The sequence below is a fragment of the Carassius gibelio genome, chromosome B9, assembly GCF_023724105.1.
Source record: "Carassius gibelio isolate Cgi1373 ecotype wild population from Czech Republic chromosome B9, carGib1.2-hapl.c, whole genome shotgun sequence".
Classification (NCBI taxonomy): domain Eukaryota; kingdom Metazoa; phylum Chordata; class Actinopteri; order Cypriniformes; family Cyprinidae; genus Carassius; species Carassius gibelio.
In genome coordinates this window covers 3688406-3832584 of record NC_068404.1, presented here as the reverse complement: position 1 = coordinate 3832584, position 144179 = coordinate 3688406, and the positions used below count along the sequence as shown (strand labels likewise).

Here is a 144179-nt window from a genome sequence, read left to right as displayed (position 1 = left end):
CTGTGTGCTGTATGCTCTGTTCATTTGCCAGTCTATAAGACTAACTCAGACACAGCACAAGTTCCCCTGAAGGGGACTTTTAGTTACATTACAATGCAACATATGATTTATAAAGTATAATACACACACACACACACAAACACACGTCCTGAAGCACTGTGAAAATAGCATGTGTGATCTCCTCAGGAGATCTAGGTGTGGTATGGGATTCGACAACAATGCATTGACGTCTGTCCCCTGCTTGTATCGATTCAATTCAACCAGGGTGCAGACATCCTGTTGAGGCAGGAACCAAATCCCAGGGAAAGGAGGATCCACAACCTCCAGATTTGGAGGGTGTGTTTAGCCAAGCTCAGGTGGACTTGTTTGCATTTCAACAGACCTCACATTGTCCACTTTGGTTCTCCCCTCGCGTATCCGGAGCTCCCACCCCGCCCCCTTTTTGGAGATCTCCCAGCTGCAGTTATACCCTTCTGCCTTTTTGGGGGAAGTTGTGGCATAATGGTTAGATAGTTTGACTAACCCTAAGGTTGTGGGTTCAAGTCTCGGGCTGGCAATAACATGACTGAGGTGCCCTTGAGCAAGGCACCGAACACCCAACTGCTCCCCGGGCGCCACAGCATAAATGGCTGCCCACTGCTCCGGGTGTGTGTGTGTTCACTGCTGTGTGTGTGTGTTTTGGTTGGTTAAAATCAGAGCAAGAATTCTGAGAACGGGTTACAATACTTGGCCGTATGTCATGTCACTTTCACTTTTTAACTTTTTTTAGATCTTTAGACAAGGAAACGCTTAATTTAATGTGTCCAGTTAGAGCACTGGATGCTTTTGTCCACAGAGCTGCCCTGTGAAGGAAATAAGACATTCTATTCATTTGATTTGATCTAATTAAGAAAGGCTTTTCCAGCAACCAAGCAAACATTAAGCAGGTGGATTGATTTTATCTCCCTTGCTTATGAGTTCTTTGACCTCTTTTCAACTTTGGGGATCAGGGTTTACTCAACTAGGAGTATGGCAAAGTTCCTAAGAATCTTATACGTTGTACTTCTGAAGACGCCACAAAAACACTAATACATTTATAATAGGAAGAGACAGCAGCAGCCCTACACTCCTCTTATGATCAGCGGGACCCCTGTGGAGAGGGTGAACAGCTTCAAGTACCTTGGTGTAAACATTTCAGAGGACCTGACTTGGACTACTCACATTCAAACACAGGTTAATAAAGCCAGGCAAAGACTGTACCATCTGCGACAGCTGAGGAAATTCAGGGTCTCACCAGCAATCCTGAAAACTTTCTATTCCATAGAAAGTGTATTGATTGAAAGTGCATCTCAGTGTGGTATGGGAACAGCTCCAGTCAAGACTGCAAAGCCCTGCAGAGAGTTGTGCGCTTAGCTGAGCGCATTTCAGGGTCTGCTCTCCCCTCTCTGCAGGACATCTACCTCAGACGCTGCAGAAGTAGAGCTGCTAAAATCATCAAAGACTCCACCCACCCCAGTAACCATATTTTCACTTTGCTGCCATCTGGTAAGCGCTACCGTAGCCTGATGGCAAAAACCGAGAGACTCAGGAGGAGTTTCTTCCCCCAGGCCATCAGGCTCCTAAACTCTAAACCAGCTTCTTAACATCCTCATGCCTCCACTTAATGTTCACTTATCATTTTCACTTTATTCACTACCTCACATAGACACACTGACAGTGTCACCATGTTTGCACATTTGCTTCTTGTACATTCCTGTGTATCTTAATATTTAAGACTACCGAGAAATGCATATATGCACATTGTACATCCCTGTACATCTTAATATTTAAGACAGTTTACAGTTTACATTCATGCACATTATTTTGCGTTCCATATTTAATTATACAATATCTTTTTATATTTTATTCTTATATTTTATTGTTTACTTTTATGTCATTCTTACATAGCTATATTTATGTATATTTTCATCTGTGTTGTTTTCTTTGATAATTGCACTGTCCATGGAGCGGACCTGACTCACATTTCACTGCTGGTTATATATGCTATATAGAATTTTGTATGTGACAAATAAAAAATCTTGAATCCTGAATCTACCCAAATCCATTAATGAAATTGAACTGCTGGTTTTGTCTGGCCAGATGAGAACTGGCCCCACGTAAGCCTAGTTTCTCCCAAGGTTTTTTCTCCATTCTGTCACCGATGGAGTTTTGGTTCCTTGCTGCTGTCACCACTGGCTTGATTAGTTGGGGACAGTTTTCTCGTTGACTTGATTGCACAAATACTGTTTAAAATGAACTGAGCTGGATGTTGAATTGAATTCAATGATGAACTGCCTTTAACTGAAACATTTGTGTTTACTATTGTCATTTTCATTATTGACACACTATTTTCCTAATTAATGCTGAACAGTTGCTTTGACACAATCTGTATTGTTAAAAGCACTATATAAATAAAGGTTATTGATGGTTTCATACCTAGTTCTTCACCTTAATTCTTAATTCTTTTACAGTTAATGTGTCTTTTCCTCTCTACCATTTTTTTTTTCTTTTTTTCTGACCTTGTTGAAACGGTAAGCATTTCACTGTCCTATGGTCATTCCTTAACTTGGCAAATTCTAGGAATGCATTAGTATTGCATCCTTCTCATGGGCATTTAATAATTTTTGGCTTTCAGTCTTAGCTAAATCTTTTTTTTTTTTTTTTTTTTTTTTGCTATATTCTAAATGCAAAATTAACAGTAGTTATTTAAGGAACATTCCACCTTTGTTGAAAATAGGCAAATTTTCCCAACTCCCCTAGAGTTAAACAGTTAACATTTAGCTTAGCTTAGCATAGATCATATAATCTGATTAGATTGTTAGCATCTTGTTAAAAAATGACCAAAGAGTTTCTATATTTTTTCCTATTTAAAACTTGACTCTTCTGTGGTTAGATGGTGTACTAAGACCGACGCAAAATTAAAAGTTGCAATTTTCTAGGCTGATATGGCTAGGAACTATACTCTAATTTCAGCGTAATAATCAGGGAACTTCGCTGCTGTACCATGGGTGTAGGGATTATTTTCAGGTGCTGCTTAATATCATTGCGCCTGCTGCCCCAATGGAAAAATAAAAAATATTATAAATAAATAAAAGTTGCCTAACCTACGTAAAAATAAAAGTAGCAGTTATAGTAACACAGCCAATAATGTCAAACATTAGCTATAGGTTTTATGCAATCAAAACTACAACGCTGTTTCTATGGAAACCCAATCTTCCCATGTGCACATGCACAGCTCTTGCATCCGAAGCTGTTCTCTCGTATGCATATGTTGATGTCATTAATAAACAAAAGACAATTTAACTGAAATCAGCAGCACAGCAGTCTAAGGGTTATAACACAATCAGTCACCACTATTTACCCAAGTCATGAAGAGTGTTGGTTGTAAAAACATAAGCATTCTGTTTCCCAGCCAATATCATCCCATAAAACATGTGTGTGATTGTGTTCAGCTGGATGTAGGGCTGCATTGAAGTGGTGTAGAGTATATTGAGGAAACTCCTCTGTGCATCAAGCATACAGAAGTATAATTTAATTAACAACACTGACAGCTCTGTAGATGACAGCAGAAAGAAAAGCAATCAAGTCATCTAAAGCCCTGTGCCTTGAATTCTTCTCTGACCATTCAAATATGCTCAACATTAATTTCCTTTCTAAACCACCGTAGTGTTAATCTCAATAAACAACACAACGTGTGTTTCCATTTAACCCCTTTATGTGCAAACATTGCCGACGGCCCCAGTTTATTATTGTTTCACTTTCACAGCACGTTAAACATCACTCTCTTACTTCATCTGGACAAACAACATCGATTGAAAGTTTAAAGACTCCAGCTTCGATATTTGACCCATATTTTGATAAAACATTGTTGCAGTGACAGTTATTTAGTGATTTATGTCAGGAGTGCAAAATAATAAATCCGTATTATGCCACATTTTGAATAGAAATTCACCACTTATTCATATTCAGTCACAGCGGTTTATTTGTGTTCACATAGACTCACTGAACAGCATCAATAAGGATTTATAGACAAAAGATGCATATCTGTGGAGATATATCGGTATATTTAATGATGTTTACTTCATATTTCTTAAGACAGAATCATTTCATATTGTGAAAAATAAAAATTGCGGATTGAAAAAAAGCCTAATTAAAACGCATCGATTTACTCCCATATATCGAAAAAAAAAAAAAAAGGTACGCTCGCAAGAGGTGGCAATTTGAAAAACTAATATTTAGCAAAACTTCAATAGATTTTTTTTTTTTTTTTTCTCGCCTTTACAGGTCACATGACATGTAAAAAGTCATATTATCATTCTTCAAAATGATCATTCTTCCGTTGCATAGTGCCAATTCATGAATTAATCATCTAGTGTGCGATTAAAAGGATAAAAATCAGTTGAATTGTCTTCATGTCTGTAGTCTCCCATGGTTTTAAAGTTATTTAAGGTTTGAAAATTGTCTAGTGTGCAGCCAGCTTAAACAAATAATTTGAACAGTAAAATCAATCAGCAGATGACATGATATAATTAATAAACAATGGAACTTTCTCATCAGAGTTACCGACAAATTCAAACTGACAGATATGAAGTCAAAAATAAGATAATGACAGACAGCACCTGGAGGCGTGCTGTCACTGAATTCACGAGAACACACAAACGCTCTTGCTACACTCTGTTGCTGCCCTGGAAAAAAACAAACTGCATCCACTGCTCATGTAACGCTGGGTTCTTTGGAAAGCTGAACATGGTAAACTTTCCCTCACATCCAAAAACACACTTATTTGGAGACATTCTAAAACAATTCCTATGCAGCTCTGCCTATAATTTCCCGATGAAGCGCATTGACTACGTCATTAGATCCACGATCGGAAAAAACAGCCGATACTTGTACCAACCCGGAAGTAAGATTTTCAGCACATCATTTTTTTTTCAACTTTGGCTATGTTTAGGATGATAATTCATCTCTTTAACACTGTGAACAACTCTGAATACACACAACACCATTTTAGCCTCCTTTTAAAGTTTTGTGGAGTTTTTTTTGTGTATTTTTTTTTTTTTTGTCTCTTTCTTTTTGAGAAGAAAGCCATAAACTTCATGTATACAGAATCAATAAAGCAGGAATAACCAAGGACGGAGAACTTACATTAGGACTATTGACGACTCAGGCTGATTCTTCTCTCTGCACTTGATTTATCCTTCCACTAAAACTATTTGATTGTGAGTAACGTCTTGGTTACGTATGTAACCCTCGTTCCCTGAAGGAGGGAATGGAGACGTTACGAATGGGATCTCGCCCGAGAGCCCAATCACCTTCGAGTGGTACAAAACGAACCAATGGTACACAAAGTACCTTGGTCTGCAGAATTAGCATCACGAGCTCCGCCCGGCAGAGCGGGTATATAAGGAGCAACGCGAGCAACTCGCATTAAAGTCATATGCTAGCAGGCTGCCTGCCCGTGGGAGGACTTACAGAAAGCAGGTATATACCAAGGTGGTTATACATAAGAACTCTGATGTACCCAGCCCACAGGGTTGACACATGGAGGCACCTAGTCCCACACATGGCTGACCAAGGGGCATGTACGCAAGTGTTGGACATCAACAGTGCTGGAGGAACCCATGGTTCTGACTGAGGAACTCATCTGAGGGGAATAGCGCATGCATCCAGTCCACGGAGTGGAATGGCGCAGCAAGTGGATTTACACCGAGCAGGTCGAGTAAAGGGGCGAGTACCCGGGAGGACACGGGCTCTCCACGGAGATTATAAAATCTCGCGAATGTGTTAGGTGTCGCCCAGCCCGCCGCTCTACAGATGTCTGCTGGCGAGGCGCCATGCGCCAGCGCCCAGGAGGAAGCTACGCTCCTAGTTGAGTGAGCTCTCACCCCTAGGGGGCATGGCAGGTCTCGAGCCTGATAAGCCAGGACAATAGCATCCACTATCCAGTGGGATAACCTCTGCTTGGAGACAGCTTTTCCCTTCTGCTGGCCTCCGTAACAGACAAAGAGCTGGTCTGAGGTCCTAAGGCACCAAGTTCTGTCCACGTAGGTGCGGAGCACACGTACTGGACAGAGCAGCGCCAGGGCTGGGTCTGCCTCCTCCAGGGGTAGCGCTTGCAAGTTCACCACCTGATCCCTAAAAGGAGTGGTGGGAACTTTGGGCACGTACACAGACCGGGGTCTCAAGATAACGTGAGAGTTAGCTGGCCCGAATTCCAGGCACGCTTCGTCAACTGAAAATGCCTGCAGGTCCCCGACCCTCTTCACCAAAGCCAAAGCCGTCAGGAGCGCAGTTTTCAAAGATAAAAACTTTAGCTCTACTGAGAGCAAGGGTTCGAAGGGAGCTCTCTGCAGTGCCGATAGAACCACTGCGAGGTCCCAAGAGGGGACCTGCTGAGGGCGAGGCAGATTGAGCCTCCTTGCTCCTCTCAGGAACCTGATGATCAGATTGTGCCTCCCAAGAGACTTACCTTCAACAGGGTCATGGTGAGCCGAAGTGGCAGCCACATAGAACTTTAGGGTGGAAAGAGACAGCCTTCGTTCCAACCCCTTCTGAAGAAAGGAAAGCACTGACCCAATCGGGCATTTCTAGGGGTCCTCACGCCGTGAAGAACACCAAGTGATGAAGAGGTTCCACTTCAAAGCATAGGCATGTCTGGTGGACATGGCTCTAGCTGAAGTAATGGTAGCTACCACCTGTGGTGGCAAGGTACCTAAACCTTCCGTGACCCGTCCAGAACCCACACATGTAGGTTCCACAGATCGGGACGTGGGTGCCAGAGGGTGCCCCGTCTCTGAGAAAGAAGGTCCATCCTCAGAGGAATTGGCCAGGGAGGAGCTGTCGCGAGGAGTACAAGTTCGGGGAACCAGGTCCGGCCGGGCCAAAAAGGCGCAACCATGAGGACCTGCTCCTCGTCCTCCCTGGGAGACTGCTGCCGTGAGAGTTCGTCGGCTGCACGATTGAGCCTGCCTGGAATGTGAATGGCACGAAGCGACCTCAGATGCTTGTGAGTCCACAGGAGGAGATGGCGAGCGAGTTGCGACATGCGGCGGGAGCGTAGACCACCCTGACGGTTGATGTACGCTATGGTCACAGTGTTGTCCGTACGGACCAGAACGTGCTAGTCCTTCAACAGGGCCCTGAAGCGGTGCAGAGCAAGACGTACTGCTAGCAACTCGAGGCAATTGACATGCCACTGAAGTCGGGGTCCTGTCCAGGAGCCTGACGCATCATGCCCATTGCACATGGCACCCCAGCCCATGGCAGAGGTGTCTGTTGATACAATAACATGCCTGGACACCGGTTCTAGGGGCACGCCGGCCCATAGAAATGAGGGGTCCAACCACGGGGTGAAGTATCGGCGGCAGGCCGGAGTGATGGTCACTCGGAGCGTGCCCTGTTGCCATGCCCTTCTCGGGACTCGTTCGTGAAGCCAGTGCTGAAGCGGTCTCATATGGAGTAGCCCGAGCGGTATGACTGCCGCCGCGGACGCCATTTGCCCCAGGAGCCTCTGAAACAGTTTCAATGGAACCGCTCTCTTGCCCTCGAACTGTCTCATTCGACTTGAATGCATTCGAAAATGCGCTTGGGCGTTAGCATCTTGAACGGGAGTCTGTACAGAGCTCAGATTGGCCGTAACCCACCTGTCTTCTTGGGTACTATGAAGTAAGGGCTGTAAAAGCCGGACTTCATTTCGGCTGGAGGGACCGGCTCTATCGCACCCTTTGCCAGCAGGGTCACGACCTCCGCGCGCATGACAAGGGGCATCTTTGCCCACCATCGTCGCGTGGACACCCCGAAACCTGGGGGGACGCCGGGCGAACTGAATCGCGTAGCCAAGCCTGAGCATCCGGATGAGCCAGTAGGAAGGCCTGGGGAGCTCTAGCCAGGCTCCCAGGAACCGAACCAGCGGGGTCAAGGGGACTACAGGCGTACCCACAGTGGGGCAGCGTGGTGGAGCAGACGGCATGAGAGGCATATCGTCCCTTAGCGGGGGCGGAGTGCGGGCACTCGTCTGACTCCAAGTGGCAAAGAGGGCATGAGAAGGCGAAGCGTTCTTGAGCCGTCTTTGCATGGAAACTGGCAAGGGGAGAGGGGAACGAGAGCGGCGAGGAAGCACGTCGCCAGCTGTCGTTCGTGGCCTCTTGGGACCCGTAGGTAGAGCAAACAGCTCTTTTAGTGAAGGTTTGGGTACCACCGGCCGCGGGGCCAGTGGCGGAACAAAAAGAAAACGGGCCGGGGGAAGGAGTGGTCCTGCTACCATCTCCTGATGAGCTGACGTCTGCAACTCCGGGTTGCCCGTCTCAGGAACGCTGCTTGTGGAGGAGGCCGCAGGGGGACGCCCTCGGCGACGAGCAGGCTGAGGTTGCGCTGGCGGCAGGGTGGAAGCAGCAGTGGGCCGCCGGGGCAAGATGTGTCTGATGGCCTCAGACTGCTTCTGGGCGGCAGAGAACTGCTGGGCAAAGCTCTCTACCGCGTCGCCGAAGAGGCCATCCTGGGAGACCGGGGAGTTGAGGAGCTGAGCCCGATCAGACTCCCTCATGTCTGCCAGGTTCAGCCATAGGTGGCGCTCCTGGATCACCAAAGTGGACATCACCTGACCCAAGGAGCAGTGCGCGCCTCCTGCAAAACCCCTGGGTCAGCACCGCCCTTGTGCAGCTGCTGGAGCAGCTTGGCCTGATAGACCTGAAGTGAGGCCATGGCATGCAGGGCAGAAGCGGCCTGGCCTGCAGCTCTGTAAGCCTTGGCCACAAGCGTGGATGAGAACTTACAGGCCTTGGAGGGCAGCTTGGGACCACCACGCCAAGCGGAGGAGCTCTGTGGACACAGTTGCATCGCAACAGAACGCTCCACCGGGGGAATCCCAGCATACCCCTTGGCCACCCCGCCATTGAGGGCAGTGAAGGCGGAGGAAGAACCAGAATGGTTTCGGGCAGTTAAAGGTGCCTTCCATGAATGAGTTACTTCCTGGTGCACTACCAGGAAGAAAGGAACCAGAGGGGGAATGCACGGCCGTCAGCTCGGGATCGGACTCGGACAACGCTGGCACTCCCGAGGGAGGCAACGCAGCCGAACCCTCATCTCCCGAGGACTCAAGCCCGCCTTGTGATGCGGCGATCGACATACGGTCCTCTTCGCGAGCCCCGAATGAGATGTCAGGGAGCCTGAGAGAGTCCAACAAACTCATCCGCGAACTCGACTGGCTGCGGCGTATGTGAGGGGGGTGTGGCCCGAGGAGGTTCGCTCGTCGGGCAAGCGATCATGACCGTCACGAGCAGCGATATATCGACCACACCCAGAAACACACAGGCGAAATGACCTCTTTAAAAAGACGCAAATCGGCCCGTATCTCTTTTGTGAGAGAAATTGTCTCTTTTAGAGGTGTTGAAGCACTCAGGGGAACGCGGGAGCTGTCGCAGGAAACCCAGACGAACCGCTGAATTGCACCATCACACCAACACCAGCTCTTGCTTGTAAACACTCCGGTGATTGCAGAAAGCGATGTGCTCGGCTCCGAAGCGAAAGCTTGAATGCGAGTTGCTCGCGTTGCTCCTTATATACCAGCTCTGGGGGGCGGAGCTCGCAATGCAAATTCCACAGACCAAGGTACTTTGTGTACCATTGGCTCGTTTTGTACCACTCGAAGGTGATTGGGCTCTCGGGCCAGATCCCATTCGTAACGTCGAATGTGACCGACTGAGAGGGAACACATATATGGCTTAACCATCAATAATATATGCATTTTACTCAAGCCAAAATGTAAAAGCTCCCAGGGTGAAAACTGTGAAAATATTAGATGAAGATGAATGGATGAATGGTATTTACATTTTCAGTGTTTCCACACTCTGTTCCATTTCACTGTAGCACATGCACACACGAGGTCACGAGCTCAGGGTTGCCAAGTCTGTGGGTTTACCAGGATTTCCTTGGGTTGTTTTTAGTCTGTGGGTAAAAGCGCATCTCACCCTCAACCTGCTGCAATGCTATTTTGACAGAGGAGGACTCCCGCCAAATGGAAAAACATCGGGGAAAAAAATGCATGAATGGGCTGATTTTGAATTGATATTGGGCTGGTTATGTTTCACAAACCTGGCAACGATGCAAGAGCCTGTCCTCAGTCCCAGACGTTTCAAGAGAAGTGTTGTAAATAAGACAAAAAGCAAATTAATTTACAGAATACCACACCAAAAGAATAATGCTACACAATAATGCTGTTTCAATTTCAGTACATTTCATTACACTTTCTTTCATGATTTATATTTATTTAGGCACTTTGGCCACTTTAAAGAAAGTGGCGTCATAAAATGTTAGAAAAGATTGCACTTTATTTGTTTGTTTGCATATGTGTATGTGTATTTAAAGTAAATAAAGCCATACATTTGTGTTTTCTTCTAATCAAATAAAAAAAAATATTTAATTGTCATCTTTAGAATGGTAAATCTTTCACTATTTTTCTGGTCAGACACAAGCTATTTAATGGGCATCTCTTAAACATCATTCTGTGACCATGCAGATGTCCCTGTCCCTGGAGTTGGTTGGCAGTGAAACTGACCAATTGTCCAGAGTTACTATAGTGTTCATGGTGATATAAGTTGTAGCCTCCTTCAGAAATTCTGGACACTGATGTGGAAGTGGCTTATCACTTACAGACACAGCTATTTCAGACACAGCTATTTCAGCGAGTCCCTGGTCAAAGTACAGTAAAAACAAGTTTCCTCATCCATGATGCAGACGTTTATATAATATACTTAGAAAGAGCTTATTTTAGTTTCTAGACCAAGCGAGAAAAAAGCTTAAAATTAAAAAAATATATATATATATTTAAGTTTCCATTTAATTATTTATCTATGTATGTATGTATTTTTATTTTATTTTATTTGTTATTATTATTTTATTTTTTAAACATTAGGCAAAGCTGCTGTGAACTGTGGAAATACATGACTGTGTCTGCATACTTCCAAAAAATGTACATAATACACACATTCACTGCAGTTTCCAGTTGAAATGGACACTAGAGACAGTAAAACAATAAAAACTTTTTCATATAAATTACAGAAGCAGATCAGTAAAGACTTTTTGCAGTTTATTGCACAATATTGCCCTTTTACAACAGATGTGTAATAGATTTTCTGTTGTAGTAAACATGCTCAGTATTGCACTTGGCACAATTTTATTATTATTATTTTTTTTTTTTTTTACATCAAAAAGTCACTAGACGTTTCATTTTCTTGATTTAAACTTTGCAATATAATTTTGCAAAAATGCACCCGCATGCATGGAGCAGCGTATTTCAGGTTTTTCAGAAATGCAGCAGGAGTTATATATTTTAAAAGAGCTTTGGTTGACTTCAGTTCAGTTTTTTTTAGGGTTACAGAATACGTTTGATAATTTTCCCCATAAATTCACTTACATTAGTAATATAATATAAAAATGTATGCTCATGTACATGTACATTACAGACAGACAAACTAAATATTCTAACTCTCCAAATATTGCATGTTATCTTGTGCAATTTGTTTCTATGGCAGCAACAGTGATGGATGCCACAGTGAAAGTTTTCATAGCAAGAGGTTCTCCTCACTCCTGTGTTAAGACCACAGTTCTGTCTCCAGGCTATAAAACCTCATTCTCATACAGCCAGAAGAGCAAGAGGACCCTCCAGAATCTCCCAGCATGCTCTGTAGGAGAATAAATCTAAAAAAAATGAGAAGGAAAATTGCATGGGATGATGGGGTAAAATGAAAGGAAAGAGAGAGAATGATAGAGCAAAAGGATGACAGTGGAGCAATAAAGTAATAAATATTCAACAAGGACGAGGCTCAGTGGAATTCATTATTAAACACACACAAATGTACTGCATATACCTTCATTAATTCCTGAATGTCAATTACATATGTGATTGAAATTCAGTTTAAGTCCGTTTTATTGGTATAATAACTAAACAATATCACAGGAGACATAAATTATTTTGTTCTGGATGATTACTTTTTGAAAAATCACAATCATGCTACTAATCTAAAGACTAAGCTTTGTTTAGTTTTGCTCTATTAACAAAACAATTAAGGTAGAACCAAAGCAGGATGTGTCAAAGCAGCAAACAGTTTTCTTTTTGAATGTCTCAGTGAGTGAATCATTCAATGATAATAGTACACAAAGGCAACAGTTTGAAATAGATCTACATATTAAATACACAAACACTAGGGGTGAGACAATATATCAATATGGGGAAATATCGTTGTCCTTCTTCATGCGATACAAAAATCGATATACAGTGCCAAATATTGATATTTGAATTATTATAATAAGGAGCTCTATATAGATTTCCCTGCTGCTCCAAGTGTGTGTGTGTGTGTGTGTGTGTGTGTGTGTGTGTGTGTATATATATATATATATATATATATATATATATATATATATATATATATACAGGCACATCTCAATAAGTTGGAATGTCGTGGAAATGTTCATTTATTTCAGTAATTCAACTAATTCAAAGTGTGAAAATCATGTATTAAATAAATTCAGTCCACACAGATTAAGTAGTTTAAATCTTTGGTTATTTTAATTGTGTTGATTTTGGCTCACGTTTAACAAAAACCCACCAATTCACTATACAAACTATACAAACAATATTTTGTATCCCCAACCCAACCCAAGTTTGCATTGTTACACTTACTATTTTTATTTTTATCCTCGTGGGGACTGCAGGCTAGTGTCAAAATGTCAAAGAATTTCAGGTTTTACTATCCTTGTACACTGTAGCATAAACAAATACACAAACACACACACAAAAACTAGGACAACAAGAGATGTTTGTTTGTTGTTGTTATTCTTCTTGTGATTTTAGTTTTGACATATGGTCTGGGTTGTGTGTTTAACATGATCTTTGTATTTTTTTATATTTTTTATTTTTATTATTATTTTTTTTTCCTATGGGCCATGCCCTAAACTGTCTCATATATATGTATCAATGAATTGTTCCAGCAATGTTATATTACCGGATAACATATTAGTTTTGCATATGACATTTGGACTATTTTGACTTTTTAAAGTCTAATCCATTCTAACATTAATTAAATCAACTCCCATTCTACATTTCCTTCTCATTTTTTAGACCGTTTCACTCTGAAATGCAACAAACTACTGAAGTAAAACTGGTTGTGGACAGCAGTTTACAGTGCTTTCAACAATGTATGCTCTGTAGGTTAATCTGCTATGATGAATCTAGATTTGTCTTCATGTAATCTACTGTGCTGCTCTCAAGAGATGACCAAAATGTGATTCTGCCTAATGTGTCTCATCAAAAACTTCATTTGGCAATATACAGACCCATATGGTACTTCAGAAGGGCAGGATGTCTTCCATGACACCATCGTGATACAAATTCACTCCCATGTTCTGTTTAGCACAGCAGGACATAAACTACATAAACTAACACTGCAATTACTGCCAATAAGTTTAAGGAATTATTTGTGAAAATTACTAACATTTGAAAGGAACATCTTGTTACTACCCCAAACAGCCTATTGATTCTTGCACCTTCTAACCCAACTCAAACCCTTTTTTTTCTTTTATTGGAGTGGTTTTCCATTTAAGTAAAGCTGAAGAAGAGAGAAGACAGTTGTATGTGAGGTGTTACTGGATAGGTAGAGAAAGACACAGAATAAATGAGGTTGTAGATCAAGCGAGGTCAGAGAAAAGGAGTGAAAAGAGCATTCCTTTTCTCTTTTCCTTTGACAAAGGCTTTTCCAGTGCTCTGACAGGCATAGCATAACAATGAAACAGAAATAGCAACTGTCTTTCCCAAAGGATCACCTCACAAGGAGCCACTCCAACCAACAAAATGTTCATGAGCCCATGTGTTTATCTGCAATGGATTAAAGTGCTCCTTAAAGGCGTTCAAACACAATCATTCAACAGTACTGAAGACCCAAACACAAAAGCTACAGTTCTGCTTTAACCAGGGGACAATACAGACATGTATGTGATAGCCATTAAGCAATGCTTGACCCAGAATACCACAAACATTGATATCAATTTGTTATAAGCCTGATTATTGACTTTTATATCTGACACAGATGGGTCAGAGATTATTTTCAGAGACCATGAAAACATCACGGCATATGTGTAATCATTATTACAAATCCAAGTTATTAGGTGAGAAACCCAAAAGCAGGACAATGTCTGGCAAATGTTAAAGTGTGTAAATGTATATATACATTATACACTGGTTGTGTCTACAAACCTAGTGAGTTAAGTATTACAATTGGGCAAATATCTACCTTTCTTTTTTTTTATGCACCTGTGACATATTACGTTACTTCTTACATATTTCAAGACACTTTTAAAATGAAATATCCAGTGAGTGGCTCTAAAAACACTTTCAGTTTTATCTGAAATGAATGAACATGAATCTGCGGATATTTTATTATCTTTGTTGTCATATGTAGACAAATCAGAAAATAAAAAATCATGTCACAAAGCTAATGATTAAAAAAAAATAATAATAATAATAATAATATATATATATATATATATATATATATATATATATATATATATATATATATATATATATATATATATATATATATATATATATATATATATATATTCTTTTTTTTTTTATATTGTTTCTATAAGACTTTATAATGGGACTCATACATGAATGCTCTGCATTGCTAATGCAATACCAGGTGAGCAAACTAAGCATGTTTACTGTATTGCTGTATTGGTTTAGAATTCAAGGGATACATTCATCCATCCATTTTCCAAACCAGCTTTCTAATGTAGTTCCAACTATCAGAACATGTATTTATGTATTGCAATTTATGTATTGCAGTTATTTATGACTGTTTTACATCGCTGTGAAGGAATTCAGAATGGCTTCAGTTCAGCAACATCTGTCAAGCATGAACTGTGCATTTCAAGTCCTGCAACAGCATTTCAGTAGGATTTTAAGTCCAGATTTTAATTAGGACAGATGTGCTAAAGAATTAAAATGCTGAGCAGAATTTGTAGTTCCTGGAGTGAAGGCTTCTAAGATCTGTTGCAAAGTGTGATCATTATTGTAATTTTTTTGCCTGATATAGATCATAAAAGGCTGTTGCTTTTTGACGGATTACTCAGACGTGTTCAGTGCAGGTGGGCTAATCGTAACATTTATGACTTTAAAACCCCATGAGCCTGTCCCTGAACTCTGTACAGAACAAATCATTTATACAACAGAACAACATCAGCTGCACTGCTGAGCCAATTATTTCTCTTTCTCTCCTTCTGTGTATGACAGCTCCTTGGAAGATATTTTTCCTCACCAAACAGGGTTCACATGGGGTCATGCGCCACTCCACACCCTCAAATAATTTATCACCATTCAGCCTAGCCATGGCAAATCCCTAAATACACAATTACCAAGCCCCTTTTACCTGAGAAATGACACACACAAACACACAATACAACACAAAATACTGCTCTGCTCAGTTGTCTCCAATGATCTGTGAAAGTAACAAGTAGCACATCAGTCAAATGTACCAAATGAAACAATTTCAATTAAAAGCCTTTAAAAGATCTCGTTAATATTGGTTTCTAAACTTAAATCGATTGATGAAATTGGTTTCCTTAAATGAAACGAGTTATCCTTATTGGGTTTAACAATGTATGCACTCAAGTGCCACTAGCTCATCTCTGCATATCCATAATTCAGGAAATGGTTTTGCTAGCTTGATGTGGTATATTCTGCCCATTGGTTTCATCATTTATGAAACTCCTTATCACTGGTTGCAGAACAGCTGAACAAAGCTCAAAGCTTACAGTCTGTATTTATGAACAGTCTGTATTTATAAAGTTTTTTATAATCAGTCTGATCTTAGAGCAGGGCTAAATTTACACTCTGTATTTAGTAGGATTTTTATTATTCTTTGTGAGGGGATTTTGCTGCAGGCTGCATCCTTCCAGAAAAGGATCAATATCCTTCACAGAGAAAATAAGCAGGAAATCCTTCTCATGAAATGATAATGTGAATAGGGAGACAAAATGCTGGGATATGTTTAATGGAAAATACAGACAAACAGCATTGATGAAAACACATTCAAGCATGATTGTGAAGGGTAAATTTTTTCATTCCAAGAAAAGAAACACTTGGATAATGAACCCATCGCAGCACCAATGAGCTGAAGAACATCTGAATCTTTTTGACCGTATTAATAACTTTCTCACCAGATTACTGTTGTTCTTAATTATCTCCACACAAAGGTCAGTGTGCTCAAAACAATTAACACAGCCTGTTACAGCTGAACTGACCCTTAAAGGGATAGTTCACCCAAAAAATAAATTTTGATGATTATACCCCCAGGGAATCCAAGATGTAGGTGACTTTTTTTTTTTACTTCAGTACAACACAAATTATGATGTTTAGCTTCAATCGTTGCAGTCTCTCAGTCGAATTGTAATAGAAATCTATGAGAGTAAAAAAAACAAAAAAGTTGTGATTGTGAAAAGATACAAAACGATTGGTCTGTGCAAGAAATGGAACAGTATATATATATATATATATATATATATATATATATATATATATATATATATATATATATATATATATATATATATATATATATTATTATTATTATTATTATTATTTTTTTTTTTTTTTTTAACCTGATTCACCCAATGTCCACACTGTTAGAACTCTTCTGAATGCGTGTTCACAGCAGCAAGCGTGTGAGGCTTATTCTTCTTCTTCTGCTTTATGGCAGATAGCAGACTTGGATTTGTCTGTGCATGTTTTGTTTTTTTAACTCTCATAGATTCTGTTACCATTTGCCATGCATTATACAGCCAAGAGACTGCAACAACTGGAGCTACAAATCATAATTTGTGTTCTACTGAAGAAACACCTATATCTTCAATGACCTGGGGGTAAGCAGATAAACATTTACTTTTCATTTTTTAGGTGAACTATCCCTTTAATTTAGTAAAACATTAATTCAGAAAAAGTTATGTATTATTTATAGCTACCACATATATAATGAATGAATGAATGAATTTTTTTTTTTTTTTTTTTTTTTTAATCTCTGGGACCAAAGTCACTTGTAATAAAAACTGTTCAAACAGTGAGTCTATGTAGTTGGCAGTATTTTAGCAGTATTTAGGATGAAATTTGCATCATGTACTGTTTACAGTTTTTTTCAGTCGCTAACAAGCATTTGTCCAAGCAGTTGTCACATTTTCAAAACTCTAAACACAATTAGCACAGCATCGGTCTATTGTGGCCATACCATTCACACATTTCATGTCGTTTTCACACAATATGGGGTCATTAAATACATTTCCACAATGCTTACATTTTCTGAACAGACAAGCTATACCTCCCAACAAAATTATGGATCGTTTTTGTAGTATTTACAAATGTTAACACACAACATCCCACAATAGCAAAAACAATGTTCCAAACCTTAGAGACAGTATAAAAACCTCTGCTTCTGCAATGATATGAGTTCAAAAACAATATATCTTAGCTGATTTATGTTGTGTAAATTGGGCCAACCACAACTGATTCCTATCTGGCTTAGACTCAATGGCAGGGGTTATTTTTTTCTATTACATTGACACTTATACAATAAAAGGAGGACTTTGAAGAGTGATGTTTTTGGAAACAGAAAAAGACAAACACTGTAATGTATGGACAAGGAAGAGTAAGAGCGAGGGGCCCAGGGAGAAGAGCAGGCCCAGTGAGAGGAGCAGGAGCAGTGAGAGATGCAGTGAGAGGAGCAGGAGCAGTGAGAGGATCAGGAGCAGTGAGAGGAGCAGTGAGAGGAGCAGGAGCAGTGAGAGGTGCAGGAGCAGTGAGAGAAGCAGGAGCAGTGAGAGATGCAGGAGCAGTGAGAGAAGCAGGAGCAGTGAGAGATGCAGGAGCAGTGAGAGGAGCAGGAGCAGTGAGAGAAGCAGGAGCAGTGAGAGAAGCAGGAGCAGTGAGAGGTGCAGGAGCAGTGAGAGGTGCAGGAGCAGTGAGAGAAGCAGGAGCAGTGAGAGGTGCAGGAGCAGTGAGAGGAGCAGGAGCAGTGAGAGGTGCAGGAGCAGTGAGAGGTGCAGGAGCAGTGAGAGGTGCAGGAGCAGTGAGAGAAGCAGGAGCAGTGAGAGATGCAGGAGCAGTGAGAGGAGCAGTGAGAGGAGCAGGAGCAGTGAGAGGTGCAGGAGCAGTGAGAGGAGCAGGAGCAGTGAGAGAAGCAGGAGCAGTGAGAGATGCAGGAGCAGTGAGAGGAGCAGGAGCAGTGAGAGGTGCAGGAGCAGTGAGAGGTGCAGGAGCAGTGAGAGAAGCAGGAGCAGTGAGAGATGCAGGAGCAGTGAGAGGAGCAGTGAGAGGAGCAGGAGCAGTGAGAGGTGCAGGAGCAGTGAGAGGAGCAGGAGCAGTGAGAGAAGCAGGAGCAGTGAGAGATGCAGGAGCAGTGAGAGGAGCAGGAGCAGTGAGAGGAGCAGGAGCAGTGAGAGGTGCAGGAGCAGTGAGAGGTGCAGGAGCAGTGAGAGAAGCAGGAGCAGTGAGAGGTGCAGGAGCAGTGAGTGGAGCAGTGAGAGGAGCAGTGAGAGATTGTTTTTATTTTACCCCCCCCCCCCCCCTCCTTTTTTATCTGGGCTTTTTGCTGTTGTTGTTTTTTTGTTCAGAATGCTCTTATGTGTTTCATGGATATTTTGTTCACTGTAAGCAATACTGTCAAACCTTTTCTGTTCTATCATACCGTGTTTCTACTGTACCTCCTGCAGTAAACAGTAAAGGAAAAAAATAGCTTTTTACTGGAATGCTTTTGAATGTGAACATTACTGTACATTTGGACATGCAGTTCCTAACCAAGAAATTTAGTGTAAAACAGTGAATTGCATGTTTTGCATGCAAATACCTGTAAAACTGAGACTGAAAAGTCTATGCAGTTTTTGTAATGTCAACAATAGCCAGTATTTTGAAACCTGGTGTACTTTGATTGACTGCATGTAACTTGTGAGGTGAGAACAAGTGTTATTCTTTGACAGAATAATTTAATTTTGAGTCAGATTTCCAGTGTTTTGTTAAAGTTGGTGTGTGCAGAGAAAGATGTGTTCCATTTTGAAATGAAGATTTAGTATATATTTAACAAAATGTGTTTTTGAGAAGAAAATTATCCATTTGGCCAATTGTGTTTTGTAGGTGTTAGTCTGTGTTAAGAGTTTAGAAAAAGTATCTGAAGTATGGTTAAGCGCTTGTTAGCGATTGAAAAAAACTGTAATTTAATCAGTTAAATGAGATACCACATTAAGCACATTTCTAGGCTACCTATAAACATCAACAAAATAAGGTTCCCTTTCAACTGCATCGTCTAGAGGTTGCTATGGGGAATCCCTCATTGTGACCTGTGTCTGAAGCATAAATTAAAAAAAACACCAACAACATATTGACCGACGACAGCCCATGACATCCCTACCGGTGCGAGTATAGTATAAAAAGGCAGAGAACACGTTATGCTCTTTTTTGTCTTCATTGACTGTTTTGTTTGAAGCATACAGTGTTTAGGAGTGTATGTTTCTTACCAGAGGTAGCTTGTGTGTTTCTTACCAGGCACAGCTTGCGTGTTGTGTGTGTGTGTGTAGTGAAGAACAAGCCTGTTCAGCTCTCCAAGGAGTTGGATGTGCTCTGCTGAACTCATTGTGATGCATTCGCGGGACTACTGAGGAGGATGTGAGTATTTTACCATTTACCTGAGTTTGTAGACCGCGTTTGTATGAGCATTTTTGCCTCACGTGGGAGCTGAATGCATGCTGCGCATTGCGTCTCGGTAAGAAGATGGAAATTATCCTCAGGAAATTTCTCTCTTTCAATAATTTACTTTTGTTTATATAGGAAATGTATGGTGTGGGTCTGTCAGCAGTTTTTTGACAGATGGTTTATATCATGTCCTTCTCAGATAACCTCATTATGCTGCACCATGGCTTGAATAAATGTAAAATAAAAAAATAAAATCCATTCTCATCCCGCATCCACAGATTCCAGCATACTGTAGTTATGCCAACATTGAGGGGATGTGTAAGAATGGTTATGAGAAGATGCCACTTGTTAAAGAGAAGCTGCCCTGCTATCTATGGGGGAGGCATCTTTTCCTAAGATGTAAGCCTTTTAGGATACATCTCACCTTTCAAACTTATTGATACCTCTCTCGAGATGGTGGTTGAGATACTCAGGGATGCGAAGGCATGCTCAGTGGCCTACAAATTCTTAGTTCCACGAAGGTCCAGGTCTGAGCCCGTATTAACCCAGGGGTCCTGGCCCATCTCAGTCTAAGGATCAGAAATGGGCACAGAAGGCTAGTGTTATGGCTCGCACCCCTCCCAAAGAAGGGAAAGGACCTCTACTGCCCTGAAAGACAGTGGAGACCAGGACAACTGTAAAGACCTTGTCTCAGAGGACCACCAGGACAAGCCCACAGGTAACAGATGATTCTTCTGCACAATCTGACTTTGCTGCAGCCTGGAATTAAACTACTGGTTTCGTCTGGTCAGAGGAGAACTGGCCCCCCAACTGAGCCTGGTTTCTCCCAAGGTTATTTTCTCCATTCTGTCACCGATGGAGCTTCGGTTCCTTGCTGCTGTCGCCTCTGGCTTGCTTAGTTGGGGTCACTTCATCTACAGCGATATCGTTGACTTGATTGCAAATAAATGCACAGACACTATTTAACTGAACATGACATCACTGAATTCAACGATGAACTGCCTTTAACTATCATTTTGCATTATTGACACACTGTTTTCCTAATTAATGTTGTTCAGTTGCTTTGACGCAATGTATTTTGTTTAAAGCTCTATATAAATAAAGGTGACTTGACTTGACTTCCCCGCCTGCGGGTAGGGGTAGGAGGAATTGCGGGTCAAAGGGAGGTAGGGAAGATAAGAGATGTGATTCAGACTAGGCGTTCACGCTTTTGACTGGATTAGAGTAATACTTGAGTATCTACTCATTTCCTTCATGGGTTTGATATCTGCCTTATCTTCCCCTTCATAATACCCCTGTAGCCACCATCTCTCCACCTGACTGAGGTAAGGTGCTGTTGACTTCCTGCATTAGTTTCCTATACTGGACTTATGATGTTTGGTTGGCTCCATGGCTTCATAGTAACCACCTTACTGGTGGTATGGACTGGAGGCTTCTTTGGGTCACCTCTTGAGCGGGGCTACAGCGAGGGAAGCATGGTGGGTGAATATGATCCACTCTCTATATATACTGTACTTTCTGAAATCAACATGGTGGTAAGTGTGCACATTGAACCCTTTGTGCACTTTCAGAAATCCACATAAGTTAAAAAGTGTGCACGCTGAGCACTTTGCACACTTTCTTAAATCCACATAATTGGTTAGTGTGCACGCACTTTCTGAAATCCTGTACGGCAAGGGTTACGCCTATTAGCTTTGTTCCCTTTTTTGAGTTGGTTAGACCCTGTTACATTGGGCTCGGAGTTCTGTTTTTCCAGAGCACCTGGAACCAGTAGCATCAGGTGAACTAGGTCCCTCCTCCACCTCTCTGATGTGCTGAGTTTTTGGCTAGCTTGCAGTACGCTTATCCTTTTAATTCTAACGACCATCGTTGAGAGTTGGGTTTATGCTCCCTTAGATAGGTAACCAACTGCTAGCCGTTCCAGCATTGGAACATGCTGTTGGTTGTGCCCTCTGTCTCGTTGAGAACTGGGTGTGCTGCTGCCTCAGATAAGTAAATTACTGCTAGCTGTTCCATCATTGAAACATAGCATAGGTCGAGCTCCCCTCTCATTTGAGAGCTGGGTGTTTGTCCCTCCCCTCAGCTAGATATTTACTGCTAGCCACTCCAGCATTATACAAAGATCAAGTTGTTGACTCTTAAACATATTGGTTTTGGGATATGTACCATTCCATCTATGAGCTGTCGAGTACCACGAGAGCCCCTTAGACTTGTATCCTAATGTCCATGTTAGTCAAGTCAAGTCTGTATACAGATAACACTAACAGTAGAGCATAAAAATCTAGATAAAATATAAAATATAAAATACAACTATGCACTAAGGGCATGTAAAAAAGACATACAATAAAATAAAAATAAAGTTAAATAAGGCAGCACAAGGCACATGGCAGATAGAGTGCAAACCAGTAAAGTGAACAAACAGATTAAACAGATAAAAAATATTTTTAGTGCAAAAAAGCTAATTCAGTCTGATTAAAGTTACAAAGGACTCAAGAACAGTTATTTATTTAAACTGACTGATGAGGTGGTAGAATGATGTCAGTTCCATGCTGAATGAGGTAGTGAGCAGACCAATGATGCACAAAGTGACTGGTGCACACCAAAGTATGTTAGTGGTAGGGGGTGGAAGGACCTGGGGATGTAGGATCTAGTGGTGGGGGGGGGGGGGGGGTTCTGTGGTGCCTGGTGCAGAAGAGGGAAGTGGAGACGGGTTCCATAAATGTCCTGGAGGGAGGAGAGAGAGACACCAATGATCTTCTCAGCTGCTTTCACTATGCGTTGCAGGGTCTTCCAGCAGGACGTGTTGCAGGCGCCATACCACACAGTGATGCAGCTAGTCAGGATGCTCTCGATGGTGTCTCTGGAAAAGGTGCACATGATGGGGGGCAGGGCCCTGGATCTTCTCAGTTTGTGGAGGAAATCACTGTCGTGATTTCTTGGCCAGTGCTGCGGTGTTGTCAGTAAAGGAGATGTCCTCTGTGATGTGCACACCCAGGAACTTGGTGCTGTTCACTCTCTCCACAGACTAACCGTTGATGGTCAGAGGAGCATGTTGAGTGTGCATTCTCCTGAAGTCAACAACAATCTCCTTTGTTTTCTCCACACTCAGAAAGAGATTGTTGTCACTGCACCACCTGGCCATGCGGCTCACCTCTCTCCTGTAGATTGTCTCTTCTTTGTTGATAATGAGACCCACCACAGTCATGTCATCTGCAAACTTAATAAAGTGGTTACAGTTGTGTGACGGTGTGCAGTCGTGGGTCAGCAGAGTGAAGAGCAGGGGGCTCAGCACACATCTTTGGGGGGCCCCAGTGTTCAGTGTGATGTTGCTGGATGTGTTGCTGCCGACCCATGCTACCCGAGGACTTCCAGTCAGAAAGTCCAACAGCCAGTTGCACAGCGAACTGTTGATACCCAGCTGGACTAGCTTTGCATGCATTGATCCTGCTGAAGGATCTTCTCACACTGTCTGGGGTCAGCGTCATCGCCTCGTCACCGGGAGGAGGTGGAGTTTTCTGTGCAGTGGTGCTGTTTTGTTTCTCCAAGCGAGGAAAGAAGGTGCTTAGCTCGTTCAGCAGAGAGATCACAGGTCCGTGGTGGGGGCTTGTAGTGGTCTGTATGTCCTGCCACAGGCTCAGAGTGTCTCTGTTGTCACTGAATTGATGGGCTATCCTCCTGGAGTACTGTCTCTTAGCCTCTCTGATGCCATGGGACAGGTTGGCCCTGGCTGTTTTCAGGCCCAGCTCATCTCCAGCTTTGAAGGCAGCGTTCCGCATCTTCAGGAGTCTGTTAGCCTCCCCTGTTATCCATGGCTTCTGGTTGTCCCGGACAGTGGTGGTTTGTGTGACTGTTACATCATCAATACACTTGTTGATGTAGGCAGTGACAATCACTGAATACACTTGAAGGTCTGTGGTGTTATTGTATGTGGCAGCCTGCTTAAACATATTCCAGTCAGTTTTGGCAAAGCAATCCAGAAGAGACTCTGATGACCCTTCCAGCCACACTTGAATCTGTTTTTGAACAGGTTTGGTAAATTTAATGAGCAGTCTGTATGCATGCATTAACATTGCATGACAGTGATGTGGTCTGAGGCTCCGAGGTGGGGCAGTTAAGCCCAGTTCATCTTGGGTGCAACTCCAGCTATGTGTCCTCAGGATACCTGTTTAAACAGGGTTTTGCTACTAGGGATCTGTTCATTCAGTAAACTAATGCGAGAGAAAGCCCCTGTGTGACAGGCCAAGACTTAGTATGATGCTAGGTATTTGGTCATATCCCTTTAAAGGAATCTATTCTTGATTCCAAGCCTTGAGCTCTACCCCGGGCCCAGGAGTCTGGCACTAACAGGTAAGTTGGGGTATGTAGGATAATGTCACAGACAGTTGTCTAACGTCCCAGGGGCAACTCCCATGGAAATGCTAAAGTTGGTACTTAGTGTTCGCCATGGCCTGCACTCCTCTCAGCATGGTGGTTTGCGTATACCGTTCCCCATAGCAACCCCATAGAGGATGCAGTTCGAAGTTCCCTTGAAAGGGAACGTCTGTATGCTTCAGACACTGGACACAACAAGGCATTCTCATAGCGACCCCTAGAGGACACAATGTCTCATTCCATACTCAGGGAAACATGGTTACATGGTTACAGACGTTTTTACAACATGATATGTAGTTCTTCACAGAAGTTATGATTAACCTGAACTTGTGATTTCAGCAAATCCTTTTTTATGAATGATTCAGTGAACAGACTGTGGGTTGTCTGTGACATGCAAACTGAGGATGTGACTATTAAAACAATATTATCCTGCAAATGAAGGATGATATGTGTGTTCCTCTGTAAAGTTTCAAATACTAATACATGGCTGAGAATGTAGAATTTACATAGGCATGTGCAGAAAAACAAAGTTAGGAAAAAAAATACACACACAAACACACATACACACATAAGTCCAAGGTAGTTCACATGGATTTTGGGTTGCAAATTCAGATTCAGTAATAAACACTTATATTTTAAACATTCAAACCTTTTAGTGCACATCTGTGAATTGTTTTAAGAGTGAAACATATTATTTTGTACTTGTGTATTGCTTTTATGTAAAGCCAAGGCAGTACATAATATTGCTCTCTGCACTTTAACCATACATATTTACCTTTTTGAACTATGATTTTCTCTATTTTGATGGATGGATTGATTGATTGATTGATTTATATATTTGTTTATTTGCACCCTCAGATTCAAGATTTTCAAATAGTATCTCGGGGAAATATTATCCTATCCTAACAAACCATACATCAATGGAAACCATTATAAATATTGAGGTAAATAGAAAGGAGAATAATATCGTCAAGTTTAACAAACCCTGTACTGTTCCTGCACCTTTATTTCCTTAAAGGGGGGGTGAAATGCTATTTCATGCATACTGAGTTTTTTACACTGTTAAAGAGTTGGATTCCCATGCTAAACATGGACAAAGTTTCAAAAATTAAGTTGTACGTTTGAAGGAGTATTTCTGTTCCAAAAATACTCCTTCCGGTTTGTCACAAGTTTCGGAAAGTTTTTTTTTCGAGTATGGCTCTGTGTGACGTTAGATGGAGCGGAATTTCCTTATATGGGTGCTAAGGGCGCGTCTGCCGGAAGAGCGCACGCTCCCGTATAGCAGAGCAGAGATAGGCTGTGCACAGACATTCACTCATCACAGCGAGAGCGTCGCGAAATGTCACAAAAGGAGTGTGTTTTTGGTTGCCAGGGCAAGACAACCCTGCACAGATTACCAAAAGAGAAACAGCATTAAGAGACCAGTGGATGGAGTTTATTTTTACAGAGCATCAACGGAGTTGTGCAAGTGTTTGTGTTTGTTCCCCTGCATTTCGAAGATGCTTGTTTTACAAACAAGGCCCAGGTTGACGCTGGATTTGCACATCGTTTATTTCTTAAGGATAATGCAATCCCAACGAAAAAGGGTCACGATCGTGTGTTAGAACCGCAGGCGGTGAGTAAAACTGCTTCAAATATCTCTGTGTTATTAACTTAGCTATCGGCGCGCAAGCACATCAAGTAAACAACATGCGATGTTGTCATCAAACTGCAGGAGTAAAACTGCTTCAAATATCTCTGTGTTGTTTACTTAGCTATCAGTGTGTAAGCACATCAAGTAAACAACATGCGATGTTGTTATCAAACTGCACTTTCCACATGTACAGCTTAAAAAAAAAAAAAAAAAGACGACAAAGTGGAACTTAGTCATTTTCCAAAACCGCTAAGCAAATATATACAGTTTCAGTACATACCACATAGAGAAGCCTTTGCTGATGCTGCTCTTGTTAAATTTCAGCCTCTGGATCTGTGTCACAGCTTCCAGACGCGCTCAACACAAAATCCTACTGGCGTTCGTGATTCTTTAGCTCCGCCCACACGTCACGCCTCTAGGCGCTCGTGTTTTTCCGGGAAAAATCGGTACAGACTATCTTTCTCTTATGAATATAATAAAACTAAAGACTTTTTGGAGTTATGAAGGATGCAGTACTACTCTATAGGTACTCAAGATTAACAGGATATTGAGTGAAAACGAGCATTTCACCCCCCCCCCCCCCCCCCTTTAATGAGAATATGTTTTTAACAAAGTTCCTGATCATGTCATCCATGTCAACATTTGGATTTCACATTTGGACTAAAGTTGTTGTTGAATGATTTAAAAAAAAAGTGACAAATCTTGACTAACTTTATGTGGACCCCAGGGATAAAAATAAAATGATGAAAAACATCAAATAGGTCTTTAAACTAAGCCATAACACATTAGAATTGAGACTTGAGATTATGTACAACTGCAGGCAGCTCAGCTTCAAACATGACAGTTAACGAAAGGTGTTCTTTTAAACTCCCCGAACTTTACATAGTTTATCCTAAATAAAAATGCTTGATTTCACTGGAAAATCTTTAGTATAGACTACATCAGTAACACACTTCAAGGTCTAGAATGATTTTTCATGAAATTTAAACTAGTTTGTGTAGTTTTATTTTAAAGCTTTAGGCTGCTGGAGAGATTCACTGACAAAATTTCTCAGATCACCATGACGGGCACAAAAATCTACCTCTAACGTTTTTGCTGTTGTGTCAGAACTATTCGGGAATATTTGCCGAGTGAACTGGCAGCCCTCTTCTTGAAAACAAAAAAAAAACAAAACAAAACAAAAAAAGCTCTGTAAGTGTTAAAAGGCGTGAGGTTTGATGTTTATGAATATTCCCTCATTTATTTCACATACACACTCTCCCCAATCCTAATAGTGGCTGTCTGAAATATGTTTCAACATTTAATTCTAATGCCTTAAGGGCAGGTATTGGCTTTACCAATGTATATTTGTGTTATAGATTAATATCTTTCAATATTTTGAGATACACAAACTGTATACTGTGCACTGAAATTAAGTCAACATTTTATTGCACAAATTTACTAACTCAAAATATGTAAATGATTACATTTTGGAAATTACACAATGAAGAACTAACACATCACAACACATATTTGTCAGTTTTTAAATAATGTACTTATTTTTAGGTTGAAATTTTACTCTGTTCAGACCATAGAAACATCCAATATTAAATGATAATATGAAACTTTCAGTAGTTCCTTTTTTTGGTCTATTTAACAGGAACCCAGTGTCAAGGCACACTTTTGCACTCTCTGTCTCTTTTTGTGCTCTGTCTAATGCATGTCCTCTCCCTCTGTTAGCTCTGTCTGAGGAAAAAATGCTTTGCACACACTTTTCAGGGCTTCATAATAATCATACGTTCAAAGGAAACACAAAGGTGGGGGGGATTCAGAGTAGGTTGCCATAGAAACAGTGTTACAGCCACCAGAAAACTGGAGAGTCTTGGGATTCTTTACTTTCACTGTTCATCAGTTATTAACATTGTATTGTGCTCATGACACATAAGTTTCCAGCAGAAATGCTGGAAAAAAGTGATGGACTTCAGTGACTTCTTATTTCAAAGCAGGTTGAACAATATTTACAAGTCCAGACCAATTCCTCTTGGTCCTTGGTCCTCTTCGTTACTACTTTCACTATATGTTTTTTTCCCCCCTTTTTTACTATATTGATCAGTGTGTACTGTATTTGTGTGTACTATTACCAAGTCTTGCCTGTCACAAAAGAGGGGCTCTTGCGCCACTCTGATGGAATGGCCCGGGAGCAGAGCAATTGTAGGACGGAACGTACAGATGAAGCCTCGGCCATGCCTGTACCATGGCGTCCAGCCCAAATGGATCTGGATGATTCAGAGGAAGCCAGAGGGGATAGTGCGATGCTCTCTCGAGCCGCAAAACTGATCCACCCAGGTCTGGCCAACCTCTCGAACTCTGCTTCAACGCCTTGGTGTGAAGGCGCCATTCCCCGAGCCTCAGCCCCTGCCTCAGCAGGATGTCTGCTCTCACAGTGTGTCTCAAAACAGTATGTAGTACTGGAGCGCTCTGATGAAAAAAACGAGAATTCAGTCTCCCATGAGAGGAGGACTCCGAGCTCCGAGCGAGCCTTATAGGCGACCCTTTTAGAAAAGGGGAGCACTGCTAAACTACCGCAAGAATTGCCCACATAGCCCCCCATGTTGAGGGGGCTTGAAGTGTATACCAAATACACACTGGTTGAATGAAGCCCAAGGAACCCCGGGGCTAATCATCTTTCTTCCCTCCCGATGTCTGCCAGGTTCACCCACAGATGTCTCTCCTTTACCACTATGGCCACCATAGACCTGCCCATGGCGGAGTCTTCGTCCTCTTATAGACGAAGAAGATGGGTGACGGGTCCTACAGGCGCGTATTTATAATTGTGCTGGTAGTGACGTTAGAGGCTGTCACTGGCCAACACGTTGGCGTTTTTCTAAGTATGCTTCAGACACGGGTCACGACGAGGTGTTCCCCATAGTGTCCCCTCAGAGGACGTAGTTCGACGTTCCCTTGACAGGGAACCTCATAGTGCTAGCCAACCATAGTGATTTTCCACCTCCAAACATCGAACAAGACTATTTTATGCTTGATCATATTCTAAAATGAAACTTATCCATAATAAATAGATTATGATTATAAAAAAGAGTATTTAAAAAGAGTGTTAAAAAGAGTGGTAACACTTTAGAATAGGGAACACGACTTTTCCCTCAATAAATTCCTAATTTTCTGCTTACTAATAGTTAGAAAGGTAGTTGTTAAGTGTTAGGTATCGGGTAAGATTAGGGATGTTGAATAAAGTCATGTAGATTAAGGCATTAATGTGTGCTTAATTACTACTAATAAATTGCTATTCTAGTAAGTTGCATGCTAATAAGCAAAGAGACTCTAATACAAAGTGTTACCAGTGTAATGTAATGTAAAGTGTAATGATTTTTAAAATGTTGCTTTTTATTCTAAGGGATATAAACTGACAGCATACTGGTTTTACCAACCTCCCAAAACAGCATGTTTACAATTTCACTTCATTGCTAATCAATATTACACAATCAATTATGTGCACTCCAAGGCCAGTGAGATACCCCATGACTTCTGTTCTAGTAAGTCGCCTTAACAGGCTGTGTGTGTTAGTCTTTCTAAATGAATAAATAGGTCTATGTCCCTTTTCCCAGCACCAGTCCTTAAATTAGTAATTCACCCAAAAATGAAAACTTGCTGAAAATGTACTCACCCTCAGTCCATTGTAGCATCTGGATCAGGACACACAATTTATTTTATTATGTTTTTTATTTATTTATTATTATTATTTAACAAATACAAAAACACCCCACAAACAACAAGCCAACTATGAGGGACTATGAACCCTTCCCCCAAAATGCGGCTAACACCTCAAGAAGGCAGAGCAGGCCTCTGGTTACATGGCAACCAGTGCTGATAACACTGGTTTTATTGCCCAGAGTAATGCGGGCAGAGCAACTCTCAATTAATTTACCAATAGGAAAGACACACAATGTCATATAAATTGACTCTCATTCCTAGACAAATCTGTCTTTGACCTATCTATCAGATACACTCAGTTCACTGTGATTATTATTACTGTTCTTGTATATTGTCTTTTGCAGTGGTGGGAGGTAACAAATTACAACTACTCATATCACTGTAATTAAGTAGTTTATTCGGGTACTTGTACCTTTTTTTGTATATTTTTAAAGCTGTACTTTTACTTGTACTTAAGTACAAATTAAGAAAAATATTCTACTTCGTTACTTTTAAATCATAGTTCATTACTGAGTATGCCCACAATTTGAATTGATATTCAAACCTCAGTAGACAATAAAAATATCAGATCGTAAAGGGACCAATAAAAGCACTCTTCGATCGGGCCGTCGCAGGACGGGAGGCGGCCAGGAGGCTGGCGGAGTTTGCCAGCACGAGAGCTCCGTCTCTGACTATTCTATCGAGTTCCGGACCCTGGCGGTGGAGTGTCATTGGAACGAGGAGGCGCAGTGGGACATGTTCCTGCATGGGCTGGCTGACCGCGTCCAGCAGGAGATCTATGCCCTGGATCTCCCCACGTCCCTCAACGGACTCATCGAGGTGGCCTTGCGGGTCGACGCACGTCTGACACGGATGGAGAGGAGGAACTTACCTAGCACCACATCCAGGGTACCGGCAGACGTGCGATTCAGCGGCGAGGACGCGGCCAGCCCCTCCTACGATCACGAGCCCATGCAGGTAGGGCGAGCTAGGCTTTCCCAGGAGGAGAAGGAGAGGCGGAGGTGGTCAGCACAGACCCACCACTGTCAAGCACTTCTAGACTCAGGGGCAGAGGGTAATTTTATGGACAGAACGTTGGCACACAAGCTCCACATTCCCCTCAGACCCCTTCCGCACCACATCACGGTTCACGCCCTCATTGGACATCAACTCCCTACCATCTCATACATCACTGAAGACATCACACTCATCACATCTGGCAATCACTCTGAGACTATTTCCTTTCACATCCTTGACTCTCCCCTGGCACCCATTGTCCTCGGACACCCTTGGCTCCTCCTCCATAACCCCAAAATAGACTGGTCCTCTAATTCCATTCTCTCCTGGTGTAAAAAGTGTCATGAGTCTTGTTTAGTGTCTGCCTGTCCGTCTGTGTCTGTGTTACAGGAGGAGGTAGTGGATTTGTCTGACGTGCCCGCAGAGTACCTCCGTCTGAAGGAAGTGTTCAGTAAGTCTAGTGCTGCTTCTCTTCCTCCGCTTCGTCCCTATGACTGTGCAACAGATTTATTGTCAGGTAAGTCTCCGCCTAAAGGCAAACTTTATTCACTTTCTGTTCTGGAGAGGTAGGCTATGGAGAAATATATTTCTGATTCTCTAGCTTCTAAGTTCATCCACCCTTCCTCATCTCTTGCGGGGGCGGGGTTCTTTTTTGTGGGAAAGAAGGACGGATCACTGCGACCTTGTATTGATTACCGGGGACTGAACAACATCACGGTAAAGAATACTTATCCTTTGCCGTTGATGTCTTCGGACAAGACTGTGTACAGGTGGTCAGACACAGCTGAGGCTGTGTTTGCCAAACTGAAGAGCCGTTTCATTTCAGCCCCTATTCTGATTACCCCTGACCCTACACGTCAGTTCGTGGTGGAGGTCGATGAGTCAGAGGTGGGGCTAGGAGCGGTGTTATAACAACATTCTCCCTTAGATTACAAGGTCCATCCTTGTGCGTATTTTTCATATCGTTTATCTCCTGCAGAACGAAATTACGATATTGGTAACCGAGAATTGTTGGCAGTTAAGATGGCATTAGAGGAATGGCGACACTGGTTAGAAGGATCGGGGGTTCCTTTTATAGTATGGACTGACCACAAGAATTTAGAGTACATTAGCACCGCCAAAAGGTTGAACTCCAGGCATGCTCGATGGGCACTTTTTTTGGACGTTTTGACTTTACTATTTCGTACCGCCCGGGTTCCAAAAATATCAAGCCCGATTCATTGTCACATATTTTTGACCATTCTGAACGCCCGTCCACTGCCGAGTGTATTTTTCCTGAGACATTAGTGGTCCCACATCGCACTAGATTTTATTACCGCCTTCCCGCCCTCCCAGGGCAACACGGTTGTTTTAACTGTGGTGGACCGGTTCTCGAAGGCAGCCCACTTTATTCCCTTGCCCAAATTACCCTAAGCCAAGGAGACAGCGTTGACCGTCGCAAACCACGTCTTTCGTTTACATGGCCTCCCGATTGACGTGGTTTCCGACAGGGGACCCCAATTTGTGTCAAAATTTTGGCGAGAATTCTGTAAACTACTGGGAGCGACTGTAAGTCAGTCCTCAGGGTTTCACCCCCAGAGCAATGGTCAAACCGAGAGAGCCAACCAAGATTTGGAAAGGGTGTTGCGATGTTTGGTCTCCAAGAATCCTTCCTCCTGGAGCCAACAATTGTCTATGGTGGAATACGCCCACAATACCTTACTAGTATCAGCAACGGGCCTATCTCCTTTTGAGTGTACTGTAGGTTACAAACCACCTTTTTTTCCCAGTATGGAATCCGAAGTTGCGGTCCCCTCCGTTCACGCCTTCGTCCAGAGGTGTCACCGCACTTGGACCAGAGCCCGCGAGATTCTACTACAAGTGGGGGCGCGCACCAAGGCAAAAGCTGATCACCACCGGTCTAGGCCTCCCGTATACGTCATGGGTCAAAAAGTGTGGCTTTCTACCAAGAATATTCCTCTCCGTTCCGTATCTACTAAATTGGCTCCCAAATTTATTGGCCCGTTTACTGTCACCAAGATCATTAGTCCGGTGGCAGTCCACCTTAAACTCCCTCCTACGTACAGGAGAATTAATCTCGCCTTTCACATATCCAAAATCAAGCCCGTAATTCATTCTCCCATTAATCCGCCTAGCCCGGTTCCTCCCCTGCCGCAACTCGTAGATGAGGAGACCACCTATTTGGTCAATCGCATTGACTCTAGAAGGAGGGGACGCGGATTTCAGTACTTGGTGGACTGGGAGGGTTACGGTCTGGAGGAGAGAAGTTGGGTACCTGCTAGGGACATTCTGGATCACTCCCTTATCAATGATTACAATCGACAGGTAAGAGTGTTCTAAGGAGGAGGGGTACTGTTGCGGTTCATGCACCGTCTCCAGCTGTATTCATGTTACGATTCAGCGTGAAGCCAACTGACTCACAGCATGTCTGAACCGTAGGGATTATTTTGGTGATTGATTCTGATTCTGTACTAGTAATGTTATGAGCGCGGGTATTTCGAGGGCTTGGATGAAGGGCAATCTGGCGAAACGTAAGTTAATTTAATAACAAATACATCGCAATGTATTATGTTTAGTAAGTGGATCATGGTTTCAGCGCTGATGACACCTAATTTATTTACTTTATATCTTCAAAACTTAAATCCTCATATGCACATTATTGCTTTTACTGTATTTAGGTGTTGTTGCAAAACTCAAATGTAAACTTTTCATGATTATGAGATTTTAACTGACTAAAGTTATGATTACTGACTTTATATATTTGAATGTTTGATAGACGTGACGCCATTACGTCATCGACAATGACGTCATTGCGTCGAGCGTGAAAGAACCGATGAACCGGTTTTTTCAACCGGTTTATTGAATCGAACCGTACGAAAGAACCGGTTCGCGGAAAAGAATCGAACTTCCCATCACTATAGTGTAATGCATTACTAATTAATTTTCAGTAATATTTTACTCGGTACATTTTCAGCAAAGCTTGCGTTACCAAAAAAAAAAAACCTTTGCGAGACTGCGAGATTTCATTAATCTCCCCCTTGTTGGTGTTACTTTGTTATTGCGTGACATAGTCCAGTGAAGGCGGGTTTAACAGGAGTGGCGCGAGGCATGATTTCTGCCCCTGCCGTGCTCACGAGTCACGCTTGCCAGTGGAAAAGCGGCTAATGAAGATGGCAGAAGACGACTGTACATTCACGAGGTGGTAAGCAGTAAGGCTATGTTTAGCCTATATGTTCAGTTCTGTGGACTAAAATGACTGAGGCTAAGGGGTTGGTCCCCCAATTGCACTTTATACTTGAGAAAGTACAGCCTAAGCTATGTTCATCGTGCACTTTGTGCATGACACTTTTGTGTTGTGAACCTCTTGAATTCAAAGAGAATAAAGTAAAACAAATCTATTCATGGATATTGCCAGATAATAATTTTACCTCTACCATACTTTTAACAGACTTTAATCATTTGTGATTTTTGTCTGTCATCCTTTCTTGTCTTGAGCCTTCACTTTGCCAATTGTATGCTATATTGTTAGTAGCCTGGATAGCCCACAGTCATTATGGAACATCAAATTGCCTTCTACTGGATGTAAAATGCTCTGTATTACATTTTGTCATTAAAGTATTTTAAGTTCTACCTTGTAGTTATTTTCGTGAAAGTAACTAAAAAGTAATACAGGAGTAATGTAATGTATTACAATTCTGAGACAGTAATATTGTAAGGTAAAGTATTACATTTAAGTAACAGTAACAAGTAATTTATAATGTATAACAGTTTGGAAGTAACTTGCACAACACTGTTAATAACTCACCCTCATGTTGTTCCCAAACCCGTAAGACCTCCATTTATCTTTGGAACTGTCCATGTCCAGAAAGGTAAGAAAAATTTCATCAAAGTAGTCCATGTGACATCAGAGGGTCAGTTAGAATTTTTTGAAGTATCGAAAATATATTTTGGTCCAAAAATAGCAAACACTACGACTTTATTCAGCATTGTCTTCTCTTCCGTGTCTGTTGTGAGAGAGTTCAAAACAAAGCAGTTTGTGATATCCGGTTCGCGAACAAATTATTAGATGTAACCGGATCTTTTTGAAAAAGTTCACCCAATCGAACTGAATCGGTTCGCATCTCCTATATGCATTAATCCACAAATGACTTAAGCTGTTAACTTATCTAATGTGGCTGACACTCCCTCTGAGTTCAAACAAACCAATATCCCGGAGTAATTCATGTACTCAAACTGTACACTGACTGAACTGCTGTGAAGAGAGAACTGAAGATGAACACAGAGCCGAGCCAGATAACGAACAATAGACTCACTCGTTCACGAGGCAAGAATCGTTTCAGCCCTAGACTAAAATATCTTAAACTGTGTTTCAAAGATAAACTGAGGTCTTACAGGTTTGGAACAACATGAAGGTAAGTTATTAATGACATAACTTTGCTATTTGGGTGAACTATCCCTTTAATATATCAGATGCTTTTACAGGATAAAGAAATTACAGTAAGAGGAGACTGACTGTGATCAAAGTGTACGCGACTTGTGTTCCTGCAGAACTTGACTGTAGTCTTAATTATCTTTATTATTTTAATTTTTAATCTAGTGATTTAAACTATATTGGCTACAGTGATTAACAATTTTTTTAAAACAAATTTATGTAAGGGTTTTAACCGATTTTGTAAGTTTTGTGCCTCTGATGCTTTTAATTAACAGTAGTGGTAATTACCAAAATAATTTATTTTGCTTTCCGTATTGGTAAGTCCTCCAATATGCGTAAGCTCTTTAGTTACAGTTTCAGGCTATTTTTAATGCTATAATATAATTAGTGCTGTTATCTATTAAATAAAAGCAGAAAAAAATAAATTAGTCAAGTGCTTTATGTTTTTTTTTTTTTTTTTTATCAGATACCCAATTAGTCAAAAAGTACATAAACAATGCCAGCAATCATGTAAGCAGTTATCAAGGGCAAAGGAGGACATTTTTGTTATTATGTGAATAAATATTATTTAGTTTTTTCAGTTTGTTTTGCCCAATAAATGGCAATAACATTTTTAGAATTTTTTTGACATATTCCTAAAATATATTTTCTTGGCACACTTTGGGCCCCTTAGTACCAATTTAGCATTGTTCAAACACCACAGTCTACCTGAGTACTATTGCTGACCATGCCCATCCCTTTATGACTACAGTGTACCTATCTTCTGATGGCTACTTCCAGCTAGGGGTGGGTGATATGGAAAAAATATCATATCACTGATTTATTTTTTTATTTTTTTATCACGATTCACAGCATTACAGCCAAACTAATTACCCTATTATAAAGACAAGGTCTTTCAAGGTTAAAAAAGGCATATATTTAGGCCAAAGAGAGTGAAGATATAAATATTTGTTCTTATTTTTTAATAACATTTACATTTATGCATTTAGCAGACACTTTTAGCCAAAGCAACTAACAGTGCATTCAGTCTATATATATATATATATATATATATATATATATATATATATATATATATATATATATATATATATATATATATATATATATATATATATATTCTTTTTTGTTACCAGTATATCAAAGATAAAAGAATGACAAAGATACACATTACAACTGCACATAATTTACAGATAAAGGGTATATACAGAACTTCTTAAGTTGAATTTAATACCTTTTACTACATTTTTTAATACCTTCAATATAAATATATATATATATATATATATATATATATATATATATATATATATATATATATATATATATATATATTATTATTATTATTATTATTATTATTATTATTATTAAATACATGTATCTTTCTAAATGGAATACAAATTTTTATGTTTATGTTATTTTAATAACATAACAACCCACATAGTTAAGAATAGAAATAAAGACAGAAGAGGAAGGAGACATCTTCTTCATAGATCATTAGACAGTAAGTCTGATGTGTGAGCAATCTAAAAAAGAGGTGGCTGTAAAGTAAGCAAAGGTGTTATTCAAATAAATTAAGCTGATACATTTAAGTAGAGGGATTAATCAAGATGTCACAATGGGCAGAAAACACGGCTTTGTCGGGCTTATTGCTTTATTAGACAACCTTAGCCTATAATTATAGCATCATTAACCTAAAGTAAAACATGAGCCAATAATTGGGCTACTTAGGACAGTTATAGATACTTCAGGACTGTTTTGTCAAAGTTATATCATTGGTTCTCCAGCTGTGGCTCACTATTGGTGGTACTCAGTGTACGATTAAACAATACAATTATTTAAACAAAATCCCTACAATTTATGTTTGGCTTTATCAGAGCCATGCTAAACCTTCAGATTAAGCATTACAGTATGTCTATAACACTATGCCCATCACAAGCCATGTCAATGTCAGTCACAATGGTGGTACTTGGAAAGCCTAATATTTTCTGAGGGGGTACTCTGTGAAAAGTTTAAGAACCACTGACCTAGAAATTTAGTCAATTTGAGAGGTGGAGCAGGACCCCATGGCCTGCCTGCTTGTCTAGACTGGAGCTATTAATCCTGAATTTGCCATCACATTAAAAATAACTTTCAAATTTGATAATACTTAAAGCATTGAAGTGCTGGGAAAAGTTGTGTAAACATTAGATCATTTCTGCCACAAGTTGTCCCTGTCTGCGCAGCCCGAACTAGTAGCACAGATTTGTTCCACTTTTCGGTTTGTTTATCCAATGTAGCTCTTGTTAATCGATCCTGATGAGAATGCAAGGCCTTTCTTTGAATGGATGCGCATTGCGATGACATCGAGAGCTGCTTCTAAACCCAAATTCTAAGCCCAAATTCATTTTCAGAAATTTGCGATCTTTTGCGAAAATTGGTCAGAAAACTTGCATTTCCCTATGTTTTAATTATTGAATGGAAACGAGCTCGCATACATGTTTGGCAGCAAGCCAGTGGGGTACTCATTTTGTTTTCAGCGCGCTAACAAACACCTCACATGATATCACTCAGGTTCTACTCGCAACATATAAATAAATCCACGCAAATTTTAGAAGAAAGGCCTGCACTTAACACAAATTGAAACTGTATCTATAAAAAAGTAGGCTCGAAAATGTAATACCTCGTCAGATGATGTTTATTACTTTTTAATACTTTTTAATGGATTTAATCTTGGCTAATTTCATTTGCTACCTTTTACTACCTTTTACAACCCTGCAGACACCCTGTGATAAAACAAACAGCTTTATCTTCATGTACAATATGTGTATTTAGCAGGGAGCATTCAAGAATTTGAATGAACAAATATAAAAATAACTATATAAACTGATTCCTAAAGCAACTGTTTTACCATATTTTCCTGACTATAAGTCACACTTGTTTTCATAGATTGGCTGGTCCTGCGACTTATAGTCAGGTGCGACTTGTGTATCAAAATTAATTTGACATGAACCGAGAGAAATGAACCAAGAGAAATGAACTGAGAAAACATTAACGTCTACAGGTGCGAGAGAGCGCTCTATGCTGCTCAGTGTGGGCTACAGGAGCACTGAGCAGCATAGAGCGCCCTCTTGCGCCTGCAGACGTTAATGTTTTCTCTTGGTTCTTGGTTCTAAATAAATGCAACTTATAGTTCAGTGCGACTTACATATGTTTTTTCCACATCATGACGTATTTTTGGACTGATGCGACTTATACTTAGGTGCGATTTATAGTCCGAAAAATATGGTGAATACGGTATTTCCTCAGTCAAAAGCAGTGAGTGATTTTTTTCTCTTTGTGTTTTGCTGTTTTATTAACGTGAAAGGAATAGTTCACCCAAAAAAAAAATAAATAAAAAAAAAACGGTCAGCTGTCTGTCAATTCTGTCATGGTGTTTTATTTTTATAAAACCATACATAATTTTACTCACTTAAAAGTAGTTTTAAACCTGAATTAGTTTCTTTCTTCTTCTGAACATAAATGCTGTTTTGAGGAACATGGAAAACCAAACAGTTGCTGGTCCTCAGTGACTTCCATATCTTCGTTTGTGTTCAGCACAAGAAAGAAATTAAAACAGGTTTGGAACAACATGACAGTGAGTAAACAATGACAGAAATGAAATTTCAGGGTGATCTATCCCTGAAATGATAGTAGAATGCATATTTATTAGGCCTACTGTCCCTTTAAGACCTACACGCATCTAATATATAGGCATGTATTTGTTTTTTTCTCAACTGTTTACTTTCATTTTAGACATAACCAACTGAGTTTATATGTAAACCTTGTTTGTTTTGAAAGTATTAGTACAAAATCAAAAGACCTGGTACTTCGGTACCAATCGGTACAAAAAAAAAAAAAATGGGAATGTCACGGTACCGGACGGAATCTCAAAATCCAATCATAAAAATTTAACTTACATATTAATATGGACAGTCACGGAATTTTTAAAGTTAGCATACATCAATCAAATCAAATCTCCATATGGACCAGAATCTGTAAATGTTAATCCTCAAAGGTTGGTTGAAATATGAATCCATGTTCTGGGCATCTCTGTGTGAATGAATGAATGGCAGAGATGTGCGGGTTTGTTTACTACATAGACTGAAGCGCGTGACACTTGCAGTAATTTCAGCATCTGCCGTCTCAATGAGGACATAAATACATAAACAACACCACAACTGTTCTGAGTCACTTCACAAGCATTTTACCGTTTCATTTGAGTAAAACCAGTGTCAATTTAAAGGTATTCATGGCAACCCGTCAAAATAAGTAAATTTTTACATAAAGACATTGTGCTAGAAATATTACTATTATTTAGTATAATGTATGTGATACTGCTACTACTGTTGAAAAAGTTAATACAACTTTTTTTTTTTTTTTTTTTTTTTTTTTTTTTTAAGAAATAAATCACACAATATTTCTTCCATGTTTTAATTTTAATAGCAAATCCCCTTTATTTACCAAATAATTAAATGTGTTTAAATTTAATTAATTAAAAGACAAATTCAATTTGGGTGAAACTTGTTTACAGCTTTTCATAATTATATTACTATTATAATTATATTACTTGTAGAAACTTTAAACACAATTGTAAATAAGTATAAAGAATGGCATTGGTTTTACTTTTAGTGATAAAACATTATTTATTTATTTTATTTTTTTATTAGCATATTTTTGTTTTGCTTTGGTACTGAAATTGGTACCAAGAACACTGGATTTTCAATGGTATCAGTACCGAACACTGACTTTTTGTTACCATGACAACACTAGCACAAAATATATCTCAATAATCAGGCTCTGTTTGATAGGCTTTAGCGCACACTCAGAAACAGCACAGATCAGACCAGTGTGTGAATGAAACATATAAAAGCACATGCAAATAATGAGAGAGTAACTCTACCGCTGAGTTAACTGCAGTCGAATTCATGTGGCGTTGTACAGTATATGATGGAGGCGCCAGAATTGCAGCTGATAGAATGTGCGTTGTAGCACGATACTACGATATTTCTTCAAAAGCATATCGTGGAGACATTTTTATCGTCCATGATAAAAAATTGTCATATCGCACACCCCTATTTCCAGCAGGATACTGTACCATGTCACAAAGCTCAAATCATCTCAGACTGGTTACTTGGACATGACAATGAGTTCACTTTACTCAGATGGCCCCCACAGTCACCAGATCTCAATCCAAACAGAGCAGATTTGGGATGTGGTGGAACGGGAGATTCACATCATGGATGTGTAGCTGACAAATCTGCAGCAACTGCATGACGCTATCATTACAATATGGACCAAAATCTCGGAGGAATGTTTCCAGCACCTTTTTGAATCTATGTAACAAAAAATTAAGGCAGTTCTGAAGGCAAAAGGAGGTCCAACCTGGTACTTGCGAGGTTTACCTAATACAGTGGCCAGTGAGTGTATGTTTGTTTGTTTAGATTAGTTACGTGTGTTAGCGTTTAATTAATAAAACTTTTGTGCACAAATTACATGAGTTTCTGCTTGTGAACAATGTCCTTTTATGATTCAGATCCAGCTACATACTCTAATGCATTAATACTTTAAGAAAAATATTTTATCTGCGGCCACAAAAATATCCTTTCTAAGAGTTGAACTTAACATTGAATGTTTGCTGGACGAACAGATTAGTTGATGTAATCTAATTCTGCTACAGCTACGTCTCGCAGCTGATTTAAATAATTAATTAATTATAATTCATTGTAATTGTTTATATTTCCCTTTCGAGCTAATTTGCTACACCATCCAAGATGTAGATGAGTTTGTCTCTTCATCAGAACAGATTTTGAGAAATGTAGTACTTGCTCAACAATGAATCCTTTGGTTGCCATCAGAATGAAAGTCCAAACAGCTGATAAAATGTAGCATATTGGCTGTTTATTATTATTTATAAAGCACATAGTAATGCCTTGTTCTGCATGACGATATATAATATCCCTTAATCCTACCCATATTCTACCTAAACTGATAACTACATGACTAACTATGATTTGCTCAATGAGCAAACTAGGACTTGATTGAGGTAAAGTCATAGTTAATAGTGAGTTAAACTGTCTCTTCTGGCCAAAATATCAGTCCTTAATTCAGAATAATGTTTTTGCACTGCTTGTAAACAGTGCTTGGTCTTGCATATTTCTCTCCTGATGACTTTTCAGTTAAATTTGAAGTTAAAAAGATTTTAATTATTTTTAAGTATTTATTACAAACAGACAGCTTTCCACTTCACAAGATGGTAACTGTACTGGAGTGGTGTGGATGACCTCTGGATTAAAGATTTATTTTATTTTATTATTATAATTATTATTTTTTTTTTTTATCATCAGCTATCCACTGCATAAGATCCATTGATGAGCAAGTGATGCAATGCTAAATTTCTCCAAATCAGTTTTGATGAAGAAACTAACTCATCTACATCATAATACGTGTGCTTAATTAGTACAAATAAATGGTTAATATTCTAGTAATGTGCATTACTAGAATACTACATAAGTTTTACCAATACTTTGAACTGGAATCCAGTTTTAAGACAATGCATGATTGAAAATAGCAGACAGAATGACTTACCAGTCGTTTCAACAATCCCCTCCAAAATCACGACTATTTCGAACTGTTCCGTCTGCATGGATCGCTGTGAGAGCTCATAGAAGGGGCTCTTGGTGTCGATCACATGACAGATTGTGAGTGGTGACACGAGAAAGAGTTGATCCGCACCGGTGCTAAAACCCACATCCAGCTCCAGCTGATCCAGGGGGAGGAACTCACCCTCGGGCGTCTGTCGGGACTGCAGGAGCGAAAAGAGGGGAGATGGGGCGTAAAAATTGCTTTAGACATTGTACAGTGAATTGAGCTGTGAGGATAGACAGTCAGGCATCAAAGGACAGACAGGTATGAGATCAAATTAAAGCTCAAAGTATACAATAAAGAAATCAATGCTATTTTTATACCGATCACAAGTTACCAAGACACTATGCAGCAAGAATCTTGGCAGCATTTCTGGCCAGCATACTAAAATATAGGCCTACAATGAAACATGGCAGCCATAGGGATTGTGAACCTATTTTCAACAGTCTCTTATGCTGTGCTAATTGACATCTATAACATTTAAGTGAAATAAGGTTTATTTCTCGCTCTCATTTATTTGAACTATTTTTAACTAAAAAAAGAGAATGTCATGATTCACAACCAAGCACAGGCTGAGTCTGTTAATGAACATCAGAGGGCAGGGTAACACTTTACATCACCCATGTTACACGTATTTCATGTAAATATAGGACCTGCTACAACAGCAATAATGTTAATAAAGTTAACCAGCTGTAGAAAGCAATGGTAGGTATATATGTTTTGAAATATATACTCCACCCCGCAACCCCCCCCCAAAAAAAAAACAAAAACAAATGTTTTTTTATTTTTTAATATATCATCATTTACTCACACTTATGTTGCTCCAAACGTGTATAATGTTTTTCCCTTTATGGAACATAATAAAATAGATTTTCAAGAATTTTACTAACTAATCAAACAGTTTTGGTTCCTATTGACATTCATAGTATAGACAAGAAAATAAAATGAAAGACAATGGATACCAAAAATGTTCTTCAAAATATTGTTTGTAGAAGAGAGTCACACAAGTTGCAAGTTGCAGGACCTAAAATAAGCTGAATAATGACACAATTGTCTTTTTTAGTTGCTTTACAGCTGAACTCTATTCAGTTTAGAATTAGCTTTACAACATTACTACTGTTATGTATTATAAGGTGCTAAATAAATAAATTGGCATGACAGGTTTTGAACATCAAGAGGGTGATATTTTTTATTTTATTTTTTTTGGGTGGACTATCCCTTTAATAATTATTCAACAAAGCTAATGTAAGTAAGTATTGAAAACACAAGATTTGTTATATTATCCACACATAACTTGTTATATTAGCACACATATGTTATATTAGCACACATAAACCAAACCACCATCCTAACCATACAGTAAGTACATTTGGTTAATTGATATTACTCATGTATAAATGTATAATTAGACAGTAACAAGGACACTTGAAACATGTAATGTAACCCATAAACTCTATAAGTGGACAAAAGGCACAACCTCACCTTGAGTAATTTACACCGGATCTGTGCTGAAACCATGTGGCTGTTGCGTAGATTTCCCACCCTGAACATCAGCGTGAGTTTGCCGTCACGCATGGAAATGGCAGCATTTTCACTAAACATCAGAGTCTCTGCCCTCTTCTTGGGTTGAGACATCTTAATAAACATACAGCCTATTAAAAAGGCATCCACTATGGAGCCCAAGATGGACTGAAACAGGAAGAGAATGATTCCTTCTGGACATTTATCAGTGATGTATCTATGGCCATATCCTATAGTGGCCTCTGTCTCAATGAAGAAAAGGAAAGCAGAGGGAAAGTTATAGACGTTGGCCACGCATGGTGTGTACTTCTCATCATGAGTTCGGTACAGGTCTCCTCTGATGTATGCGATGACCCACCACATCGAAGCCATGAATAACCAGGCTACTGTGTATGTGAGGATGAAGATGAAGAGGTTCCATCGCCATTTGAGGTCTACTAAAGTTGTGAATAAGTCTGAGAGATATCTGCTGGTCTCCCCACCCAGGTTTCCATGCTGGACGTTGCATCGTCCGTTCTTGTCGACAAATCGCTGTCGTTTCCTCCTCTTGTCTTTCTGGTGGCTGGAAGATGTGGTGGTCACTACCTGATAGTCGCTTCCAAATTTCTTATGAAGAGCAGACATTTTATCCTGCAGAGACAGGAGTAAAGCTAACTTGACTTTCTGATATTTTAGCAGTGTATTTGACAAGTCATGACCTTTTCACGAAGTAAAAACAAAAGCAAAAACAGACCAAAGCTGGTTGTCACATGAGGTTGTCACATAGGCTTTATCTCAGTAACTACTGCAGCATTATTTTTTAGTATCATTTCAGTACATTTCATCAACATTTCACTGCACTGTACATTTTAACTCAAAGGCGGATATGTCAGTTTTCACGTTTTATAGAAATATTATTTTGTTTAATAATTAGAAATTTGCCTAAACAGTAGCTTTTTAGGTTTCACTTAATTTTAAGATTTTGCTGATATACTAAAAAGCAGTGCATAATATCACCTTACAAACTGTACTTACTATAGGTTTAGGGTCAGGTATGAGGTTAGTTGATTTAATTATGCATAATTTACAGCTGTTAATTTAGTTATTACATGCAATAAGACACTGTAAAATAAAGTGTTACAGTTTTCCATTTTTGTTTCATCTTTGGCTGTTTTATTAATTGCATTTGCTCCATAATTACTTCATCGTTTACATTTTGCTGTTAACATCTTTCAGTTTTTGTGGAAGATAGCTTTTGTACTTAAGACAGAAAAAATAAAAGAGTTAATGGACAACAGCTGTAAAATATACTGTATCATGGCCAGTAATGGTGAAATGGCTTTTTTGGGGGTTAAACTTTATTTTAAGATGCCCTGGTTAATTATACATTTATTAATTAACTACATTTACTTACTATATGGTTAGGGTTACTTGCAAGTAGGCTAATTATGCATATATATATATATTTTTTTTTTTCTTTTCTTTTTGTATATTAATAGTAACGGTAGTAAGGTAGTTGTTATTATGGGTAGGATCAGGCATGCAGAATAGTTAATAATACAATATGTTAATATTAATATGTAATAAACAATATATTGATAATAGGCATGCTATAAGCAAGTGAGAATTGGCCCCTAAAGTGTTATATAGTGTCAACATATATTGACTTTCAAAACTCAACATACAGGACCCTGAGAAATAGTCAGCACAAATTATGAGGATGGCCCCGGTCTAATTAAAATATGAAGAATAAGAAGAGAAGACACTAATCTTACCGATTTTCACCGTACAGGGATTTTTCCTTTCTTCTCATTACCTGCGTAGCATTTCAGACCGAGGTGAAGTTTAAAGAGAAACGGTCGTTTATTTATTTTCTGAAACGGGGTAAAGATGCATGTTTGCTCGTTGGGTCTGAAAGCAGAGATGCAGGGAACTCTCCACAGGCGCTGTCCATCAGCTTTGTCTTCACTCATCTGTTCATTTGAGTTTCACAACCCGCAGCTCAAAGTTGTGGATGATTTCCGTCAGTCTCTCTCATCACAGATGAAGAGTCCAAACAAAGATGAACCAATTCTTCCGTCCAGCGAGTTGCGCAACAACTGATGATGGGTACAAAATCTAGATGTTTTCTCAACACCTGGAAGGGTTTTCTCCACCTCTGTCTGCTCAGTATCAGAACATATACAACTTAACTAGATTCGGTTGCTGGGAGCCTGTCTGTTAAAGCCAAGATGATGGTTATCATTTCATTCGGACGCGCCTCACACAGCCAGATTTACAGTAGGTTTCCTTCCCAAACCCAAGCTCACTCGTTCCAGCGTTATCGTTTCAAGAGAATAAGACAACAATGGCCAAACGGTCGCAGGGACGGCCAGGTCGTGTCCTTCAGACCCCCAGAGTGAGTGTGCGAGTGTGTCTCTTGGTTTCCCTGAGCGTTTCTCTCGCCGCGTCTGAAGCTCCTCGATTGCAGGACAGTGGCGGCTCCAGACAATTTTGATTGGGGGGGCAATGGGGGGTCCTGGTCTTTTCAAGGGGGGTCTCATGAAAACCAACAAAAAATACAGTGGACATGGCTAATAACTGCATATTACTGCTACTAAACAACAAAAACACCTTTGCAATGTAAACAAATGACAGGCTACATTTGTTATTCATATCCTGCACACTGCACTTTCATGTCAGGTATATTATGCATTTTTATTGACATTGATATTTTTACATTTATTTCCAGATAGATATTATTGAGTTTACAGGCTAAAGTGGTCTTGCTGTTGTAAACACTGTTGCTATTGTAGAAAAAATATTTGCATCACATTTAAAATATAATTATATTTTAATTCATTTCTGAATTGTTTTTATTTCTATAATGATAATTCAGAGAATGAGAAAATCTGAATAAGCCTTACCAGTGTTGTGATAATTATTTTTACGTGTTAAAAATAAATAAGTACTGTAATATAATAAAAGTTTATTCAAATAACATAAAAAAGACCAGACCCCTCGATGCCTGTGAAACTGTTCTCCCTCAAACAGCACGCTAGTGTTACTTCTACACTACAGGCTACACACAGCAATATAAACAACGTATCTGCATGTTCTCACATCACATCGTTCTTGTAAAATAATAATAAGTAAATAAACATCAAAATCACTTCGCTGAGAATGAAACACCACTTACCAGCTGTCACGATGTTGAAAATATCCTCTAGCAATTAAAAAATGCGCGTGCAGCGTGAGGAATCTTCCCGGTTGGATGAGGTCGTAGTCAGGTGAACTGTCATCATGCTGGTCATTTTATTTACGGCTAAATTATTATTAATAAATTGTACTAATATTATGATTGGGCGTGGGCAGGCATTCACAAATGTTTATGTTATTACAAAAAAAAATTGAAATTTTGCTTTGACAAAAGGGCACTTAAGGGGCAAAGGAGCAGGTGCTCAAGTGAACCGGTTCTTTCGGACAATTCGATCAAATAAACCAGTTGAAAAAAAAATGGTTCACCGGTTCTTTTGCGCTCGATGTAATGCCGTCATTGGCGATGATTGCCCTTCATTCAAGCCTTTGGTTTACCCGCGCTTATAACATTAGCACAGAATCAGTTCAGAATCAACCACCAAAAGAATCAGTTCGGTTCAGATGCGCTCTGTGTCAGTCTGCTTCGCGCTGAATCACGCATGCGCAGTTATCATCAGCTCATCGGTTCTCGAATCGGACGCGTCTGACAGAAACGGTTCTCGTTTCAGTGTATGAATAAATATCGAAATAATTATTTATTATTGTTCTGCGTAGTTTGAAGAGAAACATTTTTGGATCTTTATCCCGAATATATATATTTTTTTAATCAGGAAGAGGCTGGGGGGGTCAAATGGGGGGTCAAGGCATTTTTTGGCAGGGTCTTGAGACCCCCCAAGACCCCCCCTGGCGCCGCCGGTGTTGCAGGATACTGAGGTGTGCATCATTCAGCAGGGGAGGGCGGAACTTTACAATCACAATTCACGTTTATTGGCTAAGGAAGTTACACTTACAATGATTTTTACTTCACAGTTATTCATGATATTGTTATTCGTGATGTTGCAAGCAATGTACATATACATTAGTACAGTATGCATGCATGGAAAATACAATGCAATACACAAAACTGCATACAAAACAATAGGCTACAATCTACATATGGAATGCATAGCGTTGTATAATGCAATAAACAATAATTACCAACTTAGAGTCAACATGAATTCAAAATAGACCCTTTTGTAATGCATGTTACTGATCTTTGTGTGTAATTCATCTGTGCATGTTATAGGTTCTAGATTTTTGCATGAGGATCAATTTTAAGTCAGATGCCGATTTATATCATTAAGTCTCATATTCATTTTTGTTCATCTTTATTGATGTAAAATAAGTTGTGAATGCTGTTTTGTGTAGCAATGGGTTATTCAGTGAGTAAATGAAATAGCCTAGAACACAGCAGATGCAGTTTCAATGGTACAGTATTAATGAACACCAAACTCACATACACATGCATCGACTATTTCAAATGCAACTGAACATCTGGGAGTTCAATTGCATCCCCCCTCTTTGCACACAGCACAGCAAATTATGGTTTCTGAATACACAACAAAGCAAACACAGTAATGCTTGAAACCTTTGAGTCGAACAGAAAAGGCATGGTTTGGCATGTCGACAAATTGCTATAATATGTATTTTGTCAAGATCAAACACCTTGTTGTACGTGTGTATCTATTTATAGCGTGTAGGGATGTCAAATGTAATTTACCCATCAAAAGAGAAGGATGACCAGCCACCTGCCTGGCATATCGCTGTAGTCTACCTGCCTAATTTGATTTGTGTTGACAGTCTGATTTACTGAGGCCTTGGGAGGATGTAGATGCACATTCAAAATTCTCAACACTTTCTCCAAACAGAAAAGCATTTTAGATCGTACCTAAGTGAGACAGTCAGCCAAAGTAATGTATTCTAGAAGGGAGTCATTTGCTAGTATGTCTTGTTAAGTCGTAAATGATATTGTACATACATCATCTTGATTTATCAAGGCAGTAACAGCATATTTACACTGTTTTTCTGTTGAGCATGTGTGTGTGTGTGTGTGTGTGTGTGTGTGTGTGTCTACGTGTGTATATGCTTTGGGTCAAAAAAAAAAATGAGCAGCTCCTCCCATCAGTCAAGGATAAATAGATTATTGATCTGTGCTTGTTAAAGCAAGACACTTTCCTTTAAAACCACTGAAACTGACTCAGAGATTTAAAGAAGCTACTTTCAGCAGTAATAACAATAAATAATTATGAGTCCTGTGTATGTAAAAGATCTCACAAAGATAAAGACTGATTTCTCTCTCCCTCTCTGTCTCTTTTTAGATTCAGAAAAATATGTTTTATTGACATGTCAGATATTCAGCCACAGGGAAAATGTAACATTAATAAATGTCAAACGCCAAATTACTCAAATGCAAGTTTTCCTCAGAAATGTTTCAAACTATTAAGCATTAAACTATTAAAACAGAGCAGTATGCCCCTTGGCACAACCTGACCTGCACTTCTTCTTACCCTTTTTTTTTTTTTTTTTTTTTTTTTTTCACCTTACCCTTTTGTATTTTTTTTTTTTCATTATCTCTCCCTGCCATTTATTTTTGTGTGTTGTGGCTCAATCTGGTGACAAACTTTCCAAACTGCTGTGACAAAGCTGAATAATTTGCCAACCTTAGAAACAATTTATGGTTCCATCAGTATATAAATATTTTACTTGAATTATTAAACATGATTTTATGAGTGTGCATGTATTTCCAGTTGAAACATTTGACAACAAAATGTTTTTGGTTAAAATTAGATATTTGAGAGCTAATGAACAGTTTGCTGTTAAACTGTTTTATTATAATTCCAGTTATTTTTCTTTTTCCAAATCACAATAATAGATCATATTTATAGCACTGTAGTAAAATCATCTTGCTGAAATATCAGTTTTTAAATCAATTTGTTTATTGTCACTTGACATATCACGCTTTGCCCAGGGTGTTTCTGAATAGACATTTTCCCAGCCAATTTAGCACATTTTCTCAGTCTGCCTTGAACAGATCAATATCATATCAGTACAGAAGACTCCTTCATAATTCTGCATACTTTTCTAATTGAAATATACTGGTGTCTGCAATAAAAAATAAATAAATAAATAAATTTAAAAAAAGTAAAACATTTTTGAATGTTTGAATGTTGATAAAAATGTACATATAGTTTGTCACAAGAACTGTCCACATGCACTATTAACATTTACACAAACTGTCGCACTATTTAATGGGATAATTTCCAGGAATATTTTGATTTCAGTTAAATACAGATATATCCAATTAGTATCCAGATTCTCCTGGCCTTTTCCTTTCCTTCAGAGATAATGAACTTTCCCGTGGCCAGTCTTAAATATGGTGAGTTGTCAGATAAGAAGAGCAGCAGCTCCGGCTTACGGAAGCGTCAGTGGTTATTAATGAGTTCCGGGTGAGAGCGGGTCAGTGTAACGACTGCTTAATGAGCACAAGAGGTTCTGTTTGTCTTCAGTTTCTGCTAATGGTAGACTCTAAACAAAAGAAATTCACAACAGTGCTGGAGCATTTTTAGATCAGAGCCAAGTCTGACGCCAGCGAGGTATTTATGAGCCCCAGAGACGAAATTTTAGACTTTTGTGAAAATGTATAGAAAAAAAAAAAAAACAGCAGAGAGACAAGATCATTGTAGCTAAAATTCTGTGAACAAACTTGTTCCAAACCCTTGTGCACCATGCAAATGTACATAATTTTGAGACTTTATTCTCAACAGATGCACAGGCTGTTTTGAAATGTAGTATGAAGTAGCATTATTCTGTATCAATATTGAAAATGTCCTTAAGATCTCATTAAAGATAATGTTTTAAATAAAGCAACATGCTAACATTAGACTCAAAGTAATCTACGTGAACATGCATAAAATGGACGCATTTGACTATTGTTTCAGAGTTTAATGCCATTAACTGCTCAACTAAAAAAAAAAAACAAAAAAAAAAACATACACTAACAGTTTAGAATAGGGAATACATATTCACAATTAACTATGACTTTTCCCTCAAACTACTAATGTGATGCTTATTAATTAGTACGGTAGTTGTTACTTTTAGAAATGGGATCTATAATATTGTCAGAATAAGGCATTCATATGTGTTTTATATATACTAGTAAAGGGCCAATATGCTGGTAATGTGCATGCTAATAAGCAACTAATGTAGCAAGAGTAGGTCCTTAAAATAAACTGTTAACAGACATTCTGGTCCATTCTATTGTGTGTTTCTGAACAACAGAAACGATGTTCCTCCTTAGAAAGTTAGTTTAAGGTGATTGTTAATATATTATAAAGGCAAATAAAAGATAAATGTAGTAATATGCCTTTATTAACATTATTTCAGTTAAGGGGTTGTTGCCATATTGTTGCCACAAATTGTATCACTTTACTTCAGGGACCAATTTGCACTGACTAGTTGCTTAGAATGGCTATTATTAGCATATTAGCTATTTATTAGTACTTACAAAGCACATAATCTGTATTCTACATCCGTAACCCTACCCAGTACCTAAATTTACCAGCTACCTCACTAACTATTAATAAGCAGCAAATTTGGAGTTTATTGAGGCAAAAGTCCTGGTTAATAGTCATTTAACATTGAGAATTGGACCTTAAAATAAAGCTTGACACCACAAATTTAATAGATTTAAGGTAGAAGACAAGCAGCATGAAAAGAATGACAAGAATCTCAGGTTTCTAGTTACTTTGTGGCAATAGGTCAAACACACACACACACACACATTCCATCAAAGTAAAACAAACACAACACATTTCCTGGCAAGACTTCCCATATCACCTTGACCTTTGTAATGCTCAAAAACAAATGTAATTTAACCACTGTTATCTCTGAGCTTCACTCTTAAGTGGTGCATAAGGACAGTCTAAACTGATGCAGTCCCCTCTGAGCTCGGCAGCATATGGCGAGGAGCATCTTGCTATTTATGGCCAGCCTCCTGCAAGAGCTGTGAAAGAGGATTCTTCGGGCACAGCTCCAGCAGAACAATTATTTTAAGTGTGCATATTATCTCCCACCAGCGAGGTGCAATTAATGCATTTTAAACTTTCGCTGTTAACACAGCAGCCAAAAAATCTTCCAGTGATGAGGCAGTGTGGTGGGTGAAGAAGGATTTTGTGGTACAGACAAGCTTTGTAAATGATTACATATTTGATTCTGTCAGAAACATGTTATGAACTATTTGCCAGACAAGAAAAGAACATAAAATGAGACAGATTGATTTCGCAGAAAAATTAAACAGAACTAGAACTAGATTTTAATGGTGCTTGTGCATCACAATACTTTTCTGATTGGTGGTCAGGGTGTTGCTATGTAGCTTCTAAAGTGTTCTTAGAATGTGGTCACATTTTTTTTTTCAATATAAAAACAGGTCCAGTGTCTATTGTAGATAGTGTAGTGATGTATGAAGCATTGCATGCACAAGTCACTTTCCAAGCAGCTTTATGTTGATCAGTGTGGTGAATATTAGCATGATAAACTTGAACATAAGCTATATCTGTGTGTCAAACCTTTCCATCCTAACATGAAACTCCCAATTGCACGGATCCCTACTGGGTTGACTGGATTTCTCCTGCAAAATGTTGTGACCACACTTTTACTGGTTGGAGGCCACCTCAAGTCTATAGTATAGTCTAGTTTATAGATATGCTTGGATTATTTGCATATTCATGGAAATGTTTCACCCATTGCATCATCCACCAGGAAAAGAAACTAAACACTCTGCTTGTCAAGCCGCATGATTTGAGGGATCATTTATGTCCGTAGCAAACACCACTAATTAGGTCTTCGTCACTCTGGGGCAGAACTGGCTACCCCAATTCTATTTATTTCTGACTTTGATTTGCCGCCCCATTTCTATCTATTTCCAATCACTGACAAATCCCATGAGAGCAATGACCCTTTATACCTCCTCTCCAAAACTGATAATCTGCTCTCCAGAGGCCAGTGAAAGAGATTTGTGTAACCCATTTCATAAAAATAGTCGGGTTAAGGCCTGGTGGGGGATCTTGGATTTATCTTATTAATATAATCAGCAAGGAAAGGGGACACAAAATGCAGCACTTCCATGCAGGGTCACTCAGCCAATCATTCCAGACAATCATCCTCTCGTTTCCCACCATGTGCCTTAATCACTCTCATCAGAGTTATTGCATGAGGTTGTTTGCCTCCATTGTGAGCTCAGAAAACGTCTATTAGAGTCTTCCCTAGTGCCTCTCAGAGACTGGTTGGGGTAGTGTGGGAGTAGTTATTTCACATATATTGGAATCTGTTGTTGTGAGAGGAAATGCCATAGAAAACCCATTTACAAACCTCTTCGAACCGTTATTGGCTGTTTTGCTGACCCTGTTTCGTGAAACCGAGTAAACAGACGGTTTTCTGAGACAAGTAAAAGACACTGCATCTGTGGCAAATTATTGTGGGTATAAAACTTTCGCATGTCACAGAGTTCAGTCATGGATTTGTGTGAACAAAGCATGCCTTTTGTGTATGTCTGAGCACATGCACTTTGATCGGTGAGGAATAGATGCAAGTACATTGTTTACATGCCTGTTTTTTTGTTTTTGTTTTTTTGTGATTAAAACTAGCATACACCACATATTTTAATACGATTATGGTTACTACGAGTTTGATGAAATTATAGCTGCTAAATATGTAAAAGTTTAATTGCAGTTTTGCCTAAATCACATTATGATGGTGCATATAAACATAGTCATTGCAATGGAACCTAACAGCATCAATCAGATGAATGCTTCAGAATCTCACTGGAAGTAGTAAGTCTTCCAGGTTCTTTTCATCTACAATATACAGTTGTAGAATAGTATGCAATTTTGGATGCAGTACAAAATTCAGTAGAAAGGTAACATGCCTTATTTTTCTGTTTGCACATTGCACAGCATTCACTGTAGTGCCCAGGGTGCCCGAAATTGTGCTCACTATCATTTATTCCAAAAATGTGAGAGGTTATTTTAAATATGTATGATTAGCACCATCTGGCACACTTTACTTGGACTGTAAAGCATCATCCTAAATGTTTAGATTTTATCCTCATATATAAACATTTTTGCCACTGTTAAGATTAACTTACATTAAGTCTGGCTCCATTCTGGTTTGACAATTTTCTCAAATCCAGTATGAAAATACACAGCTATGAAAACAGTGCATGAGGAAATGGCTCAGCAGTCTTAATGAGATTCTTAGTGGGCTACTTTTGGAGAAGCAGCCTCACAGTGGTCCATATCCAGAGCAGTGGGCAGTTTGTTTATCACAGTGCCCAAAGAACCACAGATGTTCGGTCTTTTCAGTTGACTGTGAACTGATATACTCTGTGAAACAATATTATATCCATTAAGAGCTCACATAAATGCTAGTTTTTTGCTACACTGAGGATATAGAGAATGTGTCCAGCTATAACCCTTCACTGTCGCTCAGAATCTGCCTTTCCCATGAGACTCGTGCTTGTAACACCCACTAATTAAAACGCTTTTGTTCTCTGGAGAAACAGAACCACAAGACCCCACCCCCAAATAAGAGCAGCAACATTTCTGAGATCAGCAGAAGAGAGAGAAAGATAGAGAGAGAGATGAGACAAGATGAGACACTGACCTGCCTTGGCTTCTTTTACACTTTGACAATCATCTCACATTCATGAAATCACATTACCTAAGGTAGACACAAACACACACACACATATACAAATCACGGAATGTTCAGATGCTGTATTTTTAATAATTTTCCCCTCTGCCTTTCACTGTCTTTCTCTCTGGAGAAATAATCTATAGCAGTTATTTTGCAGTGTTATTTAAAGAAATACAAAACAAGTCTAAACATGGAGCAGAGGGTCTTATTTACAGCCTGATTTAGAGAGGAGGTTCAACCCAGTCTCATCAATCTGTGTATAAATAATTCGAGTTTACACTTTCCAATTCCACGTAATGCATATGCCAAAGTCCAATTTTGTGTGAATATGAGATGCCAAGCCTTCCCATTAACTTTGGTGGAGAGTGTCACGGTAGGAAATCCAGTGTTTCCTCCGTGTCATGTTTTGTTATTGTTTTTGTACTTACGTTGTCTCCATGTGCTCGTTTAGTTGATTGTTATCACCTGGGTGTTGATTGTCTCGCTCCAGCTGATCGTCATCATACCTCTGCTACTTATACTCACCTCGCTCTCTCTCTGTTGTCAGATCCTCTCTTATGTCTCCATGCACTAGCTGGATTACCGTCCTCCGTGTTTGTGTGCTGGTTTGGATTCGTGTTGTCGTCCGCGTGTCAGTGTTCCGGTCTGTTCCTGGTTCCAACCATTGACCACCTTCACCTGCACCGCTGACTTCACCATCCCGCTCTTCTCACGCCACCGTAGACCTTCCTTGCCATTGCCAACACTCTGGACACTCTTTATCAATAAACAACATCTGATTGCCTGCAATTGCTTCCTCCTCTTTTATCTGTCGTAACAGTAGGATCTGACCATCATGGAAGCAGCAGGCGATCGCTCCCCATCTCATCTCGAAGAATTTCTGCAACGAGCTGTGGGTCGTATGGATCGCCAAGACAAGGCGATAGATGAGATGGGTCGAGCCTTCCAAGCAATGGTGACGAAGGTGTCCGAGCTCGTTCTCCAGACGCAACAACAACAACAATCGTCACCCGCTGCGCCTCCCACGCCACCCACACCGCCGATCGTCTCCGGGGGGATTTCCCAGCCCGAACCACGCCTCCCCATCCCGGAGAAATATGCGGGTGAGCCAGAGTTCTGTCGATCATTTCTGTCTCATTGTTCTCTGCACTTCGCCCTGCAGCCCCGCACGTTCTACACCGAGGAAATGAAGGTGGCATTCGTCTTATCTCTACTTACGGGAAGGGCTGCCCTCTGGGGGACGGCGGTGTGGGAGAACCAAGACAGCTGCTGTGCCTCGTTCCACGCACTTTCGGAAGAGATGAGACGGGTCTTCGACCGCTCCGCCGCCGGGAGGGAAGCGGCTTGGCTTCTCACGGACCTACGTCAGGGGGAAAGGTCCGTTTCCGATTATTCGATTGAGTTCCGCACCCTGGCGGCGGAGTGTAAGTGGAACGAGGAGGCGCAGTGGGATCACTTCCTGCATGGGTTGGCTGACCGCATCCAACAGGAGATCCGCGCCGTCGAGCTCCCCACTTCTCTCAACAGTCTGATTGACCTAACCATCAGAGTGGAGAATCGACTCGATCAAGCCACCAGACGGAGGGGGAGAGCAGTTCTCGCGAACAGACCGGAGGCTCAGTATCAGCGCTCAGATGTTGCGGTCAGCCCACCGGGAGATCTTGAACCCATGCAGGTGGGGCGAGCTCGGCTCTCCCGGGAGGAGAGGATCAGGCGGAGATCCCTGGGACTATGTTTATACTGCGGCAGTCAAGAACATCACATCCAGCGTTGTCCGGTAAAAGACCAAGCCCGATAGTAAGACGGAGGCTACTATCGGGTGGGATCTCTGCCAGAAAGACCTCATCTACATCGACACTCCTTCCGGTGAGTCTACGGTGGTCCACCCACGCACTCGAGCATCACGCCTTGTTGGATTCTGGGGCAGAGGGTAATTTCATGGACTTCCAGTTCGCTAGTAAGCTTAACATTCCTCTCACCTCCCTCAAACACCCCATTGCACCCTTTGCTCTCAATGGACACAGACTACCAGTCATCACTCAGACCACCTTACCTGTTTCCCTCACCACATCTGGCAATCATACTGAGGAGATATCATTTTACATTACGGACTCACCTCAATCCCCCATCGTTCTCGGTCACACCTGGCTTCAGAAACACAACCCCAGCATCAATTGGCGCCTTGGATCTGTGGTTAGCTGGAGCGAGGAATGTCATTTGTCTTGTCTTTTGTCTGCTGGTGTTAATGTTTCTGAGTCTGTGTTTCAGGGGGAAGCAGTGGATTTGGCTAGCGTGCCCGCGGAGTACCACGACCTGAAGGAGGTGTTCAGTAAGTCTCGTGCTGATTCTCTTCCTCCTCATCGTCCCTATGACTGTGCGATAGAGTTATTGCCAGGTACTTCTCCGCCTAAGGGCAAGTTATATTCTTTGTCTGTTCCAGAGACGGCGGCCATGGAGAAATATATATCCAGTTCTCTAGCAACGGGGTTTATCCGCCCTTCCTCTTCTCCAGCGGGGGCGGGGTGCTTTTTTGTGGGAAAGAAGGACGGATCCTTGCGACCTTGCATTGACTACCGAGGGCTGAACAACATAACGGTAAAGAATACCTATCCTTTGCCGCTTATGTCTTCAGCTTTTGAGAGGTTGCAGGGAGCGTCCGTTTTCACTAAATTGGACTTACGTAATGCTTATCATTTGGTCCGCATCAGGGAGGGGGATGAGTGGAAGACTGCCTTTAACACCCCTAGAGGCCATTTTGAGTACTGCGTTATGCCGTTCGGGCTAACCAACTCGCCGGCAGTCTTTCAAGCACTCGTTAATGACGTGTTGCGAGACATGGTCGATCTGTTCATATATGTTTACCTGGATGACATATTGATTTTTTCTTCGTCTCTCCAGGAACACGTGCAACACGTACGACGAGTGCTTCTGCGGTTGCTAGAGAATGGATTGTTTGTCAAGGCGGAGAAATGCGTTTTTCATGCACAGTCTGTTTCTTTTCTAGGACACATCATTTCGACTGAGGGTGTTCGCATGGATCCTGAGAAGGTTAAGGCTGTGGTAAATTGGCCATCCCCAGAGTCTCGCAAGGCCCTGCAGAGATTTCTGGGGTTCGCCAATTTTTACCGGCGTTTCATTCGCAATTTCAGCCAACTAGCCGCTCCTCTGACCGCCTTGACCTCCCCTAGTTTGACGTTCAGGTGGTCAGACGCAGCTGAGGCTGCGTTTGCCAAACTGAAAAGCTGCTTTGTTTCAGCTCCCATTCTCGTCACCCCTGATCGCTCACGTCAATTCATAGTGGAGGTCGACGCGTCAGAGGTGGGGGTAGGAGCAGTGTTATCCCAACGCGCATCCTCAGACGGAAAGGTGCATCCGTGCGCGTATTATTCTCACCGTTTATCTCCTGCAGAAGTTAATTATGACATTGGCAATCGAGAGTTGTTGGCAGTCAAACTTGCACTGGAAGAATGGCGTCACTGGCTTGAGGGGTCGGGTGTACCTTTCATTGTATGGACGGACCATAAGAATCTCGAATACATTAGAACCGCCAAAAGACTTAACTCCAGGCAGGCTCGGTGGGCATTGTTTTTCGGTCGTTTCGATTTTACACTTTCTTACCGGCCGGGTTCCAAAAACATCAAACCCGATGCTTTATCCCGTCTTTTTGAGCGTTCCGATCGTACTGCTACTCCCGAGCCCATTTTACCGGGGACCATCATTATCTCCGCGCTCAGGTGGGAGGTCGAATCGAAGGTGTTGACCGCCTTAGAAGGGGTAACGCCCCCGGCTCGTTGCCCACCGAACCGATTGTTTGTGCCGGAGAGGTTACGGTCAGACGTTCTCCAGTGGGGTCATTGTTCCAGTGTTGCTTGTCACCCAGGGGTTAGTAGAACTAGATTTCTGGTCAAGCAACGATTTTGGTGGCCTGGTATGGCTCGTGACGTCCACGATTTCGTCTTGGCTTGTTCAGTTTGCGCTATTGGTAAGACTTCCAATCGACCTCCAGATGGGTTACTCTTACCGCTGTCTGTCCCTTCAAGACCCTGGTCCCACATTTCGCTAGATTTTATCACCGCCCTCCCGCCCTCTAAAGGCAATACGGTGATTTTAACCGTAGTGGACCGGTTCTCGAAGGCGACTCATTTTATTCCCTTGCCCAAATTACCTTCAGCCAAGGAAACAGCGGTAGCTGTCATTGACCACGTCTTCCGCATACATGGCCTCCCGACAGACGTGGTTTCTGACAGGGGTCCCCAATTTGTGTCCAAATTTTGGCGAGAATTTTGTAAATTGTTAGGAGCGACTGTTAGTCTTTCTTCCGGGTTCCATCCCCAGAGCAATGGTCAAACCGAACGAGCCAATCAGGATGTCGAGAGGGTTTTGCGATGTTTGGTTTCCAATAATCCTTCGTCCTGGTGTCAGCAACTCTCAGTTGTGGAGTACGCACACAATTCTTTGCCAGTGTCATCTACGGGCATGTCTCCATTTAAGTGTAGTTTAGGGTACCAACCACCTAATTTTGTCAGTACGGAATCCGAGGTTTCGGTCCCCTCCGCACACGCATTAGTCCAGAGGTGTCACCGCACCTGGACCAGAGCTCGCAGAGCTCTGCTCCAGGCTAGGTCGCGCACCAAGGCTAAGGCCGATCGCCACCGGTCGAAGCCTCCCCGTTACGTCGTCGGTCAAAGAGTGTGGCTTTCTACCCAGAATATTCCTATGCGGTCCGTTTCTAACAAACTTGCTCCCAAATTTATTGGCCCGTTTTCTATTACCAAGATTATTAATCCGGTAACCGTGCGTCTTAGCCTTCCTCCTTCGTACAGGAGGATTCATCCCGTGTTCCACGTCTCCAAAATTAAATCGGTGATTTCTTCCCGTCTTAATCCGCCTGCTCCGGTTCCCCCCCCGCCTCGTCTCGTTAATGGGGAAACCACCTATTTGGTTAATCGTATTCTGGACTCTAGACGGAGGGGACGCGGTTTTCAGTACTTGGTGGATTGGGAAGGTTACGGTCCGGAGGAGAGGAGCTGGGTTCCTGCTCGGGACATATTGGATCACCACCTTATAGATGATTACAATCTACAGGTAAAGCAGGCTGGGAACGTCAGGTGACGTCCTAGGGGAGAGGGTACTGTCACGGTAGGAAATCCAGTGTTTCCTCCGTGTCATGTTTTGTTATTGTTTTTGTACTTACGTTGTCTCCATGTGCTCGTTTAGTTGATTGTTATCACCTGGGTGTTGATTGTCTCGCTCCAGCTGATCGTCATCATACCTCTGCTACTTATACTCACCTCGCTCTCTCTCTGTTGTCAGATCCTCTCTTATGTCTCCATGCACTAGCTGGATTACCGTCCTCCGTGTTTGTGTGCTGGTTTGGATTCGTGTTGTCGTCCGCGTGTCAGTGTTCCGGTCTGTTCCTGGTTCCAACCATTGACCACCTTCACCTGCACCGCTGACTTCACCATCCCGCTCTTCTCACGCCACCGTAGACCTTCCTTGCCATTGCCAACACTCTGGACACTCTTTATCAATAAACAACATCTGATTGCCTGCAATTGCTTCCTCCTCTTTTATCTGTCGTTACAGAGAGTAGATGCGTAAAAATACCACACGTCATCTTCAGCCAGTGAGGCTCAGCTCGCCCAGTTCACCTGATGCGTGTACACCTTCAAACAGGTAAGTGAGTAATGAGAACAGTATGGGGTTAACAGTATAATTTTAATTATATCAGTGTTTCTGCATTACTTTAGGTAGGGTCAAGTATTAAATGGCAGCATATGCATTCAAATGAGTTGTTATTGGAACAGTGGGCTGCTCAGTTAGCACAGCTGGTATCCTACCATTCACATTATCCTAAGCTAACTTCTACTTATATTATAGATATTTTGCAGTTATAAATAAATCAATAAACCCATTTTTAATCATGTTGTGTCATGGGTATTCAGATTTAAGACATGGCTGATGACAGCACAACAAAACAACAACCCAGTATTGGATGATAAGCGTGGTTAGGTAAGAAGTCACACATTTAGCATATTTTTACCATAGTAACAGATACTCGACCATAATATGTGTAGTCAATACACAGAAACTACAACATAGACCATGACTCTCCCTCCGTAACTGTAGTTTTACTGTGGTATTTGTAGGAATGGTAACTACAACACCTTTTTATGATTTTACTATAGTAAATTGACTGTGTTTACTATCTACTCAGTAAGCACTGTAACACAAGTAACTGTAGTTTTAGTTTTAACCACAACACTTACTATGGGTTTACCACATTAACCGTAGTTTTACTTTGGTGTTTGTAGTGAAAGCACAGTAACCACAATGCTTACCATGCTTTTACTACAGTAAGTATACACTGTTTACATTATATATTAGAATATCTAAAAAAACATACATAACAAAGACAAATCAACTTGATGTACATTGCTGTTACTAATTTTAGGCCTTGGAAAATAATACTATGTTTTGGTCTCATTTAAGGCATTAACATGTATTCATTTATCAGATGCTTTTATCAAAAATTAGGCAAAAATAAAACTGTTCATAAAGTAGAACTAAATTTAACACTACTTGAAGATGTGGCCACATTAGTTTTCTGCAACCAAAAAGTTCCATTGGCAATATTATAGCAATGTTTGAAGCACATCTCACAGTCCCTTACAAAACTAATCAGCTTTCTGTTGATCAACTTGGCAAATTTGAATGACCAATTTGAGCCCATTGTAAAATCTGCACATGGAAAACATTGTCCTTCTAATTATATTCCTGAATGCATAAACTGTTGTTGAGATGACTGGATATTGCCCTGAAAATTTTCTGAACAATGGTAAATGGAAATGCAGAAGAAAAGAGGGAAACATGTGTTTGTTAAAGTTATCGAAAGTTGAAATAATCGGCAGATCATGGGTGAAGGCTGGAACACTGTGCTGATAGAGGGATGCGTTGATAAAGAAAATAAATAAATAAAAATGAGTGGTGGTGTTGTATATATATATATATATATATATATATATATATATATATATATATATATATATATGGAGATGAAGAGGGTGCCCAGCAATTAACCCTGAGGCATCCAAGTGGTTAGCTAATGTGACTTAGACACCAACCATTCAGAAATCTTTAAAGGATCTTGAACTTGGACTCAAACCAATAAAAGCAAAGATGGTAAATTTAGAGAAGGTGGACAGGAAGATGTGGTAGCAAAGAAAGTCAGGTACCAGGCAGGTCTAGAAGGATGAGGACGAATGATTTGAAATTAACTCTTGTCACAGAGTTTGACAGACAGCAAGCAAATAAACTACTTTTGGTCCAGTTTGGCTGTGTGTGTTTTCTTCCCCATGAAATGTGGGTTCGGTCTGGAAAATATTGTTAAATTACAACAGCTAGTTTTAACCATTTAGCTCCTGGGTCTTTGGGACCTGTGTCTATGTGTGCATCATGCAGCATGATGAATAATACATACTGTATAATGTTCCTGTAGTCTTGTGTAATAGATGTTTGAACAGACTTTATAGGGATTGTTCAATACCAGGGTTCATCAAATTCTTTCGCCAAGCTTTAACTGTGATTTTTCTAAGGATCCTAAAGACCTTGGTGAGCTTGCTCAGGTGTGTTTCATTAGGGTTGAATTAAACCCTGCAGGGTATTGGCCCTCTAGGCCAAGATTTGAGAAACCCTGGTCTATACTTATTCTAATTACCAATGAATTTGTTTTTCCATGGCCGTCCCCTCATTTAAATTTCATATAAACTTACATAAGTATGAAAGCAAAATGTTCATGCCAAGTTACATGTCAGTCAGACAATCTCAAAATAAGCTGGATCAGACTTCACACAGAACAGGATAGAAGACTAAACTCTATAAAGCAAATTCACTGCAATAAATAGTTTGCAACTATATCACACAGTAGAAGTGCTCAGTTAGAGTTTCAGAAATCCTGCTGATGATAACATACCTGTACCTCCAGTTGAGTTGATTATGGACTTTAGCTGACTGATTCTGAAGCCTTAAAGTTGGCACAGAATGTTAAGAATGATATTAATGCCATGTCTCCATGGAGAAATGGTTTTAAGGCTGGATAATCATGGATAAGAGGACGAAAAACGCTGGGCTTCCATGATCAAAATGTTTGGCACAGGGGATGTTGAAAACCATCAGATGAAAGAAATGTTACAGTTCCCTCCTAAACAGCCTTTTGATTTCTTTCACGTCAATTTAGCTCAAAGGAAATCATTTAAGATTTTAAAGGGAATTTGGACAGAATCGCTGGTTTATGGCTGATCACTGAGATGGCCAGCGATTCATTGAATGAGCTGTATAACATCAACTCTGCAATGGATATTAATATCCAAAGTATAGTGAAATTAGCACAGTATTAATTAGCACAGTAACAAGATCAGCAGTTTAAGACTAACTTGTAAGAACAAAACACAAGATACTTCATTTTTCAATGTAAATAAGGCTTTATTAGATAAATCTAAGACATATAAACTAATCTAACACATAAGCACACACACTCACACATTAACACAAGTTGCAGGAAGAGCGAAAGTTAGGAAAGAACATGTTCAAAATAATAGAAATGTGAAATCCCAAGTTTACAGCAATATGTGAAATTGCATAGACATGAACAACCATCAATCACTTAATTAACCCTTGCATTGAGTTCCTCAATGAGGTTAAAATTATATTAGATATCTACAATAGTTTAGATCAGAGTCTGGAGGTAATTTACTTGTATTGCCTGTGGAAGGGGGCTTCTCTATTTGTCGGTTACTATAAGTTATGTCTAACGACATATGGGGTCTCACTTGGGAGGCCAATGGCTAGTGGATTTAACATACCTGAGCCACTCCCCGTGCCCACAGGTATAAATAGGCCACAGGTGCATCCACTCATTCAGATTCAAATTTAGATTCAGGGAAATTGCTCTTTTATTGAAAATGAGCAATTTTGGCGGAACAAAAATTATTCTCCACCTGGCTCTCTTCCGGGTGAAGGAGTGGCACTGTCTCCACCACCTCCTGAAGAGCAGTCTCCCACATCTCTGAGTTGCCTGTGTCAGGGCCACTTCGTCATCTTCTTGGACGATTTCGCAGCTGGATGTGACAAAAGGGGGTGGGGTTGTGCGCCACTCTTCAGCACAGGGCTCGATGCCATGCGCTGACCATGAAGAAATCTCAGTACGGGGCGGAGCCAATGTGGACAGCGCAGTCGGGCGCCAACGGCGATGAGCTGGCTAAGGCACAGGCCACAATGGAACGGTGGCCGCCAGAGGATCGTGTAAGAGCAAGATGCAATGTATGGCCTCAGTCTGCTGTTGTACTGTCAGGAACTGCTGGGCACAGTCCTCAACAGCATCGTCGTACAGGTCTGCCTGGGAGACGGGAGTGTTGAGAAAGTTCACTTTGCCACATCTCTCATCCTGACAAGGCTGAACCAGAGATGGCACTACTGGACCACCAGAGTGGACATCGCCTTTCCGAGGGACTGCGTTGTGACTTCCGTCACCCGGAAGGATGAGGTCAGTCACCATGGGCAGCTCCTGCATCAACCTCGGGTTTGATCTACCCTCGTGCATTTGTCAAGGCCATTGCATGCAGGGCAGAGGCAGCTTGGCCCGCAGCACTGTAAGCCTTGGGAGCTAGAGCGGCTGACACCTTACAGGCCTTGGACGGGAGATGCGGGCTATTCCTCCCAGTGGCTGCATTTTGCAGACACAAGTTCACCACAATCAAGGTTTGTGAGGACGGAGGAAGGAAACGAGTGGTTTCTGGCTGTAAAAAGAGGCCATCCATGACTATGTAACTTCCCCATGCACATCCGGGAAGAAAGGAACCAGAGCAAAATGTGGTTGTGAGCCACGCTCTACACCGAGAGCCAATCGAAAAGCCATGAGCATTCAGGGCTGGGCAGTATAATCACCTCCAACCTTATGCTCACAGCTGCCCGGGTAAGCACAGCTGTCAACTCTGGGTGTAATTCGTCAGTGGCGACAACACCAAGGAGGGGGCAGCCCCGCACCAATCTTCATCCACAGAGGCCAATAGTCCATCCCCCGATGCTGCAATCAACATCTGATACTTGGCAGCAAACAGAATGACCCGTTGAGACTGCCGTAAGACAGCCCAGCAGAATCACCCAGCAGCTGCACAGGACAAGCACTGCGGAAGGGGTGAGGGGTCTGTGGGACGTGGCCCGGCAGAGAAGCTCTCACTGTCACCTTCAAATCTCCCAGAGCACTAGCCGGCAGCAGAGGAACCAAAAAGGGTAGTGACAGAGGGGTCTGTATCTCCTTTCTTAAATGGAAAGGAGCAGACCCCTCTGTCACTACCCTTTCCGGCCACGTCCCACAGACCTCTCACCCCTTCCGCAGTGCTTGTGGCTGTGACACTCCTGAATCAAATGTACTCACCTGTCTACGATCCATTCTCCTGTGTTCATCGTACTGCCAGCACTTGAGAACAATAAATATTCACCGAGCACTTGAATCAATAATAAACACTTCACCTACCTTTGTCTCCCATGTATATCCTGACAGAAGGCTCGACGCAAAACGTCAGCACAATAAATATAAATTCAGCACAATCAAGATGGCACTTCTGCAAACGCCGCTCCCATGCTGGTGTACATGGTAAACTCTCGTCTCTCGACCAGCGCCCTTCTCCTGCCTGGAGGAGGACAGCAATGGATTCATATTACAATGCTTGCTCATCCTGGATCAACACACACATCAATACCCTACAGAAAGTGTGAAAATCTCATTCATTATCCTGCAATTATGCGGGGCTGCGTTAAGATCGGCTGAAGCATTGTGGTTTAAGGAGACTGCAGTCACCTCGTCCCTACCGAATTTCAGTCGCCATTTTAGAGAGGTTTTTGGGGAACCTATAGACGATGACTCTTCCACAGATCTTCCCCCCATAGACCCCCAGTCAAACCCAAGATGGGCTCCCGATCCCCAGTTAAGCCCAGAAGAGGTTCCCGATCTCCCGTCAGACTCCGAAGAGGTTCCCAGTCTCCCATCAGGCCACAAAGAGGCTCCTGATCTTCTGTTAGGCTCCGAAGAGGCTTCAAATGTCCCTCCAGACCCAGAAGAGGTTTCCCTTTCACCAGCTCATGATTGTGCAGAATCCCCTGCTGCACTGCAGCCCTCCAGACCCATGTCTCCACCTCGGCCCATCAGCCCGCAAACTCTGCGCTGGCTCTGCATCCCTTTGGCTCCACTGAGGCCCGTCTGTCCAAGGACTCCTCCGGGCTCTCTCATACATCCAGACAAACCTCGGACAGTCGTCGCTCAGCTGGCATGGACCAGGGGGGGGGGGGGGGGTAGTGTCAGGATCCTGCCAAGCTTTTCACCCACACCTGTTCCTTATCAGCATTAACGATCTCATCAAGGAACTATAAAGCAGTCACCTCAGCCCCAGTTCTAGGTCGAGCCTCCAACAGGAACAGACCCTCCACACTTGTCTCCTGAGCTCCTGACACTTCACTGCCAACCAGATGTAGCGTATACTCACCCTTTTGTAACACTTACCTGTGTCCTTGTTCTGCTGCCCCCAGGACCCCGGAACACTCTATCATTACCTGTGATCCAACGGTCTCTGTAGTCTCCTGTGTATGTCACCAGCTGGTATAAACTTCGTCCTATGTAAAGGAAGAGAACATATATGAGCGGTCTGTGGCTGTGACACTCCTGAATCAGATATACTCACCTGTCTATGATCCAGTCTCCTGAGTTCATCGTACTGCCCGCACTTGAAATCACAACGTATTCACCAAGCACTTGAATCACTAATAAACACTGTGTACTGAATTCACCTACCTTTATCTCCCGTGCATATCCTGACAGCTTGGAAGAAGCATGACAATTTTTAACTCCAAATGGACTCGTCTGAAAGAAGAAAGTCATATACATCTATGATGACTTGAGAGTGAGTAAATTATTGGCTAATTTTCATTTTTGTTTAAACTAACCTTTTAACATCGCACCAGATGAGGATCTTCAGAAGTTTATGATGATGTCATCTATCTCTCTACATCAAATCCTCTCACTTCAAGGTGCCATCTGTCATGTCTGGCAAAAAAATCAAGTCATACTCCACATTCCATACCAGAAGGGGGCAGTATGCCTCAATAAAGTGAATTGGTCTACTCTAGAGTAACAAACGAGAAACGGCGTAGTCTCTATATTCGGCCCTACCTTCACAACGACCCTAGAGCCAGAGCCGAAGCCTAAGAGGACGTTTTGCCTCCAGAGGAACGTTGGGTGATGTCAAGTGATTTTGAAACATGACATCTTCAAGCTACTCCCCTTCACTTTTACCAGTGAATATGTTCATATTCGTTTTGTTCATATTACATTTTGAGTTGTATACACACATTATTTAAATTAAATTAATTTGACAGACAGCATTCTGTCAACATCATTGGTCAACATCAGACAGCTGATGTTGACCAAGCTAGCGCCAACCAACGTAACCAGAGCTGCCAACTCTCAAGCATTCACCGTGAGACACACGCAATTGACTCTTTTCACACGCTTTCACTCCACACATAAATTTTTTCACGCACAGAAAAACCACGAAGCAAAGAGGACACGGAGACCAACAGACTAAACAGAGCAGGTTAGTTATGATATAAAAAAATGGGTAAGTTATAGCTAGCTAATTATCAAACACAGCTACGGTTAGCCTTTGCTAACATTAGCACGTTTATCGAACAGCCTTCGATACATTTCTATGTTATAACTTCCCGAAAAAAAAAAAAAACACAAACATTAAAAACAAACTTCTAGCGAAATACTAACAGCATCTAACTTACCAATACAAAATAAATTTTGCAAGTTCGGAGTCGAACCCCATTTATTTCAGGTCCATCAGTTGTCTCCAGCGATTGAAAGCAGTGCCGATGTTTACTCTGGTTCGGCTCCATTTCTTATCGGATTTGATTTGTGATTCCGAGCGCTGTTGTTTCCCTGTAGCGGGTGGTGGTCTCTTGCCAAGGGTTTCAGCTATCCTTCCGCTCTCTTCCCTGAACTGAAAGTAGTGGGCTGTACTTTCCACACGATTGATATCAGGTTCAAGTACGCCCACAAGCCGTGCGAGTTATTCGTGTATTGCAGGTTGGCTGGTGGATATGTTGCCTGCATACCGCCTCCCATGGCCGAAACTGGTATTACGACACCTGTCGGGCCGGGGCTAGTAATGCTAATGTTAATTAGGTTGATATCTTTGCAGCACTATAACTTGACTTTTTTAATGACATCATCGCCCTTTTTTCTTGTCATTCTTTTGATGCATGTAGGTCATTTTCTGGATATTTTTACCTCAAGTTTTGCACATGGCACCTTTAATGGCTCCATGCAACAGTTTGAAGAACACAATTTTCACAATTGTGACCCGTCACGGAAACCAGTGACACAAGTCGGCAGCACAACTTTCGAGCAAAATGAGAAAGAAGTGTTTTTTTCCAAATTTGTGATTTTCGTTTTTTTGCAGAATCTGTTAGTTGAGATCACGGAGAAGCCTCTCCGTGTTTGAGATAGCAGTATTGGTATATTTAAAAGCGTACATTTTGAGGTTGAAATCGGCTTGTTTTTCGAAGATTCTAGCATGCAGTAGGGGCGTATCATTGTCTCTGTGTATTTCCATACTGGATAAGCCGGCTTTTGTTTCTTTTGTTATTGCCCCCGCCCTCCAAGGGAAGCGTGGCTACTTATTATGCAGCGCTCTGGCCGGCTCTAACTGATGTCAAAAATCAATGAAGATGGACGCCGCAAAGATGATCGCAGACAAGCTGAACCGTGGCCGTTACACCGAAAATGTTTTGAAGTACTTCTTCGACAGGCCGGATGCTTATGAACAAGCGCTCACTGATTCTGAAGACCATCTGAGCGATGATGAAAGCGGCATAATAAGACTGTATAATATCCCTAATCTACAACTGAGCGAAGATGAAGACGAGGAAGAATGTATCGGACTGGTGTCAGACAAGTTGGACCGTAAGCTATCAGAGGCTATATCGATAGCAACATTTGATGGGGATAAAGACAGAGAAATGGGGAAAATCCGTGAATTTGACTGTAAATGCTACACGAGGAGAAAGGTGGCCAGAAGCTTTCTCCAGACATTATGTACAACATACGGCTGGATTCTTTAGCTGCGGAAAAAGAGTGGCAGGACATGCAAATTATTGGACATTTAGTGGCAAACAGACGCACAGTGCAAACTTTGGAGATGGTTACTTATTTAATTGAAGGCAACAAGATCTGCAAGAATACTTTTCTGTTTCTTATGGGGTGAGTTTCCATAAACATCAAAGTTTGTCGTTTTGTGTTCATTCTAAGAACACATACAGATTATTTCATGTTTAGTCCATATTTAGACCTTACATTAGTTACTTGCATTTACGCGTTACGTTAAGTGTTTCCCGCATGAGGTAATTTTTTGTTGTGCGTTGCCATGGTGTTCACGCTTGCACAAAACTACTACGGTACCTCAGCATTTCACAGACGCACTGTGAAATGACTGGTTACATGAGCCTAAGCTCTTTTCAATAAAATCCATGCAAAAGTTAATATCAGATCATTTTAGAATACAGCATAGGATGTACCGAATATTCTTCAGTTTTATGCAAAACAGAAATATGCAATATTTGCAATGCACAAGTTCAAATAGAGTTTTGACAAAAAAGGTTTTATAAAAAGAGAAAACTCACATATTTCAGCTTCTAAATCATTTTTATAAAAGTCAAAAAAGATAAATGTACATTTAAAATTTATTTTAAATGAAAGATACATTTACAATGCACATTATCGTTTATTATTAATAGTATGCGGTCACATTTTTCCCATTGTGTCTGTCTTTGCTATGCAAACATGCAGCATTACAGGGGGGAGCTTTACAGGGGGTATGGCTTATGTAAATGAGATGTAATTAGATGTAAATGAGCCCTATTGTCACTCCCAGCAGTGAGAACAGGTGAGAACTGCACAATCTTTAGAGGCTATTTTCTGCTTTTTGAGCTTTTTTGAGTAACTACCTTCAAATGGCCACAACTTCTTCAAATATTATCAGATTTCCATATCAGATTTCCAAGTGTTATTTCCATGATTGTTGGAAAGCTTGGAGACTACACTTTCAGAATCTGCGAATAACTCAAAATGCCCCAGAACCGACTTGTGTTCCCACTTTCCGTGATTGGTCACAATTTTGTGTCCCATTTAAAAAAAGTAACCAAAGTAGCATGTGCCAAAAGTGGAGGGTGGGAGATATGTTAGCTAAAACCAATTCCCTATAAAGAACCGGCCTAAAGTAACCTTAGCTAAATTACAGAATCACACAAATTCAGTTTTGGTCAAATATTTATCTCTCCTCATTTCTGAAACCACAATACTCTCATGGCATACCAAACAGCCCCCACCCAAAGAGTGAATCAAAAGATAAATCAGCCCTATTAGATGCATATTTATGATTTTCAGTGCTAATCATAATAATAACAAGATGATACATTACACAACAATGGTTTATTAGATTTAACAGTTATTAATCTATTAAACATGAGGTCAGTTGAGACTTTAAAAAAAGAAAGTACAAACACTTAACATTAACACCAGTACAAAGTCACGCATTTTCAGTTTTTATGAAGCTGAAAAAATACAGAAAGGTGCAGACTGTAACATGCATGTGAAGATGATAATAGCTCATATTATTAAGTTATACTTTCATAAAACTGCTTAAAATTATGTTCAGTTTTAATTAGTTTTAACTAAGTTCATTCATTTTGTGAAAGCATTAAACATGTGCATGTTAAACTTATCAAATAACTAAGAGAGATTACAAATCTGTAAACCCCCCTAAGAATTTATATTGATTGAGTGCATTATAACAGACATTGATATAACATTTTGGATTGATTAGATGTGTACATACAGTAGCAATGCATAGAGCTGTACAGTATTTTTTAAACATATTTTATATACACCAAGCAGTATCACACAATTTTTCCTCTGGAGTTTTTGAATTTCATCTTAAAAAAATATTTCATTTAATATGTACATTAATGGTCAAAAAGGCCTAGTTCATAATTTGTACAGATGTGTCCATGACCATCCATTAATAACAGCTCTATTGTGGAAATGATGAATGTGGGAGGTTGGTAACACTTTAGAATAATGTTGCACTAGTTAATGGTAGTTAACTACTTTAGTTAACATGAACTAAGCAAGAAAAATAATTCTACAGTAATTACTAATCTTAGTTAATGTTAATTTCAACATTTACTAATGCATTATTTAAATCAAATGTTGTGCTTTTTAACATTAGTTAATGCACTGTGAATAAGTGTGAACTAACAATGAATAACTGTATTTTCATTAACTAGCATTAACAAAATGTAATAAATGCAGTAATAAATTTATTGTTCATTGTTTTGTTCATGTTAATTAAAACATTAACTAACATTAATGGAACCTTATTCTAAAGTGTTACCAATTTGTTTTAGTCATAACACTTTACAATAAGGTTCATCAGTCAGTGTTAGTTAATGCATTAACTAACATGAACAAACAATGAACAATATATTACAGTATTTATTATTCTTTGTAAACGATATTTAATGCTAATGCAGTCATTTGTTTTTAGTTCATGTAATCCACATTGCATTAACTAATGTTAACAAGCGCAACTATTGATTTGAACAATGCATTAGTAAATGTTAAAGTTGACATTAACTAAGATTAATAAATGCTGTAGAAGTATTGTTCATTCTTTGTTCATGGTAACTAAAATAGTTAACTAACATTAACCTTATTGTAAAGTGTTACCATTTTAATTTCTATAAATTAATATTAAATATAAAATCACCACTTGAAGGATGAATCATCAGGTCTTATTGTAACCCAAAATAAAACATAAAACAACAACAACAACAACAACAATAATAATAATAATAATAATAATAATAATATGATGATGATGATGGTGATATTTTGATTCATTAGGCATTATGACATTATATTAATTAAGCAGTGTATTAAAATGAAAAAATGAAAAAAAAAAAAAAAAAAAAACAATATTCTAATATTCTAATTTACATTAAAAAAAATGATCTAAATTCAGATTCAGAGAAGTAGATACAACACAGATAAATCCTCCATGAACTAATGAAATGCACTTCAGTACAGTGGAAGCTGACACAATCACTCCATCTCCAAAAAAATAAATAAGGGCTACTGTCAAAGATATGATGTGTGGGATATTAAGAGGCACCAGAACTTCCACACAGGATGAGCAGCTTAGGTAGCCAGTGACACATGCTCAGATCAGAGACGGCAAGCGTTTAAACTTCACCAAGAGCTGGTCATGGGCTGTGTTCTGACCCCAGTCTAGATAATCTGAGAGCTAAAGGAAGCAGTCCAGACATGAACAGAGACACAAGCCTGGTCACAAATGGGTCAGAAAATGTGCTGTGTGTGGTTCTTCAGATCAAAGCCTTGCTGAACTTGATCATGAACCAGAAAATGACATGACTCCAGGTCTCATGTTGTGTGGTTTGTGATGAGATTCAGGACTGAGCTGGTTATTGCCGGCTCTGTCAGACACTCAGTGTCATGTTCCTCAGGATCCACTGCTGTGATCGCCTGCCGCTGCAGTCTCTGAGAGTGGGAACCATCTTATCCTCTTCAGAAGGCATGTCCAGACACTGGTTACTGTTCACATGGAGCAGAGTCAGCCGCTGTGGGCAGACACAGATTTACAGAGAAATTAAAAACAAACAACACTTGAAAAATAACATGTTGTGGATAAATCTCACACTTTAAATATATTAAAATAAATAAATATGTATTTTATATTTTACAATCAAACCATGGCTTTATGATTGGTCAGATCACCTGTCAATCAAGCTTCCTGTGAAGGGTCGATGGATGCATCACAGATTTTGCTATATTGTTTAAATCGCAGATGTCAATGTATCTGCAGGACTCAAAGTAATGATGGGTGCTTTCGAGGCACTGCTTCATGAAGCTTCAAAACCTTTGCAAATCATTTGTTTTGAATGGTTAACATCAACTGGCTAACATTATTTAAATACTGTATTTAAACAAAGAAAGAAAGAAAGAAAGAATCAATTGCAAAGTATTAGAATTTCCATGAATTCCAAAACCTTGCAGTCACACTGTAAAATCTTATAGTTTCAAAATGACAGGGAACATACAATAAGTATATTTCTCCAATTCTCTAATTGTGTGGTAAAGGATCTTGCATCTTTAAAGATGAGTAAAACATAATTTGGGTTTGTGATTTTTGCCGCATGTTAAATTTGAGCCCCATTTTAACTCTGTTTAGCTATTTGAGCCTTCAGAGTAGCTATTTTGCACAGTCTCTGAAAGCATCGTGCCATCCAGAGGCGGATAATGAGAGCTGCTGCCCTGCTGAGTCCAGACACCCTTCCAAAAAGCCTGGAGACTGCGGGTGACTGCTCCTCGACAGCTCTGAATGAAAGTAATCAGTCACTGTCGCACACTGAAAGATAGGTGAGAATATGCTGTTCTGCCTCTACTCAACTGTAGGCTGCTCAGACTCTGATGCTATTTTACAGTTCATCCAGCAGACAGCATGACAAATGAGTTGACCGCATGCAGTCTCGTGTCTGGTATGAATCACTGAGCATTTTGAGTTCATAATGAACAGCAGCTTTTCAGCAAACAAGAATCCTTGATTCCTCGATAGCTATTGTATAAAGCTTAGATTTGTAATACAGCACACAAGTCAAAGACTTTTATTATACTTTTATGGTGCTTTTTGAAGCTTGACAACCCTTGCTTGCTGTCTGCTTTACCTGTATTTATAGTGAAGTATTAGTTTGGAAAGAGTGTGATAACAAGTAGTGACAGAATTAAACGTTTTACTAGATAAACTATTAATTCAACATTTTAACCTACTTACACCCCCCTCCCCCATCAAACACACACACACACATGTTTTGAGTAATAATAACTACATTTAAACTCATTTTGACCATGTGAGGAAAATTATTGTAGCCATTCATGTAAAACCATAGTTTTAAGTTTAAAAAAAATATTCATGAGCCCCACAGCCTGTCAAGCAAAAGCATGACAGACATAGATATGCTGACAAAATGTATTATAAGGCCATAATCCACAATTTGCAATCAACCAGCTCACAATTCTGAAAATAGTTTGAAAAGTATGTATTTTAATTCATGTTTGCAATCAGATCATTGCAGTTCTATTATAATAAAATGGTTGCTTTACTGATGTTTTCTTCAACAGTTTCTTTAGGTGTTATGCTTTCAAATTAAATTCCATATAAATGTATCATACTGCATGCATTTAACCCTCTGTATTTTGGGGGCCTGGAGAAGTTTTGTCATGCCCTGTTGTGCTTTTTTCAGTTTTTTTGTAAATATCTAAATGGGCAAAGTCTAATATCACTGTAATCAGCACAAACTGGGCTTTAATAATATGTGAAATGCATGCATGTACATGATTGTATTTTTGAGAAAAATAAAATGTGTGGTTAGTGAAAAACTAAAAATGTTAAATCACTTGAATAAGTCCCTAAAACACATACAGAACTGTTCCCGGGATTTTTGAGAACTGGAGCTTGTACTGTGCTGTGTTGTGAAACAATGCCTGATGAGATTTAAAATCACTTTTCACATCATTCTGATGCTTCTGTATCCAGCTGCACATCAGTGGCTCTGTTACATATACAATAGCTAAATGCATACTTTTATAACTCAATTTATCTCTTCCCTGTACTTCTTAATTTTTCATTACATTCTTCTTCATTCTTAATTTTTACTATTAACTTGAAGTAATGAAGTAAACTGTTGCTGCAAGCCAAAAAATTAAAATAAATAAAACAATTTAATTTGTATTTATCATAAAAATTATGTAAAAACTCCATTACAAAAACTCAATTATATAATAACAGCTGAAATATTTCCACCCATTGGAAGAACTCAGATTCAAATTGGGTCCCTTACCTATTATATCTGACCACTGCAATCAACAATTACAGACTCTATTAAGTACAACATGCGCAATAAATGAATCAAGTCTGCATCATGAGCAAAGTGTTTCTAAAATCTTAAATTTTTTATAGTTCTGTTTAGCATATCAAAGAGAGTATTCCTACATGACAGTAGCTCAAACACAAAACAACAACATAAAAAAAAAAAAATAATAATAATAATAATAATTTTCCATCTGACATAATGTGGACAGAAGATAAAATACTATCTGGGCATTAACATAATTTACCACCAAATGATGCCAATGCCCAGATCAATTTCTTTGTGTATTTATTTGCATACTACTTAAAGGGATAGCTCACATAAAAATTTTAATTCTGTTAGTAATTACTCACCCTAAAGTCTTTCCAAATCTGTAAGACCTTCGTTCATCTTCAGAACACAAATTAAGATTTTTTTTCATGAAATCTGTGAGCTCTCTGACTTTCTCATAGACAACAAGGATGTCTATGGGAGGGTCAAAGAGCTCTCTGAATGCATCAAAAGAATATCTTTATTTGTGTTCTGAAGATGAATGATGGTCTTATAGATTTTGATTTATTATTATTATTATTTTACTACATATTTAAGATAACATCTACTTGGTAACACCTATTTATATGGAAAAAAAAAAGTTATGGACAATATTAATATTAATAAAAATACCAATTAAACACTGATAAAATGGGTTATCCATTTCCAGTTTTTTTACCTGTACTGAAAACAGTCAAGTATGCTGCTTGATACTGCAAACTGGTAGTTGTTATATCATTTTATGTATCATGATAATAATAAATTCTTTGGTTTTTGTACAAATCATTGTCCCATTGTCCCATTAGAAACAATTGTGTGCATCTGAGTAGCAAAATAAGCTGGATATAGTGACGATCTATTGAACTGGCCAAAAATAGAATGTGTTGGAAATGTGTTAATGCTGTATGTTTGAGAGTAACACAATGTCCTTTGTCACAGTAGGGTGGAGAAATGGATGGAGGTGAGGAAAATATTAAGCAGTAATATATGGAGCTATTAGATTAGATATGTTTTTGCTACAATGGCTGTCAAAGGCTGGGTAGTTCTCAGTGATTGACGTAGGATCAGTGTGAGGGGGTTGCAGAGATCTCTGTGTGAGGTGCTTTTATCTGTGTGCATCTGAGCAGGACACAGACAGCTGTGAGCTCTTCACTAAAGTCAATAACACTCCTCCAAACTCGTGCCTCTTTTACCAATAACATAAAACATATATCATTCCTATATAATGATGGGGTGTTTGAAGAGGAGGTTGATTATAGCCTTCAGATCAGGACAGCTAAGATAAATTTGCAAATAGGTAGTTTAAACAACTACTCTTTTTAAAAGTTACATGTTTTCATAAGCTTATATCAATGCATATTATATATATATATATATATATATATATATATATATATATATATATACACACACACACACAGTACAACTTTACTTTTAAAATCGATACTATTAGAGATAAAATTGTAACCATTCAGCCGTCAGCTACAGTATCACATCAGATCAGACAGTGAGGAACCTGAGGATCAGTTCCACTCATTCTCTACTAAAGGAGAGGAAGAATTGTATAAACTTGTTAAATCATCTAAACCAACATGTTTAACATGTATGTTCAACAGCTAGTCCAAAATGCAGCAGCAAGAGTTCTTACTAGAACCAGGAAGTATGACCATATTAGCCCGGTCCTGTCCACACTGCACTGGCTCCCTATCAAACATTGTATAGATTTTAAAATATTGCTTATTACTTATAAAGCCCTGAATGGTTTAGCACCTTTTACATTAATAATCCTCTACGTCCGCTACGTTCTCAAAACTCAGGCAATTTGATAATACCTAGAATATCAAAATCAATCATATCCTTTTCCTATTTGGCGCCTAAACTCTGGAATAACCTACCTAACATTGTTCGGGATGCAGACACACTCTGGCAGTTTAAATCTACATTAAAGACCCATCTCTTTAACCTGGTTTACACATAACATACTAATATGCTTTTAATATCCAAATCCGTTAAATGATTTTTAGGCTGCATTAATTAGGTAAACCGGAACCGGAAACACTTCACATAACACCCGGTGTACTTGCTACATCATTAGAAAAATGGCATCTACGCTAATATTTGTCTGTTTCTCTCTTGTTCGTCACCGTAGCCACCAGATCCAGTCTGTATCCAGATCAGAGGGTCACTGCAGTCACCCGGATCCAGTACGTATCCAGACATGATGGTGGATCAGCACCTAGAAAGGACCTCTACTGCCCTGAAAGACAGCGGAGACCAGGACAACTAGAGCCCCAGAAACAGATCCCCTGTAAAGACCTTGTCTCAGATGACCACCGGGACAAGACCACAGGAAACAGATGATTCTTCTGCACAATCTGACTTTGCCGCAGCCTGGAATTGAACTACTGGTTTTCGTCTGGTCAGAGGAGAACTGACCCCCCAACTGAGCCTGGTTTCTCCCAAGGTTTTTTTTCTCCATTCTGTCACCGATGGAGTTTGGTTCCTTGCCGCTGTCGCCTCTGGCTTGCTTAGTTGGGGTCACTTCATCTACAGCGATATCGTTGACTTGATTGCAAATTATTGCACAGATACTATTTAAACTGAACAGAGATGACATCACTGAATTCAATGATTAACTGCTTTAACTATCATTTTGCATTATTGACACTGTTTTCCTAATGAATGTTGTTCAGTTGCTTTGACGCAATGTATTTTGTTTAAAGCGCTATATAAATAAAGGTTACTTGACTTGACAGTAGTCAACATTTGAAGTGGATCAAAATCATTCATCAGTTGTCCTAAAGCCTAAAACCGAAAGGTGTTTTTGTATTAGGATAATTTTAATTTACCTTTTTTATCCACTTCAAATGCTGACTATTGTATATATAAACAAAAAAGTGGATATGGGTATGAATGTGTGATATATCTGACATGAATGTGTGATATATTAAATGTAAATTCAGAAATTCAAACCAATAAATGTTGTATCCTTTAGAAGATAGTATCTATGTGTAGAAATTATACTGTACTGCCATCATTCATTTGCTAATCCTTGGTGAAACGAAAAAACCTCTGAGTGAAAAATACTTAAAGACACAGGCATGAATGAAACCTTGGTTGCCAAACAGATGCAAAAAAAGAAAAAAAGAAAATGCAGATTAAAAATGATGAAGTGGCCATTCAAATTCAGGGTTTAGACAATGAAAGCCCTTCATTCTGTCTTTGCTGAGCCCAGCTGCCATGTAAGCGTGACAGCGTATTAATGCAAAGGGTCCGTCTTCACAAGCCCAGGCCATGAAAGAAACATTCACAATGAGATCACTTCAAAAGAGCTGGTAAACAAAGACAGACCCATTTCAATCCACCACGGACAGATAATCAAGCCGCCTTCTCTGATCTGATGCTAAATAAAAGCTGGAAGGGGTGGCCATGCTGGCTGCCAGTAAATATTCATTTCACCATAATTCCACTATGTTTATGTAATAAAAACACATATGAAATTTAATTTGACAAAAAGGTGCTCTGAAGGTCCTTGAAATAGCGTTATATATCTAGCAGCTCTTGTGATGTCTGTTATTGCATTTGTGTGTCTCTGAGTTGCTGTCCCATTTCTCTCAAAAGGTCAGCAATAATTGCTCCTAAACGCATGGAAGCCTGCGTTGAATTTGGGCTCTCAGTAAAGCCTGAGCTCCATAAACCAATTTCACATCAAAAGGCCTCACATTCAATAAATACTATAACCACAAAACTATTTCACAATTTAATATTAAATTAATTTATGTGAGGTTCATTCTCAGGAAGCCATTAGCATCCCGTGCTTATTCCCATAATTTGGGATTTTATTTTAAAATGAAATATATTGTGTTACATTTAAATTATACAGGATTTTAAATAAATTTATTTCAGCTAAAATTAGTTACAAGTTACAATTGTTAAAAAAACAAAACAAAACAAAAAACATCCGATTTAACACCTTCAACATGAGATAAACATGTAAACAAGCTACAGGTAGTCCAAAATGCAGTGGCTAGAGTCCTTACCAGGTCAAGAAAATATGATCATATGACCGCCAAGCATTCAAATAATGCATCTCATAATTTTGGACTGCAATTAGATCTGATCAAATGCACATTATTATGCTTTAGCTTGGGTTAAACTCATTAATTGTACTTGGTTGGAACAGCAGCGACCCTAATTATGTCTCTATTTGTTTCTCTGTTTTGCCACGGGATGTAACTTGAATTTACACAAGCTCCAGTCTGGATCCAGAACACCTGAGAAGAGATGATGCTGACCATTCAGAGGACCTCAGATGATGCTAACCCTGAAACAACATACACAACTAACAAATATTGCTATAAGTGTGATTGCATCACATAATAATTGCTGTTAATAGTGTTCATCGTCTGGTTGACTATGTCTTGTATACATTTTTCTGAAAATTCCTGTCATTTGCAAATAAACTGATCACCACATATAATCTACTATTAAATATTGTAAATATTTATAAGCTACTTATTTTCTGTAAAGTTGCTTTGCAATGATTTGTATCGTAAAAAGCGCTATACAAATAAACTTGAATTGAATGCGTTCCCACTTCTGTGTGACAAAATAAGGAGTAATTAAGAACTTTGCTGAATCTAGTCCTTTATGTGTGTGTGTTTGTTCAGGTGGCAAACTTAGGAAAAGTAGCCAAGTCTTGAACTGCTCAGATTACGGAAACTATATATATAGTCATATATAGTGAAGTGAAGTGACATACAGCCAAGTATGGTGACCCATACTCAGAATTTGTGCTCTGCATTTAACCCATTCAGATTGCACACACACACACACACACACACACACACACTCTCTCTCTCTCTCTCTCTCTCTCTCTCTCTCTCTCTCTCTCTCTCTCTCTCTATATATATATATATATATATATCAAACTAAATAATTGTATCCAAGTTAGTTTTGATGTTTGAGGGTTGAATGATACACCATTTCCTGAGAATGGCCCTTGCATTGCATCTTTACATATCCAAATCTCAAAAACACTAAAGAGAGACAAATTAAAGTAGCAGGCAAACTAAACCCACAATGATGTGCAAGATACTCAGGCTTTTCAGATACACCTGTTAGTTCCCTCAACAACATGTGGTGTAAAGCACACTATTTAATACGGCAGTTCTAATAACTATCTACACCCTCCTCACCTCTACAGACTGATTTTGGATTGGGCTACTGAGACTTTCAAAACTGACCTGCCATCATCAGGGAATTGTGGTAGTTACAGAAAGTAATCAGTTGGGCTGTAGTAGAGCTTCTGAAAAACCTCCTGTCGGGTGAAGTTTCGCAGGATCCAGGCCTGAAGGGGACTATCGTCACAGTACTCCACCGTTGGGCCGTATGTCCCGTCCTCCAGCCGACTGATGGTCAGACATGACTGGGTGATGATGTGCAGGAAGGTGTGTTTCTGATGGTTTCCATGAAAACACGATGACAATAAACCAGGGATGGGTATTGATGATAATGAAGTCAAAATGTGTCCCAGTCTTTAACCTTATAAATCTTAGTTTTAATAGAAGAACACTTTCTTTAAAGTCTGACTAAAACATTAAAGCACATGCAAAATATTTGATTATAATTATACTTGATTATAATAGTATGTGTTTCAGTATTACATCTAAAGACAATATATTTTAATACTAAATTCATCATTACAAATGTGTAATTACAATTATGTTACAAATACATGAGATTACATTAAAGTATGTTTTAGTTTCCAAAAAAACACTTGACAGCACAATTGGCACTTTACACCATATTACAAAGACAACAGAAGTTATAATGATGAAATCAGGTATGAAAATTTACTTAAGTCCTAATTTTGAGGATCAAAAATCATTCTACAGGTCAGCTAACTGGATTTTATATACATTTAAAACTATACTGTAATTAATTTGTATTTAATTACAATTAATATGGAATTAAGTGTCCAAAGGGTATATAAACTATATTGAGGCCACAAATGAAAATTATTTTAAAGGGATTGTTCAAACAGTTGGTGGTTTCCATCAGTAAAAACAGGAAAATAAATACTATGGAAGTCAATGGGAACCACTAACTGTTTGATTACCAGCAATCTTCAAAATATCTTCTTTTATGTTCAACAAAAGAAAGCAACTCATACAGGTTTGGAATGACATGAGGATGAGTAAATGATGACAGAATTTTAATTTTAGTTAAATCTATCCCTTTAATGCATACAAATCATTAAATCTTAAATTAAATTAAATGATTTTGCATTAATGGCAGCGGTACTTGAGCTGACATGGACAAAGCCTGATGATCCATGTTAACTTGTTTATTTCCAGGTTTAAATTTGGCCTTTGAATCCAGATTTTCAATGTGGTCTCAGACTCCACTGTACACTATATACACACAGAGACTCTAAACAAAGGCACAAACTAATGGGGGTCACAGGAAAGGGTCAGATGCGGAAATTTAAATGTAGGGCTGGATTGTCAGGCAATAAGTGTGGGTGTGTAGTTTGTGTCCACTGGTGTCTGGTAATGACAGAAATAAACTGGAATGGGGCTGACTTAGGTGGAGCAAGGCTGCATTGATGTCTCTGTACCTTCTAAAACAGCTATTTAATTGGAAACCAGCAAACTGAGCAACTGGCTCAATCTCAGTAAACCCAAATCATCAATTTCCACATGCAGTACGAAAAACCTGAGAGCTATTTTTAAAGCAAATGCCTATCTATCTGGTTGCCAGTAGTTTATGGATTAATGGGAAAAATAATCACAATTTAATAATAGGAGATTCTAGAATGTGGAATGTTGTCAGTATCATCTTTCTTTATATTTTGATCATTAAGTCCTGCAGCACAAGCCTCCAAGTGGTAGAATAAATACAATGCCCTGCCTTACAGACAGCTGAGAGGTAGAAACCAAGCACTGGATACGTCTTTGTGTCCAGCATCAAAATCGAAGCCACCGAGGAGATGGAGATCTATTTTTAGACGGCTTCTGATTTCTTGAGCCCCTTTGTTTTTCCAACACTAAGGTCCCTTATGGCTCAAGTGTGATGTCCTCTTTTAAGTCAAATAACTAATTTATTTGGAAATATAAGCACTGGAATCAACCCAGCTGACAAAGAAAAGAAATATGAACAGCACCAATAATCTCTAAAGCTTCTTCTTTATTCAGCTTGTATGTGATTCTTGATATCTTGAGAATGCTGTAATGAATCTCAAAATCAATTTCTGCAGAGGCTTAAGAAAATGTTATAGGGCTGTATAGTAAACAAATATATAGTACCTCCTTGCTATGTATCTACAAGTAAAGGGCTATAAGTGTATGTCTGTATTTACGCAAATGTGTTTCTAAACCACTCACAGTGTGACTCAATTACAGCAGGGATCTACTTCACAAACACCTCTATTACAACATACAGCAAAACACAGTTCAGATGATCTTACCTTAAAGTCATACTCCCATTTGCCAACATACTAAGACATGTTAAGAGAGAATAGTTCATCAATTTCCAGTTAAATTCACAGTGTTTCAAATACACAGTACTACACCAGGATGATCAATATTCAGAGAAGAAAGAAATATAAGATAAATTCACAGTGTTTCAAATACACAGTACTACACCAGGATGATGTAGTAATATTCAAAGAAAGAAAGAAATATAAGATATTCCCAAAATATAGAAGCACACAAAGTGGATAATAATGTGATATGCAGCACCATCTGGTGGTTAAGAACATATATATATATATATATATATATATATATATATATATATATATATATATATATATATTATATATATTATATATATATATATAATTTTTTTTTTTTTTTTTTTTTTTAACTAGCTGCAGTCTAATGTGATAGGTAACACTTTATTTTTGAGAACCAATTCTCACTATTAAATATCATGCTAGCACACTGGCTGTTTATTAGTACTTATAAAGCACATATTAATGCACAATTCTGCATGACTTGGCTATATTTTGGATCCCTTAATCCTACCACATACCTAAAGTTAACAATAAGCAGCAAATTAGGAGCAATTATGTTCATTAATAATGTACTGCTAATTGACTAATTACCTCATCGAGTCACCAGGTAAGCAAGTGAATGATTTTACTTCATATTTGAAAGAAAACATAGCCTATTTACTGAACAAATCAAATATCAAAATATGCAGAAAATAGTACAAAATGTGCTAAAAGTATTGTTTTGAACAAGTATTAACTTACACATTATTAATATATAGATACAAGAGCCAAGATTGTATTGGTCATGTACAAGTTATAGAACATACAACAAGCAGTGAACTGTACGTCTGGCATACTCTTTTTAGACTGTGTGAAAAAATAAATAAGAGAAAATTAAATACAAATAATGAAATATCCGGAAAAAAAGGAGAAAAAAATAAATAATAAGAATTAGATATAAATAATCAACTATACACAATATATTTAACTACTACACAGATGCTGTGTAGCAATGCTACAAGAACTGCTATACAGATGATGTGCAGATGAGTTGCATAGTTGTCATAAAAAGTGCAGTGTGCAAAGAGTTATTGGGTAACCCTACACAACCAGAGTCTCTAAAGTGTAGTGTGGTTAATGTCGATTGTTTAGTAATCTGTGAGGGAAGAAATTCCTCCTGTGCTTCTCTGTTTTTGCAATCAGACTGAGGTAGCGTCTGTCACGTACGGTGATACAAGAAACACAGGAGAGATACAAATGCAGGTACAAGTTTTATTGAGGGGGCAATCCAAAAGGGGTAAACAGTCCAGGCAGGGTCAAAACCAGGATATCCAATACACATAACAAGAACATACAGCAAGAGCAGACTCAGGGAAGTATCACGCATACAACAAGGACTCCGTGACAAAGACTCAGACAGACCGGGTATTTATACACAGAAGGATAATGGGGAAACAGGAGACAGGTGGGGGAACAATCAATTAACTAAAACAAGGAGGAAGGTGACCAAATAAGGGAACAGGAAGTGATAAGATGACAGACACCGTGGGAACGGAGGACACCTAGTGGGCACCCAGGGAACACAACCCAGACACTGTGACAGAACCCCCCCCCCAGACACTGTGACAGAACCCCCCCCCCTCACCCCCCCTCTACGGAGCGGCTTTCAGACGCCCCACGATAGACCACACAGAGACCAGGAGGGAGGCGGATAGGCGGAGGCTCAGGGGGAGGGACGGAGGGCCAGAAAAGAAAAACATGGGGAACAGGTACCAGAATGTAACACAACACAGGGAGACCAGGAGGGAGGAGGACAGGTGGAGGCTCAGTGGGAGGGAAGGAGGGCCAGACTAACAGAGGGGAACAGAGACAGGAGTGAAGACACAAAACAAAAAACAAACAGTAACATGAAGCCCCCCTCCCCAGGGCAGAGCAGCAGACCACCCAGTGACTTGACTTGACTCTGGAAGTTCAACGGTGACCCGCCTTGTCTCTGGAAGGTCCCCGGTGACTGGCCCTGGCTCTGGAGGGTCATCGGTGACTGGCCCTGACTCTGGAGGGTCATCTGTGACTGGCCCTGACTCAGGAGGGTCCACAAACACCTGACTCGACTCTGGAGGGTCCGCTGGCACCTGACTCTACTCTGGAGGGTCCGCTGGCACCTGACTCGACTCTGGAGGGTCCACTGGAACCTGACTCGACTCTGGAGGGTCAACTGGAACCTGACTCGACTCTGAAGGGTCCACTGGAACCTGACTCGACTCTGGAGGGTCAACTGGAACCTGACTCGACTCTGGAGGGTCAACTGGAACCTGACTCGACTCTGGAGGGTCAACTGGAACCTGACTCGACTCTGGAGAGTTTCAGTGGAACCTGACTCGACTCTGGAGAGTTCACTGGAACCTGACTCGACTCTGTAGAGTTCACTGGAACCTGAATCGACATCTGGCACCGCCTCGGCCTCCGGAACAGCATCGGGCACCGCCTCGGCATCGGGCACCACCTTGGCCTCCAGAACAGCATCGGGCACCGCCTCGGCATAGGGCACTGCCTCGGCCTGCGGAACAGCATCGGGCACCGCCTAGAGGACTGTGGCGCTGGCTCAGCAGTCATGACGTGAACCATCTTGGGAACCTCTAGGATCCTTGATAGCATCTCGAAGTAATCGAGAAGGGTGTCAGCGGCCATCTTGGGCGTTGGTGCTGAGCTGGCAGCCATCTTGCACTGTGGGGTGAGGCTGGCTTCCATCTTGCCTCGTGGTGCGGGGTTGGTGGTCATGCACCGCAGCGGCGCTGGGTTGGCGGCCATCTTGGGCAGTGGTGTTGGCTTTCTTCTTCTGCCCTGGCGAGATGGCGGCTCTGGTCACTCCCACGTGAGCCCCGAGTCGAAGGGGGGCCATGGTGGAGAGCGATGCTGAACTTCCTCTCGCCCACCTCCTCCTCGGCGACCTCCCCTGGTCCCGCGAAACACGACCAGGCGGGTTCCCTCAAACCGACTATCTCTCTCCCACTCGGTGGCTGGGGAAGAAGCATTAGTCGACATACCGCTGGATCTCAAGGTTGTGTCGGAGTCCTTCTGTCACGTACGGTGATACAAGAAACACAGGAGAGATCCAAATGCAGGTACAAGGTTTATTGAGGGGCAACCCAAAAGGGGTAAACAGTCCAGGCAGGGTCAAAACCAGGATATCCAATACACATAACAAGAACAAGAACATACAGCAAGAGCAGACTCAGGGAAGTATCTTGCATTCGACAAGGACTCCGTGACAAAGACAAACCGGGTATTTATACACAGAAGGATAATGGGGAAACAGGAGACAGGTGGGGGAACAATCAATTAACTAAAACAAGGAGGAAGGTGACCAAATAAGGGAACAGGAAGTGATAAGATGACAGACACCGTGGGAACGGAGGACACCTAGTGGACACCCAGGGAACACAACCTGTGACAGCGTCTCCCTGACTGTAGCAGATGAAACAGTGGATTTCTAGGGTGGGTGGGGATCTTTAAGGATCTTTACAGCCCTAGATTTACATCTCCTGGTGTGGATGTCTTGCAAAGAGTGGAGAGATGATCTGGCGATGCGCTCAGCGGAGCACACTACTCTTTGCAGGGCTTTAAGATTCTGGGCTGAACTGTTCCATACCACGATGAGATGCACTGAGTCCAGATAATTTCTATAGCCCCGATATAGAAAGTTTTCAGGATTCTAGGGGAAACCTTGAATTTTCTCAGGAGTGTCAGATGGTACAGTCGTTGTTTGGCTTTTTTTAACTTGAGCTTGAATGTGGTTAGTACAAGTCAGTTCCTCGGAAATGTGTACACCAAGGTATTTGAAGCAGATCACTCTCTCAACTGGAGTCCCGTTAATGATGAGTGGGGTATAGATCCGCTGCTAACTCCTCCTGAAGTCCACAACCAGCTTTTGCTGTCATTCAGAGAGAGACAGTTTGTTTGGCATCATGATGTCAGACTATCTACCTCATCAAGATAGGCAGCCTAATTGTTGTTGGAGATGAGGCCCATCACTACTGTACCATCCGCAAACTTGATGACAGAAGTGGAGGTGTGAGTGGACACGCAGTCATATGTGTAGAGCAGTGGTTTTCAACCTGTGGGCCGTGGTATTACAGGTGGGCCGCCAATTACTAATACAATATATATATATATATATATATATATATATATAATTAAATAACAAAAAATAAATATTAAACTGTAACTATGCTTCCACTATTCGAGCTTGCTGATTGGTTTAAGAATAAACCGCCAATTTATATTAGATATTTTTGCTGCATATGCTACAGAACAACAAATTTTAAACATGCATAAATGGCTGTTGTGTTTCCTCCTGACTTCTTGGTCCGCTGACTGTCTACCCACTGCCGAGCTCTGCCTGGATCTGGTTTTCCCGTTTTGCTGAGCGGTGCCAGTCTGAGTTATTTTCTGTTAATTTCCAGTCCATTCTAGGGCTGTGCGATTAATAGAAATTGTCATAAAATAACGATTTTGGTCTGCGTGATTTCTAAATCACTTTATAGCACATTTTTTTTTGCGGCCCTGACCTCCCGCAGTATGCTATCCGATCCAATCAGAATGAAACGCGCCTAGCACGAGAACAGAGCAGACTGGGCATATGCCTAACTCCAGGTTATGATTGACGGATCAGAGCGTTCACACTGCACGCGGTAAAAGGCTAGAAATAAAAACGTGCGAAAATAATTAATGTCTAGCACATGAGCATAGATAGTGGAGTGCACAGGACGCAGTTTAAGTGAGAGGAGACATGTTTTAAGTGTGCACACTCTCTCCGGGTGAGAGCAGCTTGCATCTGAGCAATCACGTGTGGTTTTGTGACAGAGCAAAAGGAAATCTGCGTGCGAACAGAGAGATTCGCTCTCGTGCATTATTTTAATGTGCTTTCGCGTAACAATAAGGTGCTCTCGCTGCTGCTTCTGCCCCGCACACACATACTGTATATATTTATATTTTATTAATTTTTTTGCCATAAGTCTATAAATGTTGTTACACCTTTACTATAGTGATTATTTTGACTTATGTCTGTTCAAGAGACGTTACAACTTTTTGATAAAGCTCTAAATGGTTTTCTTTTGGAAATATGTTTCAAATTCATCCTGTTTTGTCCATATAGCACAGCCCTAGTTCATTCAATAAATACAGTTAACAATCTAGCTTCTGAGTACTAAGTTATTAACCCAACAATAGCCGGGTCAATTATTTATTTCTTTTTTTTTTGTAGTGGGCCATGCAAACATATATGTTTGGTTGTATGGGCCACGAGTTGAACAAGGTTGGGAACCACTGGTGTAGAGCAAGTAGAGCAGTGGGCTCAAAACTTATCCTTTTGGGGCTCCTGTACTCAGGTGGATGATGTTGGAGGTTGTCTGACCCACCATCACTACCTGAGGTCTGCATGATAGAAAATCAAGAACCCAGTCACAGAGCTTGGAGACTAGATTGTGGGGGACTTTAGTGTTGAAGGCTGAGCTATAATCTATAAACAGCAGCCTCACATAGTTCCCTTTATTGCTGTCGATGTGGGTGAGAGTGGCGTGCAGGAGATGGGACACAGCATCCCCAGTAGACCTATTAGGGCGATAGGCGAACTGAAGTGGGTCAATGTTGTTAGGGATAGAGGAGCAGATGGTGTTCTTGATAAGCCTCTCAAAAACCTTCATAATTAGTGATGTGAGTGCCACCGGTCGATAATCATTTAGGCAAGATGGATTGTTGCTTTTTGGTACAGGACCGATAATAATTTTTTAAAGCATGTAAGGACGACCGACTGCGCAAGGGACTAATTAAAGATGGATGTTAACAATCCATCCAGCTGATCAGCGCATGATCTTAATACACGAATGGAAATCCTGTCTGGGCCAGCATATTTTTATTGAATACTGAATCGAGTTACATAGAATTTACAACTTTTTCAATTTAGATTTTAAACACAATAATAGAAAACAAGAAAAGAAAAAGACATAACCAAACCACCCCACCCCACCTCACCCCGGCTTACTTAAAATCATATACAAATATAAAGTATAACAGGACTTAGTCTGGTAAGACTTGCAAGTCTGCAAAATATGATAGAAAAGGCTGCCAAACATAAAAAAATTGTCAGTGTTTCCCTTCATTGCGTACTTGATTTTCTCAAGTTTTAAGAAATGCATAGCATCAGTAAGCCACTGTGAAACTGATGAAGAATTTGGAGATTTCCACTGTAAGAGAATTCGACGTCTGGCCAATAAAGATGTGAATTTGAGAATTTCTTTCTGTGCCCAATTAAATTGATCTGATTTGTCTGGGGTCCCAAAAATAGCAATTAAGGGGCAAGGTTGAAGGTGTATTCCTAATATAATTGAAATTATGTTGAAGAAACCAGACCAAAAGTTGTGTAACAGTGGACAAAGTAAAATCATGTGGCTCAAATGACAACATGTGTTAAGACATCGTTCACATTTATCTTCTACTCCAGGGAAAATTGCAGATAATCTTGCTTTGGAGAAATGGACCCTGTGTACAACCTTGAAATGAATCAGTACAAGCCGTGCACAAGATGATACAGTACTCAGTCTATCAATGACCTCTTGCCACCACTCCTCACTGAATTGTTGTCCCAGTTCCTCCTCCCAAGCAGTCTTTGTTTTTGAGTTTGAGTAGTTACAAAGATCCAGAATACAATTGTACATTTCTGAGACAATCCCTCTTTGTTGTGGCTTAAAGTCAAGCAATCTATCCCATGGTTGTTGAGGAGGTAAGAAGGGAAAATTAGTAAAACTTTTTGAAACAAAGGGTCGAACTTGGAGGTACCTAAAAAAATGGTTCACAGGTAGTCCATACAATGATGACACATTGGTAAAACTTCCAAAGATACCACTGGAATACAAATCAGCGAAACAATGTATACCTTTGCTATGCCATATTAAAAAAGTAGAATCAAGAGATGAGGGAGGGAACAAATGATTCCTACACAGTGGACCAACTGGAGATGGTGTTACAAATTTGAAATGTTTCCTTAATTGATACCAAACTTTTAAAGTGTTAAGCACCACAGGGTTTTTTAACATACAGCGAAATTTTGGTTGGAAGAGAGGAGTATATGAGGGCAGATATAGAGGATTTCGGACAGCAAGAAAGAGCTTCCAGTTTGCACCAAGGTAAATAAGGAAACTCATTCCAGCATCGTATTCTATGAATATGAATAGCCCAGTAGTAAAATTGGAAGTTCGGTAGAGCAAGACCACCACCAAACTTACATTGCTGAAGTAATGACCTGCGGACCCATGGAGGCTTCGCGCACCATATAAAGGAACTTATCATTTTGTCTAAGGAGTCAAATAAATATTTACGTAAAAATAGAGGGATTGATTGAACCAAAAAAAGAAATGTAGGTAAAACATTCATTTTAATAACATTGATCTCCCAATAAGGGAAAGAGATAGATTATTCCATCTCTGGAGATCGGATTTAATTTTAGCCAAAAGCGGGGAAAAGTTAGCAGACAGAAGACCGGAAAATGTCAGAGTCAGATTAATACCGAGATATTTGAAGCCAGAGTGACTGATATTAAAGGGCAAGTCAGTTTGTTGAAGTAATAAACCCGCTGTATTCATAGGATAACATTCGCTTTTTTGTAAATATATTTTATATCCAGAAAAAGAACTAAACGCTTTAAGAGTGGACACAATGGTAGGAAGACAGGATACTGGGTCGGATACATATAACAATAAATCGTCCGCATATAAAGATAAACGATGTTCAATGTCATTGCGAAAAACACCTTTAAAACAGGTAGAGGATCGTAACATAATGGAGAGCGGTTCAATAGCCAAGGCGAACAAAGATGGTGACAGGGGACAACCCTGACGAGTCCCTCGTTCTAATGGAAAATATTCAGAGCGGATGTCATTTGTTTGAACACAAGCTTGTGGTGATGTATATAATAATCTCACCCAATTTATAAATTTATCTCCAAAGCCAATTTTTTTTAATACGGCGAATAAATATCCCCACTCTACCCTGTCAAAAGCCTTCTTCGCATCTAATGATATTACAAGCTCAGGTAAATCTGTTGTTTGTGCCGAATAAATTATGTTTAATAGAGTACGAATATTATAAAATAAATGGCGTCCTTTAATAAAGCCATTCTGTTCTTCAGAAATAATACTAGGCAAAACCTTTTCCAAACGAAGAGCAATAGTCTTAGCCAATACCTTTACATCCACATTTAGTAATGAAAGAGGTCTATAAGAACCACAGAGGTTAGGGTCCTTGTCAGGCTTTAAGAGAAGAGATATTGATGCTTGAGTAAGTGTGGGAGGTAGTAAACCGTTTTCCAAAGATTCATTATACATCTGCAAAAGTAAAGGGGCCAATTTATCACTGAATTTCTTAAAAAACTCTACTGTAAATCCATCAGGACCAGGGGCTTTATTTGACTGCATTGCTTTGATAGAAAGCAGTAATTCTTCCAAGGAAAGAGGAGCATCCAATTCCTTCACACGGTCACAATCAATAGTAGGATTTTCAAGGTTATCCAGAAACTGATTCATCTTAGTGGTATTTGTCGGAAATTCGGATTTGTACAGAGCAGAATGGAATGACTTAAACGACGCATTAATTTCCTTAGCATCTGCGACAAGTATACCAGAAGAATTCTTAATTTGGGGTATGAGACGTGAGGTGGATTGCCTTTTTTAATGGTGTGCCAATAACCGATTAGCTTTAGCACCGTGTTCATAAAAAGTACCATGAGTTAATATTAACATTCGCTCTGCGCTGTTAGATGAAATTAGATCGAACTCTGTCTGGAGATCAAGACGCTTCTTAAATAGCTCGGGGGAGGGGTCAGATGCACATTCTTTATCAAGGTTACCGATAGCTACTAAAAGTTCTGACAGCCTTGTTTTATGTTTTTTATTGGAGTAGGAGGAATACGAGATAATCTGTCCCCTGAGAAATGCTTTCAATGACTCCCAAAGCAGTGAATATGATGTATCCTCATTCTGATTAAAAGAGAGAAACTCATCAATAGAATTGGAAATAAAATCACAAATTGTTTTATCTGCCAGTAATAAAGAATTTAGTCTCCAAAGCGGTGCAGTACATTTATGTATGGATAATTGAACATCAAGAAACAATGGAGCATGATTGGATATTAGAATGGCTGAATAATCAGTGGAAACTTTTTAGCTGAGGGATTACGATGCCTCCAAGGATCCACCAAACCACTCTGAGTCATGAAATCAGCGAAGGATCTGGACATAGAAGATTGGGATATTGTGCGGGGACTAGATCTGTCTAACACTGGGTCAAACACACAATTCAGATCACCTCCAAAAATCAACAAATGGGTGTTTAAATGAGGTATGCTGCTAAGTAGTCTATTGGCAAAATCAACATCATCAAAATTAGGTGCATAAACATTAACAAGCAACACCTTGGTCTGCATTAATGTGCCTGCCACTATGCGATACTGTATCTGACATTTTTATCTGCAATAACCTCACTAGATAGAAATTTAACTTTTTTACCAATTAAAATAGCAACTCCTCTGGCTTTGGAGTTAAAATTGGAATGGTGGATCTGCCCTATCCAGGAAGACCAGAGCCTATGATGGTCTTTAAGTCTAAGATGGGTTCCCTTTCAGTCGGTCACTCTCGACGCCACGTCGGATGACCGACGAATATGGGATATCGCTTCGATAGACCAATCTACTTCGAGTGTAAACTAAACGAGCCAATGCACATTGGCATGCAATTATTACATCCAGCTGCCGCTGATCACTGCGTGAGTATAAGAGGGCAGCAGGTGCAATGCATACCAGCTTTTCGCTTCGGAGCCGAGCGCTAGTATCGCTCTGCTCAACTGTGTCTGTTGTGAACTACGAGTTCAGCACGCTCTCGGAAGCTTCGTGTGTTGGCGAGACGGCGCTTCAGCGGCAGTCGTTCCTGTGTCGAGTGGATTGCACACTTCAGGTTGCACTACCCCTGTCGTGTTGCAAGCGGCCAATTCCCCTGTGCGCCTCAGCACTAAAAGAGCATTTCCTAAAAGAGCAAATTTCTCTAAAAGAGCTTCACGGGTGCGTCTTTATAAAGACGACGGATCGTCCTTATAAGGATGCCGTTTCACCCGTGCATTTCTGGGTGCGGTCGTTACCTGGCAACGGGTGATGGTCACGATCGCTGCCTCACGTGTCTGGGCGTCGAGCACGCTGAGGTGGCTTTCGTGGATGAGTCATGTTCTCACTGCGGGAATATGACCATCTCGGAGCTGCAAACCAGGCTCCGCTACCTTCAGGGCAGTAGCGCGAGTGGTTTGAGGGTCACAGTGCCACACCGCCACTGACCTTGCGCTTCGAAAGACGAAGGTCACCGCGAGTTCGCTGGGTCGCGCGATGTCCACATAGTGGTCCAGGAGCGCCATCTGTGGCTGGGTCTGGCAGACATGAGGGACACCGACAAGGTCCGGTTTCTTAATGCCCCAGTGTCCCAGACCGGCCTCTTCGGCGACGCAGTCGAGGTCTTGGCTCAGCAAGCCTCGGCTGCCCAGAAGCAGACTGAGGCGATCCGACACATCCTGCCCCGGCACGCACACGCACCCTCTGCCAACCTGTGGAACCAGGTGAGCCCTGCACCCCACACTCGCACCACACTCCGGCCTGCTCACAAGCCGCCCGAGTTGGGTCCCTGTGTTCCACCGCGCTGCCCCACTGCGGGTACGGCTGTGGTTCCGCTGGTCCCGCTTGTACGGTTCTTAGGCACCTGGTCAGCGCTACCCAGCCCGTCTCGCAGGCTTCTGCGAACCATCAGCCTCGGCTATGCGATTCAGATCGCCCGGCTTCCCCCCAAGCTCTGCGGTGTCCGCTACACTACAGTGAAAGCGTCCGATGCCCCTGTCTTGCGGAAGGAGATCGCAGTCCTACTGGCGAAGGCCGCGATAGAGCCGGTCCCTCCAGCCAATATGAGGATGGGGCTCTACAGCCCGTACCTCATTGTACCCAAGAAAAGCGGTGGGTTATGACCGATCTTGGATCTGCGAGTTTTGAATCGGGCCCTCCATCGGCTACAGTTCAAAATGTTGACACAGAAACGCATTTTCAGGTGCGTCGGTCCCCAAGATTGGTTTGCAGCAATCGACCTGAAGGACGTGTACTTTCATGTGTCCATACTTCCGCGCCACAGACCTTTTCTGCGGTTTGCGTTCGAAGGACTAGCATATCAGTACAAGGTCCTGCCCTTCCGGCTGTCCCAGTCTCCCTGTGTCTTCATGGAGTTGGATTCGGTTGAACAGACAGCACGCCTTACAGAGGAACATGCGCGGTCGGTGCTAGCCTGCTTGAATACGTTCAAGAGCAGGACAGCGGCCCCACTGAAACTCTTTCAGAGGCTCCTGGGGCATATGGTGGCCACAGCGGCACTTACACCGCTCGGCCTATTACATATGAGACAGCTCCAGCACTGGCTTTATGGCTGAGTCCTGAGGTGGGCGTGGAAGCGCGGCACTCACCGGGTCCAAGTTACACCGCCCTGTCGCCAAACCCTCACTCCGTGGTCAGATCTGACATTCCTATGGGCAGGGGTGCCCCTAGAGCAGATCTCCAGGCATGCTGTGGTTTACACGCATGCCTCCACCACCGCCGGGGGGGCCACGTACAACGGGCATGCAGTCTCAGGGGTTTGGACGGGCCCGCAGCTGCAGTGGCACATCAATTGCCTGGAGTTTTTAGCAACGCACCTTGCCTTGAACCGTCTCAAAGGTCTCTTACGAGGCAAGCCTGTGCTGGTCCGATTGGACAACACTGCGAATGTTGCGTACATCAACCTCCAAGGTGGTCTGCGCTCTCGTCGCATCACGCAACTCGCCCGACACCTCCTCCTTTGGAGTCAGAAGGTTCTGAGGTCACTTCGTGCCGTTCACATTCCAGGCCTGCTCAGTCGTACAACCGATGAGCTGTCTTGAGCAATGCTCCCGGGAGAATGGCGACTCCATCCCCTGATGGTCCAGCTGATTTGGAGGCGGTTCAGAGCCGCTCAGGTAGACCTGTTTGCTGCTCCAGAGACCTCTCACTGCCAGGTTTTCTACTCCCTGACCGAGGGAACTCTCGGCACGGACGCACTGGCACACAGCTGGCCGCGGAGCCTACGCAAGTATGCGTTTCCCCCAGTGAGCCTTTCTCGCACAGACATTGTGCAAAGTCCGGGAGGACGAGGAGCAAGTCTTGCTAGTAGTGCCATATTGGCCTACTCGGACCTGGTTCCCCAAACTAGTGCTCCTCTCGACAGCCCCTCCTTGGCCAGTTCCTCTGAGGAGGGATTTACTGACTCAGAGATGGGGCACCATTTGTCACCCACGTCCAGACCTTTGGAAACTCCATGTTTGGTCCCTGGACGGGACGCGGAGGTTCTAGGTGACCTACCCCAAGAGGTAGTTAACACCATCACTTCGGCAAGAGCACCGTCTACGAGACACGCCTATGCCTTGAAGTGGAACCTGTTCGTTGAGTGGTGTTCTTCTCGCCGAGAAGACCCCCGAAGATGCCCGATTGCGGTCGTGCTATCCTTTCTGCAGCAAGGGTTGGAGCGAAGGCTGTCTCCCTCCACCCTCAAAGTCCAGGTTGCCGCTATTGCTGTGTACCATGACCCTGTGAATGGGAAGTCTTTGGGTAAGCATGACCTCATCATCAGGTTCCTTAGAGGGGCCAGGAGGTTAAATCCATCCCGGTCCCCCTGTATACCCTCTTGGGACCTGTCTCTAGTGCTTAAATCACTACAGCAGGCCCCATTCGAGCCTTTGCATTCAGTTGAGCTAAAGTTTCTTTCATTTAAAACTGTGCTCCTGCTTGCACTGGCCTCCATCAAGAGGGTAGGGGACCTGCATGCATTTTCGGTCGACGATTCATGCCTAGAGTTCGGGCCGGCTGACTCCCAGGTAATCCTGAGGCCCCGGCCTGGCTACGTGCCCAAGGTTCCCACTACACCCTTCAAAGACCAAGTGGTGAACCTGCAAGCGCTGCCCCTGGAGGAGGCAGACCCAGCCCTGGCTTTGCTTTGACCTGTTCGAGCATTAAGGTGCTACGTGGACCGGACGCAAAGCTTCAGGACCTCAGACCAGCTCTTTGTCTGTTACGGAGGCCGGCAGAAGGGGAATGCCGTCTCTAAGCAGAGGATGGCCCACTGGATTGTGGATGCCATAACCCTGGCTTATCAGGCTCAGGATGTGCCCTGCCCGTTCAGGTTGCGAGCTCACTCAACTAGAAGTGTTGCATCCTCCTGGGCGCTGGCTCGTGGCGCCTCGCTGACAGATATTTGTAGAGCTGCGGGCTGGGCGACCCCTAACACGTTCGCTAGGTTCTATGGCCTTCGTGTAGAGCCGGTATCCTCCTGTGTTCTCACCTCAGACGGGTAGTGGCACTGAGAGGCCCCGGTTAGTGTTGGCTTGCTAAAACTGCTCCAGAGTGTCCGTACTGTAGACCCTGTTGAGATCCTCCATCACCCTAGGCAGCTGGACGCGGCGGAACGTCCGGCGCCAGGCCTTCATGATGAATCTGTGAGAACCATGGAAGGCTGGGCTCCATATTGAGACCTAAGCGGTACTCGTATGTGTATAGTCCACGGTATAGCCTTAGAGCCCGTGTTTCCCCGGCAGACTTCTGCCTTCCCAAGAGGGTTTTAATCACCTCAAATTTCTCCGTATACTCCTAAACGGATGCTATATGTGTATTTGCCTCCGAGACCTCCTTCGGGAAGGATGGGGCTTCCGCAGCTTCCCGGCTCCAAGCGGACCGGGTACGTTTTCCCAGTGTTATCCAATCTCACCCAGTGAGGTAGTGCTTTGACAATGGTGAGTGGAGCTACTTGTTCTGAGCCCCGGCCTACACCTAATAGGGGCGCAGGCGGCTCGCACAGGGCACTGGAAGGGGCAGCACCCATGGCGCTTTGATAGGGATCCCATATTCGTCGGTCATCTGACGTGGCGTCGAGAGTGACCGACTGAAAGGGAACGTCTCGGTTACGTATGGTAACCCTCGTTCCCTGAAGGAGGGAACGGAGACGCCACGTCCCGTCGCCATGGTTGCTGTACCGCCGCTGAGCTGCCGGGTTCGAAGCGAAAAGCTGGTATGCATTGCACCTGCTGCCCTCTTATACTCACGCAGTGATCAGCGGCAGCTGGATGCAATAATTGCATGCCAATGTGCATTGGCTCGTTTAGTTTACACTTGAAGTAGATTGGTCTATCGAAGCGATATCCCATATTCGTTGGTCATCCGACGTGGCATCTCCGTTCCCTCCTTCAGGGAACGAGGGTTACCATACGTAACCGAGACGTTTCCTGCAAAAACACAATGTCAGCGCTAAGCCGCTTCAGATGGGTAAAAACCCTGGATCTTTTAACAGGATTGCTCATACCTCGTATATTCCAAGTGAGAAAACGAATTGGCTTGCCCGTATTGGGATTCAAATTAACATTAGCAGAACACATTTAGAATAAATAAGAAAACCAAAAAGCCAGGGTGAGTGACCTCCCCAAATTCCCACCCATACACACACATAACCCCATGTACCCACAAACACCAAAACAAAGTCTCCATAAGGGAAAACCAGGAAAAACTGTCGCCACAACAGTGACAACTCGGAGAATCACTTAAGGTAAACCTAAGAGACACTCCCACGGACTAAATTGGCATTAAGGTTCAGCTAATACTGATATACCCCATAAAGGGTCGATTTAACAGTAATAAAATATCAAGTGCGTTTGGTAACTAGGCCTAATTTAAATTGTAAAAAAAAAATATAAACACTTGGCTCATCATAACTAAACTTATATTATAAACATAACATTGAGCTAAAGTAGAGCGTTATTGCACCTCGATTTAAATTCTCCAAAGAAATTATAAAGAGAGATGAAGGAATCTTAAATTAAGAAATAAATAGGCCTAACCTAACGTTAAATATATAAACACAGAATGTAAACAATATTCGAATGTTCTAATTAAAGATGGACGTTAAGAATCCATCCAGCTGATCAGCGCATGATCTTAATACACGACTGGAAATCCTGTCTGGGCCAGCCACTTTCCTGATGTTTACACACTTCAGACCTCGACGAACATCGTCCTCCGATACAGTGATTGTGCTCGCGTCACTGACGCCGCTGTTGTCTTCCTTCGTGCACGTCGGCAGACGGTTGATATTGCCAGAGTCGTTTGCTACGAAACATGCATACAAGTTGATTGATGACTAATATGAGGCAGGACAACAACTTACTGCATGATGGAGCCTAGAGAATATCCCTAAAATGCAAGATATGGGACAAAATGCCAGTTTGCTATTGTGTCCCATATTTACATCACATAGTTAAGAAATATCACACTGATAGAGCTGTGCAATATCACACTAGTGCAATTATGGTACTCATCTTATACAAGAGTTCATTAAGAAGTTAATATTGTGTTATTTTGTTGTCTGTTTTGCTCAGTTTTGCCAACCAAAATATAAAGACAAATCAGAACTGTTCGTCCCTGAGCAACCCACAGCGGCATTTCATTTCTTAATCCACATTTTGAACAAATTTGGTGAACCATTTGGCACGCTGAACCATTGGCATTTGCGTTGGCTTTGAAGTGGCGCTGCACAGACCGATCGGAGTATGACTAAAAAGTACCGTGAAAGCAATTAAAAAGCACAAGGAGTCGTCCGCTCCCTAAACTCTTGTGGTTCACATCGATCAGTCTGATGGTGATGATCCACTTCAAGTCGAACAAGCCTAATGATTCAATGAACCATTCATAAAGAACCATTTACTTCACTCCTGAATGAATCAGCCATTTGAATGAATCGAATGAATAAATTACTTAATCATTAAGCAGTTTTAAATTATTAAAGTTATAGTTCACCCAACAAAATATGACAATTCTGTCATCATTTACATAAGAGTATATGTAATACATTTTATCAAACAAAATATTTCTTGCTGAATCTACTTTTGTGATCTCTGTTTGATGCTTTGCACAACAATGACCATAAATGATCTTTTCAGAGAAATTTCTCCAAATTGATATGTGATTAATCATCCTGTAATTAATTCGATTAAAAATGTTAATCGCTTACTAGCCCTAATAAAGTATTTGTATCTGTCATGATCTGTTCTTCGAACTGACATTAATTAACCACACAGACTTTCACACTACACAGTACACCCTGGACAACATTTCCCATGATCCACTGCACCAATCACAAATTTACCTGATAACAATGCACCTGAGAACAATCACACACACAGCACAATCATCAGACACGCTTTATAAGCGTTGGACTTCTCACACACTACGGAGTATTGTTCTCTACATATCCCTTCTCTAGTGATAGCTGTGATACCAAGACATTCTGTGTTTGTTTTCATTGTCTTGTCTTAGTTTCTAGTTTTCATAGGCTTGTTTTAGTTTATAGTTTTCATAGTTTAGTCTTTTTCTTGCTTTGCCCTGTTACTTGTGTTTTCACCCTTTGCTCTGGATTCTGGATTACCCCTCTTGCTTAGCCCTCTGGATATTGTTCACTCATTGAAGACCCACACTTGACCTAGGATTATTCTTGTGTCTTGTCCTTTATATACCTGTTGACCATTGTTTGACCAATTAAAAAACTTGCACATGGATCCGCACATCTCGTGTCTCTCTTTTTTTGTACCAAATTAGACACTTGTATGATTTATTTTCACACAAAATGTGTTGCTCCATAGATGTCATAGATGTTCAATACAAACCTATATATTTTTTCTTCAATCATACATGAAAAGCACATGTCTTGTTTGGTTCGACTGAATTGAACTCTTCTGGGCATGTGTGAATACAGCAATCAAACCAAAGACTGCATGACCTTAGCACATGTGTAGTTTTGTTTACAATTTCTGGTTCATTTGCAAGAAGGGCCGTGTGAAAGCGAACCACACCAGACAAAATGAAATAAAATTATGTATTTGGTCTGGACCAAAGCAAGTGAAATAGCTTGGTGAAAATTCCTGGTGCGAATAAAACCCTCAAGTCTAACAGAAGTTAAATTTGGATACATAACTAGTTTGCATCTTAAACATCTCACATCTTAAATTAGTTTTTTTTTTTTTTTTTATGTGGTTTTACTGTGAACTACAAGGTATACTGTTAACTACTGTATACTGTTACTGTTAGCTATAAATGTCTAGCCCACTTTTTAGTTTATATAAGTAAACTTTGAAGTATACTTCTGAAGGTTTAATATTCTTTGACAATGCAGATATACTTTATTTATTTATTTAAGTAATCTTATTTTTTTTTTTCATGTACAATTTTCTATTTAAGTAAGTAGACTTTCAGTAAACTCGTGTTCAAAACCAGTGGATTTATACCTTTGATTTATGTAGTACATAAAAAGTGTAAATTCTTTGTAACTAAATTTAGTAGAAGTCAGAATTAATCAATATATAATATATAATAAATATATATTCTATATTTTTTGTTACATAAACAGTGAACTAAAATATACAGTCGTATTTAAAAAAAGTGTACTAACAGCACAATTGAAATATCTTATTTTTTCTGTAAAGGAACCTATGTGTAATTTGATATTTTTATTGCATTGATTTATCGGTGTGCAAGAGTGATGTTGCTGGTATGTGTGATATTTTCCGTGTGATATGTACCTCTGCATCGTACTCAAACATCTGGTTTCCTTTCATGTGGTGGCACTTCAGCATAACAACAGGTCCATTAAGCCGCGATGCATCCAGGCACAGGTCATCGGTTCGGATCTCTTTGTCAGCCGTATATGAGAACACCTGCAAACAGATTCATCAGCTGGGAATTAATTACTGTTTGTTAATTTGTGGGAAATTACTGACTTTATTTATTTTTATACTTTATTACTTTCATATATAATCTACATTTCAGCACTTGTGTTACCCAATCTTTAAATTTAGCAACAATAATTAAAAGGATTAACCAAAAATTCAGCTATCAAGCTGCATTGTCTACTCTGTTGTGTGATATTTATTTATATACATTGCCATACTGTAGACTGGTTTAGATCGCTATGACTAATGTTGACCAACAATTTCCATTTTTGATCGAACTAATGTGTTTAGTACATTTTTTTATTAGTTTTATGTTACATTTTAAAAGTGTTTGTACAGTAACCCTTTAATTTGACAACTTTTTTACCTGGTTTCCGCCCATTCCATGACAGTTGAAGAAGCCAACCTTTTCATTCTCTTTCCGGCCCATGTTATCCACACACTGATTTGTCTCAACATTTCTAATCTAATAAGATAAAAGGAAAAAGTCTGATGATTTCATACAATGCACTGTTGTTTTAATCAAGTGCTGTGTGTAAGTCATAATTTTTTTTACAGTTGAACATTAGGGATTTATGAGACAATAGAACTGGTGAAAAGAACTGCTCAACATAACTATAACAACATTGGCTGGGCAGGAAGTTTTGTATTGCAGAGGTCTTGGCATAACCACACTCTTAAAGCTGCCTATTTAGTGTTCAAAATGACAAACTCAAGCAATTTATTAACAACTCTGATTATTTTAATGGCCATGTCAAACAAGAAAAGTGAAACTCTAACCTCCCCGAGTGAGTAGTATCTGCGTGGAATCTGAGAGTCGGGGTAGATGTTTTCCAGGTACCATGAGAAGGGTTTACACTTCAGTGATTCTCTTAAAGCCTTCCGCGAAGAAACATCGCCATAATCCACTCGAACCACACCTGGAGAAACACACACCATCAGCCTCCATAACATTCATCATATACAGGCCTTTCAAATCAGTGAAATGTGAACACATGACCCTCTTTTGCAAGTCACTTGGGATAAAATGAAGTTGATGGGTCTTGAACTGTTAATTCAAACATTCCCCAATGTTTTTCTTAGACTCATATTACATGCCTAAAATACAATGCAATGACATATTCAACCATTTACTGTCTCAATTCAAAAGCACCACATCTTTCAGTACAGACACTAGAGGGAGCTTCAACATCACGTTTTATCACGTTTCTCAGTAAATGCTAAATTGATATAAATTGATGGAATAAAATTACACCCATCCAAACTGCATATCCTCTTGAAGGTCACAAGGATACCAGAGCCTTTCCCAGTGTTACAGTAAAACTGTGCGTGTGTATACGTGTATGTATACATTCAGACCCATCAGCAACCAAATTTAATTCTATTTTTCATTTCATTTCATATTAAACAAACATGCACATTTTGGGATGATGTAGATGGCTGGTCTCTTCTATGTATGCGACTGCAGAGAGGGTAACACCCCCCCCCCCCTACACACACACACACACACACATCCACACAGAGAGAGCTGCCTCGGCGATCAGAGCACACACTGATAGCTGAAGCGTCAGGCATTTGCGTCTTTCTGCTGAGTGTTGTCTTTCTGCATTTCTTCCTCAGTCTGGTGTTTTCTCTCTTCATATCTTTGCTGCTTTGTTTTGTGACCTCTTCTCTCTCTGTCTGTCTTTGTCTGTGGTGCAGATGATAAATGATCTTGTGTGTTTCAGTAGAAGCCTTGGGGCAGAGCTGCTCTCATATGCGATCACTGGGTCTAAGTTATGTGCTATCACTCCCCTCTGAGCTCAGTCCACATTTAAAAGAATACTTCATACACAACATTTCACAATAATTTACAAACCTGATTCCAAGAAAGTTGAGACACTGTACAAATTGTGAATAAAAACAGAATGGAATGATGTGGAAGTTTCAAATGTCAATATTTTATTCAGAATACAACATAGATGACATATCAAATGTTTAAACTGAGAACATTTATTATTTTAAGGGAAAAATAAGTTGATTTTAAATTTCATGGCATCAACACATATCAAAAAAGTTTGGTCAAGGCCATGTTTACCACTGTGTGGCATCCTCTCTTCTTTTTATAACAGTCTGCAAACGTCTGGGGACTGAGGAGACAAGTTGCTCAAGTTTAGGAATAGGAATGTTGTCCCATTCTTGTCTAATACAGGCTTCTAGTTGCTCAACTGTCTTAGGTCTTCTTTGTCGCATCTTCCTCTTTATGATGCACCAAATGTTTTCTATGGGTGAAAGATATGGACTGCAGGCTGGCCATTTCAGTACCCAGAACCTTCTTCTACGCAGCCATGATGTTGTAATTGATGCAGTATGTGGTCTGACATAGTCATGTTGGAAAATGCAAGGTCTTCTCTGAAAGAGACGACGTCTGGATGGGAGCATAAGTTGTTCTAGAATTTATATATACCTTTCAGCATTGATGGTGCATTTCCAGATGTGTAAGCTGCCCATGCCACACACACTCATGTAACCCCATACCACCAGAGATGCAGGCTTCTGAACTGAACACTGACAACAACTGGGGATGTCCTTGTCCTCTTTAGTCCGGATGACATGGCGTCCCAGTTTTCCAAAAAGAACTTCAAATTTTGACTTGTCTGACCACAGAACAGTTTTCCACTTTGCCACGGTCCATTTTAAATGAGCCTTGGCCCAGAGAAAACACCTGTGCTTCTGGATCATGTTTAGATGGCATGGTGGATTGTGTTCACCGACAGTGTTTTCTGGAAGTATTCCTGGGCCCATGTTCTGATTTCCATTACAGTAGCATTCTTGTCTTTGATGCAGTGCCGTCTAAGGGACAGAAGATCACAAGCATTAACTGACAGAGATGTCAGTTCCATCCAGTATGGTTTTCCAGCCTTGACCCTTACGCACAGAGATTGTTCCAGATTCTCTGAATCTCTGGATGATGTTATGTACTGTAGATGATGATAACTTTTCAAACTCTTCACAATTTTTTTTCTGAGAAACTCCTTTCTGATATTGCTCCACTATTTTTAACCACAGCATTGGGGGAACTGGTGATCCTCTGCCCATCTTGACTTCTGAGAGACACTGCCACTCTGAGAGGTTCTTTTTATACCCAATCATGTTCCCAATTGATCTAATAAGTAGCAAATTTGTCCTCCGGCTTTTCCTTAACTTTTCCAGCCTCTTATTGCTACCTGTCCCAACTTTTTTGGAATGTGTAGCTCTCATGAAATCCAAAATGAGCCAATATTTGGCATGACATTTCAAAATGTTGCACTTTCAACATTTGATATGTTATCTATGTTGTATTGTTAATAAAATATACGTTTATGAGATTTGTAAATTATTCCATTCCTTTTTTACTCACGATTTGTACAGTATCCCAACTTTATTGGAATCGAGGTTTGTACTTACTCTCACTGTGTGTGTGTGTGTGTGTGTGTGTGTATCTATATATATATATATATATATATATATATATATATATATATATATATATATATATATATGAATAATTACTTGTATATTTCAATCTGTTCTTTTCGGAAAGCCATCATATGGGTTCAGAATACTTTAATATTGTCCATGAATTATATAAACAACTTAAATACTGGTTTAACGGTGCTGTTTTGTCCTTTTTATAGCTTGACTGCATAAATAACTATTTTATTGTATGAGAAATACTGTGAATAAACTGTCTTCATAGGTATTCTTGTACAGAACTTTGACAGGTGCCTCAGACAAAGTGCAGCCTTGTGTCTTTGGGTGTTTCAAATAAATGTGTTTTAGACCCAATAAGACCTTTTTTTTATCCTATATTGACTGATTACAGAAAATCATTTGAAGCGTGACAACATGGGTAAAAAAAAATTAGCTAACATTAAATATTAAAAAGAAGTATGATTGTGTAAAAATATAAAAAAAATATTATCTATAAAAGATAAAGCATACATTTAGAGGGCATCATTTGAAAATATGTGCATAATAAGACATAATTTTACATCTTTGCTTGTAATTTTTAATTTGTCATCTCTGACTCTGATCTTGTTTTTCTTTAAAAAATAAAAAAATAAATAAATAAATAAATAAATTGTGATTAATGAAATGGAGCAGAAAACAACGGAGCATGCTGTTGCCAGATAATGAATAGAGAAAACAATCTAAATGCAACTGATTCCATACTACTCAGATAAATCAACCATAACTGTATTTTTAATAATTAATGAAAATGCATGGGGGGAAATCTCCCAAAATTGTGACATACACAAAGGCAACATTATCTGGAAACATGGGTTAAAATGTAGCTAAAATACGTACAGTATTGTTCAAAATAATAGCAGTACAATGTGACTAACCAGAATAATCAAGGTTTTTCGTATATTTTTTTATTGCTACGTGGCAAACAAGTTACCAGTAGGTTCAGTAGATTCTCAGAAAACAAATGAGACCCAGCATTCATGATATGCACGCTCTTAAGGCTGTGCAATTGGGCAATTAGTTGAATTAGTTGAAAGGGATGTGTTCAAAAAAATAGCAGTGTGGCATTCAATCACTGAGGTCATCAATTTTGTGAAGAAACAGGTGTGAATCAGGTGGCCCCTATTTAAGGATGAAGCCAACACTTGTTGAACATGCATTTGAAAGCTGAGGAAAATGGGTCGTTCAAGACATTGTTCAGAAGAACAGCGTACTTTGATTAAAAAGTTGATTAGAGAGGGGAAAACCTATAAAGAGGTGCAAAAAATGATAGGCTGTTCAGCTAAAATGATCTCCAATGCCTTAAAATGGAGAGCAAAACCAGAGAGACGTGGAAGAAAACGGAAGACAACCATCAAAATGGATAGAAGAATAACCAGAATGGCAAAGGCTCAGCCAATGATCACCTCCAGGATGATCAAAGACAGTCTGGAGTTACCTGTAAGTACTGTGACAGTTAGAAGACGTCTGTGTGAAGCTAATCTATTTTCAAGAATCCCCCGCAAAGTCCCTCTGTTAAAAAAAAGGCATGTGCAGAAGAGGTTACAATTTGCCAAAGAACACATCAACTGGCCTAAAGAGAAATGGAGGAACATTTTGTGGACTGATGAGAGTAAAATTGTTCTTTTGGGTCCAAGGGCCACAGGCAGTTTGTGAGACGACCCCCAAACTCTGAATTCAAGCCACAGTACACAGTGAAGACAGTGAAGCATGGAGGTGCAAGCATCATGATATGGGCATGTTTTTTCCTACTATGGTGTTGGGCCTATTTATCGCATACCAGGGATCATGGATCAGTTTGCATATGTTAAAATACTTGAAGAGGTCATGTTGCCCTATGCTGAAGAGGACATGCCCTTGAAATGGTTGTTTCAACAAGACAATGACCCAAAACACACTAGTAAACGGGCAAAGTCTTGGTTCCAAACCAACAAAATTAATGTTATGGAGTGGCCAGCCCAATCTCCAGACCTTAATCCAATTGAGAACTTGTGGGGTGATATCAAAAATGCTGTTTCTGAAGCAAAACCAAGAAATGTGAATGAATTGTGGAATGTTGTTAAAGAATCATGGAGTGGAATAACAGCTGAGAGGTGCCACAAGTTGGTTGACTCCATGCCACACAGATGTCAAGCAGTTTTAAAAAACTGTGGTCATACAACTAAATATTAGTTTAGTGATTCACAGGATTGCTAAATCCTAGAAAAAAAAAAATGTTTGTACAAAATAGTTTTGAGTTTGTACAGTCAAAGGTAGACACTGCTATTTTTTTGAACACACCCCTTTCAACTAATTGCCCAATTGCACAGCCTTAAGAGCGTGCATATCATGAATGCTGGGTCTTGTTTGTTTTCTGACAATCTACTGAACCTACTGGTAACTTTTTTGCCACGTAGCAATAAAAAATATACTAAAAACCTTGATTATTCTGGTTAGTCACATTGTACTGCTATTATTTTGAACAATACTGTACATGCAATGAGTCTACAAATAATTTAAAAAAAGATATGCATACTTTTACATATAATTTGTCAATATTTTTTAATTTTTCATCTCTAATTTTGGGATCTAATTTTGTGTTATATCTGGTTGAAAAAGTCTCTACTTGCCAGGCTTTAGGTTTCCTTTTTAAAAATGTACTAATGCACCAGGGGTTCAGCTGAAAAGTGATTCTGGTAGAAGATTTTACACAATACACATCTAGTGTGAATATTGTTCTAAACATCTGCTTGTGTAATCCAAGTGCTGAATAGAGGATGTCTTAAACATTAGAAATAGCTTTCAGGTACATGCAGGTAAATATTGACTGAACCTTCTTTGTCAGGTGGGCTATTCCTATAAATGTGTACAATTTGACACAAAAAATCTCTTCAAATCATTTTTTTTTTCAGAACAGCCATTGCCATAGACTGACCACACTATTTATTCATCACACACATACACACACACCTCAGTCCGCAGACCACGACACAGCACCACTGGGATAACTTTCCAGGAACAAGCTCCGCCTGTGCTCCACATTACCACAGAGTTCCTCCTGAATCTTACCCTCTCAAGTGAACTGACAGAGGTTTCAGTAAAGACTAATCTCATTATTGCCCTTGTAAAGGATACTGAGACTTTCTAACCCCACTATAGCACTACATTTCCCAGTCTCCCTAGGGGCGAGATGCAGATAGAAAAGCAGAATGATCATGAATACGTGAGCAGGAGAGCAGAACTCCGACACTTAGCACAATGCCAGGCATGAATAAAAAAGGGAAAATCTCTCATCAGGGTGAAATATCTGTCCCTATAGCAGAACTGCTTGTGGACTGTCATCAAAACGTCCGTATCAGCAAATATGAGCAAGTAAAATTGTTTTAGGGGGATGTGGCACTGTAGTCACTGTTAAAGTTGAATGGGGATAAAATATTGATGTTTCATGGTAGGAAAGATGTTTTGTAGAAGAACTATATATATAAATTATATACGAAATATATTTATTTATTTTTCCCCATTGTTCTTCAAAAGAAATATGAATAAAACTTTCACTTCTGTCTTTCATTTAAATAGCTTGCAAGGATCATATTTTATTCAATTTCACTTTTAAATTATGTTTTTACTTTTAACTTTTATCTTAACTGTTTTATTTACTTATTAAATCTTGCTTAGTAAATGTTATTTTCAGACCTTGATAGTAACTAAACCTGAACATTTGTTTGCATATTGTTTGCGTATTGTTGTGTCATCAACAATAAAGAACCATCAAGCTGGCACTTATTCTGGCACTGACTTACACACTATAGCATATGTATACTTGATTCAAATGTAAATTCAAATGTAAACCGCAGATTTATTTGTTATAATTTCTAATATTTCTTTGTTTCTAAGTTGGTAGAAAATGCGCCTCTGGGCGGGTCCATGGTGTGCGATGATTTGCTTATTACACACAACATGACAAATATTATAAACGAGGATTGCAGTGTAAAAGAATATTATTGTGTAGGCTACATACATATAAAAATGTAATGATGGATAATTTGTGTATTAGAATTAGGCTACCTATTTGCAATTCAGCCTATTACTACTTATAATGATGAATGAAATTGGCTAATTAATTGAACAATCGTGCCAATACACACACATACTGTATATATTAACTGACTCATAGCGCCGAGCTATTTGAAAGCCAGAAAGATTGACTGGCCACTTAACAGGTAATTTCAGCAAAACATCACTCGTTGTACTCCTCAGTTTAATGTGTTTAATAAGTCAGTGTATTTTATAATGTTATGCATTTTCAAAGATGAGGACACAATCACTGCTACTTCATCCCACGCCTTCTTCACCTCGGGAAGCTTTGGTGGATGCCTGCTTGTCCCGTAGATGATCTGCTCGCGCGCTTTAACTTTACGCAAGAGCAATCCGATTTCTTCGCTTGAGAAGCATTCAGCTTTTCCACCAACAAATTCCACCTTGTAAATAGCGATCCGCCCTGGCGCAAGTGCATGTTGCTCTTAGAGGGAATGTGAGATGACACTCTGATTGGTGTATTGAACGTTACTCAATAAGAAAATAGGGACAACCTATTCTAAAACAGACCGTTTTTCCATCATTAAAATAGCAAAAGTGGATTTGGACACGCCCTGAGTGCACCTGCGCCGTGCGGCTTTACACTTTGCATTTAGATCGTTAAAATAGGGCCCCTAGACTGAGAGACCTTTAAAGGCTTTGCAGGTGAGTTAATTAGCTGATTAGAGTGTGGCACCAGGTGTCTTCAATATTGAATCTTTTCAAAATATTCTAATTTTTTAAGATACTGATTTTGGGATTTTCCTTAGTTGTCAGCTATAAACATCAAAATTAAAAGAAATAAACATTTGACATATATCAGTCTGTGTGTAATGAATGAATATAATATACAAGTTTCACTTTTTGAATGAAATAAATCAACTTTTTGATGATATTCTAATTATATGACCAGCACCTGTATATAATCTTTTTTTCTTTTCTTTTTTTTCTTTTTTTTTACGTTTTCTGTAAGGGTTAGGTTTAGGAGTAGGGTTGTTGTAGACCTATGAGAACACATTCAGCTTTAACGGGTCATATTCTGAATTCACTAGCTCACAATTGTTAAAGAATTGGCTTGGCAGAATTGTTGTGTCATCTAAATTTCACTTTTGCCATTTATTTTACATTTATCTATAAAGATATGCTTGAAAGTAGTCAAAACAACCAAACGTAACGCCACAAAGATTATGTGATGCTGCATCTCAGTAAATGTCATTCATCGAGGATCACCTGGTGAGATGATGTAGAAGAAATCTTTGAACTCATCCATCCAGACTTCAGCCAATCGTCTGTTGTTCTTGTTGATCACCTGACCAGTTCCACCAGGGAAGCTGTACGGTGTGGCCTTCCTGAACACATGGCCTACATGAGAACACGTGACTATCTCCAGAGATCCTCCACACTGCCAGATCTATTCACAGACATACAAAGGAAAAACAGAATTAAGATTCATCAGGAATCTTGTCTACATACAATTACAACATACAAATTCCAGCATGTATTTAAGAATATAATATTGCAGAACATCATAGTTATGTAAGACACTTATGACCCCTGCCACTTTAAAATGTTTTAAACTACTGAAAAATGTAGCTCTCACCCTAAAAGACATCTCAAGGTTTTCCCCTCCCCATATGTCCATGCCTGAATCATAGGTGCCAATCTCTTCAAAATAAGTCCTGTCAATAGAGAACAGACCTCCTGCCATTGTGGGAGTTCTGTGGAAAAGATTCAAACAAAACCTAATTAGTGAGTGACATAACATTCAGCCAAGTATGGTGACCCATACTCAGAATTCATGCTCTGCATTTAACCCATCCAAAGTGCACACACACAGCAGTAAACACACAACCAGAGGAGTGGGCAGCCATTTATGCTGCAGCACCCAGGGAGCAGTGCCTTACTCAAGGGCACCTGAGTCATGGTATTGCCAGCCCAAGACTCAAATCCACAACCTTAGGTTAGGAGTCTAACCATTAGGCCATAACTTCCCAACAAACAATTTTTGGTTCCACTGGGGCTCAAACCCACAAACTTCTGCATGTAAAGCAGATATGATAACCACTACAATATGGAGCCACTTACATCACAACTAAAAGAACCTTACACTTATATATATATACCCACCATCAAGTGATGTGAACCACTGTAGCTTGTGTAAGAGAATCCTCTGATCAACAACCTTCTTTATAGGGTTATTTATTCTTTGTAGAGGATCAATAAATATCAATCAAATGACTACTAATATGATGTATAGATGCAATGTGTAATATACAGGTGCATGTCAAAAAATTATATTGTGGAAAAGTTGATTTACAGTATTTCAGTAATTCAACTCAAATTGTGAAACTTGTGTAAAAAATAAATTAAATGCACACAGACTGAAGTAGTTTAAGTCTTTGGTTATTTTAATTGTGATGATTTTGGTTCAAATTTATCAAAAACACACCAATTCACAAAATTAATTCTCAAAAAATTAGAATATGGTGACATACCAATCAGCTAATCAACTCAAAACACCTGCAAGGGATTGATTCCTGAGCCTTGAAAATGATCTCTCAGTGAGGTTCACTAGGCTACACAATCATAAGGGAAGACTGCTGACAGTTGTCCTGAAGACAATCATTGACACCCTTCACAAGGAGGGTAAGCCACAAACATTCATTGCCAAAGAAGCTGGCTGTTCACAGAGTGCTGTATCCAAGCATGTTAACAGAAAGCCGCCACACATCAAGAGCCACCACACACTGACGTGTCAAGGAATTTGGCTACAGTTGTCGTAGTCCTCTTGTTAAGCCACTCCTGAACCACGGAGAAAGTCAGATGTGTCTTACCTGGGCTAAGGAGAAGAAGAACTGGACTGTTGCCCAGTGGTCCAAAGTCTTCTTTTCAGATGAGACCAAGTTTTGTATTTAATTTGGAAAGCAAGGTCCTAGAGTCTGGAGAAAGGGTGGAGAAGCTCATAGCCCAAGTAGCTGGAAGTCCAGTGATAAGTTTCCACAGTCTGTGATGATTTGGATTGCAATGTTATCTGCTTGTGTTGGTCCATTGTGTTTTTTGAAAACCAAAGTCACTGCACCCAATTACCAAGAAATTTTGGAGCACTTCATGCTTCCTTCTGCTTACCAGCTTTTTGAAGATGCTGATTTCATTTTCCAGCAGGATATGGCACCTGCCCACACTGCCAAAAGCAAAAAGTTGGTTAAATGGCCATGGCGTTGGTGTGCTTGACTGGCCAGCAAACTCACCAGACCTGAACCCCTTAGAGAGAATCTATGGGCTATTGTCAAGAGGAAAATGAGAAACAAGAAACCAAAAAATGCAGATGAGCTGAAGGCCACTGTCAAAGAAACCTGGGCTTCCATATCACCTCAGCAGTGCCACAAACTGATCACCTCAATGCTACGCCAAATTGAGGCAGCATTTAAAGCAAAAGGTCTTATGAAGTATTCTTTTTTCTTGAAATAGTGAATTGTTGGGTTTTTGTTAAATGTGAGCCAAAATCATCACAATTAAACAAACCAAATATTAGAGATTAGATGTACATTTGTATATAAATTGCATGCCTTATGCCCTAATGTGGATACTAGATGTACACATTTTAGAGGGTACAGAAAAATGACAGACTTTCTTCACACCTGCCATTGCTTGTCCCTTTGAACAAGCCAATGATGAGCTGTCATGAAACGACTGCTGATCTCAAGCATGATTAAAGGTTTAGTTGCTATTATTTTGGTTACATTTGTGAGTTATGATAAAATGTAACTGTGTAAAAACAACAAACAAGTTGATTACAGGTCTGGCACAGTATGTTTAGATGTCCAAATACAAGCCTTTTGCTTATTACACTGACAACTCTTGACTTGTGTTTTTGGAAGACATATACAACATATAAAAATGTAAAATTAATTCAGTTTAAACATTCCTTAATAAAAATCCTCATAATAATGAAATAATTTGTTTAAAAAGTTGACTATATCAGATGTTAGATTCTCATCTTACTTCATGATAATGTAACTGGTAGTGCTGCAGTGACAACAGCTAAACCATTGTGGCACCTACATAACATGCTGTCTGCTCAATTAACCAATAAAAATCAGACGTTATGTGAAGGTTTTGATTTATTTGGAATGAAGGCTCTGTGTCTTTACCATTGTCATGAATGGTGTATTTAAAAGTAACAATGTAGCACAGATGATTTCATGGGTCAGCCATTTGTGAATAATTAACAGAATAATGTACTTACATCAATCATGTCAAAACATGTCATGTGAAAATAAAATGCTTTAAAGTCTATTACCTAACAGGAAGGGTTCTGTCCCCTTTACGTCGGTCCATCTCTCTCTGAGGAACTGGATACCATCTGAAGTTGAGCTTCCAGTTGAATCCCCCATAGGTCATATCTGAGCCGGCCATGTACTCGAATGTCTCATCACTGATGACATCAATGATTGGACAGACCACAGCCCTCCTAGAATGACAAACAAAAATAACCCTTTCACCTTCAGCCCAGTGTTGCAATGGAAAAGTGGGTATCCATTTTTTAACATATCAAATGATAGGCTTATACAAATGATAATTACAAAAAAAGCATGAGGAAGCTTAGGGGTAAAGGTAAAAACGTCCCTATCTGCCAAATAATATAAAAAAAAACAGCTTTTTAGTTTACTTTAAGTTTAATACATTTTTAACAAACTCCAATACAAAATGGCTGGTAGCAATCTTCTATAGGGACCTATTCTCTCTTGTTGCTTATTAGCATGCCTATTAACATATTGGCTGTTTATTAGTGCTTATAAAGCAGATATGGCTCATGCTCTCACAGACAGGTTTCCTGTATCAGAGCACCTGAGCATGAGGCTGAGCAAATGTGAGAGTCTCAGTGAGTGTGCTTGTAAGAGTAAGAAGATATCCTTAGTAATGTAATTCTGAATCTGTGTTCTGCACCTGAATCTGTGTGAACGTAATAAAGATCACTTTACAAATGGAGGACATGTCATGCTTACTGATGGGTATAACAGAATTATACTTTGAGAGACCATGAAATAAAGCAGCTGGAAAGGTAAGCATTCTAAGCAAGCAGTAGAACAGGTTTGTGCTTAAGTCAATTATGCACTTGCTACTTACATATCAATTACAATTTAATTGGTTAGGAATGTTTCAGTGGACTTTCACCTAAACTTCGATACATTTACCCAGACACCTATTTTTCTACATTAAACCACAGGCAGCATCACCACTGAATTTGGAAATAATCTTAGTAGTGATGCATTTTTTTCTGAACCAGTAGTCCAGGACCCACTAGGGCCACAACTTAAAATGATTATAAATGAGACAAAAACACTTTAAAATAAGCTAAAACAGCTAAAAAAAAAAAAGATGCAATCTGACTTTTCATTTTTTATTGTAATTCAACAACTGCCATATTTATTGAATAACCAGGGTTTCACAGTTTGGGTAAACCTGTAATTTAATTTTAAATAAATAAATCATATAATCCCAAATGACTGGGAAAATCAAGTAAATAAAATAAATGGTAATAAAATGTCTGAAATCACGGGTGTGACTTGGGAGTTTAATATATTGCCAATCCAAGTGTAAATAAAATAATAATACCATAAATATCATGACTTACATGAGGGTCTGGGAATATTGTCTTTGACAACAGAGTGCCTTTGATTCAAAGAGGCTGAGAACCACTGCTCTGCAGTACATTCTCGGCTTTCTGACTAGAAGTTTATTGTAAACATATTTTGCCAAATATTATGTTTAGTTTTTCTTATGGTAAAAAAGCAAAAGAAAGGAAAAGCAAAAATAACTTGGAAACAGTCTCAATTCTTTAAAATGTAAAAGTTTTGGGCTCAGGAATAAGTTTTCTGTCAAGCAAAGTCAAGCACACTCACCTGTCCTCTTTGATGCGGGCCAGCAGTGGCTCCAGCCACCCTACAGTGCATTCACAGTGGGCATCCAGGAAGGTGATTACCTGTCCTCGCGTGGCGGCCGCCCCTCTTAGTCGTGCTCTTATCAAACCAGATCGCTGCTCCATCCTTAAAATTCGCACTGGAACCTCCAGAGTCCCAACATGGTCCACTAATTTTTTCTGAAGAAAATCTGTATTCAACCAATCAATAAAAGCAGAGGTCATCTACAGAGATGAAATTGACAGCTTCATATTATACACATCTTAATATTTCTTCACTCAGATCTCTAAGAAGAATGAGATTTATGGACTACATAAACTTTAGAGAAGATTGACTAGCAATTTTCACATAAACAATGACACTGATGGTATTCTGCCATTAACTGGTATAGTGATACTGAAGGAATAACTCAACATGCAAAAGTAATTAAAATGATCAGTTAATGAATTGATGTGATTATGACCTCTCTCGCTGGCATCATCCACCAGTAGTATCTCAAGCAGCAGGTGTCTGGGCGAGCGGTTAATGGCACTGTGTATGGTTCTCAAAAGTGTACTCCAGGCTTCATTATGAAACACGATCACAATGCTGGTGTTTGGAAGGTCATCGGGGTACGTCTTGGTTTTACAGCTGAGAAACATGCAAGAACAGAGTTAATAATAATTATTTTTTTTTTTTTAGACATACAGAGTCAAGTAAAGAGTCAAGTTTCTTTGCATAGTGCTTTTCACAACGCACATTGTTTTAAAGCAGCTTTGTAGAAAACCCTGATGTTAATGCTTATTATTAGAGGGATCTGTGGAATACTTGATTCTGATTAGTCAGCCACCACATTTCGAGTATAAAATTATTCCCTAAAAAAAGAAACGGTAATAAACTAATATTAATGGGTAACAGCAATCGGCGCTATTTGCTTGCTGGGATTTTTTTTTTTTTTTCTATGCGAAAGCTTTGTGTTTGGTTGGCTAATATAATATTACATCTCAAATCAATATTTAATTATGTCATCCTGTTATCGCAGACTTGCTGTCTCACGTTTCATAATGCAGCTGCTGGCACTTTGTGACATTTGTTTTGCACACTGTAATGGACTATAAGATAGCTAACAAACTGGTAAGAATTTAAAACTGTTACATCTTAAATCAATATCTTTTAACACCATAATTATTCATGTATATAAATGTTGTAGATAAGTAGAATACTATACCATATCCCTTAATGTCCATCTAAGTTTTAACCTGCCACTTGCTAGCAACTTTTTTCACGGAAGGTTTGCCTTCAAATATTTCAACTCAAATCAATATTTAATGTCTAATTATTTAGTTTTGTGGCAAGTAGTCATGTAATAAGCGGGATAAATTACATCCAGCTGGTTATTATTGCAAAATAAAGCCCTTCAGTCGTATACAGAGCCCTATTGGTCTTCATTCTACAATAACAAGTGGCTGTATATACATTATTCTTTACTTATTACATGGCTCTGTAGAATACTTTATTCTGATTGGTCAGTCACGACATTCTGAGATATATTATCAACAACCAGTAAAAGCTGATAACACAGGCTTATCTGGGTAACAGCAGTCCGTGCTGTACTCTTGCTTGAACTATTTTTCCTTGGTGGAAGCTTTGCGTTTGTTTAACTAATAAAATATTAAAACTCGATTCAAAATGGTGTACAATTATTTAATTACGTCACTCTGATATTGCGGCCTCACTCTTTTTGCTACGATTGTTTTGTATGCTGTCATGGATTATAAGAAAGCTAACAAACTGATAAGGTTTAAAAACATTTTTGTTTAATTTTTTTTAATTCTTTTATTGCCTTAATTATTTTTGTGGAGGAATGTTGTGTAATAAGTGGTTTGACTGCATGTGACTGCATGTTTCCCTTAAATGTGAATCTAGTTTGAAACTGAAAAATAAAGTTTAAGTTTGCAGTAAAGATAATGCAATATTTTTTTTTTTTATTATTGTATATAAAATAAATGCTTTATAAAATATGTTGAACTTCAAATTGATAAAAAAAAAAAAAAAAAAGCCATATGTCTAACCAAGTTATGTTCCAAATTTGAAGTTGATATCACAAAAATTGTGGTACCTATGAGATTTTGTTTGGGACCTAAAGCAAAAAATAACCACTGGGTAACACCCAAACTGCTGAATTCTTTTGATGCCGTTTTCTGTCACAAATCAATAATTTCCTGTCACAATATCACTTTTATTAAAAAACAGTCATCAAATATGGAACCTTGACTTTTATACCTTTCCAACGATATGTGTTTTGTCAAGATTACAAAACAAATATTTCATTTTCTAAAACACAGGCCACAAAATCACAGAGTATATATATATATATATATATATATATATATATATATATATATAATACAAGACAGGTTACAAAAAATGTAAGCATTTAATTCATACAATTTCAATGTAAACTTAATAAACGAATGCATGCTGAACAACAGCTTTTTAAACAGCTGTGTAAACATGTGTAAATATGTGAACAAGATCACCTTTTATAGGAGGGTGAGTAGATTTCCCACTACAGTTTTGCAGTTTTAAATGCTGCCTGTGAGCTAAACAAAGAGTGTATGAACAAAGTTCATTTATCTGAATATTCACAATAAACACCCTTTCAACATGAAACCAAGAAATGAGACATACACTTTCCCTTCCTCTCCCCACAGCCTCTCAAATATTTGTATCCTACAGGATATGTTGCCAGTTTTAGGGTTAAATATATCACTGGATGATAACATAGTGTACATTCTGAAATGGCATTAATAAACAAGTAACTGAAATTTGATAAATGGTACAGGTGCTTCTCAATAAATTAGAATGTTGAGGAAAAGTTCATTTATTTCAGTAATTTAACTCAAATTCTCATCAAATCAGAATACTTCATAAAACCAATAATAATAATAATAATAATAATAATAATAATAATAATAATAATAATAATAATAATAATAATAATAAAATACATTAAGTGAATTGTTGGCCTTCTGGAAAGTACGTTAATTTACATTACATGCAAGCGCACCAAAACCATGGTCATTTAACCAACTTTTGGTGCTTTTGTAAGTGTGGGTAGGTGCCAAGTCCTGCTGGAAAATGAAATCAGCATCTTCAAAAAGCTGGTCAGCAGCAGAAAGCATGAAGTGCTCCAATTGTTTTTCAAAAAACACAATGGACCGACATCGGCAATGGATCTTCCACACTTTTTCGTTCCACTCAACTTTCTGTTAACATTCTTGGATACAGCACTCTGTGAACAGCCAGCTTATTGGCAATGCATTTTGTGACTTACACTCCTTGTAAAGGGTGTCAATGATTGTCAGATACTGTTTTGAAGGCTCAGGAAACCTTTGCAGATGTTTTGAGTTGATTAGCTGATTGGCATGTCATCATATTCTAATTTGTTGAAATCTTGAATTGGTGGGTTTTTGTTAAATGTGAGCCAAAATCATCACAATTTAAAGAACCAAAGAGTTAGACTACTTCAGTCTGTGTGCAATGAATTTATTTAATACATGAGTTTCACAATTTGAGTTTACTTACTGAAATAAACTTTTCCTCTCCATTCTAATTTATTGAGAAACACCTGTATATATGGTTTAAAAATGGGTTTACTGTATTTATACGTGTGATTGATAACATCAGGGCCTCATTTTGTGCACAGTTTTCAAGGCACAATTGTCCCAGTTTGATCATCAATACAACATAGAATAATTATTGATCTCTGATATAAATACAACACTGATTTATGTTCATTACTTTTAAATATTGATTCAACCATACAAGCATAAAATCAAATATTCAGCAATTACTTTCTTCTTGATCAAAGCTTGAAGCAGACAGTCTATTAAAAATAGGAGTCTATGTCCTGCTATTTAGAGCCATAAAGTTATTTGTAATACACAAACAAGAAGACAATTTGGGGTTACACAACAACTTATAATTCAGCAACAATTAGATTATCCATTAAGTGGGTATCCTTACATTGCCTCTAATAGGGCTACATAAATAAATTAAATTAATAAAAAAAATAAAAAAAATTCAGCAGTCAATCACATTTTAATGTCTTAAAACGGACACATTCATACAGTACATTTTTGTGAAAATCTTTATCTTGAAGTAATTTTTTATTTTTTCAGTAGCTAGCAGCTGAGTGTCACCAAGAGAGCCTAAATAAAGCATGAAGCTTCACTGGACATGGAGTGAGCTGAAAAACAGAGAGAATGGAAGAGGGAATGAAAAGAGATAGGGGGATAAATGAGCAGCAGAGGAACAAGGTTTATAGTTCTGCTTCTCTTTGTGTGCACAGACAGGATGGGGGCAAAAGAGCACAAACTGGAGGCAGATTACAGATGACGGCAAGCAGCATCTATCTATGAATGTCACCCAACTGCGAGCAATGGGGGATTTTGGCTGTAAGCAGTGAGTGAATAGGAAAAATAACAGTGCTGATGGGTTATTTTACTGCAATATCACACCAGTGTTGTTCCTCTGGGAGACAAATTTATTTAATCTAACCCCAAGTTGTTTTCATTCATTCATTAATTTGTTTGTTCATTCATTCTAAAACACTCATTAGTAGTGTTTGCTATGGGGAAACATCATTATTACTATCGCTCGTAGCTATGATTTAAACAATTCCAAAAGGAAAAATGCCAGATCTTTGGTAAAATGTAGAGTAAATGTTTCTTCCAAGAGAAACATACATCAGTGAATGCAGGGAGGGAAAGAGTGAGTGTATGTGGGTGATGGCCTTCAGTGTGCTGAATGGTGGCATTACTCAAACACACCAGATGAATGTGGCATGTTTTGCCCTAACAGCTCTCTGGGATTTCATTATGTAACTTGAATGGCTCTTTAGATTCCGTAAACACTGCACTGAGACAGACAGAGGGATGAAAACGGGAGCTTTTACGTAATAATAATAATAATAATAATAATAATAATAATAATAATAATAAGAAGAAGAAGAAGAAGAAGAAGAAGACGAAGAAGAAGAAGAAGAAGAATTATTATTATTATTATTATTATTATTATTATTATTATTATTATTATTATTATTATTATTATTATAATGAACAGTAACGTATTGGCTATGTATGGTAACCCTCATTCTCTGAAGGAGGGAATGGAGACGTTACATCAGATGACCGACAAATTGGGATATCACTTCGATAGACCTATCTACTACGAGTGTAATCTAAACGAGCCAATGCACATTGGCATGCAGTTATTGCATCCAGCTGCAGCTGATCACAGATGCAATGCGTACCAGCTTTCCGCTGAGAAACCGAGACGGTGACCCGGTCGCTTAGCAGTGGTACAGCAGCCGTGGCAATGGTTCATGACGTCTCTGTTCCTTCCTTCAGGGAATGAGGGTTACCATACATAACCGAGACTTTCCCTTTCAGTTGGTCACACTCAGCGTCACGTCGGATGACCACGAATTGGGATTCCTACCAAAGCGCCATGACCTTCCAGTGCCCTGTGTGAGCCACTTGTGCCCCTTTTTGGTGCATGCCGGGGCTCCAAACAAGAAGTTCCATTCACCATTGTCGAAGCACTACCCACACATACGAACATCCATTAAGGTGCTGTGGGATTACAAATTTATAAAATGTTAAATTTAGGTTCCAATATAATAGTAGACTTTTTGGGGTAAAAAAGCTGACATCCAAGAAGCTCAAATCAGGAAAATCAAGGGTCTGAGACATTCACCTTTTGTCTTCATGCACTTCCTGACGATTGGGCAAGGTCCCAAGATAAAAGTGCCTGCTAAACTCAAGGCACAGCTGTGCTTTTGTCTCTATGATAATGTGAAGGTACGGGTGATACTATCAGGCACCTCTGTATTTAAATGACACTGTTATGCTGACAAGATCAAAGATGGGAAAATGGCCAGTATCAGGCTGATCCTTGTATTGCATTTGCATGCTTTGTTTAGGTTGTCTCCACCTCTGTGTATCCCACCCCCTTAAAATGTATAAAAACTACAATGTCTTAAGGACAAGTTAGACTTTTGATGACTACAGCGCCACGCAGAGCATTCTCAATAAAGAATCCTGCTGAAGATTACCCAAGAGTCTCCTGGTCTTCGTTTCTGAGTTCCAAACAGTGCATATGGAAAATTGGAAGTGATTGTAACCTTCTTGGGAATGGAAGAAGTCAACCGGTTCTTAAGGATTAAGCAAGTGAAGGCCTGGTGCTGGACGCTCTGCCATGTATTGCTGAACAGGGGATGGAGGAGCTCGACAGGTTCTACAGTACGGACACTCTGGAGTAGTTTTAGCAAGCCGAGACTAACTGGGTCCTATCAGAGCTGCTACCCATTTGAGGTGAGAACACAGAAAGATACTCCTGGGCCCTCCTGGGACCCAGAGATAGAGAATACCGCACTCACATCAAGGCCAAAAGGGTGAGTACATCGCTCCTGGAGAAGGCCATTCTGCTGTTCCGTCCACAAAAAGTTTGTGGAAGGGATTTTAACCTTCAGTAAAAGATTGTTTCAAATCTTCCCTATTTGTTCTTTCAGCTTGGCAGAACGATGGGGAAGCGAGCCTTAGGAAAAGTCTGACCACCAAGGGTGCTGGAGGTTGCTCGACCAGAGTACGACAACCGGGGAACTCTACTGGGAGAAGAAAGGTGCTCGCGTCCCCGTGTTATGGGGAATGGCACAGCAAGCATGACACCGAGCCAGCCCTTCCTGCCAATTACCTGTTACCCAACACATAGGAAGAAACTGGCTCTACACGAAGGTTGTAAAACTTAGCGAAGGTATAAGATGTCGACCAGCCCGCAGCTCGACAGATGTCTGCCAGGGAGACACCATGCACCAGCGCATAGGAGGAGGCCACACTCCACGTGGAGTGAGCCCTCACCCCCAGGGGCACAGCTCGCCTTGGAAATGGTACGCCAAGGCAATGGCATCCACTATCCAGTGGGCCACCCTCTACTTGGAGACAGCCTTCCCCTTCTGCTGACCTCTAAAGCAGACCAGGAGCTGCTCAGAGCTTCTGAAGCTCTGGGTGCGGTCCACGTATATGCAAAGCGCTCTTACATGACACAGCAATGTCAAGGCTGGATCTGCCTCCTCCAGGGGCAGTGCTTGCAGTTTCACCACCTGGTCTCGGAAGGGAGTGGTGGGAACCTTGGTCATGTATCCAGGCTGGGGTTTCAGGACAATGTGAGAGTAGGCCGGCCTGAACACAAGGCACTCTTCACTTACTGAAAATGCTTGGAGGTCCCCGACCCTCTTGATGGAAGTGAGCGCGATCAGGAGTGCTATCTTGAGAGACAGGAACTTGAGATTGACTGAATCCAGCGGCTCAAAGGGACACCTCTGAAGTCCACCCAGAACAATTAGCGAGGTCCCAGGACGCTATCAGGGGTGTCCTAGGAGGATTTAACCTTCTGGCATCCCTCAGGAACCTAACAATTAAGTCATACCTCTCCAGGGACCAGCCGTCCACTGCATAGTGATGGGCTGCAATGGCAGCCACATACACTTTCAAGGTTGAGAGTGACAGCCTACGCTCCAACCTAGCACGACTCTGACCAAGCATCTCCGGAGGTCTTCTCGGTGAGAAAAACACCAATTCGTGAACACTCCACTCCACTTCAGAGCATAGGCCTGCCTTGTGGAGAGGGCTCTAGCCTGAGTGATAGTGTCTACCACCGCCGGTGGCAGATCACTTAGGATAGCCACCGTCCAGAAGCCACATGTGGAGGGTCCAGAGATCTGGACGTTGGTGCCATATGGAGGAAGTCCCTCCTCAGGGGGATGTGCCAGGGAGTGACGTGCTGTGTTGGAGGCACCTGTCGTGATAACAACATGCCTGGGACACTTGTTCTAAGGGCACGCCAGCCCGTAGAAAGCCAAGGTCTAACCAGGGGCTGAATTGATGGCGACACATTGTCTTTGTTGTCTTTCTAGAGGATTCGCGGCCAGAAGTGACACAGGGGGCTTGAGCTGGTGAGGAGGATGCAGTGGGGCGCCCACGGCGACGAGCAGGCTGAGGCACTGCCCACGGCGACGAGCAGGCTGAGGCACTGCCCACGATGGAATGGTGGCAACCGGAGGATCACGTAGGGGTAAGATGTGCTGAATGGCCTCAGTCTGCTATTGCACCACCGAGAACTGCTGGGCAAAGTCCTCGACAACATCGCCTAACAGGCCCGCCTAGGAAATGGGAGCTTTGTTGACGTCTCTCATCTCGGCCAGGTTTGGCCAGAGATGGTGCTCCTGGACCACTAAAATGGACATCGCCTTCCCACGGGACTGCGCCGTGACTTTCGTCACCCGTAAGGCGAAGTCAGTTGCCGTGCGCAGCTCCTGCATCAACTTCACCATTTATAGTGCCTTGGCTTGATGTATCTGCAGGATAGCCATGGCATGCAGGGCAAAGGCAGCTTGGCCCACAGCACTGTAAGCCTTGGCAGCAAGAGCCGCCGACAGCTTGGCCTGCAGCACTGTAAGCCTTGACAGCAAGAGTCGCAGACAGCTTACATGCCTTGGATGGCAGACGTGGAAGATTCCTCCAAAGTGGTGGTGTTTTGTGGACACAGGTGAACTGCAACCGCTTTCTCTACCTGGGGAATGTCCACGTACCCTCTGGCTGCCTTTTCATCGAGGGAGGAGAGGAAGATGAGGGAGACGAGCGGCTTCTGGTGACTTAGTCACTTATTCATGCACCTCCGGAAAGAAAGGAACCGGAGCAGAATGCAGTTGTGAGCCACGCTCCACACCGAGAAAACCAATCATCCAGTCAAGAGCGCTCATGGCTGGGCGGTGAAGTCACCTCCATCCCGATGCTCACGGCTGCCAAGGCAAGCATGGCCGACAACACCAAGTCAGATTCAGCACTAGCGACAACACCTGAGGGGGGCAGCCCCGCCGAATTCTCATCCTCAGAGGTGATAACCCATCCCCCGATGCAGCAATCAACATCTGATCCTCGGGTGGTGCACCGAAAGACACGCTGGGGCTGCCATGAAAAGTCTCAGCAGAATCAATCGGCAGCTGCACTGGACATGTGCTTAGGGAGGAGTAAGAGCTCCATTGGGTGTGGCCCGGCGGAGAAGCTCTCAGTCTCATCCTCAGATCTCCCAGAGCGCCAGCCGGCCGGTCCCCTGCTCGAGCCAGAGAAACCGGGACGGGTGGTGAAAGAGGGGTCTGCTACACTCCCCTTGAGGAGTGAGAGATGCAATCACAGCTATGCCATGCTCATAAGCCCACAATAGACGCATGAGTCATCCACGAGCATGTTGGACCCCAAGACAAAAAGTAACTGCTCTTTTAGCCAGAGCGCCTGACTGCGTTGACTGCACCTGGGCTCATAACATTAACACAGAATTAGTTCAGAATCAATCACTAAAAGAATCATTTCGGTTCAGATGCTCTGTGTGTCGGTTTGCTTCACGCTAAATCACACATGCGCAGTATCATCAGCTCCTCGGTTCCCGAATCAGACGCGTCTGACAGAAACGGTTCTTGACTCGTGAACGAGTCATTATCTGGCTCGGCTCGGTGTTCATCTTCAGTTCTCTCTTCACAGCAGTTCAGTCAGTGTACTGTTTGAGTCAATGAATTACTCCGGGATATTGGTTTGTTTTAACTCAGAGGGAGTGTCAGACACATTAAACAAGTTAACGGCTTAATTCATCTGTGGATTAATGCTTATTGGAGACGCAAACCGTTTAAAACGATTCAGTTCGATTTGGTGAACTGTTTCAAAAAGACATTACATCGAATGATTCGTTCGCGAACCGGATATCACAAACTGCTTTGTTTTTAACTGTCTTACAACAGACACGGAAGAGAAGACAATGCTGAATAAAGTCATAGTTTTTGCTATTTTTGGACCAAAATGTATTTTCGATGCTTAAAAAAATTCTAAATGACCCTCTGATGTCTTACGGGTTTGAAACAACATGAGGGTAAGTTATTAATGACATAATTGTGCAAATTGGGCTAACTAACCCTAGTAACCGTTTTTTGTTTACAAGAAGTTACAGTCAAAGGAATTGTGATGGTCGTTTAGGTTAATCCTTTGAAATAGTAAAAACAATATGTTCAAACTTTTGACTACTTTCTTTAATAGCTACATAACACAATACTTCTACTTTTACTTTCAGTACTTGAGTAGTAAATTTTAAAATAGACTACTTGCAATACTTAAGTACAAAAAATGTTGAATACTTTAGTACTTCTACTTAAGTGTGGTGCTTAAAGAGCACTTCAACTTCTACTCAAGTCACTTTTTTGATAGAGCACTTGTACTTTTACTCAAGTATGGGTCTCTAGTACTTTATACATCTCTGGATGCACCTGTCACCTATTCATACCCGTAGGCATGGGGAGTGGCTCAGGTATGTTAAATCCACTAGCCGATTTTCATTGCCATTTTCTCTTAAACTCAGAGATGACTGGCCTCCCAAGTGAGACTCCATATTTCATTCGACATAACACATAGTGACCGACAGATAGGGAACTAAAGATTATGTTTACCACCTAAAAAGTTAATTTAAAAAAATCTCTCTATATATGAAATGCACATATTGACTAGAAAATAAATCCAGACTTTTTTTTTTATCTCATTATGCCATCTCACGATGAAACTTGGGCCGGGCTTGTGCATTTGTGGTTTATATATTAATCTATAATATTTTAGCTTAACTAACACAAACACAACTAACTGTCAGTTCATAACCTTGTCTGTGCTCCTGGTGAAATTGCTAGCTTTCAAATGTGTCTTCAAAACCACAACTTACCAATGCAATGATAAATACTATACTGCTTCAATGAGAGTCAGAAAATACAAATATATCTCTCTGAAACTGCTGAAGTGTCTTTAGTCTGCTGCTTTTACTGTGAATAAGGTGCAAGCTGAGTCACTTTTTTAGAAAGAATAGCAATTTGTAACACAATAACTCACTTGTATTATAACATATAATACATGTTTAAAAAATGTGTTGATGCCTGTTAAAGACCTTCAACCAGTTGTGGACAGTAACGGAGTAGCTTTACTTCGTTACTGTACTTAAGTACATTTTTCAAGTATCTGTACTTTACTTGAGTAATTTTATTTTGAGTAACTTTTACTTTTACTTCACTACATTCCGAAGCATAAAATCGTACTTTTTACTTCACTACATTTCATAAAACATATCGTTACTCCCTATAATATATCACGTGCTCCGAGACGCAGAAGCGGTGTCTGATTCATCATGAATGAACTGAGTCTTTTCAAAATAAACCTTTAAATCGGATCGCGAATCGCACCAAACGATTCGTTTAGGAATTAGAATGATCCAATTGCAGCTGTTCTGGAGTCGACCACTCACTGATTCAAATGAACCGTTTAGTGTGAATCTCCAGAAGTAAGAACCGGGAGATCTTGTGAGCGCGCGTGCGTCTGATGTTGCTAAAAGTAAGTTATTAATGTCGAAATATTGGATTAATTATTGTAACTGAAAATCATATTTAGGTCAAAATTTTCAGTTGTTTGGGAACTAAATCCGTTGTAAAGAGTGATCTATTTAAGCCCACTGAAATGCTCGAGTGCAGACACATCAATTTTAGGTAAAAAAAATAAAATAAATTTTAAATAACACAGATTAAATACAATAACTCATGCACGTTCAAATATACCGCTGCCATAATGTTAACAGTTTTATTAAAATGTCCTATGTGACGTCTGTTTTTATATTGTTTATCAACAGTAACGTTATACATATGTATATTGTTTGGATTAACTAGACGAGTAGACAGACATGAATGTTTATTCATAACCGTACTGAAAATAAGTAAATATTGTCAGCTGATGCTAACTGTCTAGCTAACAAGCTTGTTGCTGCTAAGTTGAGGTAAATTTTTATAAATAATGTCCAAATATTTTTATTCAACCACCTATATATATATATATATAGAGAGAGAGAGAGAGAAAGAGAGAGAGAGAGAGAGAGAGAGATTACATCTGGGTAGAAAAGAAAGGATGTGATGTTCAGAACATGGTAACTACAGTAATTATTAAAGTGGGAAGAGATGCACCCCGTTTGGCCAGGGTAGTTTTTAAACCATAGACAAGGTTTGAGAAGGAAAAAATCATTATGAAAATATAATTATATTTTCCTTAATATTCTTCCTAACTTCAGGCCTTATTATCATGTCATATATAAAGTTACAGTACAGACCAAAAGTTTGGACACACTTTCTCATTCAGAGAGTTTTATTTTTATGACTAAGAAAATTGTAGATTCACACTGAAGGCATCAAAACTATGAATTAACACATGTGGAATTATATACATAACAAAAAAGTGTGAAACAACTGAAAATATGTCATATTCTAGGTTCTTCAAAGTAACCACCTTTTGCTTTGATTACTGCTTTGCACACTCTTGGCATTCTCTTGATGAGCTTCAAGAGGTAGTCACCTGAAATGGTCTTCCAACAGTCTTGAAAGAGTTCCCCGAGAGAGATGCTTAGCACTTGTTGGCCCTTTTGCCTTCTGTCTGCGGTCCAGCTCACCCCTAAACCATCTCGATTGGGTTCAGGTCCGGTGACTGTGGAGGCCAGGTCATCTGGCGCAGCACCCCATCACTCTCCTTCTTGCTCAAATAGCCCTTGATGCCTTCAGTGTGACTCTACAATCTTCATAGTCATGAAAATAAAGAAAACTCTTTCAATGAGGAGGTGTGTCCAAACTTTTGGTCTGTACTGTAACTTTGATGTTCTGTAAAACAAACTTTAAATTACTTTGTTCTTATTGGTGAAAAACAGATGGTCAACTCTGTTTTCTTTCAGGTACATCACAGTGTAAGCTTCACAGTGAACATTACTCTCATCAGCGTAGTCCATATCAACAACAAAAATATATCTTGACTCCATATAGTGGTTATTTTGGAAAAAATCCCAGGTATTTTGAGCAGTAGGATTATAAAAAATATGTGCTAATATAACATTAAATTAAGTAGCCTATATAAAATTACAAACATCTATCTTTCAGTACTTTTTTACTTAAGTACATAAAAAATTGAGTACTTTTGTACTTTCACTTGAGTAAGATTGAAAAAGGAGTACTTTTACTTTTACTGGAGTAATATTTTACTATACGTATCTGTACTTTTACTCAAGTACTTGATTTGTGTACTTCGTCCACAACTGCCTTCAACCAAAATAAATTCTCAGCTCTATTGGCTTCATGAGAGAAAAAAAATAACTTGAAAAATAACATTTATACTGAAAATGTATCATTGTGAATTGTCCCTGACCAAGACACTTAACCCCTAGTTGCTACAGAGGCATGTGACCTCTGACATATATATACAGCAATTGAAAGTCAATTTGGATATAAGTGTTAGCTAAATTAATAAATGTAAATGTAAATGTATAAGTCCTTGAGGCAGACTTGTTTCCCAGGTCAGGGAATCTCAAATAAAAATTATTATTATTATTATTATTATTATTATTATTATTATTATTATTATTATTATTATTATTATTATTTTGTTTAAAAAATATAGTGGGGCAAATTTAACCATTAATTTCTAGGTAACTATCCATGCCATATTTACAGTAAATGCAACTAGCCACAAAACCTTCATGTTCCATGTTGTATGAGGAAAACAAATTATGGCTTATCATAAATGAAAAAAAAAAAATCATAAAAATAATATTTGTCTTTCTTGACGTGTCTTTCTAATGAATGCTGAATTGTGTTGTTGAGATTGCCATGGCAGCTGATTGGATCCTGTGATCAGTGTCATTAATGTGATCATGGTGCATTTGTCTGTACAAACACACACACTCACCCGTCCAGCCGGACATCTGGCAGACTCCTGTTGAGCGCGATCATGTCACTGGCCATAAGGTTGAATTGATTGATTTTAAAGAGCTCTTTCATCTTCTCCTGCTCATCTTTGGGAATTACCACAGCCTTCCCCATTTCACCTGGTGCCTCATGGGTGCGGGACATCACCGCTGGAACACAGAAATCAGGAAGGCAGTCGGTATGAAATATCCAAACATGTGCCCAGGTATTTATTCCACACATTTAGAAGAATGTCATCTATGACATCTAATAATGTGTAATGTGCAATCACCATGCCCATTCCCATGCTAATAGTTGTTATAATAATAAGTTAATCTTTATAGTATTAACATCCTCATAATATTATTGTGCAATAACCTGCTATGCCTCTGAAACTATACTTTCTATTTCAGCTAACATTACAAAACCTTCTGTCATATAGACATTTTTCAGTTGTCCAGTTAATTCCTAATGTATAAAAAGTATCCCGCCTTTCATTATTTCTTTTTGAGTGTCCTTTTGTCACCAGGACATTAATATATTTACAGTTCACATATGGAAATAAAATTGGTTGCAAAAAATGTTGACTTAGATATAAGAAAACTTAAATGGAAATTAAAATAATTATAACATATATTTTAATTAATATACAAGTTAATATAGATAGTAATCATTTAAATAATATAATAAAATAAAACAAATAAGCTCAGAAAAGCACAACTGTCCATTTGACTGATATACCTGTACAGTGTGGTTTGAGCTGATCACAAAGCAGATTTTAACTGGCTCTGCTGCAGGTAAAACCCATCTAAACTGACGGCAGTGTTCTGAACCATTGATCCATGTTATAGGATCTGTCAACACAGACACTTTCTGTCCTTTAAATTTGACCTAACACTGTTGTCAAACAGAGACTACAAAGACAGCAAGAAAATCAACATGAAAACTTTCAGAAAAACACTCTCAACATTTTTTGATCATGAGTTTTATTACTCCTCATCAGTAACCGTAACATTACTTACATTTTCATCTGAAATATTCAGAAGGACCGTAAAGCTATACATACATGTAATAATTATCCAAAAATGTATTAAAACGCATACTCTATGTGTTTGTGTTGTATCATATCTGATACATGAGGCTTTTATTGTACAGAAAAAAAAAAAAAAAAAACACTTTATTTTATTCAGAGGCAATATGATGCAGATGCTGTTATTTATATGGGAAAAATGTAAGATGAAATTCTGATCGTTATTAAAAACAAATTATCACATTTTTATAACATATCAAAATTAATGTGAATATTTGTAAGATACTGTTAATACTGAATATACTCCAGTACTGTTATGACTACGCAACTGTGAAGAGTGGGGAATGGGGAATGAGGAAATGCAGGAGAATTCACAGTAAACACAGTCTTTAATCCTTCCAACAAAGGGTACACAGAGGGGACAGGAACACACATAGCACAAGATGTTCACATTTAATACTGGAAAAAGACAGGCTGCACTGCACCTATATTAGGATTCACTCAATGTATTGTATTCACAATAGAATGTACTAATTATGATCCTTTTCATATTTGGTGCCTAAACTCTGGAATAACCTACCTAACATTGTTCGGGAGGCAGACACACTCTTGCAGTTTAAATCTAGATTAGAGACCCATCTCTTTAACCTGGTTTACAAATAACATAGTAATATGCTTTTAATATCCAAATCCATTAAAGGATTTTTAGGCTGCATTAATTAGGTAAACCGGAACCGGAAACACTCCACATAACACCCGATGTACTTGCTACATCATTAGAAGAATGGCATCTACGCTAATATAAGTCTGTTTCTCTCTTATTCCGAGGTCACCGTAGCCTCCAGATCCAGTCTGTATCCAGATCAGATGGAGGATCAGCACCTAGAAAGGACCTCTACATCCCTAAAAGACAGCGGAGACCAGGACAACTAGAGCCCCAGATACAGATCCCCTGTAAAGACCTTGTCTCAGTTGACCACTGGGACAAGATCACAGGAAACAGATGATTCTTCTGCACAATCTGACTTTGCTGCAGCCTGGAACTGAACTGCTGGTTTCGTCTGGTCAGAGGAGAACTGAGATACTGAGATACAGTACAGGCTTTATAGGGTTAAGCCAATGTTTTCCTTTCTGTACAGAAGATGCTCTTCTAAAACTCTAAAGTAGCGCATGTCAGAAATGACTAGAAAATCTGTAAATCATCTCAAGGAATATCAACCTTCTACATACCGCTGTGCATCTGATTACTAGGAAATAACATTTATTAAATTAAACACAAAAACAAATTAATCAATAAAACCAGATACAACAGATACAAACTCATATATATATATATATATATATATATATATATATATATATATATATATATATATATATATATATATATATATATTTTATAATTCCCTTGCAAAACTCACTGCCACAATAATAGGTTGCATTCTAAGTGATTTATATTCTACAATATTATTAGAGGCTGCTCTCTGTCACCTATATTTATCACCGTCTCCATCTATAAACCAATATTCTCAGCTCTCCCAGTGCCATAGATCCATCTGCGGCTGACCAGGTTAAGAGGGTTCAATCCAAACCACTCACAGCCAATCACAGGCCACATTAATAGCTTTTCTGATGTGATGGGTTTCTCAGTTAAGAGGTCAGGGTGAGCCTGGAAGTCTGCATAGGTTCAGGCAAAATCACCCTGCTTTATGCATACTGACAGAGAACTAAACATGATACAGTGTGCAGCAAAACACGCCAATAAAACCAGGAGTGCTGTGACTGCAGTTATGATGAAGAGCAACTCATCAGAAAATACAGCAAGAAAGAAACTCTGCAGCACTGCTTCAACCTTCCCAGTATTCAAAGCAGAACACCGGGGAATTTGATATTCCCTCACACACTGCTGTCTTACTTAGCTGCCTGATCCAAAAATAGCATCCATTTGGACACAAGGACAGCCCATAATATCATGTCATTGAAAGAAATCTGGAAGCATTGTCCCATTATGGACACTTATCATTCTGTTCCAAAACATACTGAGCTGTTTCCATAAGCAGTATTTTAAGGCATAGTAGTCACAATCCCAATGCAAAAGCCACCACATTTTGAACCAATCTGAAGGCAGCAATGTCCGTAGCCTTCGTGGAGAGGACAATATACTGTGCTCGGATGTAATAAATAAATAAATAAAAATCTTATTTTTTTGTTGTTGATTAATTTAGATTAAAACCCACATTTTCTTTATTTTAATTTTATTGACAAAAACACACTATTCCACATTTTGTCCAATGCCCTTAAAACAAATGTGCCAGCTGAATGCTTTCAAAACATACAGTGCTTAACAATTTATTAGACCACATGTCATAAGACAAAACACAAATATTTTAGGAATCTGTCATAAAAAATTATTCAAAATATTATATTGTAATTTTTGGACAAATCACAAACAACTAAATAGTATTTATTCACATAATAACAAAAATGGTCTTCATTACCTTTGATAACAGCTCACTTGCTTGCATTGTTTATGTACTTTTTCACAGTTCCTACTCTCATAAATTACTCTCACTGCATGTTGACTTTAAAACCTATATATAAATGTTAAACAACAGATATTTCAGCACAATGAATGTTTTTGCGCTGAATATTGTATACCTCGCCTCTTTGTGTTCTGACTGTTTAACGTGCGCCTGCCGCGCCAGCGCTCTTTCAGTAAAGATTTCAACTTAATGCAGACTGCCAGGGCGGGCCTTTATGCAAAAATGGAAAAACCCACCGTATGAGCTCCTGCAGGAGAAGTACATGATCCAAGCTGCCCAAAACGTTTTGGGCAGCTTGGATCATGTACTTCTCCTGCAGGAGCTCATACGGTTTCCTCCAATAATTGTAGATGCATTTTGTCCATATAAATGCATTAATCAAGTTGGACGTGCATTGTGGGCAGACTCAACTAATCGATAATAAGAATCAGTATCGATGATTTTCATGAACGATAATAATCTATTTTATCGATCAGTTGTTGCAGACCTAAAGTTAAGGCTGGAATACACTACACAACTATTAAAAAAAGAATGCAGTAACAGAATTTAAAACACTATGCATCAAATAATTTCCAGCGTCGCAAAATTTTTAGGGGGAAAGTGTTTAAACAAATCATGCAAGATGATTAACTAAGGTTTGTAGTAGTCAGTTATTTCCTCCATTATTTAACGCCCCCCAAAAAAGCATCTTAACCCACCTTTCGGTTGTGTTGTTAGATTCCGCACACATTATTTTACCATTGGCTTTGATTGTTTGTGACCCAGCACTTATTTGTGATGTTCTTGATATATTGGGTTGATCATTATACATGTGAGCTGGCAGCATCTGTGCTCTTTAATTACTTTTTTATTTTTTAACTTTTTATTTTTTAGTCTGTTTATCTCTTATTCCGAGGTCACCGTAGTCACCAGATCCAGTCTGTATCCAGATCAGAGGGTCACTGCAGTCACCCGGATCCAGTACGTATCCAGACCAGATGGTGGATCAGCACCTAGAAAGGACCTCTACATCCCTGAAAGACAGCGACTGAGCCTGGTTTCTCCCAAGTTTCGGTTCCTTGCCGCTGTCACCTCTGGCTTGCTTAGTTGGGGTCACTTCATCTACAGTGATATCATTGACTTGATTGCAAATAAATGCACAGACACTATTTAACTGAAAAGAGATGGCATCACTGAATTCAATGATGAACTGCCTTTAACTATCATTTTGCATTATTGACACACTGTTTTCCTAATGAATGTTGTTCAATTGTTTTTTTATTGTTTTTTTAACTATCTTTTTTGTTTAAAAACACTATATAAATAAAGGTTACTTGAGTTGACTTAGGCAGCTCATTATGTTTAGGAATGGAGCCTAGCTGACATTTTTAAAGAGATTCCCTGCAGTTATTCATAAAAGAGCATTAAATAATTAATATCCATTAAGTATAATGTCTTTGGTTTTATTAGAACGTAAAGTTGTTGCATCATCAGTTTAAATGCAGTCTGGGAAGAGGGTGATGTATACTTGATGTGGCAATTAAAGCGGCGATGTCTGCACGTCTGTATTGATCTCAGTACAGTATTCATTTAGCAATAAGATCATATTTGAAACAGCCTCTGTGCTCTCTTTTAGTGGGTGTTTAAGTGATGCATCCATTCAAAGAGAGAACAACAGAACAATTGGCTGCATAGTAAAGCTAAAAATAAACCGAAGGTTATGAACAGATCAAAAGCAAAATGATCTTCCTTGGACATGATATTTGAAGATCTGTCTCAGTAAACTGAATTCTGTACAAGTGTGGTGCTGCACAGCAGGAATGAAGACTGAAGTAGACTGGATCTATTTTTACAACACAAAGCAAAACGCTGCAAGATTCAGGATCATCTATTTTTGATACAAGTAAACACAGTTTTATCTCCGTTCAGAGGATGTTATACTTTGAAATTGTCACACGATGTGCAAGAAACAACGTAGTATCATTTTGCTAAAATTGCACCCCAGGCACTCTTTCCCAATGAGCTTGTGTTGCTGTTTAGTTTTGGGTCAGTAAGTAAACAACCTAGAATATCCAAACCAGCTAAAACATTTAAGACCCCTATATAGCAACCTCATATTAATAGGGACTGCAGTGCTAGTCACATTTCTAGTTTGAAAACCAGTTGTCAGTAAACTACAACTTTTAATAAATTCTTAATTTGCTGCTAATTAATAGTTAGTAAGGTAGTTGTTAAATTTAGTTATGGGGCTGGATTAAAGGGTCAAAAATACTGTCATGCAGAAAAAGGCATTAATATGTGCTTTATAAGTAATCATATACGGCCAATATGCAGTGCATGCTAATAAACCACTAGTGAGTTATAGTGAGAACTGGTGTCCAAAATTGGTCCAAAATTTAGGCTTTATGTAACCATGCGGTTGTAATATTGGTAGTATCTGAAATGGATCACAACACTGACACTACACACTACACTGCAAAATAAGGAAAGATCCATATCAGAACATTGGTAATATACTGTGCCAATTATATTTTATTTGCTAGTCAAAAGTTAAACTTTGTAATTATCTAACTAATTAGGGCAATTGATATGTAATAAGAAATTAGGCAAAGAGATAAATATCATAATTATCAAGCAATTATGGATCCAAAATCATTATTGTGCACTGTGGTTCATGCACTATATGTGCATTACTGAAATTCGCTGTTTAAAACTGAACTTCCAAGTTCTGTGTTAGGACCTTGACCTCTAGATAACCACCCCTCGCCATCAGGACTGAGCTAATCACTGCCGATAACCCCAATAAGAGAAGATCTTCAAACTGGCTCGACCTCATAAAAAACGATCTAGCATAAATAGCCAACAGACTGTAGTCCTTCTAAGCCCTGCTCTTTCAGCACTGTGGCTGCTTAGACCTCATCTGACTGTTTAATACCCTAATTGCTTTCCTGCCATTATTAAATCCTGAATGCATGGATACAAATTGTATTCCAGGAAGACACAAGCTTCCTGTTTTGTCCACTTCATTAGAGGCAACAAGCAAACCACAGAATTTAAATTCATAAATAATAAAAAAAATAATTAAAAATTGCTGTAATTGTGCTCTAAGGTTTTCGAGTAAGACTGATTACGGTTGCTGGTGGACCATATCTAAACCTGAAAGCAGCTTACGGTACGAGTTAAACCTGTTTACCACACAAAGCATTGAAGTGAGGACAAGGATCTGATAGTGCTGGGATTAAACAGTAAGAAATGAGCAGCTGGTGAACATACTTCAGAAGATATTACGATCCGAATACAATGAAAAGTCATTTCATTCTCAAATAGGAAAGGAAACGGAACAAATAATGAATGATTACTTAATGTTGTGTAAAGTTTTTTTTTTATATATTTTTATATATAGTATACAGTCATCAAAAGTGTTGTGAACCATTGTTGTTTGGTTTCAAAAATTCTTCAAAATTATGACAGGTTTAGATCGACATGACACTTAGCAAACAATGGGGGTGTAGAGTATACCTTTAAAGCCATATACTTATTTTTAATGTAAAAAGCTTTAACTGAATATTTAGAAGGTTTTGGACCTGGATTTAACCAATATTCTAGAAAAGTATGTGCAATAGTGCATATTTATATAATGCACATTTAAACATTACATTTCAGAAAACTTGTAATACTAAACTATTGTTTTTAAGGGGTCATTGCAACGTGTTTATGTGGTTCAAGGTTCAAAAAACACATTCTTTTCCACATATTGTACATTATTGTTTCTTCACTATGCCCCGCCTTTTTTAAACGCGTCAATTTTTACGAAGCCCTTTGTTCTGAAAAGCGAGGTGTGCTCTGATTGGCCGGCTATAGAGTGCATTGTGATTGGCCGAATACCTCAAGCGTGTGACGGAAATGATACCCCCCTTACCATACTTTGATGATGTCTCCCAGCACGTTGAGACAAAAACAATACAATCTTTTACAAATGAGGCATTTGTTTCATCCAGTGGGGACATAATTACTGATTATAATGACTTATACTGTCTTTTTACGTGTTGTGTTGGGTATCGTGCTGCTAAAACATAAAACCATCTTTGCATTTGCGATCGGAGAAAGGAGAAACAACATGAGCTACTCTACACTGCTTAAAACTTTTATTTGAATTGTCAGTGGCAAATCCTTTGCATATGTAAAAATACTTACAGGCTGTGAGTCAGAAACACCAGACTGTCCTTGCGGAGTTGGAATTGTCACATTTTATAGAAACAGACACCAGCATTGTAGGCTACTCTCTCAGGAAACAGTCCTCATTCTCCATAACATGTGCTGCTGCATCTGAATATTTGTGTTGAACTGTTCTGGAACAGTGTTATAGTTACAACTTAACCACTGATTTCTAGTTGTGTCCTCTTTTCGAAGGCTAAACAAAGAAGCTTTGCTTTCACTACAAACAAACAGCATATCCACAACGTGGCGCCTGCTGCAACGGCGAGAAAGAAAGTTATGCTTCTTTCTTTGTGTTAACATTTAGGCGGCGTTATGCAATTCTTCCCACATCGTGATGTAGACATGTGGGGGCTTGTTAGAACGAGCCGTTTTAGGAGGGCGTGGTTGACTCTTAACTTTTATAAAGAATATCTCTTTGGATTTGAGACTTTAGTCTTTGCAACTTTACATATCTTCTTTATGCACCAAGAGCTTGTAACACTCCAAAGAGAAAGTAAAATTTTAAATCACATCATATCACCCCTTTAATATACCATGGGCAAGACTGGTGATTTCTATAAGTTTAAAAATTTTATGTTAAGCATTAGTTAAATAATTATTTTTAAAAAAATCTAATAATAATTAAAAAAATGTTGTCATAGCTCTCAAATATTACTCGTGTTTAGCACATTCTAACTTGGTGATGCATTGCAAGGTTGCCATTTGCCCTCACAGACATTACTTTATAATATATATAGTATAAAATAGAGCAATTTGAATAAATTGAAAAACTTATGACATCTCAAACTCAGGACGCGTAAAGCACACCATCATTCGTCAGCCCACAAGGCTATCACAGGTGCGCAATAGGTGGAATGTATGAAGAGTGGACACCTGCACCCCATGCAGGTAGATATTAGATAATGCAACTCTGTGGTCTGTTAAACTGTCAGACTCACCTCTGAGCGCAGGCAGGAGTGAATGGTCCTTCTTGTTGTCACATTTGTTGCACTCACTGAAGTACAGCAGCAGGAAGACATCCACTAGCACCCAGACCAGAGAGGTGGTCAGCACCACCTTACAGTACACAAAGCGTCTCATGAGCCCCTGCTGGCGTCAGGACCCCACAGATGGACAGAGAAGAGGGACACAGGAGATGGGGCAGGGGGCGATGTGACAGGACACACTCTGAGACGTCATCCCACTGAAAGAGGACAAGAAAACCAAAAACATTAGTTGGATCTTTCTTTGCGAAACTATTATATAGAGCAGATACACTATTAATTTCGCCTTTAGGAAAACCTGCTGAAATATGCTGTACCTACTATAGCCCTTCTTCTATTTATATGGCCTTTTCTGGGGCCATTATAATAATATTACATCTGTCTACCAAAGTAATATTGCAAAAGGATTTAAAAGTAATTGCAAAAGGATAATAATTATATCACCCCTTGTTAGTTCCCACCACAGTAAGACAAAAACAAACAACCTAGGATAACTAGAAATACGAGTCTCTGTGCATAAAATCCATTAGTTTCCAGCTGATATGTCCACTAGAGGCAATAAAACACCAACAAGCTTTATTCCTTTTCCCATAAATTCTGAATGCAAGTGCAGATTTGAGCAGATTATCGGTTTTACCATAGTACGACAAGTTCGACTTTTGCATCACGTAACCAGGTCCACATTTACAGCTTTTCTGATGTGGTAAACTTGCTTGGAAGCTAACCTGGTACAGCATAAACCTTTTAGTGCGACTCATGGGACATTTAATTTCCAAACTGCTGCGATACATTTAACAACTAACAATTTAATGATCAGAGTCTGATGGCCCCTCCCCCTTCGCTACGTAATTAAAGCTGTGCCGATTTAGTGCATGAAGTGTCCAACATTCCACACTTCTTTTACGGTTATACAAGTGCATCATCCGTGTTATTTAAAGTGGAAGCTACTCATCATTTGTTATAAATAACAGCACTGCAGCATTTAGTCACTGTACATTACACTACTTAATGGGAAAAACAATAAAGTTTCTCAACACTAGAAACTTAACTATTATTGAAGACAGCTCAGCTATTATTAAAAATGTTATTATTATGAGCTTGTTTATTATTTTAAATCTTTGATGTCTCTGCTGCAAGTGAGGGATGTGACACAATAAGATCACTCCTGTCGGCGTGCTTCTCTTGTTCTGTCTGTTCCTCCCTTCCCCCATCTCTAGGCTCTATCCTGCAGTCTGGAAACCGTACACTTGCTCCAGACTGTCTGTCCTTTTCCTCCAGGGAATGCCTGGACAGCACGCAGTGAACACAAACTCCAGAGTTCATTCTGTATACTCGAAAGCACAGGCTGAGAATGAACACTGGAAAGAGTAAAAGCTGTCAGACAAACACGGAGAGCAGATGATTTCATAGCACTGAGACATGTTTATTAAGGGATATACTGTATTAATATATCTGTGATGTGCTGTCGATTACCAGAGAAAATTATTGCAATTCATCCCACAGTTTTCAAAAATAAAAGTCTATTGGAACAGATATTCCAGATGGTTAAAACGAAAAAATGCAGCTTGTATAAATTATTGGTAACACTTTATAATAACTGCATGCTATTAATCATTAGTTAAGCATTAGTAAACAGATGATTCATAATTTATAAAGCATTAATAGACAATAATAATCAGTTTATAAATACAGATATAAATGCTTTATTCTTGATTTAAAAGCATATCTATAGTGTGTAATTTCATACTTAATTCATGATCAATTTATCATTTCTCAATGAAGTATATCATTATTTACAAACCAGTTATTTAGGAATTGCCAGTGATTCATAAGATCACAAGAAACGTAGTAAATTCAGGTAGTTATAAAGTATTTAGTAGTGGTCAGTTAACTATTTATGTGAGCTCATCTAAAGTGAGGACTAGTTATGCCTTGTAAAGTATTTATAAAGGATATTTAAAGGCTCAGTTATCTTCTAAACAAAAAACAGAAACAAACACAACACAGTGATACAGCACATAGAAATATTAACAGCCTTTAAATCTCATTTGTAAAAGCTTTACAAGGCATAAATAGTCCTCACTTTAGATGAGCTCACAAAAATAGTTAACTGACCACTACTAAATACTTTATAACTACCTGAATTAACCCTGAATTACAGTAGAAATACATGTTAATAAACCTTTTATTAACACTATAAGTAACTATTACTATATGTCTGAATAAAAAGATGTATGAATGCACATTTAAATTGTTTATTAATCATTTACTTACAATTTCTAAGTGATCTTATGAACCACTGACAACTCCTTAATAACTGGTGTGTAAATAATGCTATACTTAATTTAGAAATGACAAATTGATCATTAATAAAGTATGAAAAAACAATTATTAAATACATTATAGATATGCTTTTAAATCAGGTATAAAGCATTTATATCTGTATTTGTAAACTGCTTATAAATGTCTATTAATGCTTTATAAATGATGAATTAACTGTTTCCTAATGCTTAACTAATAATTAATAGCATGCAGTTATTATAAAGTGTTACCAAATTATTTTGTGTTATTATTTATTAATTTATTAATCTGTTTATTTAGAAAGAAAGAAAGAAAGAAAGAAAGAAAGAAAGAAAGAAAGAAAGAAAGAAAGATTTTACATCATTCCTCTTCAATGTGATTCCCCACAGACTTCCAATTTAAATCCATTATGGTGCACATGCAGGACCTTTATTTGTTTGACTGTGATAATAGAAATCATGTCTCAGAAGCTGTGAATTCATGTTGAACTTAAAATATATATTTAAAGGTAACGCTTTACAATAAGGTTTGATGTGTTAACATTAGTAAACTACATTATAACAAACAATGATCAGTACATCTAAAGCATTTATAATGTTAATTTTGACATTGAGTAATCCATTGTTAAAATCTGGCTGCTATTATTATTAAATGGACCTGAGCTAACATGAACTAACAATCCAATGTTAGTTGATAAAAATACAATAGTTGCATTTTTATTAACTAGCATTAACAAATATTAATAGATATTGTATCAAAGTTATCATAAACCAATGTGCTTAACTAGTGTTAATCTTTAAAAAATAAAACTATAGAGACTTTCTGGTTTAGAATAGGGAACACTAATTCACTATTAACTACAACTTTTCCCTCAATAAACTCATAATTCGATGCTTATTAATAATTAGTAAAATAGTTTTTAAATATAAGTATTATATATATATATATATATATATATATATATATATATATATATATATATATATATATATATATATATATATATATATACTTTTTAATATGTTCTATCATCTTATGAATATGTAAAAATAAAAATAAAACAATTTAACTGTATTATAATATTAACTTATTTGTGGTTATAAGAGTATGATGATTGATAACACACAGTGAACATGTTGTATCCACTTAAATTACAATGGGTTATATTCAGGACCGCTGCTGGCTAAATGTGTGCCCTGAGCAGAATACCATTATTGTGCCCTTTGCCTACATGCTACTGTATGTACTTATTATGGTAATTACAATAACTAGGTAATAACTAGATACTAACTCTGAACCTACCCTAAACAGAACCCTAATCCTAACCCTAACCAGTACATGTTGTTAATTAATATTACTCAGTACTTAAATGTAGGCAATAATTACACTGTAACAAGGACACCTTAAAATAAAGTGTAACCATAAATGCTAATTAAATAGGGATTGTTAACAAAATATACTCCTAATTCGCTGCTTATTAGTATTTAGTAAGGCAGCTGTTACAGTTTAGGGGTAGGATTAAGGGGCCTAAAACACAGTCATGCAAAATAAGACATCAGTATGTGGTTGGATGCACTTTATTTTACATCTTTATTGTAGTTTAGATTTCATAAGATGTTTTAATGGTTTGGAAATAAGTCCCTTATGCTCAACAAGGCTGGATTTGTCTGATTAAAAGTTCAGGATAAATTAAATATGTCTGAAAGTACACAATTCTGAAAGCAGAAAATTTGGACCTGGGTCATGCAGTAAGCAACTGCTTACCATTGACCTAGCAACCAACCAGAAAAACCAACCAGAAAAACCAGAAAAACTTATCAACACCTCTTATCAACACCAAAAAAATTATATATATATATATATATATATATATATATATATATATATATATATATATATATATATATATATATATATATATATATATATATATATATATATATATATCTGTGTGTGTGTGTGTGTGTGTGTGTGTGTGTGTGTGTGTGTGTGTGTGTGTGTAAACTTCAAAACACTTTCATAACTAATTAATTACTGCTGGGCAAATCTATTTAAGCAATCCAATGAAATGTCTTAAGCATGTATGGATGCAGTCAATGCAAACATTTCAAATCTATACGTCCTTCTGTCGGATGTAGCAGTGTAGTCCTTCAAGAATAGAATGGGCCTCTGTTTTCTTTTGGGACTCCAGTATAGACAAGTTCATTGATTATGATAATTTACTTTTGTGCGACGATCTTATCAGGTGTAGACTTAATCAGGTAATCACATTTTCTTTGAGAAGTTTTAAAACAAATATAAAATACTGAGTGTGAAACTGAATTCTCTGAAATATTCCAGGCCCCTTACTTTTAAATCCATGCACTGTTTGATTCGTTTTAGAGATTTAGTTAACCAGCAGACTGGTGTAAAGTCTGAAAACTCAGCCCTTCAGATTGGGGTGTACAGTTACCTCTAAGCTATTATCATTGGTCTCCTGAAACTCAAAACCCAAGAAAGCATTGATTGAGTCTTAATTAAGAGCCTTTCACTTAACATTGGGCCTTTGCAAAGTCTGTTATTCACAGTTTGTAGCGAATGAGACCTTGTTCATTTGAGGCCATAATTATTTGCCATGCTTGCTAAGAGTTTACCAGTAACAAAGTGACTATTTTAGCTATGCAGAATTTTAAGACATTGTCTCAATGTCAGATGCCAAATAAGCAGAACTCACATAGTTGAAGTGAAGTGAAGTGACATGTGGCCAAGTATGGTGACCCATCCAAAGTGCAAACACACAGCAGTGAACACACACACACTGTGAACACACACCGGGAGCAGTGGGCAGCCATTTTTGCTGCAGCGCCCGGGGAGCAGTTGGGGTTCGGTGCCTTGCTCAAGGGCACCTCAGTCGTGGTATTGAAGGTGGAGAGCGCTGTACATTCATTCCCCCACCTCCAATCCCTGTTGGTATGAGTCAGACTTTCTAACCATTAGGCCACAGCTTCCCGTCATATAACAAGTTGCCTTACCTGTGGAACTGAATAAATGTGCAGTGAGATCTTTCACATATTTGCTGACGTTTCCAAAGTTTCTTGGTCATAGAGTACTGAAATTAGCAAACAAGACAAATAAGTGGTTTATGACATACCCTAATGTCTACACCGTGTTTTAGAGATTAAGAAACTCACTAAACCTCAAACATGGCCTTTTGATAGTGCTTTATTTATTTTCCTTTCTTTTCTTTTTTTTTTTTTGTGCTTGAATTCCTGAATAAGCTGCTTTCACAACAAAAGTTAAAGATTTTTCATTGAAGCATTAAAGCATTTTTTTTTCACGCTTGCCTGCATCCATCTGTGCATCAGATGACACAAACACACCTGTTAAGATTCACATAACACTGATGACATCAGATGCCTGAGGCTACTTTTCTCTCTCTCTGAATAAATACAATTATTAAAAAAATATATGTTCTGAAGATCCATAAAAATCTATTTAATTTTTACCAACTTTATATATTATATAGAGATGAAGAGAGAGAGCATGAGTTTTCAAAACGTTCAAAAAGGTTAAGTAAATTCAAGCAAATTGGGCCATCTTTTTTAACACTTGAGAGGACTAAGAGAAATGTCCCAGTTATCTTGAATTAACCTCTATTTTTAGCATAGCGATACCACTGTACCTCATCACATGCTAAAGATCAACACTCAGCAGGAAATCGGTTAAAATGTCAGTCAGGGTACGGTGATTTGTAAATGTGCATTTGTACATTGTACAAGCCCCAAAAGCGCAGATTTAGTTGTTAACCCATAACACACACACACACACACAGGGTCTTTTAGCCTGTATGTCTTTAATTTTGGATCGCACAGGACATATACTGGCATGTGCGCTTATTATTTAAAGAAGTCTTTTACATGTAAGGCAATGGCACTTCTGTACTTACTGAATGAAGACTGAAAGACACCTTGAGCTCCTGATGATCAGCAAACAACGTGTTGCGTCTGTTTCTCCTTATTTATAATCCCAATACGATTTCATGCGTATCTCTTGTTACGAGTGTGAACACCGAACGATATAGAACCAGTAAAACATGAATAAGTAAATACAAATAACAGGCCGGATTTACTGAGCCCCAAAATCTCGAGCTGTCCCTTTCAGCACTGCCTCTATGACAAATGATGCTGCATGCATTTAGCCCACTGCATCACTGGACAGATGTCATCCCTGGAATCAGATGCGAATGCTGATGCTGTGTGTCTTATGCCAGGTCTTCGTCTGAAGAAACATTTCCCTGCTCTTAGAAACGGATTCATATGATGTAAGTATCGTTCCGCTTGGGCTATTGGATTTGGGATGACTGGAGACAAGAGGCGTGTCCACATAAGACACCAATGCGCAAGTGCGCCGAGGACATCTGGTACATGTAGGCTATTTCTGATGACAGATCTCTCGCATATGTATTAATTGATTGCATCACCTTGTCACGTCCTTTTTACTTAAGGACATGCTAAAATGTATTAACAACATGTTTTGATCATGCATCGTATGTGTCGTAGCCTGTAATGATTACATTATTTAATTGTACACATAACTGGTAAGACATCGCCATACAGGGAGCCTATTTGTTGTCCAGAGTAAAATTTAGAGGTTCAGCAGCGACACCTGATGTATGCAAGAGAAATGAGACGATGTGATAATAAAAATAACCAACCTAACCATATTTAATGCAGTTCAGTTGCATTTACACTGCAGTTGCATACATAATGTTATGAGATCCTTAAAAGTACATTTAAAACTGCCTTTAAAAAGTTGTTTTAAAGGAGAAGTGTGGTCATAATAATTATAATAATATTGATGTAGCCAAGGTATTTGAAGTTATGGTTAAGTGGGGGGAAATGTCCTCCCTTAGTTCACATAAAAATGAAAATTAGCCCATGAATTACTTACCCTCAAGTCATCCTAGGTGTATATAACTTTCTTCTTTCAGATGAATCGGAGTTATATTAAAATTGTCTTTTGAAGCCACTCAGCAAGTGTTGCATGCATCGGTCCAAGAGAAGTTAAATAAAAAGTACCAATCCATTAAAAGGGGTTGAACAAAGGCCTCCTATAGTGAATTGATGCATTTTTGTAAGTAAAATATCTCTATTCAAAACGTAATAATCTCTTTAATCCTGCTTGTGCCAACAGTTGTACACAGAAGAAGCTCTGGGCGGATGACATGAGGTCAGCGTTGTGCATGCACCGGTGAGTCTCCTGAAAAACAATGTTCATTAACAGGAGAGAATTAAAGCAAAGCTTCCTTACTTTAGCAAAGGAAAACCAGTCTCCTCTTGGCTTATATCAAAATCCTCCGACATTCTTTCTTTAAAAATCCTCGTTTTGTACTTGTAATTAGTGACCAGTGATTTAACCTCTCCACTGCGTTTCTGCATCCGTCACTTCTGTGTGATGCAGACACAAAGCTGACCTCATATATCATTCCCTTGGAACTAGTAAGAATAAATTTGATGGGAAAACAAAGGATTTGATGTTTAGAACAGAATAATTACAGTAATTGCTCATAGCCCGGGGGTGTTTAACCCACACAAAAAAAAAAAAAAAAAAAAAAAATACAACAACAAAGTCTTTCTGAAATTACATTTATATTTTTATTAAATAACACATACTCCCTATGTACAGGCATATATAGCTGTGATTTTCTACAAAATAACAAGATTTAAAACGCCTTTATACCCCATGGGGGGTTCCCCCCCACTTTATCCTAATTGATTCAATGTTTTTATGACATTATTTTTGATTATTTTATAGCATTTCAAATGTCAGATTTCTTGGTGTCTTGGAGATGTTGCCACAGTAAGCATGTCTCAGTTACTTCTGTCTCTTCTCGTAATCCCAGATGGACTCAGTGACTTGATGGTGTTAGGGTCATACCATCTGTTGCAGGACTCAAACAAACACTCGCTGGATTATTACAGTATTTGCCAAATGAATGTTCAGAAATATACAACTGTGACAGAAACTATATGATTGATAGGATAACTATAAACTCTAATGTCACCTCTTACTTTTTATATCATCCCTTGTGGAGAAAAAAAAATCCATATTATGAAGTAAATATGACTAGTATGACTAAATTTAGCACATCACTGCTGAGTCCAGCGCACACAAACTACGATGGGGATCCTCACCAGTCCCAATGTCTTCCAGTCACCATCATCATCCTCCATGATCAAAATCATACTGATCTTAGGATAGGCAAGTGTGCAGTAAAGGAATGATAATAATAAATAATGTGAATAAATAAATAATGAGTAATAGTTTCAGTAATACTTTAACGACACTCTGATGAAATGTATAAACCCAGTCCAACCCAGGTTACTTTTAACAATTAATACTAAATTTAAGAGTAGTATTACTTCAAAGAATTTTGACACTTTCCAATTGTTTTTAGATCATAGATGGAAAAACTATGGAATTATGAAATATAGGCCAAATAAAAAATACATTAACTACATTGATTGCTACATCCATTGTGTGGTTAGTTTCCAATCTATTATTAGACTTTTCCTCAAATATGATCTAAGCTCGAGTTTGACTCAAATACAGCC

At 39.6% G+C, this 144179-nt stretch overlaps 2 protein-coding genes across 3 annotated transcripts in view; both read right to left on the bottom strand.

Moving 5' to 3' along the window:
- The window catches only part of kcnj3a (potassium inwardly rectifying channel subfamily J member 3a), a 49400-nt gene extending 3914 nt beyond the window's left edge, over positions 1 to 45486 (bottom strand). Inside the window, exons 1-3 of the mRNA XM_052564900.1 lie at positions 44823 to 45486; positions 43030 to 43698; positions 41491 to 41707 (exon numbers count right to left, since the gene is read on the bottom strand). Of these exons, the coding sequence (XP_052420860.1) occupies positions 41491 to 41707; positions 43030 to 43692 (880 nt within the window). The 5' untranslated portion in view covers positions 43693 to 43698; positions 44823 to 45486. The remainder of the gene's footprint in view (positions 1 to 41490; positions 41708 to 43029; positions 43699 to 44822) is intronic.
- Positions 45487 to 69321: 23835 nt separating this feature from the next.
- On the bottom strand, positions 69322 to 141928 carry galnt13 (UDP-N-acetyl-alpha-D-galactosamine:polypeptide N-acetylgalactosaminyltransferase 13). 2 transcript variants are annotated; one of them, XM_052564897.1, is made up of 14 exons: positions 141512 to 141928; positions 135241 to 135485; positions 126534 to 126702; positions 113162 to 113328; positions 112681 to 112888; positions 111078 to 111248; positions 108378 to 108495; positions 108008 to 108188; positions 100016 to 100155; positions 99603 to 99701; positions 99086 to 99220; positions 81359 to 81388; positions 79134 to 79345; positions 71401 to 71550 (listed from the first exon to the last, which is right to left on the bottom strand). In XM_052564897.1, exons 2-13 carry the CDS (start codon positions 135380 to 135382, stop codon positions 79160 to 79162), a joined length of 1746 nt encoding a protein of 581 aa, XP_052420857.1. In that variant the 5' UTR covers positions 135383 to 135485; positions 141512 to 141928; the 3' UTR covers positions 71401 to 71550; positions 79134 to 79159. The 2 variants fall into 2 exon arrangements, with proteins under 2 accessions (XP_052420856.1, XP_052420857.1); XM_052564896.1 differs by lacking the exons at positions 79134 to 79345; positions 81359 to 81388 and having other exon boundaries at positions 69322 to 71550.
- Between the last annotated feature and the right edge of the window lie 2251 nt (positions 141929 to 144179).

Coding starts and splice junctions, on each gene's coding strand:
- galnt13 (XM_052564897.1), bottom strand. CDS start 135,382: ATGAGACGCTTTGTGTACTGTAAGGTGGTGCTGACCACCTCTCTGGTC. Junction 113,329..126,533: donor CCAGATGTCCGGCTGGACGG/GTGAGTGTGTGT, acceptor CATGTTTCTCAG/CTGTAAAACCAAGACGTACC. Junction 108,189..108,377: donor ACCTTGAGATGTCTTTTAGG/GTGAGAGCTACA, acceptor GTCTGTGAATAG/ATCTGGCAGTGTGGAGGATC.